Source organism: Pezoporus flaviventris, unplaced genomic scaffold (genome assembly GCF_033815535.1).
Source record: "Pezoporus flaviventris isolate CSIRO_AGI_PZ_B2104156 unplaced genomic scaffold, CSIRO_AGI_Pfla_v1 ptg000047l, whole genome shotgun sequence".
In the NCBI taxonomy this organism is placed as follows: Eukaryota; Metazoa; Chordata; class Aves; order Psittaciformes; family Psittacidae; genus Pezoporus; species Pezoporus flaviventris.
The window spans coordinates 6,610,946-6,715,566 of NW_026892595.1; the positions used below are offsets into that span (position 1 = coordinate 6,610,946).

The following is a 104,621-nucleotide window of genomic DNA, read 5'->3' on the forward strand; positions in this document are numbered from 1 at the left end:
AGAGAATCACCTCCCTATACCTTCTGGTCATGTTCTTTTTCATGGAGCCCAGTATAAGGCTGGCTTTCTGGTCTTCAAGCACACATTGCCAGATGATGTTGAACTTACTGTCAACCAACACCTGCAAGTCCTTCTCAGGACTACCCCCCAATCCCTTTTCTGCCCAGCCTGTATTTGTACTTGGGATTGATTTGGCACAGGTGCAGAACTTTGCACTTGGCCTTGTTGAACTTCATGAGGTTCACATGGCCCACCTCTCAAGATCCCTTTGTATGGCATCCCTACCCTCCAGACTGTCAACCACACCACACAGCTTGGTGCCATCAGCAAGCATGCTGAGGGTACCTCAATCCCGCTGTCCATGTCAACAACAAAGATGTTAAATAGTGCTGGTCCCAACACTGATCCCTGAGGGACACCACTCATCATTGGTCTCCATTTAAACCATTTGATCATAACTTTTTGAGTGTGACCATCCAGACAATTCCTTGTTCACCAAGTGGTCCCTCTGTCCAATTCGTATCTCTCCAATTTAGAGACAAGGATATTGTGTGGGACAGGTCAAATACTTTGCATAAGTCCGGGTAGATGACATCAATTGGTCTTCCCTTACCCACCAACACTGCTTAACACATCACTATTCTAACTGATTTCTGTTACAAATATCATCACCTGATTTTGTCACTTGCATCTCTGCCCTTTGATCCTTTAATTGGCATCTACTATTGAATTCCTGTGGGGCTATACTCTTTCACTACCCACCTCCCCAGTAATTCAGATCACCAAATCCTAAGTCCCCTTACCTGATTATTTCAGGATGTGCTTTCACAAATAGCCTAAGCCACCTGAAAACTACGTGGCCACCAAGAAAGAGTTATCCTGCTGCCCCAGCATCCCTGGGTGCATGTTCCGACCCCATTGACGGCACTGACATTACTACTTTTGCAACCACATGGTCAGCCAGACCACAATTGTTCTTTCAGTTCTTTGTACTTTTATTGGTAGGGTAGATTTTCTTGGAGAGCAGTTAATGCCTGCCCAAGAGAGGCAGCAGGGCTACAAGCAGAGAGAGAAAAGCAGGACTGCCACTTTTGGCTTCAGGGCACACAGATGGATTTACAGCATGCAGGAAACTGCTGGCTGGTAAGTGCAAAAAATGCACAGTGACAGGAAGAAATGTACATTTAGACTCTTCCCAGCTACCACTTTTCTGTTTTAATCACAATCACAGTTTTATACGGGCAGTGCATTACCCTTTTGGGGAGGTGGTTGCTATTTGCCTCGCTGAACTCTTGAACTTCTCTAGGCCTTCAGTTCAGCCAAAAGCAAAACACAGAACAAGAAACAGGTCTGGCAATCTTTAGTTGTCCACTTAAATGAGAGTTTGCCTGGAGGGGAGGAGGGAAAACCACCTGGAGGGGAGGAGGGAAAACCACTAACGAATAGGTCTAAAAATAAATGCAAGGGTTTCCTGACATTGTTTTCTGGTCTTCTGTATTCCCCTTATGAGGAAAAAAGAACAGTGAGATTCAAACTGCATTTTAGTTTGTTGCTAAAATTCAGAACCCAGGAAATCATGTGAGTAATAGCAGGACTTAGAAATGAGAGCGGGTCTTCATCATAGCCATGATGACCTTGACTCCTATTATTCCTGGGGTTTGTGAGAGAGAAAAGAAATCATTTGCCATTACCACTACCCGATGAAATAATTTGTTGAATGTTTTGGTATCGAAAGACTTAAGGCTTAAAGGATTACTTTTCCTCCAGAACATAGATCACTTTTATAAAATAAAAGCATGGTACATTTATAGGTAACATCTTAAGCTCCTGAATGTCAGAGAATATAATGAAAGCTCTAATTGTTTCTTTCCGTATCTTCAGGGAACCTGTCAGAAATTCTCTCATATCTGCAGCAGCCAAATACACAAATTTTCTAGCAAAGTATCTGTCTATGTCATAGGACAGGCTTAAAAAAGAAGCAGCAATATTGATCTTTTAGAAATCTATACAAAAACTATTTAGGGTCATCTATCTTGGATACCATAATTATAAAGCACAACTCTGGCTCTTAGATTCCTTGATACATGCTGAAAGTTAGTGGTCTGAGTATTTATTTTCTCCTTCAAAATATTTCATTGCAAGCTGCCCTAAAGATGTTCAAGGAAATACACAAGTTTTCCTGGTGGTTTACAAAAGTGAAAAGGCCCATTTCTTAGGGACTTTTTTGTTATGCAAGATATATATAACAGCCAACTCCATTGGGATCTGGAGGTATCTGGGGTCTGTTGTACTGTTGTAGCGGTGTAGAAGTGCTCTTGCTTTTGTCCTTCTGATGCTCTCCCCATGCTGCTTCTGGGGAGTGAATGACCGCCTCTTTGGAGCTGAGCTGCCTACCATGCCTACCAGCATTAGCTTGTAACAATCGATTCTACTTGTTTTGCTGTCCTAGTCAGCTTTGACTTCATTTTACAGAGTTTAAGATCCCAAAGGGCTGTTGGTTCACCTCATATGACCTTCTGTACACAGAAAGAAAGTATAATTCACTCACAGCATTAGGTCAAAGACATTTTCTTAACTAAAGGTTTCCAGCATGAGGAACAAGGGCCAGTTTAACTGGTGTGATATGCTATAGGGATGGCTCTTCACCTGGCTTGCTGTTTGCCAGGTGCTCATCTTGGTCCTCTGCCCCTTCAACACCCACAGTTGCTACAGCTGTTCCACAGAGTGCTCCCAGGCACTTTGCTACACCTTACATATCTGCTGGGGTCCTGCATCCTTTTGGTCTGGGTGAGCAGCTATTCATCACCACACTGACTTCTGCTATAGAGACCCAGGACCACTATGCTGCGTTACCTGCTACTCTTCCATTCTTTAGTTCTTACCCATCAAGTCACACTGCTTTTGTTTGTTAGCGGGTAGAGTGCCTTGAACACAAGATGAAGATGCTACCAGCATTATTTATGTGTACATATCCTGTTTTGGTCACTTTTTCTTTAAGTTTCTGCCCTCCTTGTGACTTCTCCATGACCTTACCACTTGCTCTGTGTGAGTGCCTCTGGTTATTGTGCATCCATGCTCAGATGCTTTCCTGTTATTGCTTTACCCCTTGATCTGTTGTTTGTGCTCCCAGCAGACAAAATACAAGTGAGAGAAGGCTGAAGCTGTCTTCAAAAATGCATTAATTTGGAAGTATAATATATCTATCATCTGAGGAACAATGGAATGGAAGATACCTCAAAACCAAAAAAGAGAGTATACGAGAGAATATCCACCAGTTCCCATTTTTACATTTTTAACATTTTCATCTTTCACATTTCTGATGTAGTTTAATGTGACAGTTCAGCTTACAGAGATGATTTGGGTGTTGTCCTTCACTCTGTTCAGTGAGCATTAGCTCAGGAAAGTGACTGAATATTATGTAAACTGTTTTTATTAGACACAACTTGGAAAATATTCATCTACAGACCTAGGGCTGCCTCCATTTGTTTGAATTTTCACTCTACATCTCACTAGCTTAAAGCCTTTGTTTTGCTGCAGGGTAGCGTGTGCCTGACTGGTTGGAGAAGTTAATGCATCCTCGAAGGGAAGCAGAACACAGAGAGGAGCCAGCCAGGCCAGGCTGAAGCTGTCTCATTTACACTGATACAGAGACCAGTCACTAGCTCAGATCCCTTCTCCAGTTCCTGCTCATCTCCTGATAATAGAATTATTTGATCAAGTCCCAACTACATCAAAGACAAACTTGATCTCTGAACCATGACATGCTCTTGGGACAGTGAATTTTTTACAGTCAGGACAAAGCATGCAACAGGAGCTTTTACAGTCAGGACAGAGCTGGGAATAGAACATTCTTGGATGCTGAGCATTGACTACAGATATTTTTCTCCAGGAGAAAAGAGCAGTATGAAGTCTGATTCATTCTATAAAAATAAAAATCATACACGAATGTACAACTGGCGGGTATTTGCTATAAAGCTATGAATAAAGTTTAAAGCTGGAATGGACCGCTGTGATCTCCTACAGGGCATTAACTATTGGAATTCCACGAATTTTTGATTTTATAGGATCATAGTTTGACAAAATTTATGACAAGCCTGTGACTAATTATCCCCCTTACTAATAAATTGTACTTTTATCAGTGAAAATTGAGATCAAATGTTGTAGTTCTGAAGTGAATGTAACACAGTAAAGCACTGGTTCTTTTTCTCCTAAAAGATTGAATTTGCAGGTTAAAATTCAAATCAAATACGCAAATAGAGATTTTCATTGTTGTGACAGCCTTTAAATACAAATAGTGTTGGCATTATTGAAAACCTCTGTAGAAACCTGGTTTGTATCCAAAGCCAGTTAATCTCTTTGCAAAACACATTATAAATAAGAATTGATTTGGTAACATTTTAAAATTGTATTATCATGAAAGTCAGGTCTAAACATACCATTTTAACTTGATTTGCCATTTCTCATTATCATTTTACTATTTATTTTGTCCCATTTTTCAATTGAGTGACTTAAGTATTGCCCTTGAGATGCTCCTATTTATAGCATATCTTTGAATTTATTAGGTTCACAAAAATTCAGTCAATGATGTTGACCTTTACAAAGAAGAATCACTCAGACTCCTTAATTCTATTTCACTGCATTGCAGCGGTAGCTATCTTTCTCCATTTTAGCTGAATTTTACGCATTAATTTCACTATCCTAAGGCTGCCTCAAACCAGAGGACATTTAAAAGCTTATTTTTTTCCTAGATTCTTTATTAAATGAAATTTTTCTCCTTTTGTAGTTTTCCTTTTCATTGAAAAAAAAACCTATCAGAAAATATTGTTAGTTAGTGAGCTTACATTGTAAGATATATTCTGTAAAGACAGAGAAGCTTTACCTTCCACAAAAGCATGGCCAAGTCCAGACCATGGCTAAGAATCAAACTGAAAGAATGACCAACCAGGTCACCTTCAGTAATGTGGGTTTTCTGCTTCAAAATTAATCGAAAGACAAGGAGAACTAGAAATACCAGCATACAAGGAAAAAACACGCAGAACTGAATTAACTTAGTGGATTATGAAGAGGTTAAATAAAATGTCAGCACAGTGAGGAACATACATCACTGAAAAACTTCAGCATACCAAGTAGATTGTGTGACTACAGATTCACAGAAAAGAAGGTGATGGCAGGTTAATTAACCATGTTTCATGTAGCTGTAGAAAGATCACAAAAGGAGCAGAGACTCAGAAATGGTAGTAAAAGCTGTTATATTTTAACTTTCAAAGCCAGAATTGGCATGGATCTTGTTTGTAGTTGCTGTCACTAAGTGCTGACTGTTTCATTCTGGCATTTGGGAGCATGTGCCCAGTGAGCAATGCCTCAACACAGAAGTTCATTTAAAAACTCAAGAGAAGCCAGGACAGCAAGCCTAAACAGAATCACAATATTTACTCAACCAGAGCCAAATTCAAAAGCAAAAGCTCCAATACAATGACATAATACACAGAAAATGTAGGTATTTACCATGGCCATAAGGTGATTTTGCCATATGAAAGGGTCAGGAGAGTTCCAACAACTCATAGTTCTCACTTTCTTCTCACTTTCTTATCATTATGAAAAAAAGCAGCAAAACAGCTTCCTCTTTGCAAGTATAACTTACTATCTCACAGGGCATCTCTGCCACCCAGAGTCACCCCAGAATCTAGGAGACCCACCAGAGCAGGTGAGCATCCCAGCCCCACTGAGGCATCACAATGCAAATGAAGTTATGTCCAGATCCAGATCCTGGAAAACTCCCCTCCTCTCCAGTTCAGGCAGTCAAACCTACCAATTTACAGCATACATTTGCAGACAAATAGATGCTATCTCAAAAACTCTGGAGGAACCTGTAACCATGCCTACAGTGTGTGGTACTCTGGGAGAAATCCAGCAGCTGTAATGATGTCAATTACACTACCCAGTGTCTACCTGGTAGTAGCAAATCAGTTTATTACCATACAAAATATGGATAGAAGATAAGGACCATTTCATTTTGGAACACACAGATTAAAACAGAGGTCTACAATAATAAAATGGCAACAGGAAAATACAAGGCAGGAATATATCCTTCTAGGTTATACTTATCAGTCAAGATTTCCCTAGTTGCTTGTGAGCAAGAATTGCTTGTGAGGCAGAGCTATTCACCTCCTCTCCTTGAGGGCAGGGTTTTTCCATAAAGGACAGCACCTTCTCAGCTGTAGTGGTTAGAGACCCCTGCCTGTCACCTTTGCCATTCTGGAAAAATCGTATTTTCTATCAGGGTTTGAAACTTCCTTTTCTGTGCCAAGTCACATGGCAATGTGAAAAACTAGGTTATTATCCTTTCCATTCTTTCTTGATGTTTCCATGAGTCACATATCCATTGGATCCCTCTGCTATTTTTTCCATAAGGAGTACTTTTGAAGGAGGAGGGGTGAAAAGGATAGGAGGGTGAAATTTTTCATCTCACAGACAAAAGTCTCTGGAGTGTGCTATTTATGGGACCCATCTACCTTCTTACTGACCTTGCCTCCTTTGCACATTTATATATCCATTAGAATTTATTAACTATGAATACATTAGGCTTCAGTTGCTTAGCAAACTGTCTAGAAAACATATTTTAATAACATATCCAAACAGCATGTCCAGATAATGTCTGCAATGTCCCCATATGCCTCACTACACAGATCACACAACTTAGTATGACCTGCTAATATGACCTGAAATAGGTATTAGCTACATTCATTACCATTTAAGATAAGAAAGGACAAAAAGGCAAGCTACTATTAAGTGGTTTCAGTTTTCTAACTGTTATAGTTGATACTTAAGAGCATAATATTTTAATTAAGGGGTTTTTTTCCCATTACAGAAATAATTTTGAAGCAGCTTTCCCCCTTGTTGCTTAAGCAGGTTCATTACAATGCAATGCAATTTACCCAGCTGGACAGGTCTGCAGGTGACCAGAAACCCATTAGAGAGGTATCTACCTACTACAGGGGAAACTAATATTCAGGAGACAGGAAATCTCACAGGGACTTCGATTTTGCCAGGCATTAACACAGTTGACTGGGTAGCAGGTGGCTGGAAGCATAAATTTCCCTGTAACTTATTTATTAGAGCTCTCTTGCCTCCCTTCTTCAAGAATTATAACATGCTCTTGGCATTGATAAACCTCAGCAAGGGCACACTGTAAAGATGAAAGTATTAAAGTCTTGATAAATACTTTTTATCTCTTTGACCTAAATGAGTTGAGCCAAACTGGAATCTTACATGGATTTTTTTTTCTTTTCTGTGGAAAAAATAGAGTATCCCTATGATGTAAACCTCCTCATTTAGAAATAATATATAACTGCATGTCTTTCTGAGCAGAACAAGAGTCAAAGAGGAATTACGTTCTTCTGTCACAGCTCCAAATCTCCTTTCAGCCAGCCCTCTGCTTGGAAATCTCTCCATCAGCTTTTCTTCCTACACCATAATTTATTTTTCCTCTGTGGCTTTTACCCCTCTGCATGTTTCCATGATATTTTCTTCCCCACTAAAGCCCTAGCCCTTATGCTCATTGCTGTGAAAATTATTTGAGCCACCAAGTCCATTTTTCACTCAACATATGCCTGTGTACTGTTTATATGTTTCAGTTATCTAATGCCCCATTTGTAGTCGAGCTCATTTGTAGTTTATGATTTCCCTGGAAGGAAAGCTCATCACCACACTTACCAGCTCTAAAAACGTTTACTTCTGTCTTTAATGAGAGCATAGAAAATAAGAAAATTTTCTGTTCATTCTGGGATGAAAAGCATAGAAAACTCTCTCCCATGAGTGCCTTGGGGCTAGTTATTCAAATTCCCTGAAATATTCTGAAAATGTCAGCATTAATTCACAAGTACCAAGGTCTGTATGATTGCACTGCATCACATACACAGCAGGTTGTGGGCCAGCACTCATGACATCCTCAATTTCACAGCACACTCACTTGTTCTGCCAGAGCAAAGCAGAAACGTTACATTTAGACGTGTTTTTCACAGCTCATTCAGGATAATCTTATATTCCCTTCCTAGCCACATGACCACATGTGCTACATGAGATGGCTATGGATTTGTGTGATCAGGAAGGCCCCACGCAAGGATCCCTGCTGGTGACACAGAGCTGCCTAAGCCCTCTGGCTCCATGTGTCATGAGTGTCCCATGTCACACAATCTGACACACCACTACCTCGGGTACTACAGAAAGAGGTCCTGGAGAGGCTCAGGAGTACATGGAGAGCTGCCGTATCCATCTTTCAAGCCCAGAACTTTTGGACAAAGCATTGCCTTAAGCAAATCAAATAAATACTCGTGCCTGCCCACTGCCTGCTAACACCCACACATCTTTTCCTGGAACTCATGGTCTCTAAGTAAGCAACAGATCCAGCAAGTTGATATAGTTACTGTAAGTGGTTTGAAGAACGGAAGTAGTTCTTATGTATAAGAAACTTCATTAATAAGTAAACATATCCATAAATATTCTGAACAAACCAGCGGCAAGAAAGACAGGCATTTCAGCCACTTAAAAGCAGGAAAAGAAAGAAAAGATTTCTTTTTGCAGGCCTTTCCTGCATGTTATATAGGAGAGCTGCATAAATCTTTGACCTGGTTTAGCCATACACTGTGTCTTCCTGTTAAAATATTCGCATATAATTAATTATCCACAGGCAGACAGACTAGAGCAGAGACCATGGAGCTGTACGAGGAGTCTGCCACAGAAACAGTTGCCTTTTCCTCACAATACCAATTACAAGAATCTCTAAAACAGTCAATGTAAATTTAATCTGTTGAAAACCAGCTTTAACTAATTGTCATTTCCTTTGTCCTCTCTCCCAAATCCTTCCAACTTTTCTCTGTTAAAGTTAGCAGACAGAAAACAAATCATTAGAGTTATTTTTCTCAGCCTTTTCTACCACACAAAGTTACTAGACAAATCCTTCTGGCTTTATTCACGCATCTCATCTTAATGACAGTTTAAGGCCTTTCAAAATGAGCCATTAAGTAATAAACTCAACCACAAATATACAACCATTGCAACAAATTCACATTAGACGTTCAGACACTATAGCAATAAGATCTTAGATGACTAGAAAGAATGTCTTAAAGCCACTTAAAACACAATTACAAAGGAAATGCTATCAGCTGCATTTTCATTTTTTTAAGAATGCACTGTTTCTTCAGCATCTTCAGTTCTTGCTTTCCTTCCACATGGAAGAGAAAAGGGCCATTTTGTAACCCCTTGGCCCCAGACGTCTACATCAAGGTCAGAGACTCTTTGATTTGGTCCCAAAATATTTTTTTCACAGCTGTGTCATGTAAATGAGGCCCACTTCTGCTTTGGAGTACATAGGGCAAACAAGCACCTCCAGCATCTGTGAGAGCTGCCCCAAACCTGCATAACAGGGCTCAGCCGTGAGAAAGGGTCACCACAGCCCTGGTGTTTCATGCTGGAACTGCCTGGCCCAGAAGCTCCTTCCACTCAAAACACACCTGGAGAGCAACATCTTTGGACCACATTATGTTTAGAGCCAGAAACCACTTCTGACTGCTCCCAAGAGTCACTGGGCTCAACACACAGTAAGTGGCCTACCCAAAGTCTTTCTTTTGCTCCTTCCCCACCTTGTGTCTTGTGCTTCGCGTTGTGGCTCTGCATACATAGAAGCAAGGTTGAGCACTGCCTCACTCATGATGTCCTACAGGCCTATTGTAAAAGCACTAGCCTGGGAAGTGGAAGATGTTTCTTAGCAAATGCTCCGCTTCTGAGCAGTGTCCTGAGCAGCTTCAAGGTGAGCAAATGCCATCACATCCTCAGCAGTTAGGCACCTACCCTCACAAAAAAAAACACCCAAAAAACAACACAAACTGAGTTCCGCATCATCAGGACAACCAACTCCAAATGGAGCCAAATGTCAGGCACCTTTTCACCATGGGAAACACCCATAGACATAGTCTTTGATGTTCAGTAGTCTTTGAGCACTTTGTCCCACATGCAGGAGCCTTACATCAACCTACATAAGATACTAAGCTCCCTGTTTAAACAATGGAAAAGGCAATTCATTCACATACCCTACACAGGTCTCTAGGGGTACTCTGTCTCTGCAGTGATTGCAGAAGCCTTTGCACCTAATTTCAGCAGTCTGAATTCCCCCAGCAAAGGCTAAACACTCAAAAGGTTTTTCACTGCCTAAATAATGATAGCAGGTGATCAGAATTTTATGTGGCTTAATACCGCATAAAAGTCCTTGGAGCTGAATTACCCCTAAAAATGTATTCAGCTTAATGATCTGGTGGGAAAAACGACTTCACCCATGATGCTGATCCTTTGTGAAGTGGACGCATTTTACTTGTTTCTTCTCTAATATGTTTTATCTTAAATTTTTAAGTCTTTCTATTGTTTTCCCCCCTTTTCATTTAGTGAAAAGTATTGTTTGCCATCTATCTCATTAAGCTCAACTGAGAACAATCACAGTCTCCATTAGACCACTCTGACAATACGTGGCTTTAATTATTTTTTCATAGAAAACTCTCACACTGCAGCAGAGTAACAGAGTGGTTGTGACATTGCACTACAAATTCCTACGCAGGAGTGTGTGTGGTGGGAATGGGGTCTGGGGAAGGCTGATGGAGAGGCAGAAGAAGGCAGAAGCGTTCTTTGGGGTTTTTTTAAGGAGAAGAATCTTGGTGAAATATTTCTGTACACCACATATGCTAAAAGCGCTTCCATCTTTAACGTCATCTGGTCAGAATTATACATCCAGCACACACTAAAATCTCAGTCGGGTTATTAGTTACTTCTTGAGATTTTAATCATGCTTCTATTAAAACTTTAAAGCAGTTTTGAGCTGATAGATTTCCATAACACTTAATTTGTAAGCCATATTCTGCTATTCTTGTATTTCCTGTTTAGCCTATCTTGTGGCACAGTAAAAAGTCCTGCCATCTGGCAGAACAATTGCAACCTTCCAAATTAGAACACAATTCTATACTTTCTTGGTTTGTTTCCCTGGCAAAGCTTTTGTCCCAAAATATGAATTCTCCTTACAAGCTAGAAAATGTTTCTGAAGATATTTAGAGCCAGAAAAGTTTTGGAACAAAATGTCTCTTTTTACCAACTCATGCTACTTCTAAATTCAGGGGAAAATAAGCCTCAGCATTCTTAGTGCTCTTGGCTTTCACTTCATCAAGGTTTTTCTGTTGAAACATTCAACATTGTTGATATGAGAATTTTTGTGCTGCCAAGACAATTTCCACCTTTCAAGGCATCATAAAATAGTGTTATGCATTGAGAGGATCTTTATTCACATCCCACATTATTCCACTGGCAAGGTTGTTGAGGTCTAAATCTTGGCCTCCCTTTTCCACCCCCAAGATATTTGCCATTACTTCATCTCCAAAGAACTATATATTTTTTTTTCTCCTGTCTTCCCTAAGCATACTTAAAGAAAAGGCTTGAATCCTCCAGGAAGTCATTAAGGGCATATGTGCAACTTGTGTTCCCCCAGAAGCCAGCAGAGTCTGCAGGAAGTCTCTAGGTGGGACCGGGACATCCACACTCAGTTTTCCTACAGGCAAGAGGCTGCTCCCCATGCAGGTGTAGGGCAGCTTTGCTGGGGTCCATGAAAGGCAGGCTGGGTGGAAAGCTCTTTACTTCTTCAGCTTCCTTACAGTTTCCTGATATTTTTCAAACCACCTGGCTTGGTCTTGTGAATTGGCATGAAATCACTAACTTTCTGGCAATTTAGTGAGGACTTCAGACCCATTGTTTCCATTCCAGACCCCACTTCTTTAAAACAAATAGTTGGTATTTAGTGAGTATATAAATATGCACACAGCTCCAGAAATTTCCAGAATTGCAATTCAATTTTCTATCATGATCTCTGGACCCTGATGATAAGAAACAGATAATTTAATTACCTTGAAATCAGCCTCAGTGTTACCTAGCAATATGTGCATCAAAAGCATTGTTTTAAAAGCTATTTGAAAGCATGCAAAGGTTGCTAGCTATTCAAATATTGTCATAGTTCTGAGTTTTCTCCAGCTTCCTCTCAGAAATGAGACTGGCCTTCCAAGGAAGAGAGAACTGGATTCAAGACAGCTCCATTTATATATCCCAAAACGCTTTCAAAGCAAAGAGCTGTACCTGATCTTGGTTTGGGCATGCAGATGCCCTCACTTTGCACTGGGGAGTAAGGGCCTCCTTCCACTCTCCACTACCTGGAGGAGGCAGGTTCCTATTGAATCAGATGGACAGAAGCATTACTGACCCAGCTTTTATAATAAGGAGGTTTGTCAGAACTTTCCTGATATGCCTGCACTGTTGCCATAGCAATTATATTGTGTTTACTGTGGACTTCTGCCTTCTGGTCCTCACTGAGAAGGCTCAATGTAAACGAAGATGGAAGAGCAGGAAGCTATGGGAAATATTTGAACTATTCACCTACAAGCCTGTCATGGCTTAAAACCAGCCAGAGGACTCGTTCCCTCACTTCCCCCCCTTCTTGCCCTCCCCCTACTCCCAGAGGGACAGAGAGGAAAATCAAAAAGAATGCAACTCCCAAGGATTGAGATAAGAACAGTTTAGTAACTAAGGCATAACACAGATCACTACTGCTACCACCAATAATAACAATGATAAAGGAAATAACAAGGGAAAAGAATACATCACCTCACCACCAGCCAACCGATAACTCGCCCCCCCCAGCCCAACCAAGCTCCGACCGATACCTCCTCCAACCCTGCCGTCTCCCAGCCCTTCCGGCTAACTCCCAGTTACATCCTGGGCATGACGTGCTGTGGTATGGAATACCTCTTTGGTCAGTTTTGGTCACGTGTCCTGTCTCTGCTTCCTCCTGGCTTCCCCTCCTCCCTGGCAGAGCATGAGGCTCACAAAGTCCTTGGCCAAACCAAAACATCATTGTTATCAGCTCTGTTCCCGAGCCGAAAGTCAAAACACTGCACTGCACCAGCTACCAAGAAGGAGAAAAATGACTGCTACTGCTGAACCCAGGACAAAGCCCCAGTTCATCTTTGCTGTCACTTCCTAGGTTATCTGTCTACTGCAGGCTTGTTGCATCTCACCAGAATGAATCCTACTTAAATGGGCAAAGGGCACCTGCTCTCATCTCGGCTGATGGGCTCTATTCACTGATCAGTTGTACATCCCTTTGCTGTATCCCACCACTGCTCCTGCAGACTTTGGGGCAGGGCCTGTCATAGCAGCACTGAGGCTGCTGTGATGGGGTCCTGCTCCAAGACAGGGGCAGCTAAGCTTTAACATAATAAAAAGAAATAAATAAGACTCTGGACAGCCTTTGTTCTGCTTAACATTACAGAGTTCAGATGATCTTTATCATTTGGGTTTTTTTACGTATGTTTGTTCAAGACAGAAACTTACTTCTCACACAAATGTGACTGGCCATGATAGCTCATCCTAAGAGGTTTAGTAATGTTTTCTTTGGATATGTTCTTCATTTTAACACCCTACATTCTCTTCTGTGGAAGCATCTTCAGAGCCAAACAGAACAAAATAGAAAACAAAGGGTAGCTGAGACTGAACAATGTGGAAGGTTAGAAGAAAAGGTAAATAATCTCACAGACATTTACCCTTCCTTCCTGTCCCAGGATGAGGCAGCCCCTCTCTTCAAAGTGACAACAAAACTCCTCTACACAACCTTCTCAGCATTCTCTCTTCCACCACTGCTACCAACCCTCTAAATGCTGCTTTAAAGAACGTGCACATTTGAGCTGAACCCCTGTGTTTGTACTGAAACACAAAAGTAGCTCATTAAACTTTTCTTAGGTAAATTGTTTAGACTAAGTAATTCTCTCCTTTCCTCTCCTTGTGTTGCCAGCCTATTGTTTATAGTCAGCATTCCAGGCTGCCTATGATGAAAATGCTGATGTGTTTCCTGAGTTACAGACCCAAGCTTTATCTCATCTTTCATTTAGGAAACCAACTGCTTTATCATTCTATGCTGCTGTGTGCAATGTTTATTTTTTCCCCGTTATTAACATTGTATAGGAGGATGTGCCAAGCCCTATCAGCTGTTAGTTGTATTGTGCATACCGTACACACACATATACACCAAAAAAAAGAAAAAGTAATACATAATGTGATAGTTTGGGCAAATCTACAGACACAGCTCACAAATTCCCTTTGATATTGAAGACAGCCTTTGGGTAACTGTGTCAATTTATAGCTACGTATGTGCTTCACATACTACTTTTAGTACAGATTTTGCTGGTATTCTCTGCTGTCTTTTACTTCCGCTTCTCAATCAAAATCCACAGGATGTGACAAGAAAAACTCCTACCCTTTGCACAGACTTATATGATGATCACCTATTCATCTGGAGTACTCTTAGAAAGAAATAACTCCTCCCCAGGTTTTCCTCCAGGTTTGAATTCCAGGGGAGATATTACTAAGCAGTGACTCACCCAATGGATCATGAAAGCAGCAAAGAGGACCAGGGCTTATATATGAATATTTGGCTAGCTATTCTGGTCAATGACAAACAAATTGGAAAAGTCAGAGACATAGTCCATGATTTAGAGAAGCTATGGTGTTTGAGAGAAGAAGAATCCTGAATTTCCAATGGGATTTTGATTTAAATCCAAAGAATGCACAAATGGTTAGGAAAAGTAGGCAGATACTTATTTTTTGTCTACAAGAGATAACTCTCGGACTAGTCCAAGTGAATTGATTTTTTTTCAATCAATTTTTGCAGAGTCTGTTGAACTTTCTGCTTTAGCTACTGGAAGAAGTACTGGGAGACAAAAGGTACTACAGTACTAGAAACTGGCCCAGCAGAGGTTGTAGAGGCCAAAAGCAACTGAATTAAAAGATGTCATGGTTGTGAAGGCATAAAATTGCCTGATTTTGGCTGTGTGCTGCCCATGATGATAGCTACTAAATCTGAAACATTATCACATGTGGTAGTCACTGCAATTATTTTCAGTAACTGCTGTATCAAGTCTTATGGATTCACAGCATGCATACGGTGGATTGCCCTGGATTTCTGAAGGATCCAAAAAACATGGTTATCATACACTCTTAATGTCAGGCAGTTCAATTAGTTCTTAGTGATTCCACCAATTGCTGTTCTTGAACCACATCTCCTTTAATAACAGTAAGTATTCTACTAATAAGCATTTTCATTCTGAACTTTACCTACAACCACAAAACACCCAAAAAATGAGTTACCAGTTCAGTTTTTCTTTCTACATTGCTTATCTACATTTTCTTATGCTGATCTTCCTTCAGAAAGAATTATCTCTCCAAAATAATTTATATTTACCTAAACTGGAACAAAGGAGCCTGATAAAAATACAGCCTGTCAAAATTCAGCTTGAACTTAGACTTGCTGCTCAGGTCTGCTTCCACACACATGGTGTTTTCTTTCTCTAATTCAAATATTCTCAGTTCCGTTTAATGTTCTCTTTCTCAACACTTCTCTTCCTCATTAATGCACAGAACAACGTATGGTTTCAAATGTTTGCCCTGTGGTCATCCACAAAAGTCACATAAGCAATGCCAGAGCTAAATGTTGATCTCCGAGGCTTAGCTGTCTGAGACTGGATCATGTGGGTTCAATTTTATGAACTTTCAGATACTTCTATTACAACCTCGGCAAAGTTCAAACCTCTTTGGTGTTACTGCAATCCCTGCAAGCTTCACAGCTCTCCAGCCATCTTTACACCGTTTAAAATTAGTCTCTTACAAACTGTGACACCCATCTCAAGGTATTCAGTTTAGTTATTTTTGGATCAGTAAAAACAGACGTACTGGAAGTGAGACATACTAAATCAGAACAGTTTATAAAGACAAAGTATGTAGGCCACTCTCCTCACTGTGAGGATGGTACATCCTGCAGGGTCCATGGACATGAGGCCCATGCAGTACCGAAACAGGATCTAAGCTATACTGAATCTATATTCAGACTTACACTCTAGCCCGCTGCAGCACAGGGATATTCAGTTCGTTTGCTTGAAGCCAAATTTCTGTTCTTCAAGTTCAGATACTGTCACAGCATTGACGTGATCACTGTTATATTCTAGTGCAACCCACAGGTGATACTTAAACCATGCTACCTATCCATAATGTGAAAGAACTACTTTAGTGCTCTCCCTTCCTGCACCTCCATTTCTTCCTGCTCTTTCCCAGACCTGGTGCCAGCAGCAAAGGGAGAATACAGAGGCTTCACAGCTTCACACTTTGCAAGCGTTTTGCATAGGAGGCAAGACCACAATGGTCCTGCAAGTGGAACTTAGGCGATCCTCCTCAGAAAGTCGGCTTCATATGAGAAACACTAGATGGCACACAACAACCGCTGTATTACTTCTTTTTTAGTTCAGAAACCAAAAATCGGTTTCAAAGCAACAGCCTGGAATGTAACTAAAGGACTGAGTGCAAAACACGAGTCTAAGTACGCTATAAAAACCCACTGGGAAGATAACCTTTCCAATAAAACCTCACCCCGCTTCCTCTGACAGAATTATTTTTCTATTTACAACTCTGCCTAACTTGGCAGCTTCAGAAAGTAAACACAGATTTTATTTAGTGGCTTGTTGAGAAGCAAGGGAATACTGCCATTTCGGTACAATATAAAATAACAGAGTGGCACACAAAGTAAAGCCCACTTGGCTCAGTAACCTCTGCAATTCAAAATACAACTGCTGGGACAAGATTCAAGTGATATAATAATCCATCACGTGGATTCTGTTAAAGGATCTGTGCTTCAGTTTATAAGTAAAATCAAGTACTCCCTACTCTTTATATACCCATAACCATTTTTCTCTTGTCCTAAGAGATCTAAAAGCCCAGGGAAACAGGTACATTATCAAAATAGTTGGAATAGCAAATTCCAACTTTTTATGCTTTATTGTATCAATGCTTAATATGGGTCTGTTTTGATTCCATAAAAACACAGCATATCGTAAGAGAAAGCATTCACAGGACTCTTCACACTTCAGCTCCAAAACTTTGAAGTCATCAGTTCCTGGTGCCACTTCACAGATTCATCACATCAGCATGAAGTGGTGTTAACTTCTGCACATGGGTGAGGTTATGATTTAACTTTAAAGATGTGAAATTTCCGATTCCTGAGAACTGCTAGCAATTGGCACGCTTTTTTGCAAAACAAAGCCATGTCCATGAGTACTGATAGAGTACCAATCCTAAACTCACCTAAGCAGGAAGCTGTAAACATGAGTTTACTGGCAGAAGGGTGCAAATTCTTCCTTGCTTGTATTACTAAAAACTAGCTGATGTAGGATCAGGAAGAGAGACTGAGCTCTCAATGATTTCCCTTCTCCTCCTCAGAAGTGGGCTAGAAAGAGGCCTAATGGCCCCTAGGAGGGGTGACTCTTCTGCAAAAGCAACCTCAAGCTGTAGAGGCAAGAACAGTACAAAGCACCTGCCAGGTTGAGAATTTACTCATCCAGGGAGAAAGGACCTTCAGTGCTAACCAGAATCCCTGGCAGAGAGGAGTGCTGGGTTGGGTTTTTTTTGCTTTTTTTTCCCTTTGTGTATTTTTGCATGCTTTGCATTTTATGTTACCTGTTTTCAACTGTGTAAATAAGTAGTTTCATTTGTTTTTAACTTACTCTGGCTTGTGTCAAGAATAACTTCTGAGTAACTGGCTGAACCTTACGGTATTCAAGTCCTCCAGGACAGCAGTCCTAAAAAAACAAGGTCCTGGACATCTATCCTCTGCTTCTCTTTACCTCATATATTAAGGCATGTTTCCACATAGTTGCACTGACCAGTCTGAGATGGAAAAGCAGCTGCCTTGGGAGAAGAATTCATGCCTGCAAGTATCATTAACCTAGAAACCACCAGCGTTAGGTAGAAGAGGGGAGAGAACACAGATAAATTCATGAGATTTTTAAGAGACATGTAATAGCAATTATTAATGTTGTATTTTTCAATTTAAAATTAAACTCATTTCCTCCTAAATGTAGCTGCCAATTTGAGCTAAGTAATTTCTGTTTCAAGGATGCCATGGGAATGAAAAATTTTTAGTGTTATGCAAATCCATACTCTGGCTCACAGGAATTACACTTCCAAAAATACTACAGCAAATTTGTGTGTGTTGACAATTTGCTGTAACAGCTGCATATAACTAAGGGATGCAAAGGATCTAAATATTTCTAAACAGTTCTCCCATCTTTTGTAAAGAATCGTAATTTTTTATGTTACTTGGGACCATGGTTGCTAATTCTATGCTGCTTGAAATGAATGGCATTTTTATTGGGTCTGTTATTATCCAAAAGATTTAGTGCAAGATACTGGCTAGTTAAGACATCTCCAAACCTACTTCTTCTGTATTTATTTCAGCTCCATGCCATGCTACAAATTCATCTCATAAAATCCTCATTTCTTCAGAAACAGATTTTTAATGGCATCACATGAGAACTTAGTATCAGCAAATTAATGAAGAGTGATTGCAGCTTCCTAGCAGTATGGGACCAATTGAACACACCCATCCCAAGCACAAGGATAGACAGTGAGAAGCAACTTCAGGGGCCAGTATCCTATGCTTGGGACCAGTTGAATGACAACCCAGCAATATCACTTTCAGAGCTACACTAGTAACTCCACATGATGTTGACCTGCTCCCATTGTACTGGACTGATGGGAAATAAGTAACTAATAGTCATTCCTTTACAAAGGCAGTGAGGTCTCTGAGTCAGATGCATACTAGCCTGTTAAAAAATACACTTGGGGTCTACCTGCATCTCTAACATATACACAGCTAAATAGCTTTCACTAACATTCCATGGTAATTCTTGAAAATTAGTCTTAGGACTTTAGCAATATACGTTCTAATAAAACCACCCAGACATTAAACACTAATATTTTTACTAACATTTTCTCTAAACGTACCCTGTTATTTTAGTCTGTATTTTGTTCTATCTACTGTACAAGAAAAAGTAAAAAAAGTGACTTGGTCACAGTCCGGAGGAAACAAGAGCAGATTGGAAACAGAAGTGCAGTCTAGGCTGTAAACTAGCAACAGGCTTGAGGCTGGAAATTGCAAACATTAAAAGAACATGCAAACGCTGTGGTGGCTTCCTCATCAGTTGAGGCTTTCAAGCAAAGGGTGAGAAGCTCTCTGAAAGATATGCTTTATTCAAACAGGCATTTATGCAAGGCTTATGTTATGCAGGAGATAAACTAGATGATCTCAAGGATCCCTTATGGCTTTACAGTCTATGAATAAAGAGCCTCTTTCACTGTAACAGACTCAGTATTTCAGCTACTTTGAACTCAACGTGGTGTTAGAGACTGCACAAAGCAGGAATTGTGTCAGACACTTCTAATGCCGTGAAGGCCCCTGCGGAACACAATGGGGGACAAATGTGTGAAAGAAGTTCTTTCAGTGCCCCATCAGGTCAGTTGTTAGAGCACAAAGCAGTGCTGAGTAAAGAATTACAGTATCTTTGTTCTGTTTTCACATTATGAATCCCTTTCATTGACATACGGACCCATTAAATGTGATATTATGGCTGCACAAACATGAACTCTTCAGTGATTAGTGAGAGGTATATAGGTCTTTTGTTTTGCCATTTCATGCAACCATTACTGTTTGAGTGGAAGAAAGGAATTCAGAACAGAGTTGAATTTCCTCTGTTAATACAAGCTGGCAGGTATTAGTGTCTAGACAATAGAAGAGCTGGGTTATAAAAAAATATTGTATCTGACACTTTGTTTCATATTATAAATATGAAAACAGATCACAGAATGGTTTGGGTTGGAAGGGACCTTAAGACCTTTCAGTTCCAACCCCCTGCCACGGGCAGGGACACCTTCCACTACACCAGGTTGCTCAAAGCCCCCCCCCAACCCGGCCTCGAACACTGCCAGGGATGGAGCATCCACAACCTCCCTGGGCAACCCATTCCAGTGTCTCACCACCCTAACAGAGAAGAACTTCCTTATATGTAACCTAAATCTGTCTGTCCTACATAAGCTCTGAACAACTTCATAGATGTGATCTGCAACAACTTGATTTTAGGAAGTACTTTTAACAGTAACCGTGATATTTTAAACTGTGGATATAAGTTGGCATGAAGAAATCCCAAGTATGTCTTGACTGAGCTTCTGCTAATATGCATAAACTAGCTCTCCCCTATCTGCTTCAGATATTACAAAGAGCATAACCATGACACCACAGAACTCAACTTCAGTTAACCACAGAGCCTTCCTAGGCATATACTGCAAATCATTCTATGTTTCTTTTGTCAGTTTCTATAAAGTTATCAGTAACCAAGCTAATTTCATTTGGAAGCCAGCTCAGATAGTTTTTCATTTAACACTAGTTACAGCAGTTACTGAAACACAGGCAGTACTCAGGGTAGCTGGCAATGAAATACGAAACAGCTCTGCACTGGAAGAGAGCTGTATATGTCCAACAGAAAACTGCTATAAATCTTATTTAAAACATTTATTAAAGATTTAGAAGAGGGATAAACAGTACATTTTTAAATGAAAATTATATTAAGTTAGAATGGCTGCATATCTATGGCTCACATAACTCACCAGTTATTTCTGGAATGTAAAAAATATAGCGAGCAAAATTATTTGCTCTCCCAGTCCATTCTCAAAGCCCTAATTCTTGTCTTGTTTACTGGTGTAAACTTCAGTTCAAAGTTTACTTCTTGAAGTCCTTAAAAAATAAGCATATTACATATGTCCTTCTTGGTCTAGGATACCTTTATGTGTGTTTATGTTTTTTCTATTTATTAATATTAGGGATAAAGGCCGAAGTCCTCAGATCAGTGAGGCAAAAACTGGGGAGAAGCAGAAGAGGAATGGTCCCAGTTCACGACAGATTTTAAGCATGCACAAGCTGTCTTCACTGTTGTTTTTCCCCATCTTGCCAACAGTGCCACACCATTTCATGAGTAAGAGCTTCCTCTTTGTTTCTGCACCCTCATTTCCTACTGCTTCCATCCTGTAAACCTCCTTCAGGATTTTCAAAGTATTTTGCTACTCAGGCTGGGAGAATGTATTGAACTGAACAGATGGTGGAGGAGCCTATGTGGAAAAAATAGAAAGGGAAGTAAATGAGAAAGAGATGAGAAGGTATGGAAACAGAAAGGGCAGGTATAAATGAAATTAAGAAAATGGGAAGAAAGGACATGAGTAAATGAAAGAATGAGCAGAGTGATGAACAGCAAAGTAGACGCAAAAAGGAAGCTCTAGTGCTTCCCATCATTCCTGAATAATGATCCATGGAATGGAAAATAAATAAAACAGTCTAAGATCCATTATTAGTAAGAAAATTAAAACAGGTAATTTCTCCAAAATCTAGCCAATCTGGTAGCATCATATGATGCAGACAAATCCTCCAAAACCTGAAGCCACACTGGCAGCTAAAAATAAGAAAATCTGCCCCTCTGCATGCAGATGTTCTAAGGTGGATTTACTGAGTATTGAAGGAGTACAGCTGTGAGCACAGGTCTTAAGAAAGCCTTAGACTACACCACTAAATATCTCAAAAAATAGATAGGCTGCCTCTCCAACACTGTGTGCATTTCTGATCCCCCAGTAAAAAAACTGACTGGTTACCCATACCACAATTCATTTAAGACTGTCTTAGAAAGCACAACTGAGATCGCTACAGATCTCACATCTTCATCTCAACAGCACAGACTTCATATAGCTTTAACTAGGTTACCTGAATAAGTTATGGGGTTGAACTTCAGTCTTTCTGTACGTGAGAAAGTAAATGTCCAAAACTGAAATAATGTGCCCTCAAGCAGTTTTCTGTACAGCTTCTGCACGAAATTCCCATTACAAGGCAGAAAACATAGGTCTGGGGCTTTTTTTGCACTGTCCTGCAATCATTCAGTTTGAGAAAGCTTCTTATTTTCCTAGAAAGGGACTAGAAGGCCAAGACACAAACATTTTCAGGAGTCAACCTCTTTCAGGCAAGTTACTCAGAAAAATAAGGGGAAGGGCAGTTTCTTCTCTATTAACAGATCAGGTTAGTCAGGCAGACAAGTCCATTCTGGTAGCATATAAGGATGTCTGAACACGCACTAGCAACCTGTGTAACAAACCCTGGGCTGGTAAGTATTCTTCAGAACTGTGCCATGACTCTATCTTTTACCATTACTTAAACCTGCAATGTAATATCTCTCCCACTTTTTTAAAACAGGACAAAGGCACTGAAGGGGTCAGTTGAAGCTGACGGGTGTTTTCCATCAGCAGTTAAGTCTCCCAGAGCTCCAGATAAACCATCGGAATACCCAGAGCTGTGCTACTGCCTCCATGCTCACTAATTAGATACAAGCTGAACCTGGCTTTCATCACACACACCTTATTCTGCAGCAGGATATGTAGCTCTGCAGAGCCCCAGGCTCTAGATTTCCATTGGGCTGCGCTTCCAGGGGTCACCTCTACAGAAAAAGCTGCAGGATCAGGGCTTTAGGCTGTAATTCCCTCAGGGCATGGATGACGCCTTCCTTTTAGTCTTATTTTCTGTCTGCAGACTCCTGTCCCATAAATGACCAATAGCAAATTTGCCTTTTCCTAGAGAATTTCAGTCATGACTCTTAGGTCATCTTTTCCATCCATCCTTCTACTGCATGCTTCCACCCAGTGTATTCCAGAGGGCTCCGTAAATGATGAGGCAGAAGGATTGTATTTCTGAAGTCTCTTCTACAAAGCAGTAAACCTGAGAATTTTTTCCTTCTACTTGTCCAAATACACACTTTTGCTCTATTTTAGCTATTCTTGATTCTAGTATAAGCTCTTGGATATTCCTAGAAAATTCCGTTGTCGACACAAGTGCCCTTTGAATACTTGTAGGTATTAATCCTCCTCCCTCCATTTTCCAACCAAATTCTGCATATTTAGATTGTTTCATTTTCTGACATATATTGTAACAAAAACTCAGCAGAGAGAAATCTCTTTAGAAAACTAAGTGCCCACAGATTTTACAAAAATGAGCAGAGGAGAGATATTTGTCTAATCTCCCCACAGAGGCAAAGGCTGCAAAATCAGCTGATGTGCTGGTAGGCAGCAGAAAATGTCTTTGGAAGCAAATCTACAGGAAGAGGGAACATACTATTGCTCTGTAGCAGAAGGGGCCTCAAAAAGGCTTTGGCCTTGTAAAATAAAAAATGTAAGAATGATAACACTCAGCCACTTAATCTATTTCTGTGTCTCCAGCAACGATCAATAGCAAGTGGCAGACACTGCCACTTCCCCAGAAGTCTCTCTTCAGAGCCATGTGTCCAGGGTGAGAGTTCTTCCTCCTACTGATACCAGGGAAACGATTCTGGCAAGCTCCAGTGAGCTGGTACCTGCCTCCCAATTTTTATGAAGGGACAGAAAAGCAAAACTATGCTTACAAGCACTATTAAAATTGTTATTTAAGGTAAAATAAGGTCACATCAAGAGATTTCCTATCTCTGTGTTTGGTGCCATAGAAAAGCAAAGGAATTTAAGCTAAAGCTGATTAGAAAATTACTTCTGCAATCAAGTTTCGTAAAATAAATAAATAAATAAATAAATAAATGAATAAATGAATCTGCATTGTTGTATGTGAAATGGTCTGAAACAGCTTTGGCTTGGCAGGCTTTTGCCAAAGCCAGAGTTTCTGAGGAAGCCTGGCAGATGTGGGCTGGATAAGACCAGAGGCAGCAGAGCCTTACAGCCCTGTGGTCAGGTACAGCTCTGAGCTGAGAAGCAGGCAGCTCCAGCGACGTCTAGCTCACCAAAACTATTTCAGACTAAGCTGGGAACAAAAAATGTGGGGTTGGTTGTTTTTTGGGTTTTCATATATAGATGCTGCAAATGAAAAATACTGCAAATGCAGTAAACTCAGTTGACGCTATCGCAGTACTGATGTACATCTCTCCACTACTAGACTCAATTTAGTGCAGTGATGAAGAAGAATACTAGAGTTTTAGGTCTGTTGGCAGTCTTTCAATTTTTGGAAAACTATGGGAGAAACATTTTTCCTTTCTTCCTGCCCAAGAAAACAAAAGATGGGAGGACAGCCTAGTGCCAGCCATGCCTTTTCCCTACTCTCCAGTAGAGGATTAGTGTCTCCATATACTAAATTCATGTATTTTTAATTATCTTTTAAAAGTTGCTACCTCTTTTTTTTTTTCTAATTATATATCTGTGTGAAGAATTCTGAATTGTTTTAATGAAATCCAAATTTTAAAACTATTTTGGCAACATTCAGTGGAAAAAAAAAAATAGCATAACCACTCACTTAACAGTGTTAAAATGAGACAATCCCACATGAAGCAATGCTGCCCTGCATTGCAGAATTATTACCAGAAGAAAAGCACACCACACCTATTGTACAGTTTCTATCTTTAGAAGTCTCTGCCAGGACCTCTAGGGTGCTGGTTTATTTCTCTGTCTATATGAGTGAGTAACTTAAAAAATAAGGAACTAGTCCTGTATGGTTAAAATAGAAACTTAAAACAAAATAAAGACAAAATATTAGGTATTAGGGAAAAAAAACCCAAACAGTTTTGTCATATGGAGTAAAATTGTTCTATAGACTCTACATTTTCCATTTTTGTTCTTCAAACTGCTATTATATTAAAAATATATTCTGGCTGAGATACTAAACCTCACAGGGAATTCTGTATCTTGGAGCTGAATAAAAAATGAGCCAAACATTTCCAAAAAAAAGCTGCTCAGGATATCTTGCAAACCAAAACCATGCTTTGTTTCAAATAATTTCCCTTTTCACTATCGGAATTTAATTCAGTCTATGAGGCCAAAGAACTCCAGACTAAATGGTTTACCAAACTATTACAACCAAACTGGTAACTTCTGATAGTCAACCCTTCTGGGTAAAGTTTGCGGACTTGTAAAGGACCTAAACAAAATCTTCTGCACAGTAGAAAGAGGAAGGGAAAGACTTGGAAGTCTGTCAGGGAGGAAACTGCTGTATTTCCACTTTAATAGATCCAGTAGTTACAATAGAGATGTGGATGAGAACAACAGCTGGAAACAGAACTGACAGCCCCCAGTTTCCATGGAGTTTCCACCAAGCTCTATTATTTATTCAGAAGCTATTTTCCAGGAAAGAAGCCAGCCAGCCCGCAAAAGTGTTTTCAAGAAAATAACTTTGAAAGGATGGTGAAACAACAGCAGTCCACAGATACCAGGTGGCCAGGTTTTTCTTTCTGGTTACCCAGTTTGCGTGTCTGAATCATAATTTCAAGCTTGTGGCAGTCTGCTAAAAAGTAGTATATATGCAATATTTCTACTTTGTATGGCCAAATTATACTTCTACATCATTGTCTCATTTTTTTCAGCCCAGTTTAATATGGAAACATGAAAGTTTTTTCATCCTGTCACTAGAAACAGGTGCATGTGTGCCCCACATTGTTTGGACCCTTCAGTGGATTTCCAGAAATGCGGAAAGAGATGAGACATGAATAGTTTTGGTTGTCTGAGGAATACATTTTACAGAGGAATTACTAAATAGCTTTTTTTTGGGTTTGCTTTTCAAGGGATGCCTTTCTTCCTTCTCTGCCCTCAGATCTACTCAGATAGCAGCTTTAGTTCCAGATGCTTCTGTCCAGCACTCTGAAAGCCTTGTCCAAAGTCAGAGACTGAACAGGGGACGGGGCAGCATGAAAGGAGACATCAAGGAGACACGAGATATGGTCAGCAGCACCAGTAGCCAAAAAGACCACAGTAGCTGAGCAGCTGGCAAAGTACTTGAGCAGCCTGGGACAAGGGTTTGCGTGGAGGCTGACCTGGGGTGGGGACATAGGGCACTAGGAGTAGAAAAAGGGTTGTGAAAAAAAATGCTTTGGCAATCATCAAGTGACGCTTCCTCACAGAGATAACTCAAACTAGGGGGCTAGCATGAGGAAAATGGCATAAGCACAGGAGTGCCGTGTTATGCCAGCAGTACAGCATCACCCATCATGCTGTCAGAAATAGGATGCATCAACCATAAAAATAGCAGTTTGTGTGCTACTGCCCAAACACCCCATGGAAGAAGAGAAGAACTGTTTAGTTCTGTGACATATGTTGATATCATATTGAAATGTTACTATAGCTCATTTAAAAAGGAAGGAAGCCATAAGGATACAAACACTCAGTAGAACAGTTTCAGTTTCTCATGAACTCACATGCTCACTAAGTTTCATGATTTCTCTAGAAAAATCATGAGTAGTAGTGACATCCAAGGACCATACAGTAGAATCAGTTACAGCAATTATCTATCCAAAATCTAGTATTAAAAATCTTACTTATTTATAGAACACCAGTGGGCTATGAAACACAGGAACTTAAATGCTGATGTAGGACCTGTCACTCTTCTTGGAGAATGTTGCAACAACACTGCTAGAGAACTTAAAAGGACAACAAATTTTGTCCTGACTTTAGCCCATAAGATTAACCTATAAAGTTTTAAGTAATCATTAAACAGCTACTTCATTTAGATGAGCTATTTAAATGTTCTGAATCAATAGTAAAACCAGATAATAAAGACAGTTACTACTCTGATGCAGTTTAAAAAAAAAAAAAAATCTAATGCAGAAGAAAAGCTGGTTGCTTCCTGGAAGAGGATGACAGCAGCAGATCTTTATAAATGATATACATACATATATACATATATATGCTTCTATAAGCATGTATATAGGTCAGGGTTAAGATTTAGGTTCCATTCACATAATAATCAATCCACCTCACTCCAAGAAATGTAAAACCAGAAAATTTTGTCTTTCCAGTACTGGAAAGAAAGGTGCTGACAGTGTGGCATGTCAAATTTAAGGAGTCAGATGCAGGAATTCACATTCCATCCTCAGCAAGGAAAGTGTTCTGTGCCAATGGGGGTACACTCTATCACTGGATATAAGCTTGGAATATTACATTTTAAATACCACATGCTGTGAGAAGCCAGTTGGTAGGCTCCTACATGAAATTAAGTGCATATTGTTGTGTGGTGGATGAGACCTCCTCTGTCACATAGCAGATCACTTAATAGAACCATCCTGAGATTTCCTTTTAGACATAAGTTATGCCTAAATAGCTGCCTAAGAGCTATTTTGCTTCTTTGCACCAGTCTGTCCATCATACTTCCTCCTCTAGAGATTAAAAGACTAAATCAAATTTACGAGTACTGCAGACTCAAACTGTAACAAATAACTATTTTTCAGTGCCAGAAAAAAGGCAATTATCTCATAACTGAGCATTTCTTTTAACAGGCAATTCAGTAATTTCTGCAAAAAGATAAAATACAAAAAAACCTAGTGAAAAAAAAACAAATAAAAGTCTGTTAAATTATCTCATTTTTCTGCATTCCAGGAAAAAAAATATTTCCAGAAACACCACAGTGTTTTTATGGTAGTAAATCCAGTAAGAAAAAGAGAGTAAAGTGGTACAACAAGCTCAGTATATGGATTTATCAGTGCTGTGTTATCTGGTTTTACTGCAACAAGTGAATCAGAGCAAAGGACAAACCTTCTCTTGCAGGTTAAGTGTCACAAGCATGGACCTTTTCCCACAGGTGAATCAAGTTCCTGTTTGCACTTGGAAGTCAAGTCATGGTCCTAAGAGTCTCACTGAAATGAAAATGTCCATATAACAAGCATGACAACTTTGTTTTCACTTCAGTCCTGTCCTTTCCCTACAAAAACTTAAAAATCCCACACGCAAAAAATGCACCATTTGTATTTGGTTTACCTCCACAAGAGGGAACAAATTAAATAGTTACAGAAATTCCCAAGGGCTGCCTGGTATAAAATTAAATATTAAATAAGGGAGAATAAACAAGTCATTTGAAAGCCTTAAATAACCTGTGATGCTATCCAGAATCAGCTGAGCTGTAAGCATCGTCTGCCCCAACCATGAGTCAGCTTCAGCCAGTTCAGTGTACTTTTATGGTGCTATCACAGTCAGAAAATACAACTCTCAGCGGCACAAAAGAGGTCTCTGAAATATGGAACAAGTATTTGGTGGGAAGGCATTCTCTACTATAAACTGGCAATGAAATTAGTGGAATAAATAAAATGCCAGCATACTTAACATTTCTGTCTTTTTATTTTTAGCTCAAACAGGGGACTGAAACCAAGGCATAAAATGAAAGGCAAATCATGTGCTCTTAAGGCCAAACAATTTGAAACTCTGTGAACTGTTCCTTCTGCACAGCAATTTTCCATCTGTGCAAAGAGGCACTACGGCAATATGGATTCAGTAAACAGGGAATGCTTCCAGCTGTGTGTATCCCTCCCCCTCCCAGTATGTATAATATCCTGGCTGGTAGAACTTGTATTTGTGTTTAAACATGATAAGACTGATTTATATTACAGGAATGTTTATGATCAATCATTCGTGCTGAATAGTCAGTGACTAAGTGGAAATGTTTCACAGAAAGCACTGCTGATTAAGAACTGAGTAAGAAGTTTACAAATCTTCAGGACATGGCCAACAGTCTCTAATCTGCTTAGTAGACAGCATGCAACTTCCTGTAATTGCTTATATAGGGCACACACACATCTCTTCTAGCACTCAGGAAAGTCCCACTGTTCGGAATTATGAAACATAAAAGGTAGGGAGGGTTCGTCACACTTAACTTTGACAAGTTAGCTACCAAGTACAAACTGATTATTACAGTCAATGTAGAGACTTTGCAGGCACTTATCTTCAGGCAGCATGAATCACTCAGTCCACGGACTACTGTATCAGCCTGGAAACTAATTAGCTGCCTCTGAGATATATACCCCACTGAAAGTTTGGTGCTGTGTGCTTGTAGGATGCATCATTGGCTGATGTTCTCTGTCAACCTGTCAATAGCTATTGATCCAGTGTAACTATGGAAGCCAGCAGAGATGAAGATCTGCTCCTAGGTCTTTGCCAAGTTTACAGTCCAGTGGCCTGAGTACAAAGGATCTGCTCTTGAGGACTCCTTGCAGAATAGCTTTATAGTGCATGAATAAATATTTATACCAGTAAAACATTTCTCCTTTGATAGCTGCAAAATCATAAAAGAAAGGGATTGAATTTAAAAAAAGTGTTAGTCTTTTACGATGCTTTCAGAAAGAAAAGTTTAAAAGGACGAGTATGGGGAAAAAAGGCTATACTGTATTTTTTAAAAGACCTGTGATGCCAGTAATGTCAGAAGATGTTAAAATTATGAAAATGGGGATGTTTCAAAGTTAGTTTAAAATTTACTATTAATCATGGCTTTTAAACTTTTTGTGTTGTATCTACTTAGACAATGAAATTACACAGTTCACATGTTATCTTAGCGCTATGGCAGCTGAGAGAATTATTTAAATTGCATAGAATCTTCTTCTAGTTTTACAGCTTTTTACAATGTTAGCACTGCAGTATGTTATTTTGAGGCACTAGGAAATTTATTAATGCCACCTCAGCAACGTCCCTGTAAACCTACAAAACCAATGTGTAAGTATTACTGTCTTCAGTCAAGGCCAAATTTATTTTATAATCCCCTTTTATCTATTGTACAGCTTTGCTACATTTACATATCAGGCTGAAGGCATCTAAGAAAATCAGCTTACCAAAGTTATATGTTTTCCTTTGGAGAGCAAAAATGGACCTGCCATTTCCAAAAGTGACTCAAAAAATGAAAGTAAAATAATTCCTGCAACCTCCTATCCTTGGGGAAAAGGCCTTTAAGCTATTAGAGGTATCCTTGGCCAGCTAGTAAATCAGGCTATTTTATGAGACTGGACTACATATATTCACATATATTTGATAGAAACTTATTAGCATTTCACATTTTTGCTATAGACAAAGCTTTGTCTATAGCACGCAAACTCCAATCTGGAAAGGCAGCACCTGGGCAGACCTGCAGGTCCATCTTCAGAGGTCATTTTGTGACTCAGCTGCTCTTGAAATCCATTTTTCCTGAAGGGAAATCAGGTACGCACCAGTGCAGGTAGAATGCATAAGCATAAAGACGTAGGTGCCACTGGTGAAAGGGACAGCTCAGAGTCCCCATCATGGACCAGAACAAGGGGACTATTCAAAGCAGGTGAGGAAATCGTGGGGGGGGGGGTGGAGGGTGCAAGTTAAAATGGGGAAGTGGAAAAGGAAGGACAGGGTAAGATGCAAGATGAATGATAAACAGAACAAGTTTTTCTGTGATGTAAGTACAAGCCAAGCAAAGAGAATTAAGATTCACATTTACCAGTTTGAGGACAATTTAATTTTGGCTAAAACTCAGCTACAGGAGAAAGGTGATGCCACATATTCAAATATGTGGTTACAGAAAATACCACAGATCCTGTGTAAGCTGTGAGACAAAAGGCTGCAAGCCAAATGCCTTTCCACCACTTGAGCAATGGGACATGCAGCATGGCTTACACGTTCATTATCCTCACAGTAACTTTAAAATAGTTTTTTAACACAAACTAGACCAATAAACTTACCTCCTTGCTATGTTCCACCTCGTTCTTTTTGAGCTTTTCTAAAAATTGCTTGTGGATCTTTCCATTATATATTAGGTCACTGTCAACTGTATTTTCATTTTAATTTCTTGCTGGTTCATTACACCTAGATGAAATCAGAATGGAACTTTGTGTTTGTAGCAGTTATAATGTCAGCTGAGGCCAGAATAGCTTACTGCCAAGGATACTAGTGAACTACAATACTTCTTACTGTAGTTTCACACCTAGGATTTAATTAATGCTGTATTTCGTTTAAGAATCTACACCCGCAGACTGAGAAACCAAAATCTTGTCTTGATGTGTTATGTGAGTAATACAGTTTACTGTTGCAAAATACCACAACCACTGGCAGAGTTGTAAAGAAAGAAGATAAAAGGGGTGAACAGCAGAACAGAAAGCTGTAATTGCTTTGTATTAGCCTCTGCTTAGATGACAAAGCATTGGGATAAATCAATACTCAATCAAAACTGCTATTAACATCCAGCTGTAACATCATAAGAATAAGAAAATTTATGATACTTGTGCTAGAAAGTTAACAATATAGGGGGTTCAGTGAGAGTCTGCAAGCAAGAGATCTGGCTGCAAATCACTGGCATCTTTAACCAAACATCACGACTATCAAAAGCATTTTAGATATAAGTCTAGGAAATAAAAATAAAAAAGAGTCAGTAAACCATTTATTTGAACAAACGAAATCATGAGTGCAAGGCCAGGTGTGTAGGAATGGGGAGGATAAATTGAGGAGTTCCGAACAAGCTCAATATAGGACTCTTTTCTACTAGACAGAAATGGTATTATAAAAATATTATTTTCTGCCTTTTTGCCATTGTTTTTTATTAGAACAGCCAATCGCCTTACACAGAAGTGATTCTATTTACACAAATCTCCTTTTCCAGAGGTACTACGTCTATTTATTTCCCTCAGACTTTATTAGTCCCATTTCATGCCTTCTAGTCCTGTGTAAAATATGCTCGTTTCCTCATAGCTCCTCTTTCCCCTATATACCAATGAACATAAAATCTGTCCTTACTCCTGCTCTCATGACACAGACTCTCACTGCTAGGAGGTTGCTCCCCTCTCCTACTTTTTCTGCAGCAGATGACATCAAAATCTGCCTCTCTCATTTTTAGCCCTCCTTTTTCCAAATTTCAATAATTTCATGCACTAATAACTACTGCATTGAGTCTAAAATGTTGCAGCATGCCTCTTATGGCAAAACTAAGGCAGAAGTCTGCAAAGGAAAGCTCTCACAACCCTCTCCCCCAGTTCTTTTGGAGGCTGTGGAATTCATTTTTCCCAAATGAGCATGAGCTGCTAGTCTAAGTAGTGGGAATCCCCTGAGAAGGAGTGAATGGAATATGTAGGCATATGATCTCAGAGCCTCATAGAATAAGGCAGCACATGGTAAGAATTAACTAACTGCTGAATCTCATAAAGTCATTGTACATTCAGAATTATCATCCTTTGGGGGTATTTCTAATCTCCCATAGGCATCTTTTCTTGGGTAATCAAACACTAAAGTAACTTCAAGCCTGAAGTTTTAAAATCAAGGTTTCTAGAAAACGTGCTTTAGTTCAAGCAGCATAAGTAGCTGATGCAGAAGTTCTGTGCCCTGTGTTACTGTGATCATAAGCGTTTCCTGTGAACATAAAGCTCAAAGACATTATTCTCCTCACTTAACTCCTGCTCATTTACTTACTTTGGAACATAGGAGGAACCTGTGCTTCATGCCCAAAGATGAAAAAGGATTCTTGCCTTGCTTACTGAGAGTCAGAATATCTTAAAGTTTCTGTGAAACAAATGATCTTCACAATGACATAGGAGTACCACAAAACAGCTTTGGAAGAAATACAACGAGGTGATAAACAGGAAGGAATGTGTATGCCAACAGCAGCAGGGAAAACATGGGACTGTAACAGCAACAACTTAGCTTATCCAAACAAATGCACAAAAAGAGGAGAGGGCAGAAAAAGAGTCAGAGGAAGACTAAAGGAGCACAGGGCACAGCACAGCTGTAACAAAAGCTGCCTGTTAGTCTGCTACCCTAACAGCCTGCTCTGTTCCTGTGCAATGGATGGCATGGGCCGGTCCCACCAGAAGACCCATGTCCTTCTCCTTGCCTGACAGCAAACGGGGACAAGCTGCTTTTTAGACACCTGTGAGCCGAAGGAAGGGCCTGGTGGACTCTGACCTTTTTAGGCTCATGGTAGATATGGGACTGTTGATTGAACAAAGCAGAGATCTAAGCTTAATGATTGCAGGTTAAGTGCTGAATGTTGCTACTGTGAACAGAAGGCAAGTCCAGCAAGTCATTTGGTGTCTTACAGGTGGACAATCTTGCAGAGCAAACCTTTGCCTGCAGGCTACAATCTACTGCAACGTTCCAGCTGGACATATCTGTGACTCACTCCACTCCAGCCCTCGTGTGGGACATGAGAACCTCACTTCATATAAATGTGGTAAACCTACCACTCCATATAAATGGCACATTGTACATTACTGACAAGCTGCCAGGTTTGCTCACTGCCTGCCTCGAGAAGTGTTCCTCATTGTGAGCAGACAAATAGAGCCTGTTATCAAAAGCAATTATCACAACCGTTTAGCACCATCACTTCCTGTACTGAGTGACCCTATCTTCTAATACTTTCTGTATTAATTTTGTGTCCATGTTTAACATCTCCTTCGTCCTCTATACTGGAAGGCACGGCCAGATGCTGACAAGCTGCCAGCGAGGCCTCAACATTCACTGTGTTCCTCAGTGACTGCACAGCTGGTGCTGGAATAAAAGAGAAGCAGCAGCTGCTGCTGCTCTGCTCTGAGAAGTGGCCAGGAGAACTCTGTGCTCCCAAAGTTGGCACAGCCCAGGAGACTGCAGCCTGGTGTGCTCCCAGGAGACCTGACTTCTGTTTCCAGCTGCATTGCTATCCTTGGGAAAATTACTTTGGCTTTCTGATAAAAAGATAAGGAGACTTTTTATCTGTCTTTTGTATTTAGACTACGGTCTTTCACCTCAGGTTTATGAGGTTTTCTTGGTTTTCTTTAGTTTGGAAAGAAAAAAGAACTCAAGCAGGGTAGGAACATTTTGAAGAGGCAGAGAAAGAAAAGAAGAGGGCAAGAAAGAGAAATAAAGTATTCTGCAATGCTGGACACACCAAAACCTGGTTTGGGATTCCTGGGTGCTTCTGTAAAAGTTATAATAAAACTGACATCCATAAGTCAAGCTGTATTTACAGACTGATTTCTCCACAGCACAGTCTGGTCATGCTAATAATATATATTTATATGTATAAAATGACTCAGTGACAATAAGCCAACGACTCTCAGATTACTACATACCTACACACCACTGGTGCTCCACCAACCACTTTTTTGCTATGATAGTAGGGGCCTCTTTTGCCCATGGCTTAGAGTAAAAGATAACTAGATAGAATGAAAAAATATTCTTCAATGAGCTTTTAAAACAAAACCTTAGTAGGTATAAAATGTAATTCCATGTAATCATCTCAGCTGTACCTACTAAGTAATATAATTTGCAAAATATACTGCAAATACTTTGAAAAGCAATAGCTAAAATATTAAATACTTATTTTTCTGATTACTTGTGTGAATTTTTCAATAATGTGATACACAAATAATCATAAACCAAAGTATTTTACTATTTCTTCTATCTGCAGACATCACTTAGCTGGCTGTCCTGTGACGGTACATTGTACAGCTCAGGATTACACTTTTTACATTGGCCACAGAAAACAAATAAATGTTACACATAAAACAAAAGGCATCACTACCAAATAAGAGTCCTTATTATTTTCTAATTATAACCTGAGGGAAAATGGTGTGCTAATTTAATGTAATTAAGCCAATTAAACAAAACTAAGCTAAACTAACTGAAGTATTACAATTCTGATATTTTCCAAATTTTATAAGGGTTTCACACATGCAAGTATTTAGAGAAGGGAGAGTTGAAAGCTTGTATCAAAACCCGTAACAAAGAACCCCAATCTCTCAAAATCACAGTAAAAAGCAATAATGAACACAGCAGCAAATCCAGCACTATCGAAAAAATCAGTCTATACACCACGTGAATATATACCATGCACACTACTGTCTCCAGCGTCAACATTTTTTCACCTACTTTCTATAAGATGTAAGGATGTGGATTTCTGATGCTCCTTTTTTCCTTTTTTTTTTTACAGTGGGATTGAGCATGCACTCAGCAAGTTTGCCAATGACACCAAGCTGTGTGGTTCAGTTGTTATGCTGGAGGGAAGGAATGCCATCCAGAGGGACCCTGACATGCTTTTGAGGTGGGCTGATGCCAGCCTCATGAAATTTAACCATGCGAAGTGCAAGGTCCTACACCTGGGTCGGAGCAATCCCAGGCACAGCTACAGGTTGGGCAAAGAAGAGATTCAGAGCAGCCCTGCAGAGAAGGACTTGGGGATGTTGATCGATGAGAAAATGAACATGAGCTGGCTTCAGTGTGCGCTCGCTGCCCAGAAAGCCAACCGTATCCTGGGCTGCATCAAAAGGAGCGTGACCAGCAGGTTGAAGGAGGTGATCCTGCCCCTCTGTTCTGCTCTCGTGAGACCTCACTTGGAGTATTGCGTGTAGTTCTGGTGTCCTCAACATAAAAAGGACATGGAACTGTTGGAACAAATCCAGAGAAGGGCCACGAGGATGATCAGGGGACTGGAGCACCTCCCGCATGAAGACAGGCTGAGAAAGCTGGGGCTGTTCAGCCTGGAGAAGAGAAGACTGCGTGGAGATCTCATAGCAGCCTTCCAGTATCCGAAGGCTGGCCTATAGGGATGCTGGGGAGGGACTCTTCATTAGGGACTGTAGTGACAGGACAAGGGGTAACGGGTTAAAACTTAGACAGGGGAAGTTTAGATTGGATACCAGAAGGAAGTTCTTTACTGTAAGGATGGTGAGGCACTGGAATGGGTTGCCCAGGGAAGTTTTGAATGCTCCATCCCAGGCAGTGTTCAAGGCCAGGTTGGGCATAGCCTTGGGTGACATGGTTTAGCGTGAAGTGTCCCTGCCCATGCAGGGGGATTGGAACTAGATGATCTTAAGGTCCTTTCCAACCCTAACTATTCTATGATTCTATGACATCATCTGCAATTGTGTCTGCTGGCTCAGACACCTCCAACACTTTTTTCTGACATTTTTAGTACTACAGAAGTGTTGGAAAATAATAAATGGCATTCATACACACTTGTGCTCTCCAAAGGAGTCCAGAAAGCAGACAAATAATTCAGTGATTTTTTTTTCAGCCTTTTGGGAGACTTTTTCCTGCCGATTTCCTACTGAACACCACAGCCAGCCACTGTCAATCTGACACATGAATGTCTAAGCTGAGCACTGGCAAATGCTTGAAACACCAGTTTGTTAAACACCAGTTTGTTAAGCAGTTTTATTTACTCCTTGTAGCCCCATCAATCTGAGGGACATTTTTGCCACCGCTTGTTTACCATACATTATAGTGGACTTCTGCATGTTTGCATATTCTGACAAAAATGTGGATTTTTTTCCCAGCAACAAGGAAGCAGAGAAGAATACATTGGCTAAAAGTCATTTTTCTCCCCCAGTACTTAAAATTTCTTACTTTTTTTGGCAGATCACTATCCAACCAGCATTTGCTTTTATTTTGTATGGCATGCTTTTTTAGCATTTTAAAACTTTGGGTTTATGGCAGCTTCTTTCTCTGTTCTGGCAGAGTTAAGATCATATACTAATTTACTTGTAGAAACGTGGTCTCTGGATTCCTTATCTCTGATTGTCAACGTTACTTCTCTTCCACTTCATTTAATCAGTGCTTGCTTTTGATGAAGCTGCTTGGAGCAGCAGCCTATCATTTCAATCTCATTTTCCAACACCACTAAAACAGTTTTACAGTGACAGTTGTACCAGCATTAAAAGCTTCTGCTAATGCAGCTATGTTAATAGACTACATCCTGAACAGCTGCACTGCCCAAATGGAACACGGGCTTGAATCACAGGCTCTAGTAAGGCAGAAACAGCATTAATTTCTTAAGTGCAGCTACAAACAAGAATGCAGAAAAGCAGTAAAATGACCAATTTGCAGCACCACTCATTTCATCACAGAACTAGAACTGACACCAGCTTTCAGAAAGGTGACCTGGGAGTCCATAGCTTGTGTTTTCCATCACCTCGTATCTCCAAGAAAGTTGCAAGCCTATTTTATTTTAATTGTATTTTATTTATCAGTAGATCCTCCAAGAACCTACTTTCAGGAGTACTTAAAAACGCTAAAGGCATGTGCCAAACAGCAACAGGCTCTGGCCAAGGGACTTCGGGAGTTCCGTATCTTAGCTTGGACAGTGCCATCTGCGTCACTCCCAGCTCATCCATCGCTTACTGCCTTCACAGCGTTTGGAAGCAGCTGCCAGCAAGAGGCACGAGCAGTCCCCCCTTTCCTAGCCACCCCTCTGCTCCCATGCGCGTCCGCGGGCACCGACAGGGCGAGCCGGGAGAAACGAGGCAGCGGCAGCAGCAGGGGAAGAAATTGCAGCCCTAATAAAGAAGCTCTGGGCTCCAGCAGCCTTAAGACGCCGCAGCGCCGACGGAAGCGCCGCCAGCCGCGAGGCAGCCACATCCTCACGGCCTGTCCCAGGGACTGCGGAGCGGGAGGCGGGCAGACGGGTGCTAATAAACCCCACCAAATAAGGCGCTGGCAGCCGCCACAGAAAGATCTGGGGGACAAGCTGGAAGCGGGATCCGCCTCAGGCCGGGAGACCCCTGCCCGTCCACCCTGCCCCACTGCAGCCACGGCGGAGAGCGCCTCCCCCGACAGGACTTGACGGCAGCGGGGAGGAATGTGTTTCCGGGGCGGGGAAAGCACGGCTGAGCGCGGACCTTCCCCTCCCCCGCTGCGCCGGGCTCCCCCTCAGCAGCGAAGAGAATAGGCGGTGGTGAGCAGCCGGAGGGGGAGAGAGAAGTGAGGCCGGCCTTCCCGCCGTGCCGTGCTGCGCCCAGCCCAGCCCAGCCCAGCCCGCTCCCGGGGCGCCAGTCAACTAGGCGGGCCGGGGCCGGAGCGTCCCCCTGCCAGGAACCGGCCGCGCCGCGGACATGGCCGAGGTAGTGGGAGGACGGGGCGGGGGCTGGAGCTGGTCGGTAGCGGGCTGAGCGCTGCCTTCGCGGCCCGGGACGCTGGTATCTGAGCGGGCTCCGGCGGGTGGTGCGGAGAAGAGGATGGCGAGCGCGGCTTCCTGTCGCCCGCTCTCCCACTCTCCTCGCGCGGGGAGCCGCTGGCAGCACTCGGGAGGAGCCGCCGCCGCCGCGGGGCGCGGGTACCTCGGCGCCCGTCCCGGGAGGATGATGGGGAGTCTCGCCTCCCGCTGTGCCCGCCCCGGCGCCGGGAAGGTGTGCTAGTCCCGGGTCAGCGTTGCGGGCGGGCGGGATGGTGTCGGGCCCAGCCTGCGGCTTCCTGTGGCGGCGGGACGGCGGCATGGGGCCTCCCGTGCTGGTGGGGGTCAGCAAGGCCTTTGTACCCCCGGGGCCCTGTCCTGTCCTGCCCGGGCAGCGTCCGCCGCCGGACCACCCTGACCCTTCCCTGTCTGCGAAGGCGGGAGCTTTGTGCCAGTGCCCCGCTTGGAGCTGCCTTGTGCCGTCCGTGGCTTCCCGCACGGGTGCCCGGGAAGGGGCAGCACTAGGCTCGGAAAAGTTTCGGGCAGCTGCCCCGGGAGGGCGGGCATCCCCTCGGCGCCCGGTCCGGCGGCGGGAGAGGCGAGGAAGAGACTTACCTTCCGCGGGAAGCAGAGGAGTTCCAGGGATGGGATCGTAAGGAGTGAGTCAGTGTCGGAATTTGAGTGTCTAGGGTTTTTGACCTGCACGTGTCTGTTAAAAGTAACTATTAACAGCGGAGTGTGTGCACTCTTCGAAGGATGGCGTGATTGTCAGTGCAGCCTTTTGACTGCTCGATGCGTTCAGTCTATGCAGTTCTTGCTCGAAGCTGCCTTGAGCCTCTGCAGCTCTTTATAAGCTTGTGTTGAGGTGAACGTGGGAATCCGAGGCCTCTGTATGTGGTCTGTTTCACCGAGAGATTTCTGAAATAGCTTGCAGCAATAGGAATACAGTATTACTATCTTCCTATACCGATGGTTGGAAGGAAACATGGAATGATAGGAAATTCTTTCTGACTCACTGTTTAGCCAATGTCAGATGTCTTTATCTTATGGAATAAGTGTCTGACTGCCTGTTAGACTCATTAGGTAGTGACTATTTTTCTGTATGGAAAAAGGTTAAAAAGTGGTTTTGGTTCCTTCTGCATTTGTCCTTGGAATGATAAAATGGTCCATTCGTGCCACCACATGTGCACATACCTGTTGGGTGAAAATGTTGGTTTTTCTTTTGATTTCTGGTAGGTTTGTCACTGGTGCTACAGTCCTGCTCATGCCACACAAACCTTCAGGAGTAGAGATTGTCTCTATGCAGATCATTGGAACTGCACACAGCTAATGCTGTGTGTGTGCTTAAGTGTTGAAATGGAGCAGGACTTTATGTACATGAGAACAGGTTTAGATAATCTGCATTCCTGACACAACTATTCAACAGGGGATGGTGGTTGTGTGAGAAAAAGCAGGTTTTATTATGAAATGAGATTACTTGGTATCAGCATATTTTCTTTTTAGAAGTATTATACTACTAGAAAGATGTGAATGAGGCTAAAATAAGCAAGACTCTAAAAGTAGCGAAGACATTCATTATCCACATACATCCCAGTGATGAAACTAATGATTCATTCTTCTGTCACAAAATATGTTACCTGCCTCTGGCAAATGTTTAAGTAGCATTTTACAGGCCTGCCTAAGGCTATATTTATAAGGGTTGCAAAAACAGTGAGCCATTGGCAATGGGTAGGCAAGACAAGGCAAGTTTAGGATGGGTACACCTTCAACTTTTGTCCTTTTCAAACATGTTTTAGCTAAGAAGTGCAAACCTGACAGGCATGCAGAAATCCTACCTAAGCAAAGTTGGAGCTGGTAAGTGCTGTATCTCTTTGCCAGCCATGTGATAAATGAACCAGACTTATTTCAAAATGAAGTGTCAGCAGTTAAACCTGGTGTTCTTTGTGTGTGAAGCCAGGGAGTTCATTCTGCTCTGTACATTTAGTCATCTAGCCTACATCATATCCCTAGTTATGTCCACCCTTGTGAAGGACTATTTCAGAGGGATGCAAGTTTCTCTAGAATGTGCATGAATTTCTCATGTGAGGGCAGAATGTTAGTGTTTTTTCTTGTATTATAAGTGACTCAAGCGGTTAATTTTCTACCACTTCCTTTGGGAAGTGATTCCCACAGCTGAAAACAAACTGTCCGGAAACTTTTCCTGCTGTTCTTTCTTCCTGTTTCATGATTTCATTCCTCTGCTCTTAACCATTCTCCCTATACCTCTCTTGGGGTAGTTCTGCTATGGTGCATTTTTGAAAAGAGCTTGTTTGCTCTAGCAAACGGCTCAGGAAATAGATAACTTGGGTAGCAGAAAGGCAGGCTTGGGGAGAGTGATGCAAACATGGGGAGGACATGTGTTCTCCCTTGCTCTGAATATAATTCCCTTGCCACCACTGGTATGACTGCTCTACAGTTGTTTGTAAATGGTTGTCATGCCTACTTTTCCACCCAGTCTCGTTTTAGTTGAGTGATGTATGTGCACTTAGCTGGTGGTTCTTCCAGCCCTCTGATCAGCATGCCACAGGCTGTGCATGACTCTTGGTGGTGTGGCCTTCAGAAACAGTTCTGACTGCGATTGTGCAGGGCTACTGTTAAACATGCTGTCAAAGTACCTCCTTTGGTGCGACCTTTTCTGTAAGCCATCATCAAAGGCTGTAGTTCTGTAAGGGACTCCATCCCTGCTCCCTTTCCTTCTTGTGTACAGACACGCAGAGTTCCTGCTGTTTCTCACCTGCCTGTGGCTGGGTCCTTGGGCTTCTTCAGTGCAGAACTGCCTGTGATGTGTGATGCAGCCTTCACTCATGTAACCGTTGCATGTAGGAAGTGAACATGTGAGCTGTGCTGCCTTCTGTTCTCTGCTAGTTGCACCACCGCATGGTGTGTTGAGTGGGTTTTTGAAGGTGGAAGAGTAGAGGCTGGATGGGGCTTTGCTGGCAGTTGGAATACCCAACCTCTTCTTCCTCCCCACTCCTTTGCAAATACATTTTGTACCCCTTCTATTTGAGAGAGGCTATTATAATTGGTGATACATGGCAAAACTAAAGTTAACAGGCAGGCAGGGATTTTCCTAATCCATGTTAACTGTGACAAGCTAGCTAGCTTTAAGATTGCTCATGCCTCCTCACATGGCACTTGAGAGAGACATTAGTTAGATCCAGAAAAGGGGGAATCCAGGCTTGGCAGCCTATTTTGACCTTGTTTGTTTTTCTAGCACTTCAAGTAATTTATTTTATCCTTTTATCCAACTTTTCTTTTTTCTTCTTTATTCTTTTTTTTTTTTTTTTTTTAAGATGGCCAGTCCCCCTGGCATCCTTTTCATTCTTAGGAGCTGCAGTCAGCCTTCTGAGAGGGAATCCTTGTTGGGAGTGCATTTTCTTTTCCTCTTTTAAGCTTCTTGGGGTCTATTGGTGGATCTCATAAGGCAATTATGTAAATAATTCTTAAAAATGTATTAATGTAGTTAGGTTTATTACAAGTGTCATTAAAAAGTACTTGCCACCATGTGTGCTGTTCTCCTATGACCAGTTATTTAAGTCATCGGCTATATTCTATGTTCTGTAGAAAATTTGCTGTCTCTCAGAAGCAGAAAACATGGAACAAAGTCCATGTTTTCCTATCTCTCATCTGCCCCTGTCTTTATACTGCCAATCCTACAAATTGTTCCCACGTGCTCAACTTGCCTTGCTTTGAAGGTGGTAGTGTTCTCATTAGCAGCTCTAACGCTGTTGGTTAGACATCTCGATTTTTCAGGCTTCTGTGTGTGTGTGCACAGGGTCGTTTGGGTTTTTTATACCAACATGTGCATCTTGGAGCTTTACAGGAAAATGAGGTTTTGGTGTAGGGGAGAGTTAGCTGTTGTTTCTGAAGGAGATGTTTGCTTGTTTTTCAAGGGAGTGTCAGGGAGTGTCTGACAGATGAACAAATTCTGTGGCTCCGTCTCCTGGACAGACACTAGCAATATCTCTGTCTGATTTAGGGTTCCTTTTGTCTCAAAAAATTGAAATTTGTTGATTAATTCTAGTACTGAATAGTGTCATTTATGGTGGCTGATACCATCTCCTTTTTGCTGTGTAGTTCATCTTCATTCTGTGCTGCTCTGTTCTGTTGTGTATTCTGTTGCCAGCTTTCTGAAAAGGGTGGTTACTTGCCATGCAGTAACCCAGTGGACCACAACATTGACCAGTATCTTGTCAGTTGTGGTTACAGAGCCTCTCAGGTAGCCTACAAAGTCAGTTTTGTGTTTACCTACAGATGGGAAGACAAATTCTTCTGCAGCGTTCTTTTTTCCCTTCTTTCCCTAATTTGACCTGCATAGGTACAGCCTGCTAACCTTAAATTTATGAGTCCTTTGGCTAAGCTTTCTTTTCTCCCACCATATGGATGAGTAGTTTAAGTACCAGTCATAAGCATATACAATTTCATCGTAAGAAATTGTCGCGTGCTTTAGCTGTGTTCATAACAGGCAGTATCAGTTTCTAGCCCAATTTAAGATGTGTGTAGGCTTGCCAAAGAGCTTCTATTGAGAATGACATGTAGAGAAAATGAAAATTCTGACTTCAGTCAATGCGGAATGTCACACTGAGCACCTTGTTATATATCGCTAACTAGCACAGATTTCTCTTTCTGGTCTACGGGTGCTCTCTTTAGCAGAATGTTGCTGTTAAAAATCCAGCATTTTTGTAATGACTACCTTCTCTTTTCTCTTAGATTCATCAGGGTGGTTAATTGACTTGCTACACTATCGTACTCTCATATTAGCAGGTTGAAGATGTTTACAGAGATGGTAAATTTGCTAATTTAGTCCAAAATTTGCACATAACCAAGCACATTGTAGGGAAAGTAACCTGATGATAGTAGAATTTAATGTTTTCTTTGGGAAAGGTAATAGGATTTGTACCTGACCTGTAATCCTCTTTGGGGTGTCACTGAATAAAGGCTCTATAATATGAGTGATTTTTGTTTATTATCTTTCTCATTTTCTCTTTACAGTCATCTGCAAAAATCGTTATGAAACATGCTTTCTGTCTTAAAAGCACTTTTATGTCCTTTATTTCTTTTCCAGCAGCAGTAAAAATATCGTTAGTATTCTTGTGGTTTTTATTAGAGAGGAAAGCTTTGAGTAACAAAACTGAAGCTGGAATCTTAACTTTGTTACAGCTAGTAAGAGCTGAGAAGATACTGGTGTCTTCTTACCATCCTTTTAATTCTTTTTTCTCCCACAGAAAAACATCTTGTGTAGCTTTAGTAAATTAATGCAGTTCTCATGTTCTGCCAACAAGTCATTAGTTTGCTGTTTATAGTAGTTCTCTAAACTTCTAATTTTTAAAGACCATGTTTAAGTGCAGATTCTTCTTAAAATGCTCATAAACTATAACATACAACATCTAATGCCAGTATTTTATGCATAGACACATACCTCACACCCCACCCCACCCCCCCAAGATCAGCATAATATTTGCTGTTCATTTATTTTGATTTGTGGTTTATACAAGATCACTAATGCTTAACTTAGTCCTAGTTGTGACTTAGCGTAGTTTTAACTTCTGCTCTTGGTACTTTCTAGTGTATAAGCAGGAAGAAGAGCCATTGTTTATATGGATTCTTATTGCATAAAACTATAAATTTCTGTGTAGTATACATTAACTACATGTGAGTACTTAGTGTATATAGTTAATTGTGTGTTATGGCTATTTACAGGTAAATTTTTAACCTCTAGAGCTGTGCAAGTAAATTCACTTTTGATGTGGAAGCCGAGTAGAAAAAGTGAAAGCTTTCCTCTTACCTTGACTTTCATGGTAGAATGAAAAGTAATAATGATATATTGGGCTGAACTGAAACACTGAACTTACCCTCATGCAAAGATGACTGATTTGTGGTTATTTAAAGGAGTAGCAAAATAGATTACTTTAGAAAGAGTCAGTATTTTACTTAGGAAATGGTGATATTGCGAATCAAAAGTAGTATGTTGAATATTAGTGCATACTTTGTCCCTGAGATCAAGGTTTTGAAAAACAAACCTAAGATTGGGATATCTGTTTTGGCATAACCTTGACTTAGAAGTAAATATTGAGCTAAGGATGCAGGGCCGTTCCCTTTTGCAAAGGAAAAAAGTGGGTAAGCTGTCATTCTAGGGTTTGTTAATTTTCTTTGGTGGAATTATAGTTCAGTGTGTCTTAACACAGTGCTAACCTCAAGCAATGGCACCAAGAATCCTGTCTGCCTCTTGCACAGCTAGCTACTCTGTGAAGCTGTTTGATCTGTCCTCATCTGCTCTGCATCTTTGTAGGTTGGCAGGACCCCTGGGGAGTGATCTACCAGTGGCCTTGTGCTGCCATAAAGCAGAGGGTCCCAGGATGCTCTCCCAGTGAGTTGTGGGGTGATGTGACTGTCAGGAGTGTATTAGGGTCTGTAGGAGGTCATTTGAAGGACCTAGTATTCTAGTAGCTTGGGCAGCATCCTCTGCAGGTTCAGTTGCTCAAGTATTAAACTGGGCAACATCCAAGCTCTGCCTGGACCCTCAGTTGTCTGGCTTTCCAGATCTTGCGTAGAAGAGTTTTGTGTGAAGACGAATACAGCTAAAAGGAAAGCCTATTTCTGAAGTGGAGATAAACACAAAAGAATGAAATCTTTTTGATGTTAAACAAAAAGCACTCTCCTGGGGATCAAAAGATGACACGTTTTAGTAGTCGGTTATCATTAAATTTTGCATCGGTATGACTTCTCATATTATTACTGCATCTTTGCTAGTTGAGTGGCTCAGGTCTTGGTGCTTGTCCAGTCAGCAAGAGAAATGCTCCCTGTTCTGATAATGAAAAGGAGAAATGAGGTAATCTGCTATCATCATCCACAAGATTGACTAGGGTAAGCAAGGCTGTGCTGCCAGTATTTTCTGGCTGGGCTTTTTTGTCATTACACTGATGCTTTATTTTCTCGTGTATTAGGAAATTAGTTTTATGGGCAGAGGGTAAAGGCCATAATTACCTTCTCTGAGGTTCGTTTTGTGGTTTTTGTATGGTTGTATTTAGCGTATGTTAATGTGTTCACTACTAAACTAGGCTAACTGAAGATTGTCCTGATGCTGGAAGGCATACTGTAGCCCATCTACATAAAATAAAAGCCTTGACAGTTTCTGAAATGTCAATTACCACTTTTGTGTCAGAGCAGATTAAAAATCCGTCTTTTGGTTTTGCATAAACGTAACCCGAGTGTGTTTTCAAAACATCTCTAAGTGTAACATTTTGGGAGATAACATTTATTCTTTGCTTTTACTATACAGCTAAAAATAGGGAATAATTTTTTATGCTGTTTTTATAAGTTCTATTCAAATACGGATCTGTATGAGAAATTAGGGTACAAGAATTTCAGTGTAATTTTTCCTGGGTGTGGACTTGAGTGTAAAAAAGGAAACAGCAAATTTCCTTTTTTTTTTTTTCAGAAGAGCATGCTATACCTATAGGCTGTTTAAAAGGCTTCATAAAACTGATAAACAGGGTGGGTTTTTTTTCTACATCTGTAGTAGAGGGAAGTAACACATATGTTGTTTACGTAACTTTTCAAAGGCTAGACCAAAATGTTACATAGCCATCTTGTTGATATCACTAGTTTCAGTGAAAAACTCAACTTTAGCTTTAAAGTGTAACTAAACTGTGCAAGATTGTTGCCAGCATTTTTATCATTGCCGGCTGACCAATCTGGAGGGTGTTTAGATAGTCATAAAAGGGCTTGCACAGATATTAGCTCTTTTTGATGCTTAATTCACAATGCAATTTCAATTTCTAAATGAATGATGTCTGTATTTAACATAATTAATATTTGCTTGTAGGTGGAAACAATTTTAATACTATGTGTCTGCAGAATTAAGAAGAAAAAAAGAGCTCACTCACTAGCAATAACTCAAAACTCCACAGTAGACAAGTGGTTTTCAAATCTACCTGAATTTCATACTATGTAAAATGTCCCAGTGGCCCTTGAACCATGAATTCAAATAAAAATGTGTTTTATTTTCATAGGAACATGAATCTGCAGTAATTTATACCAATGTATATATTGATATAGTGTAAGATCTTAACTGTCCTTCCTGCCTGTAGCTGTGCAGTCTGGCTGTTCTCCTTGCATCAGCAGTGGAAGTCATAAGGCTGTACAGTAACTCATTGAAGTAGCTGATATGGTTGAAAAATAGCTTGGCAAAAAAATTAATTTGTACAACTTAGTCAGTTATTTCAACTGGGTGACCACATGTTTTACCAGGGGTATGCTTCAGACCAAGGGGAGAAATAGGAAAACATGCAGCTCTTAGCAAGAGGAGCACAGGACTGTGGCAATCCAGAGATAAGCTGGCATAAACCGCTGTGGGGCCCCACAGCATTTGCTTGTGCATGCTTCAGTGCTCTTCTGACTTGAGTAATCCATTTTAAGATTGCTACATCAGGTGAGAAATAACTCAGCAAGTAGTTATTGCTCAGCTTGTTCCACTGTCTCGGTTAAGAGATGAAAGTATCATTTACAATTGGCACCAGATAGATGAAGGGTGCAAAGCGGGGAATTTTAGGGCCCCGAGAAGTTGAGCTGACTCTGTTTAGTGGTGGCAAACTGGTAGATCTCCTTGGCTACTTTGAGAAACTCTATCTTTTATTATCTTTTGCGATCCTTCTGCAAGTAGTCTGTGGACTCCAGACTTAAAATCCTGCTCTGAAAAGCAGCAGGTGTGTAATAGGCAGGTTGTTGTTCAGGCAAGGACTGCTTTTTCATGTACTTCCATGGGTCTGTTGTTTAAAAAAAAAAATAAATAAAATTAAGGTTGAAGTAACTTTTGCTGAGATTGGTGAACTTTTTTCAAGTGCTTAAACTTCAGGATTAAAACTTCAGGATGAAGTCCACTGTTCACTGTGTGCTTATATCTAGCCATGTATCACAGCCCTTGAATTAATGATCTTTAATATATACACACAATATATATGTTATATATATCATACATGTGTTGAATTAAATATATATTAAAAAATCTCGGAGATAAAGATTTATAAAGCTGTATGTAGTTCTGTGGGATGACCAGTCTTTTGTTATTGCTGGATGTTCATTTTTCTGACCACATAGCTGATGTTGAAAGTGTGGTGAGATGGGAGTTTTTTCAGTACAAGTCTCATACTAAATTATGTTGGAATAATGAATACTTTAAAAGAAACTTACATTAATGCTTACAGACAGTATCCACTATTTAATTGTATGTACTTGCCATTCAAATCCTGAATTAAAATTCCCTTCCTCCCTCTCCCCCCAAAAAGGGGGGAGGGGGGGCACAAATAAAAAGAAACAAATGAAAAACTTTCAGTGTTTTGTGCTTTGCCTGTCTTAATGTTTTTTTACCAACTAATTTATTAGAATAACCTATTAGGAAAAAAAACAAAACAACTCGGGCAAGTTCCCTGGCCTGGCTGGCTCCCTTACAGAGCATTCATAAGCAGTTCAACTGAGGTTAGCAGGGAAGGCAAGAGGCCCGTGACAGCCTGGATTTAGGGTGGTCTAAAGTGCTGAAAGAGCCTGGTGTAATTTCGGAGGTCCGTCAGTCTGAGCGCCACCCACCACTTTGTAGAAGTTGTTTCCTTAGCACTCCTCTGTCCACATGAAGGCTTGGTTCAGTTTGCCGAGGCTTACAGAAAGGGGGTTTTGATGTGGTGGCAAAAGGGATGACTCAAGGTACCACTCTGCCAACCTGGCAGGCAGAGCTGGAGTGGTGTGGTGTGTGTGGAAGGTCCATGAGTTCAAACAGAGGGGGAGAGGCTGCTTTTTTGGAGGTGGGGATGCTGCAGCACTGCCGTTACTTTCAGCAGCAGTTAGCTTTCATCTTGGTTTTGGTTGCTCAAACCATACCCTGAGCCTTAATGATAGCTACTGTGGGTGAACGGTGCCATGTAAAGACAGTTTCCGCTGAGTTTGCCCTTTGTGGTGTGCCAGCTTCTGGCTTCCTGCAGTACCTGCAGCAATAGCCACCAGGACATTTGCAACTGTTTTCTCTTAAAGAAATAGATGAGCAAGACATTGTATTAACTGATTTTTTTTTTTTTTTTCTTTTTACTTACAAATGCACCTGCCTCTCTTCTGCTTTTCCTTTAAAAGGAAAACTTGGGTTGAAGTAAGTTCAGCTGGACTTTGTGACGGATATTACTAAGGCAGTACAGCCTTGGAAGCATCAGTTACTTTCAGCTGTGTAAGAGCTATATTTATAAGTTTAGTTAAACTTTTAGTTTTCCCGTGTTGATGAATGTGAGGTTGTTGCACAAAATTAAATACTCCCTTTATGGGAGTAGTAAGTGGCACAGAGTGTGAGGGTAATGTAATACTACCACAAGGAACAGACGCACATGGTTTCTACTAGAATGGCTTAAATCATTACATGGCATTCCTAAGCGTAATCTGAGATGAAAATGCTAAACTTAGCCAAGCGGTCTTGTAGACTAGCAAGACTCATATAAACAAGCTAAATATTCAATTCACACTCTCCCTAGCCAAAAAAAAAAAAAAGTCTTATTTAAGCCAGAGGAAAAATTAAACTGCTATGGCAGAATTATTGATAGGTCTAAAAACATTTGAAAAGTGATGGAACAACAGAGATGTTTATTTTTTTCCTCTGTTTTAATCACAATTGTAGAAAGAGGTTCTTGTAATAATGACAACCCTGAAATATTTATTATGGAAAAATGCCTTCTGAAAACGGTGAGATTGAGCGCGGTGGGAATTCTTACAAATTTATGGAGACTGTGTTTTGAATCATCAGGGCTGTGATGGATTTGAACTGCTGGGAACTTCTGTTGGCAAGAGTATAGAAAAGCAGGTATTTTTGACATAAACACTTTCACGGAGGGAAAAAATAAGTATTTTGGTTCCTAATACCTGTATGTTCTCATTAGATCTTTATCTAAGAGGAAGCTTTCAAGGTGTCCATGTATAGAAGGTGCTGTAGATACAGAAAATAGCAGTTTCAACTACAGTACACATACCCAAGGGCTTGGTTTGTTAGCCTTAGAGAGGTGCTATCTTTGTGGTGTGCTTTTATGTTAGCGTGAGAGTGGTGCTGTCTTTGTGGTCTCCTTGTCTGTTAGCATAAGCAGCATATTAATAGGCTTTACTATCTTGTCCTTGCTTAAAATTCAAGGAGCATCGTAAAGTCCTTGTAGCAATCCCAGATCTCTGTGGGCAGGATGAGCTGCCATTATATTTCCTAGCAAGAGACAGGAGTGCAGGTGTGTGGTGATGGGGTGTTCTGCTTTCTTATTCCATACTTGAGTAAGCACAATTCTTTGAGAGGTGCAGAGTAGTAACAAGTAGTTACAAACTGCACATTGCTGGTGTTTTAATTAGCTGTAGCTGCAGGCCTCTGCCTGTTTTGCTTGAGAATATGCAGTTTTATTTCTCTCTTAATCCAATGTTGAATATTAAGCACAATACATCTGTTAGTCTAGTTTTCCAAAATACAGTTGACAGTTTACCCTGTAAATTGCAGTCTGTGGATAATTGCCTGGCAAAAAATATCTAAATAAACCTGTGTGGAAAAAATAATATTCTCATGAGAAAGAGCACCTCACTTGGCTTTTAAGCAGTTTCCTGTACGTGGTAATCATACACAGTTTTTTTGTTCACATGAGCTGTGTGTAAGTACTACTTGCCTTTCAAGCATCAAGATGCTTTCCAAAGCAACTCCTAAACTGTGGAATACTGGCTTCAATTGGGATTCAAGACATCAAGAAAGTATTGTACAAATAGTCTCTGTCCACTTTAGGACCAAGCTAGGGACAAAGATGGTTAATACATCGAAGTAGTGTTCTTACTGGTGGTATGGTAGTACTAAGGAGGTCTAGTGATGAACTACAAACCTTCTGTGCATGGCAGTGTGTACATATACTAGTTGAAAAATGGTCCCTCCTTCAAAAGTGGTGCTGACTAACCAGTGTTAGCTCTGCCTGCACCGCAGTGCTCTCTGAAAGGTATTAGAACAAAGAGAAGAGATCACTTGAGTTTTGCTGACTTGACAGGTGAAAGGTCTTTGTCAGTGGCAGCGTCTTCATGTTATCACTGAACATCTTTTCTCATTCTTTTACTTTCTGTCACCATCACCAACATGAAATAGAGACTTGTGTGACTTAAGTAGAAGTATGTTATGAAGAAGCAAATTGAGTAGGCTTTAGCAGCACTGGTATTCTTTGCAATTTACTATGCAACTTGGTTTTGCTGGTGATGAATATTAATTTAGGTTTGTAGCCAGTTGCAGGAATTTGCTTGTCATTATGTGAAATTATCAATTGATTTTTCCTAATGAAAATATGTATAGAAATAAAGTGCCATGAAACAAAACACGGTATGTGCCTATCCTGCCTAAGTAGGTTTGCTGTGTTCCACAGAAGTCTAAATTTAGTAGGTGTCTCCTTACTTACCAGAAGCTCCCTGGCTACCTTTAGTTGCTTTGTGGAAGGTACTCATTAACTAAGTCAGTAGGTAAGTCCGTGTAGTTCAGACTGCTCAGGTCTGCAAATGGAGAGGGATTTCAGCTTAGTGTGCACTAGTCATAGTAATCGTGCATGATACAAAAAGCTTGCAATTGATACAAAAAAGTGGTGCAAATTGATACAAAAAAGATACAAATGATACAAAACTTGATAGAAATGATACTAAAAAGCTGTCTCCCACTGTGTGAACACAAATCTGTTTCCCTTCACTTTCCTACAGGTTAGGGCATTTGATGAGAAAGAACCAAAGCTTGTCCTCTGAATCATGGTCCTAAGACTCTTTGCTTTTATCCACTGACAACATGTTGTAAAATCTCTATATACATTACAGGGAACAAGGATCTAGAACCCCACTTTAAGATCTTTCTTCTACCCCCCTGCCATCTGTGCACCAACTTGTTTTCTGTCTCCATGCTTTTCATTCTTGATTGCATAGCAGTTTTGGTTTAATAAGAGTGGTGGAGAGTGCTGTTACTGGTATATCCTGTAGGATGATAACACGTTACCAGGAAATGTGAATTCAAACCCTTTGGGACTGAGGAGGGGCTGGAGCCCAGTTGTCATACTTCCTGATATGCCTAAATATTGTGAAGTATCTGGGAACTATTGCCACCCTGTATCATGCGAACTGTGGGATCTACCACATTTTATCTTTCTCGAGGTAAAGAGATGTCAAATATCAGAAAGCTTTATCATCTATAGTTGTTCTGAAATTGGTACCTCTTTTCTTGTGATTATAGAGGAAATGTATGTGTTCTATTAAGAAAAATCTTCCCCACCCCCTTCCTGTCAGCCAGACACCTAACTTGGATGGATTAGTTTCCACTCAGTAATTCAAATCAAGACCAAGAAATACTTTTCAGAAAACATACCTAATTGATTTTCATTCCACTGTTCAGAATTGTCAGTAAATTGAGGGCTCCTGTGAAATCCAGGAACAAGCATTAATAAATTCCCTATAAAAGCAATAATATGGTCAAACAATGTGAGAGCTTTGGAAGTTAGCTGTTCGAAGCAGCTGCATCGTGTATAAGGTAACAAAGCCCCATACTCTGGGGACACAGGCTGATACCATGAACAGCCTTCCAGATCTGCTCTCATGGGCTGTGGTCTCAGCCTCCTGGTACTTGTACATGAATGTTTTCATGTATTTAGCTAAAGAGGCAATGTGATGCAGGTGCCCATGCTGGGTTCTCAGTAGCGGTTTCAGACCCACAACTCTATTTTAGAACCTAATGCTTATTGGTTATTTTTTTCCCATTGGATCCAGGCCTTTTTGGTGAACTTTAAGCAACTTGATCTCTTGAGAAATTTTTTAAATGTGTAAGTATGAATAAACTATGGGTAGTAATTCGGTATAACTGAGAGTCTTAGTAAGCCAGTTGTGTTACTGTTTGTGTTTGTCTGCTTCCCTGTGGTTCTGGCATGCAGAAATCAGTTTCCTGTAGATTTTAACTCATTGTAATTATAATTTAAGTCCTAACTGGTTCATTATATATTATTTTAACTTATGATGCCCTACTTAAACAGTGGTTATGGAAGTGCTTATCATGAGTATTTGGTGACTATGTGTGGTTTACTTCCTTAAGTTACAGAAGATAACTGGCAGAGAAATGAAGTCTGATGTGGAACACTGCTGATTCTTTTATCCTGTAGCATCACAGTAGCTGAAGTGGTTATGCTGTATAGCTTTTTCAGGATGCAGTTTGAGTAAGCAGTCTCAATGTGGTGAATTTTTTGTGTAAAGCTGTTTCAGTGCTAAAGAATTTCTTAGTTTGCATGTTAATCTGGGTTAATGTCCCATTCTTTCCATATTACTGCAGGCAGTTCAAAACCTACTCTGTTAACATCTGCAAAGTTGCCAGGGAGTGAAGGAACATCGTGATCTTGATGAGCCGTACTGTTGGTAGGCTGGTAGATAGGCTCTTGAAGACAGGCTTACATCTAGAATTTCCATGTGGATAAGGGTGTTGCAAAGTCCTGCTCCTGAGACTGCTCTTTTGTTGTCCATCTTGACTGGTCCCATCAAGTTCACTCAAGTTCACTTCCCCTACATAGGGATACTCCACTAGCTATTTGCGGTTGGTGCATGGTCTAGAGCGGGGCCCCTCTGTGAAAGGCAACCATCACAGGGCTGGTCCACATCTAGAGTACAAACAGTTTTGTGCAGGTTGAGTTAGGGTTTTGGTTCTTTGTTTAAAATGTCTTGCTATTCAACCGTCAGTGTTTGCCCCAAATCTCCACTTCCATGAAGAAGAATGCATCATGTAGCTTTTTGACCTGGTGGTCCTGAAACTTACTGTGCAAGCAGTACATTCCAGCTATTATTAAGTATTGCGGTGACATTTACATTGATTAAGTAAATAAGATAGCTGTTAAAGTCACAAAGAATTGCCTAGTTAAGATTTGCTGGAAAATCTGCACCACAAACTCAGAAGTTTTAATCAAAAGTAACTCCTTCATGTGAAACACTGATATCTGTACCTGTGCCTTTCTGAGAAAAATATTTCTGTCAAGGCAGAGCAGCAAGGTACTATTTTGCCACTTTCCTTTGTAGTGAATTCCTGCTTTGCAGTGAATTATTGTAGAAGCAGGCGTGCTTAAGGCTGTTGCATGTCCAGGCAAATTTAGATTTGTAATTAATGACACTTGTTGTGGGAGTTCTGGCTGTCGGAAGTGGTTGCAGAGGTGTGGGTCCTTGCTAGAGGTCTGTAGTGCCTGTGTAATTGCTGTACCATGTCACTGGGGTTGTTTGGTCCCTTCCAGTTAAGCAAATGGCTGTGTTCTTTTTTTCCTTTTCTCCAGAAACGTGAATGCAGTCCTCTTGTCAGCCCATAAAATTCATGCTGAAAAGTGTGGCCCTCAGCTAAAGCTAGAAAACCTTCTGGAGTGAGGGAAGAAGGAACTTTTTAAGCAGGGTAGCCATCAAGTCCTGAAACGGGCGTCTCCAGAGACTATTTAATTCTGCTTATTTTAGAAACATGTCTCTTCCTGTTCTTTTTATAAGCAGTCTTGATGACTGAGGGTGCGGGTTCACTCTGTGACCAGTGCAGTCCAGCATACAGCCATGAGCAGTGGCTGAACAGCAGTGTCCTTTGCCTTTTATCCCCTCAGTTCTCTTCTCCATCCCCATTTCACCACTTTCACCAGTTTCTTTGTTGGATTAGTGTTTCAGCCAGATCTTTTCCTTGCTCCAGTGCTTCTCGGTGGCTGCACCAATGGTAGCACTGGTCAAAAAGGAAAGCAGTAAGAAGAATCAATCAGGAGGTTGATTAAAGAGGGTGAATAATCAACAAGGAGGATGAGGCAGTTCTCTTTGGTGACATTCCATCCTTAAGATGGATGAAAGGGGTTGTAAATGTAATCTCAGTTCTAGGAGGGATCAATTCCATACAGCTTTAAACGTGTGAAGACACAGCTGATGCAAAGAGGTGTCAGTCTGCAGGAAACACAAGCACTAATCCAAAAGCGTGAGTTGCCTGTTCATTTCTGGGTGTATAAGTGGAGTACCATGTGGGGTAATGAAGTAAGTAGGCTGTCCGGTTATTGCCTCAAAAAGGTAAAGGTGGCTTCTGCACAACTCCTCAACTCTCTCCTGTATATTTAAGCGTTTCCCCCATGGCCTGAAGCATGGTTGTGTATTTCAATGGAAAGCTTTGCAGCAAGACACACTTCAATAGGCAGCAAGGGCAGATACCTTGTGGTGCTTTCGTTTGGTATTGGTTAGGTGAATGCTGGAGTACTGGGTCACATGAGTTGCTGCTTGGCTGAGTGGAATAATACAGCAATGGCCTAGTTGCTTGTTTTTAGTGTTGCCTTAGTACAGGTGTAAACTATGAATTGCATCAGATACGGTGAAAGGCTGAACTGAAGAGTGGTGAGAGGAGCAGGATAGCCAGTGATACTTCATTTCAAAGGAGTCGATGTTTTTGTAACTCTCACCCTTTTTTCTTGATTCCATTTGCCCACTTAATTTTCTGAGAGATCCTATTGGTGTTCTAATAAATAAGTTTTAAAAGCTGCAAATGCTTCAGTGCTGTGGAGTAGTAAACATTATTTGTAAATATGGCGACGATCAGCAGAATACAAAGGTGCTAAGTATTTAATTTTCAAATCCAAAGTTAATCTCGCTATGAAGAAATAATCATTCCTTTATCCTGTTGTCACTTAATGAGGCTTTAATTTCAAATTAGAAGTTCCAGAGATTTCCATCAAAGCTGGTTTTATAAAGAAAAATTTCTCTTCAAGCATTACTCTTTGTAGAGACCGCAAAAAAAAACAAAACACCTTGGAAAGCAACAAGTCCTAACATTCGAGGTTATGTCCATGTTTGTCTTCCTGAAATACTTAACAAAAATAGAGCACAGCTCACAAATGTGCAGAAATAATTTTAAAATCAGTTTTCCAACAGCACGCCATTTGCAGCCTTTGAAAAAGGATCCAACTGGTGATATTGTTAAGGACATTTCAGTTCTTGGCAAGCTTGCCTTTTGTAAGCTTTCAGCTGCCTCTTTGTGACAGAAATCATTTTTTCAAGGACTCAGGGATATTTTTCAAGGATTTAATTAAAAGGGGGAGAACAAGTATAACAGAAAATAAGTAAACATTGCACAAAAAAATACTTTATTTCTTGTAACAACGGATTCTTTTCTGTTCCAGTCATCTGTGGTTGCATACTGCTCAGTTCCAGCTCCATCAATGGTTTCCAAAGGCTTCCTTTAGCTGTCTAGTGTAGTTATTTGTCATTTGTTTTGATTTATTCCCTTGACAGAAGAATCTGCAGAGGGCAATCCACAGTCCTAACCAGTGACTTGCAGGAGAATGTGTCTGACACTGTTGGCACCAGGCTGCTGCAGCGGCCACAGGCTGAGGCCGCGCATTGATTTGCTTGCACTAACCGTCAGAGTTGAGCCCAAATTAGCAAATCTGTACCCGGGTTTTTCCAATGCTCAGCAGATGGAAAAGCCATTAGGCAGTGGAGGTAAAGGAAGTGCTCGCATGTGTTGGGGGGCTGGCCCTGTGCTGGGAGAGGTTCTGGCTCAGCCTTATATGGAAGAGGACATTTTCCTTGTTAACTTTATGGGGAATCTGTGCCCAGAGCTGCGTTCATCATGTGGATGCATTTCCACAGGAACATTTCTCTTCCAAATGGTCTTAATCATAGTTTTAGCACTGTGTCACATCTTTGCTGACTTATATAAATAAGTCTGCATGGGCTTGCTGCGCATCTGCTGCTGGTCTGCCCTAAAAAGGTGAACTGTTTATAATTTTCTCGTTTGGCTAACAGAAAAGATGGTTCTAAACTGATGCCAGCAGCTTAGTTCTGGGCTGAACTTTAAAGCAAAACTGCTTCTCAAGTCACAAAATATCCTTTCATTAGAGGGAAGTAAGGCTTGCTATACACAGAGCATACCTACTTTGAAAACAAAAAAGAAGGAACCTAAAGTTGAGCAGCCTGGTAAGGCTTTCTCTTCCCGATTCCTACTCTGACAGATGTGCTCCTACACCATGTAAACGCTGTCTTTCTCTAACCTTGATTCAGTCTCTTCATCTGTCTGCCACCTACTTGTGTTTGTTGGGTCTTGGAATGCCCTCTGATCCAGGTTCATGGTTACACAAGTTTGATCTAAGTGATTGCTTCAGAGGAGAATTAATGAAACGGTGTTCATGAAAGAGTTTTTGTGAATGAAGGCCTGATCACCTCTGCAGCGATGGGTAGAGGGAAAACTCAAAGTTACATGTGATAAGTAATGCTCAAAAGTTAAGTGAGGTATAATTCACATTTCTTTTTTAATCAGTAATTTCTTGTGTGCGTATGTATGACATCTAGCAAAGTCATTCCACAGCAAATCTCTTAATTTTCCTGTGTCTAAACTCCCCACTTCCCCCTGACTACAGCATCCACTGAGGAGTAGGCCAGTATGATTTGTCGGAAATATATGAACCATCTAATACTGTTGTTGGACACAGTTTGTTAGCAGAGGGTTGGCCTGTGTTTGAAACCTTCTCCACCAGATTTTAGAGCAGCTGTCCCTTCTCTGTTAGGTCTAGCTGGATGTGCAAAGTAATAATTATCAATGACATTAAATCGGTGTAGGAAAACCAAAGCTCAACTGCTTTGCTACTTAAAGTATTGCTCACTTTGCTGATGATTTATATGCATAATAGTACATCTTCTAGAGAATGTCAGGTTCATTTTAAAAGACTTTGCCAAATTTGCTTTTCCTTGCAGTATATTTTGTAGAACCAAAAGGTAAAAGGAATATTGATGTTTCCAGGATGACTGGTAAAGCTTTAATTAGCAATAGCACTTTAGGATGACCAGGAAAAGTGGCAGCCACAGTCCAAGTTCTCAGAATTCTTATACTGAATAAAAGAGAAATGGAATTTAAAATAGTACTATAAATTCAAAGACATGACAGCTCACCCTGGCTGACTACTTGCTGTAAGAGTAGGATAACATTTAGGAAAAAACGGTCTATTTGAAACCAATTTTTAGAATGTACAAGCTAGTCCAGAGGAGGTCCATGAAGATGATCAGAGGGCTGGAGCTCCTCTCCTACGAAGACAGGCTGACAGAGTTGGGGTTATTCAGCCTGGAGAAGACTCTGGGGAGACCTTGGAACAGCTTCAGTACCTAAAAGGGGCTCTACAAGAAACCTGTAGAGAAGCTATTTATAAGGACAAGGGGGGGTGGCTTTAAACTGAAAGAGGGTAGATTTAGATTACATGTAAGGAAGAAATTCTCACTATGAGGGTGGTGAGGCACTGGCACAGGTTGCTCAGAGAAGCTATGGATGCCCCATCCCTGGAAGTGTTCAAGGCCGGGCTGGATGGGATTTTGAGTAGCCTGGTCTAGTGGGATGTTTCCCTGCCCATGACAGAGGGGTTGGAACTAGATGAGCTTTGAGGTCCCTTCCAACCCAAACCATTCTGTGATTCTATGAGTGTTCAGAGAAGTAATCCTAGCTTTGGAGTAATTAGGGAAAATTACAGTAACCCTAAATCGTAGTTTATAAGCATTTAAATTTTGTCTTGTAAAACATAAAAATAATACAGTTTTTTTGTATTTATTTTTTTCTGCCAGGCTTTCATAAAGATTTATAGCTCTGAACAAAGGGTAGGGTGTTGTTTTTTTTCTTTAATAAGGATGGTAACCATTAATTCTCTGTTGTCCACAGAATTAGAAAAGGGGCTGAGTTTGTATCAAGGATGCTTTATGTTGCATAATGTGAGAAGAAAGTTCTAGTTTAGAATTGTCCTGGTTTCAGCTTTAACAGTTATTTTTTATTTTTCCTAGTAGCTGAGTTGCTGTCTGGGTTTAAACCATGAGAGGAGTACAAGAGGTGTGAAGTTAGGTTGTAAAATGCCCTTCGAAGATTCCAAGGAAAATATTTTGGAAAGGACCTTGACGTTTGTCCGGAAACAGAGACTTGAATGGAGAAGCTCCATTTCCTTTTTGTAGTTCCGTGGTATCTTTTAGAAGTGTCTCTCTGATAACATTCAGAGCATTAATATTTTTTTTATAAGATGTTAACAGGTTGGTTTGGATTCTTTCCTTTCCCATCCCCCAACTGAATAATGTTTTCAGACTTCTCGTAGCTTGCTGGTGTATACAGCATTAAGAGTGTTTCAAAATATTTTTTGAACCTACCCTCTTTGATGTCTTTTAAATCCAGTTTAGCCCACAAATGTGATTGTATTGGAGCAAAACTGTCCAGCAGATACAGCTAAGTTCATTTGATTTGCATCTGCTCCATGTTCCTGTCTCCTCTGAAACACGGTGGTCTTCTTTTGTATTTCAGACTAGTCTAAAATTGCTCACATGGGCTGGTGTCCTCTGCTGCTTGATATGGAATGGATTTGCTCAGCAAGGTAAGTCACTTGATTTCATTGCAGTGGTTTCATGTTGCTTTAAACTATAAAAACTATATTTATTTAGCACTTACTTATGTAGCTAACTATAACATTATTAGGTGAGTGCTAATGGCAGTATGTCAGTCATAACTCATGTTAGTAACCTGTTTGTAGATAGAACTTAGTTTTAAAAAAAACAGAATGGAATAAACTAAAATTCTGTTGTTGATGCACACCTTTTTATAAATGAAGTGACTGATTTGTGTTCTTTGCTAGGTGGGAGTGACTGCATAAAAGCTAATGCAAAATCGTGTGGTGAATGTATACAAGCAGGACCAAATTGTGGTTGGTGTAAAAAAAATGTAAGTGTTGCAAAATACCTTGTATGGTTTGTTTTTTTGAGATTTTAGTAAATTCTTTAAATGTATAGAAATGTTTATTTTCCCTAGTAGTAGTTTCCTGTAAGTCTTCAATTTGCTACTTAAAAGTTCAGATACTATGATTTCCCTGATGTTCTGATTCGAGTATAATTGGTTTTCACAATGTGTTTACTTCTCCTTTTGTAAACCTTAAGCATATACAGACCCTACAGGCTGTCTCACAGTTATTTAAAAACATTCCAGCATGGAATCTGTCTGGGTATGCATAATTATGTTCTTCCACTGACATTAGAGTAAGAGGTAATTTTAGGCACATATAGGTGGAGTAGGGGAAGAGACTGGAGGTTTTCTTTTATAAAAGAAAGATGTTAAAATTTTATTTTTCTGTTGTTGGTAGACTTGGGGTGTTGGAGGTTGGTTTGAGTTTGCTTCAATCTGAAATAAAAAAGTGTTTTCTTATGTAATTAAAAATCAAATTCAGGAAATAGAGAATGTAAAATAATCTCAAATTGTGTGAATTGTGTATATGCTGAAGTGTCTTCTTCAGGTTAGAAACAGAAGAAAATGGCTCCTACTGATTGTCTTTAGTTTGTTACTGAAAACTGGGAAATTTTCCTGTTTCTTGCTAGAAGATGATAATATATATTTAGCTCCATATAGTACCTACTTACTGTTCCCCAAAACAGCTTATTAACTTCAGACATTAAATTAAGCTGACTAACTTTAGAATTTGGCCTTGAGCTATCAGGTCCTAGTCATCAAGAACTGACAAGCTTTAAGATATATTTATGTATATACTTTTTTTTTGGGGGGGGGGGGGATGAATCAGAATTGCCAAGTTTCTCAGTTAGAAACCTTCTTTATTTTTATTTGAGTTTAGAGGGGTTTATTTTATACTTGAGGTAATGGTAGTTGGTTGTTCAGTACAAACTTACATATTGGTTTTGCTCACGTATCTTTACTTTTGGATTCGGTTTCCCCCAGGTAAGAGTTGTCTGTCTTTCCCCTGCTCTGTCAGCATATTGCCATTATTTTGTTATGGAGTACCAAGGTACACTTACATAATCTTTAATAAAGCCATTAAAAAAAAAAAAAAAAAAAAAAGAAAGTTAAAAGGAAGGATAGTTGCCAAGGGGACTGTACAAATAGGTTAACTCTATAGATTGCTAATGCACATGAAAGCTTTTTCCAACTGCTGTCACTTTTAGAGTAGCTGATTTAAAAGGATGTTCAGGTTCTGTCAGAGGTGACATTGGGCATTTTGTTTCTTTCATCTTGCTTACCCAATTAGATCTAAATAGATGAATACTCCTGGACTAAGTAGTAGTGGCTGGTGTGTTTAGTATACTTTGAATATATTTCAGGACTGGGTGTTTTATTAATGAACTTAAAGAAGAAATAGAGTCATTGTAAAAAGTGTTACTGTGAGTAGAATATAACAAATAGCAGATAGCTTTAAATTTGATCCTTTTTGCCTGTGCTTTTTAGGACTTTTTGCAAGAAGGAGAACCAACATCTGCCCGATGTGATGACTTAGCAGCACTAAGGAGTAAAGGCTGTCCCATGGAAGATATAGAAAATCCCAGAGGTAGCAAACAGGTGCTTGAAGATAGGGAAGTAACAAATCGTAAGATAGGTGCTGCAGAGAAGCTGAAACCAGAAGCCATTACACAGATCCAGCCACAAAAATTAGTGCTGAAACTAAGAGTCGGTAAGGACAATTTCATTCTAGTGATTGGATGATTTTTCTGTCACCACTACATCTGTGATTTTTGTTTTGAATGTGTAACCTTTTTGTTACAGAAACTACTATTGTTCAGATAACCTGAATGATAGCAGAGCCATTCAGGTCAGCCCCAGGTGTTCAAATACTCCAAATACTGTTTGATTTTTATGAATGTTAGATAATATCACTTTTTCCCAATAGAACTTAGGAGAAAATAGATACAGCATGAATTGAATATATTTCAGAAAGGCAAAAATGGTTTGTTTTCCATATTTTGTAGTTTTATTTTTTACAGTGTGGCCTCTCAGAATGAAAGTAGAAGAGCATGCAAAAACTTTAGAGCATTTCATTTTCACTGAAGTACTGCTGTTGCCTAAAGCATGTGTGCCAGAACTGAACTGTTTTGTAGTTATGCAAGATTTCTGGATTGCTATTTAAAATACTTTCCAGAGGCTAAAGATGTGGACACAGGACTACAGAAAAGAGAACAAAGTAGCTGTGTACCATTTCCAGCCCCTAAAGAGAACTTTCATTCAAAGGGGGAGAAGGGCGGAACAGGGCTAGTAGCTCATGCAGTACTTGAGCATAACGGAGATTGTCCTTAAGGAGAGTTCCTAGGTACTGCAGACATATTGAACAGCTACCTTGTTTTTACCTGGAATAAGAGCCTGTACTCAGGGTTAGCTGCTTGGAGGTGATTGCCTTAATAAATGCAAAATCATCTGAAGAAGTTTAGCGAAATGAGGAGAAGAAAGGGAAAGAAAGGAAAGTTACTTGGCAATTTTGGTATTACTCCTATTTATTTCTAGTGTGACCTTTTCAGCTTCAAACCAAATTACTGTTCCTCTGTTGATACAGAAGTCTCTTCATCAGAACATATGAGGGACCTGGGCAACCACAACCTAATTACTCAAAAGATTATTACTGTGTTTATAAGCACTTCTCTTGGTTTTAAGTTCCTTGGTGAAGGACTGTGTGCTTGAAGAGGGGGATGTTTGCTTTCTGTTCAGGCTCTTTTAAACAGTGGCTAAGGAAAATCTAAAGCTTTAAGGTTTTGGTTGTTGGGGTGGTTTTTTTTTTGCCTTTTTGCATGTGTAGTGTGTGTGTGTGTGTGTGTGTGTGTGTGTGTGAAAACAGTGTTGCGTAGCTGCACGATCCATATGCTATTCACTTTGCCTGTCTAATGGTTTCCCCAGTTTGATAATTTTGGTCATACTAAGCAAATGCTTGATAATTATTAAGCAGACTTCAGCAGCAGTAACATCACCATTTAACATCAGTGACTGATGAGGGTGGAAGATAAAATTTCTAATTCTATTCCTTATTTCATATATAATTAGGAAAAAAGAATACTTTTCCATTGGGGGTGGAGTGTAATTTTCTGCACTGTCTTTCAACATCAGAGTGAAACTACGTATTTCTGTTGGCAAAATTCAGGGTCTAGGCTTACAAGTGCAATAAATAGTAACTTGCCATTATCTCACTGCTGTTTCTGTGCTTTCAGCCTTTGTTTGATGCCAAGTAACTGGAAATACTCTGATTTTTCTTTAATAAGCCTATTTAGACAATGCAGTGTGGGGATTGTTTGCTGGGTTGGTTGGGGTTTGCTTTGTTTTTAAAATAAACTTTTGGAGTCATCTTGGATTCAAATAGATATTGAAAATTTATGCTATTAGATCCTATTGGAATGTTAAAATTATTGCAAGCGTGAAGATTTGAAATTGCAGTAACTTAAGAGAGGCTTGATTTTTTTTTTTTTTTTTTTTTTTTTTTTGGCAGGTTAATGTTGTCTGTGGGGAGATAAAATACCTTAGAAATGTGAAGTTGGACATTTAAAATAAATAGTTCTTGAATACTTGTTGAACTATGCACATGTGGAATTTTTAGTGATTTGTATTTTTGTTTAAAACAGGGGAACCCCAAACAGTATCATTGAAATTTAAGAGAGCTGAAGACTACCCCATTGACCTTTATTATCTTATGGACCTCTCCTATTCTATGAAAGATGATTTAGAGAATGTAAAAAGTCTTGGAACGGCTCTGATGTTAGAAATGGAAAAAATAACCTCAGACTTCCGAATTGGTAAGAAAGATTTGTCTGTCCTAATAAAAAAGAAAATATTTCCTTCCTGATGTTTTTCACATGATTACATATAAAGAGTAATTTATTTTTTTAAAGTTACCAGTATTATGACAGATATTTCTAATAGATAGAACTTGTTGAGGAACGTAGGAGTACTTGGTGTGAATGCCAGCAATGGAACGTAAACAATTACGAGAACTTTTTCTGATGTCAATTCAACTATAATGCATTCGCATTCTGTTGTGTCATAATATAAGAGACTTCCATTCTTCAGCTTACAGGGTTCTTGTTGTTCTGTCTTAGGCTTTGGCTCTTTTGTGGAGAAAACTGTGATGCCATATATAAGTACAACACCAGCCAAACTAAGAAATCCTTGCACAGGCGACCAGAACTGTACAAGTCCATTTAGCTATAAAAATGTACTCAGCCTTACCAGTGAAGGAAATAAATTCAATGAACTTGTAGGTAAACAGCACATTTCTGGGAATTTAGATTCTCCCGAAGGTGGATTCGATGCAATAATGCAGGTTGCAGTTTGTGGGGTAAGTGTGTATTGGTTTTCTTTACTGCTTTATTAGATCAAATTGTTTGAATATAGCCATAGCATTTTATACTGGCTGACACTTAAACATGTACTCTCATGCCAGCAAGACAAGAGAGATTAGGCAGACTGCATGGATATGTGCATTTGTCTTCTGTGGAGACCTCTAGTGAGTGAATGAAACTGGGAAGTGCTGATTAGAGGTCATGTTCATAGCAGATAGATGCATTCCAAAGTACAAAGTTTTTAAAGTTAGATGCAGAAGAGGAGTCAAATTCTGTGCAAAAGCATATGAAATCCTGAGTAAGCAACTGTTCTCCAATTATTTCAAAGCTTTATCTGCTGCTTGTAGCTGTTGTTTCAGTATAGTTCGGTGGAAGCTGGAGAGGGACTTTAACAAGGGCATGTAGTGATAGGAGAAGGGGTTATGGCTTTAAATTGAAAAAGGGTAGATTTAGATTACATATTAGGAAGAAATTCTTCACTGTGAGAAGGGTGAGGAATTGGAACAGGCTGCCCCATCCCTGGCAGTGTTCAAGGTCAGGCTGGGTGAGGCTTTGAGCAACCTGGTCTAGTGGAAGGTGTCCCTGCCCATGGCAGAGGGATTGGAACAAAAGGACCATTCTATGATTCTGTGAGTGTCTGTCCTCTCTCTGCTTGGGCTGTGTAGTAATGATATAGAAAGGGACTTTACATGCTGGACTGATGTGCCCGATTTCTACAACCCTGTTGCCCTTTAGATACTCTAGTGAAAACTGAACACCAAAGTACATCTCAGAATATTTCTTGCCTGTGGTGAAAAACTTGCAACAGATGTTTTGGACCAGACAATTAAATGCAATTGTTTTTAAGGTTTGAGTGGATTATATGATTTCCATGGTGACTCTTGCAGTGTGGCTTCCCCTGAGCCTGTCTCCATTTGCGTGCATTTATTTCTGAAGTGTTGGTCTCCAGTGCTCTAAAGTAAATTGTTGCAGAATACCAAAAATCTGTTTGTTTGTTTCCCAAGGAACAAATTGGCTGGAGAAATGTTACACGACTACTAGTGTTTTCCACAGATGCTGGATTTCACTTTGCAGGAGACGGTAAACTTGGTGGAATTGTTTTACCGAATGATGGGAAATGTCATCTGGAAAATAATATGTACACAATGAGCCACTATTATGTAAGTCCTCACATCATCTTCTAGGGAAACTAATACTTTGTGATGCTTAAGCTCAAAAAAACATCATTAGGTCATCTCGTATAGTTTCAGACTGCTACATCTTGTGAACTTTACCCATTTACCTCTGTATTATATCAAGGGACCTTAGTTAACTAAAGCAAATGTACAATAATTAATCAAGTCTTAATTGGAAACTTTCAAGAAATGGCAACTTTCATGCTGTGATTTGTGTTGGTTTTTAACCTTTTTAATAATAATTCTACATGTCCACTTGCAAACTTCAGTGGCTCTGTCCCATTATTTTACCATTTCCAAGTCTTTGTGTTCAGAACTAGTGTACTACTGTAAAATAGAGAGCTCCTTGGCCAGCCTGTTTTAAGATTGCTTGAAATCTTACGATGCAGAGTTTATGGTTAAAGTATGCTTAACAACATTGCCTTAATGGGTCATTGATAGGTAGATCAGACAAAAGGTGAAAAGAAAAATACTTGCTGGATGGAGTAAACACAGTAAGCTTTACAAAGTTTGCGTGTTCATAAATTCCTAAAGTTAAGTGAGTATTGGTCAATATAAACCTCAAATTAGTTCAGTTTTATTTCATCTAATTAAGAAAGTGCAAAAGGTTGTAGTTTTCATAAGTCATATGGAAATCTACAAAAGAGAGTTTTCTGAGAACACTGAGATTAAGGATATAAGATGAAGACTTTACGTGGCAGGGAATATGATAAAATTACTGTGAAAAGGTGTGATAAAACCTGTGAAGATGAGTGTGAAAAAACACTTATCTACACAGGGCATATATGGAATCTTTTCAGTGCATGTTTGTTTGCAGAGGTTGTTTTGGTTTTGAACTGTGACATAAGCTGGCTAGTTACAACTCTTATGTATGTTCCTAAAGGTATTTATGATGTCAAAGTCTTTCTGATTGTTTTCTAGCAATGTGTCCCAAATTTGAATTGCATTTTATGCTTGATTTTTATAGGATTACCCCTCTATTGCTCATCTGGTACAAAAGCTTAGTGAGAACAATATTCAGACAATCTTTGCAGTTACTGAAGAGTTTCAGGCAGTTTATAAGGTAAAGATAAATAACACAGAATTCTGGTCTCTACTTTTTTCCATCGAATGCTAAGACTGACTCAGATTTGCTCTGAAATCATTAAAATTATTTAATTTGAAATAAAAGTTATTATGAAAGTTAGTGATTGTGGAAGTAGTATCTTGCTATTTCTGGTGTTATTATTAAGCCTTTTTTACTTGTTCAAAACAATACTGAGTTCGTGTGTAATTTCCATGGAGAAAGTGCCCCTCCTCCTTGCCCCTCTTTATCCTTCATAGGTAGGAGGGAGTGGAGACAGTGCTAATTTTTGTGAACATTTTTACAGCAAAATAGCTGAGAGGAGTGTGGACACTGAATTAAGAGACGTACTCATGAAAGAACGTATTTTGTCCTTTGTGGTCTATTTATATTCCTGATGTTTAGAATTAACTAAACTGCTGGATGTGATTGTGAAATAGGAAATGACTGGGTGAAGAAGATGCATATTTTTCCTTGTTTTGACTGAAGAAGGTGGTTTGGGTTTTTTTGTTTGTTTTTCTTCTGCTTTTTTAAACTTTATTCACATTGTAAGTTTCTCTTTTTCATTAGAAATCATCTTTTATCTGCTTGTCTTTTATGCACTAGAAGTGTGGTGCTTCTCTAAGATCATGAAGTTGACCACATACAATATAAGAGAAGGTCTTAGTATTCTGTTACTAAATTTGACATGAAAATGCAAAGGAAAAGACTGGATGTTTGTTTATAGTAGTGTTGTGTATAACCTCAAAAATCATAATAATCACTGGCAACACCATGGGCTTGTCTTTTTGAAGTACTTGGTCTTGACTAGTTAACCAACAGAAGCATTATAGCACTTTACAGATATTTATAGCGCAAATTTTACTTTGTTCCTTATTAAAACTGTAATTGTCCTTCTGCTTTTGTAAATATTGAAAGGAATTGAAAAATCTGATACCAAAATCAGCGGTGGGAACGTTGTCTTCAAACTCCAGCAATGTGATTCAGCTGATCATTGATGCATACAATGTAAGTTCTGATTTTTATTTTGGTTGTATTAATCTTCTTCTAAGTTGTTACAAGTTTTTAATAGCAGGGGGTACTCTAGAGTGGATTTTTATTTTTATTTTCTACAAAATAGTATACTAAACTATTAATATACCACCACTGCAGTAAACCCATGCTAGATATTCAGACACTATGGCAATAAGAGGTTAGGTGTCTAGAAAGACCCTCTTAAAGCCACTTAAAACAATGTTACAGATTTAAAGTCATCATCCATGTTTTCCCTTTTAAAAAAACACACAAAACCCCACACTGTTTCTTCAGCACCTTCAGTTCTTGCCTTCTTTTCACATGGAGGAGAAAAGGGCCATTTTGCAACCCCTTGACCCCAAAATACCTACGTCAACCTCAGGGACTCCTGGGTTTAGCCCCACAATATTTTCTTCATAGCTGCATTGTTTGCCCCTTGTACTCCAAAGGAAAAATGGGGCTTATTTACACAAGTGCCTCCAGCATCTGTACCTGCCCCGACCTTGCGTAACAAGACTCAGCCATGAGAGGGGGTCAACGCAGCGTGACTATGGGCAGTCCGGGGCTGGTGTTTCTTGGCACACTGGAATGTGCATAATTCCAGTGTGCCTGTGGGATTTGCACTTAGGCTGTGCATAGTTGTATGATGTCTTTTCTTCAGGGGAATGCTTATGTGAGTCAGGTCAAACTTAGCTAACAATTGTTGTTCTAGTCCCTTTCTTCAGAGGTTATCCTTGAAAACACCAAGCTACCAAAAGGAGTGACAATCAGTTATAAGTCTTTCTGCAAGAATGGAGTGAATGACACACAAGAAGATGGAAGGAAATGTTCTAACATTTCAATTGGAGATGAGGTAACTTAAATTATATCTGCTGCTACTCAAATATATAAAATTCATTTAAAGTGTCCAGTGCTCAGTTGGGGTTTTTTTAATGATACAGGCAAAAGTCCTTTTATTAACATGGCACTCCATTTATTTTTCTTTGCAGGTTAAATTTGAGATTAATGTAACAGCTAATGAATGTCCAAAGAAAGGACAAAATGAAACCATTAAAATTAAACCACTGGGATTCACTGAAGAAGTGGAAATTAATCTCCAGTTCATCTGTGAATGTCAGTGTCAAAGTGAAGGAGAACCTAATAGTCCAGCCTGCCACGAAGGAAATGGAACATTTGAATGTGGTGCCTGCAGGTAAATAGACATTTTTGTTGCTTTTTGCAGAAGAAAAATGTGAGGAAGACCTTTGTGCCTTTAATTGGAGGTTACTTGGTTTTACTAATTTTTTTTTGTGAAAGGACAAAAATTAGTTCTAGACACCTATTTTTCTAAGATATTTTTACATACTGCCTTATGTCTGCAAATAATCCCTATGCTGGAATTCATAGGAATTTGATCATTAAATTGGCAGTATCGTGCAACTCAGAATTCCAATTTGGCCTTGAGTCAGTACTTCAAAGGATATAGGTCTTACTGCTTTTTCTGTTTCTACATTTAATTTTGAGTTCCATGTAATATGGCAAAATTACAGATTTATGGGATAACATGAATGCGGACACTTTGTGATATTTTTGCAAGTATTCATACTGATCTAATTATATCCTTCTAATGTGAGGTCTGTTGATACTGAGAAATCCAAAGGCTTCATAGTTTTTTCGGTAGGAGTTCCTAACCACATTGGCACCAATTGTTTCATAGCAGGAAAGACTAAAAAGTCATAAAAGAACCACTTTTTGTCTTGGATGACATCCTAGTCTCTTCTCTCTCTTTATTTTTATGGTTTTATTTCTAACCTTTTAAGGTCCTGTTACAAAATTTCTTCTAATTGCATATACCTATAAATCTTTTACTATATATATAGTTTTTATTAATCCATTATCTATTAGTATATTTTTATTAATTTCTTTTATACTAAGTATAACCATCACAAGGTTTAGATTACACATGTATTCCTTATTACACAATATTGAGTAAAATTATCTCTGTAATTACACACAATGAAAGCAGAGCAAAATCTTAAGAGTTTCAGTGAAGACTGGTTGAAGATCAACCTAGTAAATCAAGGTTTAAGTCTCCCCACCCCTTCCCCAAGAAACATACAACAGAAATGAACTGTTTTCTCTTGGAAGCCCTTGAGACAAGAATGATAAGAGCAGAGTGGAATTAAGATCTCTAGGAAAACAAGATCCAGGACTTTACAGTATTGGCTCCTGCTCAGTGAACTGAAACCAAAATAAAGCGTAGCATTCTCATTTCTCATGGATTAATGACTTACTAGAAATAAAGCAAAAGATACTGACCTCAGTCTTCGGGGACTTTTGGTGTAGGATGGACTATCTGCCTGGTGAAGGTTAATGTGGTGTTTGAAAGACTGAGTTATGGCCCAGTAACTGCTTAGTATTCTGTAAGTTGGGAAATAAGCTACTTTGTATCCAGTATTTATGGGCCATTGCTCCATTTTTGCAGTCAGATTTTTATGTTTCCCTGAAAAAGAAGAGATTTTCCTCTTTGTGTAGAAAGACTCTTAAACTTGGTATTGCTGTCACTGGTGTCCCCGTGGTTTCACGCTGGGGAGAACAAACATGTGGGCAAGAAGAACCTTTTGCTTTTGCAACAGTAGCAGTTTCCTGACAACCATTGTCTCTGATACCCCAGAACAGTTTGTCTGTCATTGCTGGGAACAAGAGCAACCTCCATTTGTTCATCAATACTGTAACCTTGATAATGAAAAGTGCTGATGCCTGAAGATCTCAGCTCAGCAGCTCTGCACATCATCTACTGGCCTGCCTAATTGCTGTTTATGGGAAATCTTTTCATTGAAAGATGACAGCAGCTACAGTAAACTATCACTGTCACTTTAAAATAATTCGTGTTCTGTCACAGGGTTAATAGTGGTTATATGGCAATTTAGATAGAGGTGGTGATACATAGTTTCTTATCTGGAAGGAGTAATCGGTATCGGAGCAACTTAGTCCAGTTTGCTCCAGCAGCTTCAAGAGTGGCTATGTAGCTGTCAGCTGGAAATCTTATTTGAAGTTTAACTTGGAACATCACTTGAGAGAATAGTCACTTCTATTCCTGTTGGTGCTATTTTTGCAGTATTTTTATTGTATTACTTTACATTTTCAGTTGTGTTTTTACCTTGCAGATGTAATGAAGGACGTATTGGAAGACTATGTGAATGTAGTACAGATGAAGTAAATAGTGAGGACATGGATGCTTACTGCAGGAGAGAGAACAGTACAGAAATATGCAGTAACAATGGAGAATGCATTTGTGGACAATGTGTATGCAAGAAAAGAGAAAACACCAATGAAGTGTATTCTGGAAAATACTGTGAATGTGATAACTTCAACTGTGATCGATCAAATGGTTTGATTTGTGGAGGTGAGAAACTGCTTCAGTTTTCTGCAGGCAAAACTGGCCAGCAGTTGACAAGTCCATCAACAATACTCTGTAGAGTGGTTATACTTAGCTTAAAGATCATAGATACCTCATAATAGAGATGAGACTATTCACAGGTTGAGTAATTGAAAACACTTATCTATTAATAAAACAGCTCTCTCTGATCATGAACATATGGTGCGTTTATACACATTTCACCTTCTTTGAATCACAGCTCCAAGAAGGATGTAAAGTGAACTTGACTTCTGCTGTTTATTACAGAATTACCTTCAGGTATTAGAGTAAAGAATGCTGAGGCAGCTGTCCTGAGATTATAATGCTATGTTGTTTCAGTGTAGCTGCTGTGTCAATAAAAATAGGTAATGACCTCAGCTTACTTGTAACAGAGAATGCTTGACTCAGTGCTTGACAGGATACCAGTGAGATGTTGTCTTGAGACTGTTCTGGAAAGTAGGTGAAGATTAGAAGTGCAAGATCCAGAAAAAAAAAACCACACCTTAAACTGCTTAGAACAAGACTGATGGCAGTTAATTCTCAAAATCAAAACCAGTTTAGAAAGCCATTCAGCAGCCAGTGTCTTAAATTATTTTACTGCATGTATTTTTGTCCTAAAACTTTCCTAGGCACATGGAAGTACCTGCTAGGAGTGTAACTACTACTTCAATTTTTATTGTGATACAAAAATACAACCGAGAAGTCACTAAGCTTTAGCTGAATTATGAGAATATCTCAACTGTCTAATTTGCTCAGAATACAGTATTAGTCACCTGCTCTACGAAGGGTAGGAGCGATGGTGGTGGTGTTCCAAAATATATGGTAACAAGTAAGTATTGACTTAAACACTTTATTCTCAGTGGAGAAGGAGAGATGTAGCCAAAGATCTTTCCATTTTATCTGAAAAATCCTTCTGGAGATTCAAGTACCTTGATTTCTGTGTAGGGAGGGTAAGGAGCATAAAGTTTGGTAGGGTGAGGTCAGAAGTACAGCAGCTGAGTGGTGGTGTTCTAGGGAGCCAGAGGTGTTTTCTGTGTTGTGAAGTGTAAGCGCATTGCTCATCTTTCTAGGTTTTGCTTTAAAAATCTGCATGGTGATAGATATGAAGAGAGGGGTGATCAGTTTGTCTGTATACATATCGAACTATGAACTGAAGCAGTGTTGTAATGCTCTCCACCCAGGAGATCTGGCCGTCACATTTTACTGGTCTTGATCAGCTTTTCCTAGTCTTGTTACTGCATTTACGGAAGGAAATAGTAAGTGTAGGGCAATGCGAAAAGGGGAGAAATGCCTGTAAGTAGTTTTTTAAGGAGCTAAAATTTCTTATGCAGCTCTTCATTCATTAGTGCCTTTATTATCTCTCCATAAGGGATTTCTTTTCTCTATATCTGTCCCAAGATGGTAAACACTTATTTCTTACAGTCACAAATGTTATGTATTACATTAGGCTTCGTTTCACTGAGTATCTTTTCAATTTACAGGAAACGGTATCTGTAAATGCAGAGTGTGTGAGTGTTTCCCCAACTTCACTGGCAGCGCATGCGATTGTTCTTTGGACACTGCACCGTGTATGGCATCAAATGGGCAGATTTGCAATGGAAGAGGAACCTGTGAATGTGGCACCTGTAATTGTACAGATCCCAAGTTCCAGGGCCCCACATGTGAAATGTGTCAGACTTGCCTTGGAGTCTGTGCCGAGCATAAGTAAGTACCAAGAAAACCAAGTCACAGCCTCTGTGCTTTTGAGTTAGTGATGTTTACATGTGCAGAATTTTCAAAATGAGGGGTTTGGTACCATCCTTTATTCCACCATGAAGTGCAGGGACACTGTATCATATGGTCTCTTCAGGCAGTAAAAGTTTTTGGGTGAGAATCAATAATTACAAACACAATATTAATACAGTATTTTGTTTGCTTCCAGATAGACTAATTATTTCTTACATTCTTTCCCTGCCGTATTTTGTTAGGCATAGAAATGTGTACATTATCTTAAATCAGTTTTAACCATTCAGATTGACATGAGCAGGTAACAGCTTTTCCCTATTTCATTTCTGATTATCAACAACTCACCTTCTGCAGAGCTGGAAGGAACATAGGTCTGTAATGTGACTAACTGTAAAGTCCCATCATCCTTTGACCTTTTGAAATTAATGTAACAAAAGTATACATATACAGTGCAATTTCCAGAACAGTTAAAACTTCATCTAAGATTTTAGCTTAAAGTTTTCATTCAGAAATACTACTGAAAAGTCATCGAGTGTGCTGACAAAAATCTAGATCTAGATTTGTATGGGCCAGTGACATTTGCACCATGCCTTTGGAAATCCAGATTTTTAGAAATGAAGCATTTTCTGCGCAGAAACTTTGGAATAAGTTTATGTTTAGTGGCTGGGCTGATTCCTGGCTTTGTGCAGCTGACTTTAAGGTTTCTCTTTGCAAAGTCTTTTTCAGTATAAAAATCTTGCTTAGTCTACTCTTTTCAATGAGTTATTCAGAGTGATATCCTACTGTAAAGCTTGTCACTCGTGTTCTTTTTAACCAGTCTGTATCTCAGATACTGTTTCACTATAAATATTCTGTTCCTACACTGCTTTCTCTGAAAGTACTCATTTTCAAGGTGGAGGTGTTTGGAAAAGTTTTAGCCTTACTTACTTTTAGAGATATAAGTATCTTTTTTCCTGTCCTAGAAGCTTGTGGATCATCCAGAGAAAGAGGTGTTTATTAAAGGGGGCTTTTGTTAATTACAAGGTACATAAATGTTATGGCTAGTAAAGAGCCATGTCTTGCCTTATTTTTTTCCTGACCTTTATGGCACAAGTGTTGGATTTATTTTTTTCCACATTTTCTCCTTTATGTTTCTTCAGAATAAATGCTAGAAATATTTCATGATCATATTAAAAAGCATTGCTTCTGATTCGTACTTTCTACAGGGACTGCGTTCAATGCAGAGCTTTTGATAAGGGAGAAAAGAAGGAAACATGTTCTCAGGAATGTATGCATTTCAACATGACACGGGTAGAGAGTCGAGACAAGTTGCCACAGCCCGGACAGCCTGATCCATTGTCTCATTGCAAGGAGAAGGATGTTGATGACTGCTGGTTCTACTTCACATACTCTGTCAACTCAAATGGTGAAGCCAACGTCCACGTGGTAGAGACCCCAGGTATGAACATGATGTTGCCTGCTCTCCCCTTGCCTTTGTTGTTAATTCATGCAGTTGTGTACTACAAAGCAGCTCTGGTTGATTTGCATGAGTTAGGTGCATTCAGAAATAGGTAACTGTTCCCTGAGTGACAGCTGTGGATGTCTGGAACTTGAGCGTCTTTAGAAGAACACAGGTCCCTCCAGATCTAGATTGGTCAAACCTTTAAGCTGATAGAAACGGGCTTTCGGGCTTTGTTTTCTAAAAACAAAAAGTCAATCAGATACGTATATTTGTTAAATCATTTCATGTTTCCACTTGACATACTTTGCAAGCTTATTTTATCCATCTTGTGGCAAGGCCTGGATGTCTGAATTGTGATTTAATTTTTTTTTTTTTTTGACCAGGCTTGTACTACGGGTTAGAAGCAGTGGTGTCTGTGGGCTTTGTTGCTTTTTTCTTTTCCTTTTCTTAATTATATGGGACCAGTCTTACACACAAAAAAAACACCCAACCCTACAAACTGCTTAAATTATTCATGCTGAAAGCCTTTGCTTTTCCTTAACTGAGGTACCTTCAAGAATAGATCTGGAAAGCCTTTTGCATGGTTAATCCTTAATAGTCAACCGTTCTTGATTTTGTTCAAGCTTCTGGTACAAAACAGAGACCAAACCTATAGCTCAGTCAGTAATTTACCAAGAGCGGTATTGGTATGAATTACTGGATGTTACATCTAACAGTGCAAAAATTCTGGTTTTGTACATTAACATTGTGTGATCCCAATTTTTATAAGCCTGATAAAAATACAAATCTTACTTGGTGTGCTGAAAGATTTAGTGCTGCGCTCTACTCAAGGAATTTTCAGAGTTGATCATTTGGGTGTTCGTCACTTAACAAGGATCCGTGGCTCTTGGAAAATAAATACCACTTCAATTCAGAATGTTTTAAATTCTCTAAAAATGTAGTCCAAAGTATGAAGGAGGATCTTGAGCCTTGTCTTCTTTTAAGACAAGTCAACATATGCGCTACACTTTTTGAAGTCTGACTTTTCTGTCATGGATAAACTTGTGTTGCCTTGATTAAGAGCTGAATCAAGCCTTCATGCACCAGGAGGGACCTGAATTTTGTGCCAGATGAGTGCTGCAGGACCAAGCTCTGTTTGGTGGAGCTGTGTTCAGTGCAGTAGACATTTATTCCTTAGTGGTTCCCAAAAAATTCCTGTTGTGTCCCTTCCCACTTCACTCACTACTGCAGAGGCAACTACCAAAATTAGGAGTTGCAGTTTGGGAGCGAGCAGTGTTCCTTTTGACAGCACAGGAGCTGCATTTATTTGCTTCTGTCTCCTTCAGTCTGTGTATTGAGCTCTGCAAAAGCCATTGTTCAGTTTGTGGCTATTAAGAATATTATATTAATTAGAAGGATCAGGTTTTATTTTGGAGGATTATTATTCCCATGTCAGTTACCTTAAATCATTTTGCATCTATATTACTGTTTTTCAAACACAATTCGCTTATTTTGAAAGTACATTATATTTTATCCAAAGAATCTGTGACCTTTTTTTAATTTTAGTTTGAGATAATTCCTGAGATGAGGAAATATCCTTTAAAAAAAAATCTCCCAGAAACAAAGTTATTACCTATCTCTAGATAGTGCCTACTGACAATAGCAGCCGTCTGAGGTAAAATAAGGAACACCTTTTCCTGCTATGCTGTTGATAAAACATGTGGGGACTGTTTTGCTAATCTGCATTTGTACTCCAGGTGGTTTATCCCTCCAGCACCACCTCCCACTTGGAGCACTTGCATGTTTAAAATACAATTGCTAGTTATTTTACTCTAATACTGTAGGTGAATAGCTCAAGTCACAATGTGTGGACTTCATCATTACAACATGAATTGTTCTATTGTTACGATTAAATACAAATTGGAAGGATAGAAATAAACTGGAATGTTACAGGATGTACACATGCCAAAACTTCCATTATTTGAAAGGAAAATAGCATTGGCGTATCTCCAATATCCAAAATACTGGCTTCAATACAAAAAGAAAACTTTAAACCCATCTGTATTTGCATTACTTTTATCATCTTGTAAAATCATGCTTCCCTGACTTTGTTCCCTAGAATGCCCCAGCGGGCCGGACATCATTCCCATAGTAGCTGGTGTGGTTGCTGGAATTGTTCTTATTGGACTTGCATTATTATTGATTTGGAAACTACTAATGATCATTCATGACAGAAGAGAATTTGCTAAATTTGAAAAGGAAAAGATGAATGCCAAGTGGGATACGGTAAGTCAGGAAGCTTTCATCAGTATAAAAGCTGCAGTAGTTGAGGAAAAATAGATGGTGTTTGTCACATGCCTTAAGTGTTTCAGATTGTATTTCTGCTTTTTTGGCCTGTGGAGAAACAGAACTATCCTTGTCTTAAGCTGTCTTTAAAACATGTTGTGTCTTACCACTGGGGGTGAGAGGAAACAACCCTCTTTTGAGAAGTACCTCTTGGGTTAGAAAAGTGAGTAGTAACTTCAGTTAAAATAAAATTTCAGAGAGAAAATGTGTTGATGACAGAATAGTTGAGCTTTGCAGTTCTACCACACTTAACAACATATTATTAAAATGTTTAATAGAAGTTGAGTCACTTCTGTAGTAAGTGAAGATTTTGCACTTACGAAGATACTTCTACAGGTTCAGTTGAGAGAAGTCAGTAACTAGTCACAAAATTGTGGCTGGAATAGTTTGTTGAAATCTTCCAAGCCCCATATCAACAGAAAATTATGCAAGAGAACCAGCCCTATGGGCTATAGGCTTCCATAGGCTGTGGGGTCACTGCCTCTGGGAAATCTTAGGAATCTGCTAATGGAAAACCCTTTGCTATGCCTGTGTAGACGTCAACACCTACATGTGCTTGGTGAGAGAATAATTTAAAAAAATAAATCTCCTAGGAAGCCTTTCATTTTTATTAAAGAAAATTAAGTCATTCTGTGCTGGAAAAAAAAAAAAGTACTAACTTTATGTGTAGCATGATTTTTTCACTGATGGTTGAAACTGTTACTTTTTCCTTTTTTTCCTGTTTAATTATTCGACATTGACCATTTCTTTTACTTCAGCAAGAAAATCCAATATACAAGAGCCCTATTAACAATTTCAAGAATCCAAACTATGGACGTAAAGCTGGTCTCTAAGTCTCAGTTTGTATCTTCTTTCATTTTCTTCCTTTTTTTCCCTTTGCATGTCGCTTCAAATTCGCTGTGTGTCACAGTCAGATAATCAGTTTGAGTCTTGCTCTCAGTTCATCTACTGCTGCTTTGAGTCTGGGGTTCTAAAGAATGCAGCTTGAGAATTTTTAACTTTTTTGGACAGCAAGATTGCTTGCTTACTAATACCACCACTGCTGGCTTGAATTATTCTACAAGTGATGATCTTTTTTGGCGGCTAAAAGTGTGGATATATATAAAAGAACAGCTGTTAGGTTTGGAGAAGCTCTTTAGATTGTTGAGGGACACAGCATTCAGTGCGAGGTGTTGTCTTCTATTTCTTCAAATCAGCAGTCAATTTGCTTAAAGTTGATGTATTTGCAAAGCTAGTTTGGATACTTCTAAGACATTCCAGCCTATAAATATCATTGGTTTTATTAGAATAACTCTGGGAACATTCAAAGTAGCCTTACAGATTTTTCATTTTAACTGCTTTGGGTTATTAACCTAGTGTAGAACTACCTGTATTTAAAGTGTAAAATGCATATACCCTTCTGTTTCTAAATTTTTTACTGATTTCATTTTTAAATATGCATCTTATTTTTTCCCCACATTTTTTTCTATTGAAATGGGCATTATCACTGTCCTTGTAGCCCAGCCAGCTTGGGAATCTCCATAGCAAAAAACACTGAGAGAAGGAAATATTCTTGTCCCCTCTAGATACACTTTCCCCCAGTTTCCTAGCCCCTCCTAAACTGTGCCTGAAGACCTCATTTCTGTTTGGAAATGCTGACTTCAGTTCTCTTCACACCCAACCTGCAAGGAGGAAAAGAAGTATCCAGAAGAGCAAGTCAGTAAACCAGGAGGGATGGATGGATGCCTTCTCTAGGCTTTGAGTTGCACTTTCTGGAAGGCTTTTGGTGCTCTCCTTCCCTGGAATCTCCTGGGGAAGGAATAAGAAAGGGAGGATGAGATGGGGAGTGGGTGTCAGACAAGTGCTGAGAGATAAGAAGTACAAAGAACAGAGTAGAAGGAGGGGAATGAAGAAGTTGGGAAGGCAACACATCCCTTTAAATAAGCAAGGGATTTTTTCAGGAGCCAGTGGAAAGGAAGAATCTGTATCTCTAATTTTATTCTGTTTGCTGCTTCCCTTTTTCAAAATAAAAATATATTGTAAAGGAGGAATGGGGGGGGAAGCAGGAATTACGGGTATTTAAGCTCTTATGTGTCCTCACTGTGACAACAATTCCAAATACTTTATCCAGCATTCTGAGCCCTTCCGTGATGGAATAAACTTTTCTTTTCTCTTTGCAATCATTTCACTTTCCAGTGTGTGTCCAGAATTGATTGTAAAATGTTCATTTTGTTTGCCACACCGACCACATTCACCTAATTTCCATTTATCTTCTCAGAGTTGATTATTCTGGGGAGGAAATGGAGTTCATGTTTCTTTCTAACATTTCACATAATCCATCTGGTTAAGACTCTTGTTACCTTCTCTTCTGCTATTCACTTAGCTGTGTACTTCTTGTTGCATGCGGGACAAGCATCTAACAAACCATACAGTGTGTAACTCCCATTCTGTGCTCTCGTTCTCTGCCTCATGACTTTAAGGATCTATTGTCCATAGTGCTGCTGTTTTCTCCTCAAATTGTACTTGCAGAAAGCTTTCCTCTTGTCTGACTGGAGAGACTGACTTTGCATTTTTGTTTCACTGAGAAGATGAAAAGTAGGAAAGTGTGGTGTTTTTTAAACATGACTTTATCATTTTTGGTATTCAGAGAAATACCAGAACTTTGAGGAGAGAGGGAGATGGGTTTAGCTTTATTGGCCACTGAACAGGAGATGAGTATTTACTTCCTGACCCACAGGAAGTAAAAGAAAATCCTCCTTTCCCCTATAACTAAGATTTTCTGGGGTCTTTAGATTGTTGAAGTATCTTTTCATTTAGGTGAAGAACAAGTTGTCTTGTATTGCCAAGGCAAGAAAGTCACCTGAAATCCCATTACAAGACAATGACACTGCAGTAGGTTCCCTCCAGGTGTATCCGTATACACAATGAACCGTGTGCAGTTTATATGACTCTTCCCCCTCTTCCACAGGGGTCAAATGTACATGTGGGATTCGTTACTGCAGCGAGTCAACTGCAGCACCAGGAAGCTTCCCAGGGACCAGGTGCCCAAATACCTCACCAGTGCAGAGTTTTTAGCAGGGCCTGTTGCAACAGGATGAGGGGTAATGGTTTTAAACTAAGAGGGGAGGTTCAGGCTGGAGATGAAGAAACAATTTTTTACAATGAGGGTGGTGAAGCACTGGCACAGGTTGCCCAGAGAGAAGGTGAATGCACCATTCCTGGAGACATTCAAGGCCAGGCTGGATGTGGTTCTGGGCAACCAGATCTAGTTGAAGATGTACCTGCTTATTGCAGGGGGGTTGGACTAGATGAACTTTGAAGGTCCCTTCCAGCCCAAACTATTCTTTGAGCCTGTTCTATGGTGGTGTGAGTGACTTGTTGCCACAGTAGCCTTGCAGTTGCTGCTCATACCAGTTAGGCTGAATCAAGTTCCATTTGTCCTTGGCCTGCAGTGTAGCTACTTTGTTAGTGTCCTTTCACTGCTGTCGGGCCTTGCTGTCTTCACTGCCCGTCTGGTTTAGATTTGTGCCGTTAAAAGAACGTGTACTGAACAGCAGGCTGGCTCCTTCCCTCTGCTCTCGCAGTCATGGTAGATGATGCCCTCTGTTGTCTGTATTGCCCTTAACCTTGGCTTTGCTTTGTCCCCTGATGCAACTGCAGTATTTATGGGTTAACAGATGGCTCGTTTTATATTACTGTAAAATAATGATTGATATTAATGAGAGCTGAAAATAGCAAGAACCAGCTCTTGAACAATGTCCATCATATTTGAAAAATCATGGCAGTCAGGTGAAGCTCCCGATGACTGGAAAAAGGGAAATATAACCCCCATTTTCAAGAAGGGGAAAATGGATGACCCGGGTAATTACAGAGCAGTCAGTCTCACCTCTGTGCCTGGCAAAACCTTGGAGCAGATTCTCCTGGAAGGCATGCTAAGGCACATGAAAATCAACAAGGTGCTTGGTAACAGCTAGCATGGCTTCACTAAGGGGAAATCCTGCCTGACCAATTTGCTGGCCTTCTATGATGGGGCTAAGGAACTGATGGACAGGGGTAGAGCAGTTGATGTCATCTACCTCGACTTGTGCAGAGTTCGACACTGTCCCACATGACATCCTTGTCTCTAAATTGGAGAGACATCAATTTGATAGGTGGACTGCTTGGTGGATAAAGAACTGGCTGGATGGCTGCACACAAAGAGTTGTGGTCAGTGGCTCAGTGTCCAGCTGGAGACCAGTAACGAGTGGTGTCCCTCAGGGATCAGTGTTGGGACCGATCTTGTTCAACATCTTTGTCGCTGACATGGACAGTGGGATTGAGTGCACCCTAAGCAAGTTTGCCAATGACACCAAGCTGTGTGGTTCAGTTGATACCCTGGAGGGAAGGAATGCCATCCAGAGGGACCTTGACACGCTTGTGAGGTGGGCTGATGCCAACCTCATGAAGTTTAACCATGCCAAGTGCAAGGTCCTACACCTGGGTCGGAGCAAACCCAAGCACAGCTACAGGTTGGGCAGAGAAGAGATTCAGAGCAGCCCTGCAGAGAAGGACTTGGGGGTATTGGTTGATGAGAAACTGAACATGAGCTGGCTTCAGTGTGCACTCACAGCCCAGAAAGCCAACCGTATCCTGGGCTGCATCAAAAGGAGCGTGACCAGCAGGTTGAAGGAGGTGATCCTGCCCCTCTACCCTGCTCTTGTGAGACCTCACCTGGAGTATTGTGTGCAGTTCTGGTGTCCTCAGCATAAAAAGGACATGGAACTGTTGGAACAAATCCAGAGAAGGGCCACGAGGATGATCAGGGGACTGGAGCACCTCCCGTATGAAGACAGGCTGAGAAAGTTGGGGCTGTTCAGCCTGGAAAAGAGAAGGCTCTGTGGAGACCTCATAGCAGCCTTCCAGTGTCTGAAGGGGGCTATAGGGATGCTGGGGAGGGACTCTTCATTAGGGACTGTAGTGATAGGACAAGGGGTAACGGGTTAAAACTTAAACAGGGGAAGTTTAGATTGGATATAAGGAGGAAATTCTTTACTATTAGGGTGGTGAGGCACTGGAATAGGTTGCCCAAGGAAGTTGTGAATGCACCATCCCTGGCAGTGTTCAAGGCCAGGTTGGACAGAGCCTTGGGTGACATGGTTAAGTGTGAGGTGTCCCTGCCCATGCAGGGGGTTGGAACTAGATGATCTTAAGGTCCTTTCCAACCCTAACTATTCTATGATTCTAATGTATGTGATGAGTTTAAATACTCTATAGTTTCTTACAGTGGCTTAGGACTTAAACCCATGATAAAGATATCATAAGTGACTGTTGAAACAGTAAGTCCATGGAGGAAAAAGGAATGAGAAGGTTAATCAGACATCCTAAATAATAGGTTCATCTTTATGCAGTACTAGACTGAACTGTTACCTTCTGAACGTCCCAGTCTATTTGAAAATTAATACTATTGCAACAACATAGCTCTTTATTTCCTGCTGAAGGTACTTTATAAAAATGCCTCCATCTTTATTTTAATATATCTCACTTGATCTTTTCTATAGTTACTGTCTGGAGATTTTTATTTTGGTTTAAGTGTGCATGGTGTTTTCGTTGATGGGGCATGTGGCAAACGTTTTCCTTAACTTTGCATGCTTAAACCAATGTATCCTCTGCAGTGGAATAAAGAAAATAGGTTTGTTTAAAAACAGCAGTATTTGTTGAAGATCTGAAGTCTGAATACCACGTTTTAGTGGCCACTTAAAAATCTGTAATGCTGCTAATCTCAAGGTTTATACCATGTGCCAGCTGTGAGGGCCCTAGGTGAGGCGAGACTCATGTTGGACTAGTGGACATTTATTTACTACTCCCCTGTTAGTATTAACGATAAGCTATCTACATAAGACTTCTCGAGGCCAGCGCTGAGGCCCATTGATGGTCTGTGGCTGGGCAAGCTAGTGCCATCGTTGTCTGTGCAGCAGAATATCGCAGGGAAGGAATTGCAAGTCCCTTGGGCACCTGTGCTGCAGTTACAGGCAGTAGAGCCTCAAGAGCCATTCAGCTGATCACACGTAAGGTTGGGTGAACCTGAACAGTTCTCTGTGTGGTGACTAAATCTCCATTATTTGTAGTGGAACTGAGACACTCAACTGCCGTGGGGAAATGCCTTATTCAGTGACCTAAATCCTACTGTGTGCTTCTGAGTTCTTGAGAACCTGAAGTGTGAGTACAGGGGAGGACAGTACAGGGCTAAATAAAAAGCATGTCAGTTTTGAATTCTGATTTCTTTAAAAAAAAGCATCATAATAAAACCTGCAATCTTACCATGTAATTTGCATTTTAAACCTGATTACAAGCACAAGTTAATTGCATGAGCAGCATCCTGCAAATTTCCAAGTTTTAGCCCTAACCTTTTGAGGAATTCCTGTACTATCTGATAAACATTATCTCCCCTTTACAACCTGGAAAATGTAAACATACACCTCCCTGTATGTACATGCTGAGGGTAGCCTGTTTTGTGACATGTTCAAGGTTAAAAGCGCAGTGTGACAAGAATTACGTAATGCGTTGCCCTAGACATGCTGTGCAATACCACTGGTCTGCAGATGAGACACCTTACTGAGCTTCCGGGCTTGCTCTGCATCACAGATTTTAATGATTTATATTTTTAAGAATTCTTCATTAAAACTTATGAGGAAACAAGCAATGTACATTGCCAAGAACTTAGAGGTGTAATGAGATGCTTCGGTTACTTCAGATTAAATCCCTCATTCCTGGATGTTTTTCTAGTTTCATTTACATCTTACTATTGCAAAGCTATTTGTTAAAAACACTGGGGGGAATAATTTTGCATTGATGACTTTGGCAGAGGAGTAGCCACAGCACTGTGTTCCATTTACTTAAAAAATAAATCTTGATTCCCCATCCCTTTCTGAACCAGTAGTTGATATAATTTTGGTCAATCTCCAGTTTGCCTGGGAACTGTAGGAAGGGTCTGTTGCTGTTAACTGTGTATTTGTGAAGTGCAGCCAGCACTGGACACTCAGTTCTTCCTTCACCTCAAGCCAGTAGACATCATTGACTTTGCTTTTGAGAAGAGTGAACAGAGAACCCTGACTTCCATTGTCCAGTGGTCCAGGTTCTGGCTGAGCTCTGTTGTTCTGGGTAGGATTGGGTGTGCCTTATTGCTCTCTGCATGCAGAGAAGCTGGTTTTAAGGAGAAACGCCCTTTGTCTGTGAAAAGAACCCTGGCATAAAGGCAGTTCACCACCTAAATGGTCTTCCTTAGCAGCAGCTACAAGAGTTTGTTGGGGTAGACCAGTTACTTGCCACGTACCAGGTCTTGCTAACAGTAGGCAACAAACTTCCCAGGAGTTGTGATATGAACATTTCACACCTAGCTGGTTTCTTGCTTGCCTTGTCCCCTCTAGGCACATTCTGTGGTATTCCCAGTTGATTTTCCAAGTTTATGACCCTGAGAAAACAGACACACGTGGTGTTTGTGTGTCTAGCAGGAGGATTTCCTTTGACTCCAGGAAAAAATGGTTTAACCTGAAATATTTTAAATGCCGTGTGATTTAATAGAGTAAAATTTAATTCATATAGTCACATAGGCCGTCTCAGATTGAGGGGAACTTCAGAAGAGAGGTTCACTTACTGCTGCTGAAGGCCACATTCATTCAGTTATGGCCAGAACTGCACTCAGTACTGCATTCCTGCAGGTATTACTTCTATATAGCTTTGTTCTGGTAAATAACATTTGTTCAGGTTGATGTTCAGGTGGTGGTAAAAACAGAGTACTGCAGGTCCCAGCTGTGTGGGTGCAGTACTGGCAGTAGCCGTTTCTCCTGCTGAGATTTGTCTATTAATTTTGAGTCCAGGCTGTTTATCTTCAGTGTGAAAGGATGCCATAAACGGAGCAAGATTTACTGAGGTAAAAGGAAACCTGGGAAGAAAGGAAGCTTAAAATGAGGTTTGTTTAGAGGTTTTCAAATCTCAGCAAGAGAGGCAGAAGCAGTTGTTGTGTAGGCATTTCTCATATCAGTAGGAGTAGTGGTTTTATTTACAGCATTTGCATCGGTACAGAAGTTTTTGTTCTCTCTGTGAATTTTGTACATACAGGGGCTGGGGGATCTGAAGTAATAAAAGGAGAATGATGAGTACTGAATGTTCAATGTAAATATTGAATGTGTATTATAAAAATACTACAAGCCCTTCCACTTTCTTTCTAGAATTATGTTACAAGATAAGCTGTTTAAACGTTTACTGTAGCAGAATGTGGTCTGTGGTCGGCCGTGGTTTCAAACAATGCTGTTTACAGTTCTGTTCTTCTTCAAAAATATCATGGTGGGTCGCAGGCCCCTGCGGTGACCACAGGAGGTTGCGAAGGAAATCTGTGGTATGGACTGAATGGGATCGTGCCCTAACCCTTTGCCTTGTTAGCTGAGCATGCCTTTATTCGAGTTGCTAGAGGGAAAACTAGTTTGACTTAAGCTGTTTGTGTGTACAAACAAAATATTAATGGGTAATTTCTTACGCTAATTTTAGGCTAATTTTTACACTTCTTGGTCTTTTTTTTTTTTTCCTCTTTAAATGTTAATATAAATATTTCTCTCTTTCTAGGGTGAAAATCCTATTTACAAGAGTGCAGTGACGACTGTGGTCAATCCTAAATACGAGGGAAAATGAACACTGCTTGTATAACTTCACAACACTGTATGCAGCATAGCAATTTTTGTAGTCACAGTAAGATAGATTTAGGGCAAACTGCAGTGATTTTACTAATTCGTTACATATAGGTTTGTTTTCCTGTGTGAAAATGTACCATATGTAATTTTTTTTTTATTTTTTGGTTGTTTTTTTTTTTTGCAAATGAGAGTAATCAGTGCCGGAGGTCTGACTCACAAGAAGAAACTTGAGACTGTGTAGCCTGGTCAGCTGAGGTCACGTGGTGCCTTTTTCAGCCTTTCCCACTCCCGTGCTGCAAATCCAGGTCTTCTGCAGGGTGCGATCCTGCTGTGGCATGCCTGGGAGGGAAATGGTGCAAGCAGTCGGCGTGAGGGCTCTGCCTAGCCATCTAGTATTAAACTTTTTAGCTTTACAGGGAAATCAGGGCTTGAGTTTGCAGATACAATTAAACTTATGTAGCATGGAGCTGGTGGTGAATTGGTCTTCTACTTGCTAGACATATGATTAAGTATACGGTAAGTTGAGTAAGGTGGAAGTGAGCAGTGTAAATGACTGAAAAGTGTGTGCATATCTATTTTTAATGTGTAAGTTCCTTTTTGCCAGGTTAGGTTTAAAATGAAAGGGTTGAGAAGAATGTTCAGATGGAAAAAATAGCTTTAAAACGTGCCATTACTGAAAAAGTTGCTGACTGGTAACTTGCTTGTTTTTTCTTTGTAAATTCAAGCCCTGGGTGGCAGTATCATGAAGTACCATACCAAGACATCCTCAAAACACCTAAGGGCCTTACTTGATACTGTGTCTTTATTCTGTCATATTTCCTTGGTTTAAAGCCTGGTGCTTTGTCACCCTTCTAATCTTTTTAACGTATTTTGTTGCAGTTCTTTTTGTAATATTTTTGTATCACACCAGCTTTTATTTTTCCCTTTTTTGTGAGCAGTCTTAGCTGTAAATTTGCCTTTACCCTGTAGCTAAGATTGCGTAGTTTGTCATGTGACAAGTCACACAGCATCCTTGACATGTGCCATGTATATTTGCCTCTGACCATTCAAACTGCATCATAGTCATATCCTTGTTTTAAGTGCCTTTTTATTTTAACAGATGTTCACTTTTTACAGTGCTATTACTGAAGTTATTTATTAAATAAAAGTACCTTAAAATACTTGTAAACCTTGTCTCTTTATCTTGCGAAAGTTTATACTGTTCGAAAAACCAAGGTCTGAGTCTGTTTGGGTAAGAGGTGATAAACATTGTAATAATAACAAATAGAACCTTTAGGTGAAGTCTGAGGAGAGTGAAGCAGAAGGGATCTTGGGTAACAAATGTTAGCTGCTGTATGAAGCGTACAAAGGCCAGGATGTAGCCAGTGTAGTGTGTTACCTGTAGTGACTATTGATGTAAAGCCTCAAACTTCTGCTTGCATATGTGCTGGGGAAGTTTGGTAGTTTGGTAACTGTTCCAATAAATGTGTATTTGTTACTACTGTTTCACAACACACAACAGAGAAAGAGTACTGCATTTTGTAGGAAAAGAAAGTCTGCCAAATTTTTTTGAAGGGTATAATGTACTAGATAGGTTATCAAAACCACTTTGTAATTAAATATATTCCTAAAGTATATTCATGGAATCTGTATGATTCTTTTCCAAACTGTTGGTACTTCAGGTTATCCTGAGAAGCTGAGGGAATCTGTTCAAAAAGTCCTTTTTATCCTCCATCTGAGGGCAGCAGGAGCCTGGTCTCCATAAAATAGAAGAGGTTGGAGATTGTGGGGCGGGGGGGTCTGTCTCCATCTCTCTGGTGGGGGGGCAGCTGGAGACAAGAGGATCCAAGAAGCAGTTACAAAACCGTCTTGGTTGTCTGAGGCCAGTTACTGAAGGGATCCAGGGTGAGGTTGGGTATATGTTGGTGTGTTCAAGGCAGGGTGGTGGCACTGGGGAGAGTGGGGATCCAGGGGCAGCTGTGGGACAGGCTGTCAGCCTGGCACCGGCATGATGGGCACTGCAGACATGTCTGTTATTTCCCACTAACAAACAAGCCTTCATTCTGACCAGCTGGAAAGACTAAGAGGAGGAAACCATTCGTCCTGTTCAGATTTCCATGAGTGCTGGCTTTTCTCTGTAGTGCTGTGTGTGTGTGCTGTATACATGTTTTGTGTGTGTCTGCACGTGCTTACCGGGAGCACATGTTTAGGCTCACTACAGTGTGGACCTGGGGACATGGAGCTGCTGCAGCCTCACTTCTCTTGGGCTGCCAGATTTAGCAACAGGTACATTTTCTGATGGTCAATGCAAATGAGAAAACTCAGAGATGGGAAGAAGCTGTGTAGTAATTTAGCCTGCTGTCTTTCCTAACAAAGACCACAGTACTGCTCTGAATTAGTTCCTACATCATGAATGCTCACTCATGTATTGCTTTTCCAAGCAGGTGAAACTAAACAAGCCTGAGAATTACATGTAACCTGACCACAAAGTAAGACCCTGGGGGCTGCACCTGTGTGTACAACGTGTGTTTTCTTTTCCTCTTGATGCTGACTTTACAGAATTGTGACTTGACCGTGGCCAGGATGACATGACATTTTCATTGGGGCATTTGAATATTTTACCACCTTTCCTACCACTTTGGTCGCTTCCCCAACAACATTCAGGATTTTCAATTGTTAAGGAAAGATGCAGAAACTTCTTCTAACCATGTTCTGTATTGGCTATGAAAACCCTTCTTTGGAGACAAGGCAGCTTAATCAGAAGGGGTAATTTCTGACCTTTATGGCTCTTGGGATTCAGTATTCTAGAAAGATAAATCCCACATCCGTGTCTCAGAATGTATCAAAATCCCTTTCAGATCTGTTTTGGTTTTTTTTACTTCTTAGTCTTCCCCAGGTTTCACAAAACACTGTGATCCTGAACTAACCAGAATTCATGTCACACAGGTAGCAGGATGCTGACCTTTGGGAACCCTGATCCTTATACAGCATTACCAGTTCTGCCTAAATTAAGCAAATTTTTAACTCTGTGTGTATTAACCTTGTTCCATCCACTCATTTATATGTTACATGTTCTGCAGTTTCCTTAATGAGTCTGGTTTCAAAATACTTTTGTGGATTGGTGGATGACTTTTACACAGAGATGCTCCTGAAGGCTTTGGATTCAAGTAGCCTGTTGAAGAGAGCTTTTTTTAAACCCTTGTTTAAACTGGGTTTCCAGTAGCCACTTAACAGCCAGATGGAAGCTGCTTAATATCTCCAAGTGAGCAGTTGCTTAAATGAGAGAGAACAGCTGCCATCCTACAGTATCAGGTCCAAGATACTATAAGTGTCACAGAACGTACGATTTGCTCTAAAGCAGGATTGGATGCTCTACCTAAGAGAGATGGGGTAGCTCAAATATGATTAAGTGCTGGAAAATAGAAGTAGTTGTGAATCCTCCTTGCCTTATAAATAATGACCTCAGCTACTTCCCCTGGATTCTGCAAGTTGGTGAAGCAATGAACTAATACTAAAATACCAACAACAAATGCATAGACACAAAAGACTGGGATCTGACTCAAGCCAGGTAAAAGATCCCAGTAGTATATCTCTTTTAAAAGAGTTGCAGTTAATGTAACTGTAGTCTAGCTATCCCTAATCCGTCAATTTCTCTGATTCCTATCCAGCAACTGAAGAGCTAAGCTAGAATTGCTTTATGGTGGCTGTTAATAAAACAAAGGTTCTTATCCTGGATTGAAACAGAAACAGCAAAAATCCAAGTCACCTAAAGAAAATATCTCTCTCTAATCACATGCTTTATCAAGTAACATGCATCAAGTAACAACCTTTGCCACAGCACGTTAAGCCTTTTGCCTTAACCTGCCTCTGGGCTGCTGGAACACTACAGCTAGTCTAGTTGAGACCTGTCAGACAAACTGAAATGGTCTCTTAGCACAGTCTTGAGCACCAGTGTGTGAGGAAATCTACACTGATAAATATATGCTTCCCCTGGGATTCTGATGTTTTTCTTTCCTTTTCTGCACAGTTGCACTACTCTACAATATGACCATTTTTTCTTTTCCATCATAAATATAAATTCATTCTCAGAGCACAAAATGTGAACAGGGAGGTGGGGTAAAACTCTTATTTACTAAAGCTTTGGTACTGATCAAATAGAAGTGGTGAAAGAGTATGCTCTCTAGCCACAGAGTTGTACTATTAAGAGGGAAGAGGGTATTTTCCAAGCACTTCTGTTTTTCTTTCTGAAGAATTAGAGGTGCTGCCAAAGCAGTTACCTAGAAGAAGGAAAATATTTATAAGCAACTGTGAATACAAGTACCAGAACACAGAATGTTCATTAAGGACAATACATGCATTAACCTGCATCTTATTAAAATATATAAAGAGCAGCTAGGAAAAAACACTGTAGGGTATAATTTGAAATAACTTGAGAATATTTCAGTTAAACATTAATTTTAAATGTTGAAGGCAGGTGTTTTTTTTTTTTAAGTAACAGTAACCTGTTAGAAATGGCTTCTTAAATACAGAGAAAGAAAAAAGAAGTCTTGAATACTGCCAATGGAAAATGATCAGGAATGTATTTGTTTATTCTTCACAGGACAGCTGTATGAACTGTCCCACCTTGTTTTAACACTGCATTACACAAAACTCAAACAAGTATTTTTTATCCACAATAGATTTTAAAATACTATATATGTCGATTCTCTGCTACATGAAATTTCAAGCTCTTGATTCCATTCCTGATTTTACATACACCATTAAGATTGCCAAAGCAGATTTTGATACACGCTTTAAATTTGATTTGACTCTCAAGTGATGTGAAGAGTAAGACTTCCATTAGCAATGTTTTGCATTGCAAACTGTTGAATGTTATTTACATATATGGGTTTTGGTGTTGTTTTGTTTTGGGGTTTTGGGGTTTTTTTTTGCTATTTGAAAGTTCCAAGCTGCATCTTCTTACCAAGATACTGATTACCAATTAAGGATGCCTCACTGTGAAGAATGAGCCAACGCTGCAGATGAAAGCATGGATTATTCTTCATATGAACTAGATACTTCTGCTTAGCCACTAACCCATCTACAGACCACAGCCTGCTTTTTCCTTTGCTCTCTGCTTCCTGAGGACATGGTGTACCAAAGGAGAGGATGAGCTAGTGCAGGCACAGCTGGCAGTGAGGTGTGTTAGCCAGTGTTTCTTTGTAATGGAGTGAATGTCAGGAAGCAAAGTTCCAGAGCGAGGAACGAAAGTGAATGATGAGGAGAATGCCTGAAGTATGGAAGCAGTGCACAGCGGAAGGGTAGGCAGGGGAAGGAAGAGCCAGGGCATGTGTGAAAGAGAGGGAAGTCCGCCTGTCTTCCGTAAGTCACTCACACTCCTCCAGCTACATGTTTGCTTTCATATCCTTTTACGAAGTTATCTACTTCACAGTTACGGATGAATCTGTGATTAAATGGCATCTTGTCGCATTCTCAACTTTTTGCAAGCTCTTCAGATTTTCTTCCATTTCAGCAATCAAAATTTCTCCTTCCCTCATGTGTTCATGATGAGTTCTCCTATAGAAAGTGAATGATTTTGGTGTATATCTCAGAAAAAACTTACAGAACAGCTCTTTAAAATGAAAACCAAGATACAGAACATGGAAAAGAATTGTTTGTATTTCCTCAATAACAATATCATGGCAATACAGAACAGTCAATATAGATTAATCAAGCCATTGTAGTTCATTAGATAAAGTAATTATGTGCTGTAAAAAAAAAACTGGAAATGAAAAAACTACTTCTTTTTATCTATTATAGTATTTATATTTTATGTTAGCACAGGGTCCAGACATGTAAAAAAAAGAAAAAATAAGTCTGTGTCAGAAGCATCATAGATTTTGTTCTAGGAATATTTCCTATCCAAAGCACAGCCCTAAGAATAATCAATCACATGGTCATGGGTTTTCTTCTGAATAAGGATTATAGACTCAGGATCAAGGCCTACTTCAGAGTCCTGTATAAAAAAAAAGGGCATCAAAATCCAGTAATTCAGATCAAATGCATTTATTCTTCTGCACAAGTAATAATCTAAGAAATAAGAAGGGGTAAGGAGTAGAGTGCCTGGTTTTTTTTAATAAGGTTGCTGACATAGCATAATAGGTGCATCAGAAACTCTGAAAGGATGATAATTGATAGGATATTATAATTGCAAGACTGATAAAAGTCAAGCCATCTACTATAGTAATGCTTAATTTCAAGAAGGGAAATATAAAAAATAAACTCAAAGGAGCAGCGGCGTTTGGAGGGAGGGACGAAATTATTCTTGGGCACCACAGAGCCTGTTCAAGAAAGACTTAGATCAGACAGGAGAAGGACTGAATAAACAGTGAAAGAAGCTGATCAAAGTAAGAAGGTGTCCTTGAAAAAGATAAATTGCATTTAAATGAAGAAAATAAAAAAGAACAGAAAGTTAAACATTAAAAGTAGGCTAAAGAGGATTTAGCGCTTCATGGAAGGCATAAAAACTAATAAATACACTGGAACAAGAAGCCTGAAACTGAGATATAAGGACAGCTGGAACAGAGAAACAGGATATGTAAATTCAGTCTTTGCATCTATGTTTACTGGAAAGGAGTTTCATGAGCTAGCCACATTCAAATCCCCATCTGGGGCAAATACCAGAGAAACCATTCAAACTAAAGTGTCAAAATATTCTAGAGATAAATCAACAAAAGCAATTGCAGCAAACTGCCAAGAGCCAGTGTTAATCATTTAAGAAGGCTAAAGGAATTGAAGGATGAGTGCCAGATCTCATTGCTATATGAATGGAAAAAGGCTAACATACATAGTCTCAATTTTTAAGAGGCTTTCTGGAAGTTAAAAAAAAAATAAAATACAGAAGAGTTATACAGATGTTGTGGACAGGGTAAGTAGATCACATCATGGAAGAATCAACATGGGCTGAAGGAAGTCACATCTCACAAATCTAAACTTCTTTGAGGGAGTCAGTAACATACACAGAGATAATATCATATAACTGGAGTTACAAAGCTTTTCAACAATGCTTTTCATCAGACCCTTAAAGAAACTTCCAGAGAATGTGAGAAAAGTCTTCAAAATAATGGATAACTATTAAAGCAGAAGATAGAAAATATAGCATAGGATTTAATTACCAGTTTTCTAATCTGAGAGTTGTTATTGATGGAGTCTTCAACCTGCTAGCAGTGCTCCTCATAACACAGCCCAGAACCAACAAGGTCCTCCTCTACAGAGCTGCTTTCCCGATGGTTGGACCCCAGTATGTGCTGGTGCATGGGGTTATTCCTCCCCAGGTGCAAGTCTTGGCACTTCTCTTCACTGAATGTCATGAGGGTCCTCTCTGCCCAATTCCCAGTCTGGCCACGTCCCTCTGTATTTCAGCACAACCACACTGTACCAGCCCCTCCTCACAATTTTGTATCAACTGCAAACTTGCTGAGGGTGCACTCTTACCCTTCATCCAGGTCATTATAGAAGATGTTAAACCGTAAAGGGCCCGATATCAAACCCTGGGATACACCGCTGTTGACTGGCCTCCAACTAGACTTTGTACCACTGATCGCAACCACCTCAGCCCAGCTGTTCAGTCAGCTTTCAATCCACTTCACTGTTCACTTGTCTACATATAGTTCACCACCCTGTCTACAATGATGATATGAGAAACAGTCTCAGAAGCCATACTAAAGTCAAGATAACATCCACTGCTGTCCCCTCGGAAAATCATTCATACATTTAAATGAAAGAAAATGGTAAAAATCAATTGTATCTGTATTTACTGACAATAGCTGAACTACCTGTAGTCTACTCAGGAAATAAGGTACAGAGCATCAGCATAATGTTCAGCAGCAGTCAATAAAACATCTAGAATAATCAGGGATTACTAGAAAAAGAGTAAAAAGCAAACCAGAAAAACTTGACAAAATCTAAAAAAGAAAAGGAGTGATGTGACTAAATCGTGAATATTGCTTCAGTCTCAGCCTTCTCAGCAAAGATACAATAAAACTGGAAAAAATACTGAGGAGGATGCCAAATTTAAAAGTTGTATTCCAGTCTATACAGGGAATGACTAAATACAAAAGGATTTTCAGCCTGGAAAAGACAACTAAATGAGGATATCATAGTGACCTCTCATGAGAGGCAATGGAGAAGGTGAACAGGGGAAGACCAAAGAGTTATCAGACAAAGATAATTTCAAGCTCAGAATAAACATAAAGTACTTCTTCTCATAACCATAATTAAGCTGTAGAATACTTTGACATACTGTGGATGCTATGGATTTAAAATGAATAAATAAATTCATCAAAAGAGAATTCATCAAGAGAGATTAGCTACAGAGCATAGCAAATATGGATTAATTTGAAATTGGAGAATATTCTAGGAAGAATTATACACTGCTCTCTACACATCTGCTTTTAAACACAGATGGAGAGAGAGCACTGGATTATACGAACTTTCAATCTGATCCAGGAAGGTTAGAAACCTTTATATTCTTTAGTATCCATCATTCATGCCACAAATTGGCTAGCTGCAAGGGCCTGTTGCAGACTTTTCCAGTTTGATTCCAAGCTAGTAAACAAAAGCTTTTTTCTTTTCCCTCCTGCATTTTCTTTTCTATCACAAGAAAAAAAGGTTGTAGCAATAATTAGCAGTAAATCACATTTACTGTTTTAAAATCTGATTCAAAAGAAATAATAGATTCATTTCAGTAAGGTTGTCTGGCCTGCTACATTGTGTCACAGCAATGGCTACATCAAAACTTCATTCTGCTGAGAACAGGAAGCAACAAATTTATTTCAAGACTCTCCGCTGATGTAAAATTAGACCACTTTTTCCATAAATCTCTCAAAAAAGCAGCAGGAAAATCAGTGTATCTCAAGAGATCTGGGAGCCGATGCAGAAGAGATGCCTGGCAGAAAGGGACACCTCACTTCAGTCCAATACATGAGAAAAAAATATGCACTTAGCATTATATGCCTAGGAAGACACCACCAGTCTGCTCCTTCGCATTATGTTCTTTTACACGGTGTGTGAATTTTATTACCACAACAGAAAATCTAGGCATTTGGATGTAGTTTATAGAGTCTGGAATTTTCAAAACCACCTATAACTTGGAAACAACCAAATGCATAAAGTTTTCTATAAGAACTGGTGTTTTAGTCCAAACCAGTTTACTCTCCAAACCATTCTGTGCTCCTGTTTGAAGCAGTACTTACCATCGACAAGTAAAAAATATTAGCAATAAAATTTTTTGTCAACTATTGACTTTCATTGGCACTTCAATGGCATCTTCACCTACACAGGTTCCAGAGCACTAAGCCCTCCCTGGGTGTGGGCAAGTATAATACAGTTCGGTGGTTCAAGAACACCAGTGAATAACAGAGCTTTATCAGATTCCGTTCCTAGTTGAAACTGGGTCACTGTGCAGTCAGAAAGCTAGAAATCTTTTGGACAGCTGAAAATGGGGAAGGCATGATACTCTGCAACAAGGTCATTTAACGCAGCTCCTGCCCTACTGCTCTTGTTGACTTGGGCACCTCAGTTCTTCATGAAACATCCTGTCTTAAGTGCCACAGCAGGTAAGGTCTGACCTTTGCACTAAATTCAATCTCCTGTATAACACTGGTCATCACGTTTTGTTCAATTGATTCCTTTGGGATAGAAAATTAAAATGAAAATAACAACCTGCTTTCATTTTACATTAGTGAGGAACACATCACAAAGCTGACAAGCATTCAGCTGGAATACATTTGACAGGACACTTAATTCCATATTTATCTAATTTTGTAATGAAAATCTCCTTCTGAAAAACTCTGGTGACTTGTAGGTCTCAGCTATTCTAGCTGCTATTAATAAATAAGGTAGCCTCAACACTGCTCAAAAAATTTGGTTTGAAACTTCTCTGCCATAAAATGAGTCACATCAGTTACGTTTCCTTCCCTTAGTTTTCTGTTAATATTGCCCTGCTAAATGCCTCTATCCAATATTATCCCATATATCCTTTGAAAACACTAGCATAGCAGTAACTCCACTACAGCTTTCTGGAAATTTTCCACTGTTTCAAGAATGACTATAAACTAATATTAACTGTCCAAACAGCTCCTGATCAGCTCATTTATTCAGTACCTTTGAGACAGTCTTCAGCTTGCAAATATGTGATGCAGACTGGAACACTACCTATACCCTTGTAGTACAAAAATTTCCATCTAAAAAGCTTAATGATTTATTCCCATTTTCTGAAATATCCCATCAGTTCCCTTAGTGTTTAATAAAACCTGAAAATCTGACAGAAATTAGTACAAAAAAAAACCTTTCTGAACAAGTTTTTCCTGCTTTTAGAAAGTTTTTTCAAAGTTTAAATAATTTCCAGATATATTCTCAGAATTTATAGTCTATCAACAATTTTATACCAAAACAATTTCTTATTAATATCTTTTATCATTAAATTTTCATATTAAGTGTATGTATTAAAATTTCACTAGCCACATAACAATGGCAGACAGCTATCAAGAGTTGTACTTAGATATAAAACATATTCTAGCTGACACTTCAAACTATAACACTGTTTTTCAGAGGCTTGTAAAACCAAGAGAGCTGCAGCTGAATTGACTAGATGAATACACCGTATAAGAAGTATTCTGCAGCTTCAGTAGAGCCACAAGGGTATAACAGAACAATGGCTACAGCAAAAAGAACACAAGTCTACATAAATTAGCTCTGCCTTTTGTGCTTTAGAGCATAGGTCTTCAAGGAACTTGGCTGCAAAATCACGAAATCATATTTTAAAACTTACTGAAAACTTTCAGGTAAACTAAAGTGTTAAAATTACTTAAATATATATTTAGATCATAAACTATATTTTTCAGGTCATTTAATTAAGTACTGAATTTGGCAGAAGCAGACTGAGATATCTGTCAAAAAAGAATATACAATCTCCTGATTTGTTTGCCTATTTTGATAGGGCAGAATACTCATAAGGCTAATTGTCTTTCACAGAGTATACATCAGTTCAGAACATTTGTTCACTTTTCTCTATGACTAAGAAATAGCATCATCTAACATATTCCAAATCAGACACAAATAACAATACATATTTTCAGTTTAGCATATATATATATATTTAAGTGTTCATTATAGGACTGACTATCAAAGACAGAATTTTTACTGTCTGTACATACAGATGAATGTACACATAGGGACTCACCCTCCGAACCACGTATGCTTAACTGATCTGCTACGTAAGTCTCCTTTTGCTGCAGGTCTTTCACTTCACCTTCCAGACTTGCAGCTAAAATCCTTTTTAGCTCATATCCTTTCCTGTCTATAGAAAATGACATATATGCTAGTCAATTTGAAGTTTTACAACAGTTTTTGATTCAAGCTACAGTATTTATTATTGAGAAGTTGCCTTTGCATTCTCATAGTAAATAAAATATGCTAAATATTAAGCACAGCAATTACTCAAGTTGTTTTAAAAATGTTTAAATTGAAGAATTAAAACATTCTATACACTGTTATGTACTGTCACATAAGATATAATGCAAATATGTAACAGACTCTTTCTGCACAGCTTAAAGAATAAAACCAAGTAATTCCTGCCTGCTGGAACTTACAGCTTTCTATTAATATATTCCAATTCTAGTGACAACCTAGTATTGCAGACATAGATCAGAAGTATATCTTTATGCAGATCCAACTATTACACTCTTGAGTTATGAGTCATTTAAAATGTATTTGATTTAAAAGTACCTAAGTAGCACTCAGTCAACTTTAAATACCACTCCCCAGTGTCAGAACTTCAGTCAGTGACCATTATCACCTATGTTAAAATAGATAGTACCTTCAACTTCTTATTTTTACATAAGTCTCAGGCAAAAGAATTCTAAACATGAAAATTTGCTAAAATTATTTCCACGTTTACAAAAAGCCAGCCCTGTACTCTTACTCCTGGAAGATACGAATGTCTCTGTGATTCAACTCTATGGATACACAAAACTGCTGGTGAATAAATAACATGGTATCAGACTTCAGCTGTGTATTTATCATTTGTGCTGCCTGTTTGGCTTGCTGCCAAAGCCAGTGTTTCCTGCTAGTCTTCCAGGTTTGATTCCACAATTGCAAGAAGCCTTCTCTGGTTCGGTAACTCATTTAGTTTGTTATCTGCAATAGGTGCAAAATATCAGCCATTAGCTGGAAACCTATATATTTTTAAAAAAAACTAAATCCTATCAGATGGATCTTGAGCTAAAAAGTTACTTCATGTTGGAAATTATATCCATGATAAAATAAATTACTAGCCTATACCGTAATGTTTAAAATAAATTTCTAAACCTTGAAAGGAAACCATTGTCATTTGCCCACATATAAATAATACCAAAATTCAAAAGTGCATAGGGAATGAAAAACAATGACATTTTTAATATCTTGTTAACCCTGACCTCCTGAAAGTATTATATTTTAGATTTAAGTCCTTCAAAACAAAGATCATCTTGTTCGTACCACAATGTAACTGTGATTCTCATTCCAGTCTCTGGATCATAGTATCTTATTTTCCTATTCTACACTTTACAATAGGAAGAACAAGTTATGGTCAGACACAGGACTTTCCTGACCTTAATTAAACCAACCAGAAAATTCTCATTAACTGCAGTGGAGTCAACCAGAAGTCATTAAATATAGTGAATCACCTGAGGCAACCCTCCTAGGGGCTCAGCCACCTGTGGTCAAGGACAACTCTGGCATGATGCAGCTTGGCAACCCAGGGAGAAGACTGCTGTGCAAAGAGCTATGTGAGAGTAAGCTGTGAGAAGAGCGTCTCTTCTCTCTACCTGGGGAGCTGTGCGAACTTTCAGGCCCTTGACTGAGCTATGCTGTAAGCATGCCCTTTCCTGGCCATGTCCTCACTGATCTGAACCTGCTGACTTGGATTTCCTATCTTGACTTTTGACTTGCCTTGTCATTACAGATTTGCCTTACAATCACTGAAAGGCTGGCTGAACCTGCTTGCTGTCACCAGCCCTGATTCTGACCCTAACATGCTGACCTGACTTCAGATTATCTCTCATTATTTTGTACTTACCTTGTGATCTGGACTGTTAGGTGATCCTAGCTACCATAACCAGACCAACTCTGCTTGCCTTGCCCAACTGCTGCACGATTGTGCCCTTGAAAGGGAAGATACTGCCCTGACTATCTCGCTGTCATCATCATCTCTCAGATGGTCTTCCCTTGTGGAGCAGCCTACTCTTGCTGTTCCCTGTCATACATAATCTCACTGTCCTTCATCTCCCATCTCTCTTTTCTTTCTCTTCTGCCTTCTTCTTATTTTTGATGCCATCGATCATTTATGCCTTCTTGGCATTTTACACCCACTAGGCTTGAAGATAATTTTTTCTTCTCCAATTCTTTTCAAGAATGTTCTTCCAGTTCATCTTTTCATGAGCTTTTTTATGAGCCTTTTTACTCTTTTCCCACTCTCTCATTATTCCCCAGGGCAGTGCCTATAGCCTTTTGCTCATCTTACATTATGTTCTCTCTCCAAGCAATTTCATCAGCTGACACATCTTCAGTTATCATCTCCATGCTGATGACTAACAAATCAAGATCAGCATCATTAATTGTTCTTCTAGTAATATTTTCCATCTGGCCTCTCAAATTACGTCATTTCAAGTTTTTATCAGTTTTAACTAAACTTGTGAAAAATAGCTACTATCTTTCTGTTCAAAAACTTGCCATATCTTTACTTTCCAAAACTTTCTGGATCATCAGGTGTGTAATCTCAGGATACTTTCAAAGTTTATCCTCCCCCTCATCTTAATAAAAAAAAAAGCCCACATGCCATTTTGGGATCCTGCTCTATTCAATACCTTCTTTCTCCATTTTTCCAAACAGAAGTGGCCTGCTTTTATTCCTTATAAAATGTTATAAAAACCCTTATAAAAAAATCTCAATTTGTTCATATAACACCCTCACCTCAACACTGTCACATCTGAATTCTTCCACCATCTCCCTTGTTCTCTTTGACATCAAATTACCATTTTTCAGTATTGCTTTTAAATGTCCATGTCACGTATAAATCTACATCTTAATTGTTTAATTAATTCCTGTCTTAGGTATACCCTACCTAATTAACAAGTTGAAATATCTGAGCTAGTTTTAAATCATCTGGGTATTGATAGAAGTCAGTTAGCACTAGTGAAATACCAGCAACAGTGGTACTGAATCTCTTGGCAGGATATATTAGCTCATGCATAACTTTATCCATTTGTGGATAAATATTCTTCCTGTTCTTCTGTATAGCTCTGAGGTTCCCTCATAACATTTTATTAAGCTTTATGCTTATTTATACTTTTTACATTCTGCCAGTATTCCCAGTCTTGTTTAGTATGTTTGACAGTCTGTCATCTATATATCAAATAATGTAAAGTCTTTTAGCCTATCTGCATTTAAATTCCTCTTAAAATAATTCTACTTTCCATGATGTCTCCAGTACCTTTCACTAATGTCTGTTTCCTTATCTTGAGAATGGAAGTTGCTACAGCAGTAGCACTTATTTAGTAAGTGCATATGAGGTGTTAAGAGTAAATTAAACAGGGACCTCATTAATAGAATACAGATCTCTATCTACATTTAGTCTGCATTTACCAGTACTTCTATTTTACTAGTTTCAAAAGCTTTATCTTTCACATCTCCTGTATCTGATGACAGCTTAGCACGCATACTGTGCAAAAGCTCAACTGTTTTCTTCATAAAGATAAAAGCTACTCAGAAAGATGTTCAATAGAGAAAACATCTAAACAGTGTCTAATTTTTTTCCTCCAGAAACTGGCACACAGTGTTTTCTAATGAGAGTGAAGTAAACTTTTTGTAACTCTTAAGAATTAGTCTTTATTGCATTTTTGGCTGCAGGCATGGGCATTCCATGCAGTTTCATTCAATGAAGATGACAAGGTACATACCAGTCCAGACACAAGCATTTTGGTCTACTTTGGAAAGCACATACATAGCACAGATGTAGGTCGCTTCGTCCCCACATGAAGATTTTAGGTTTTGCTGCAAAATATCTTTACCCCGTCCTTTAGTATATCATCTTTATTAGCCATTTTATAGAGATAGATGAGGAACTGGCACAAACTTAAAATTTTCTGGAGTTGCTTAACTTTTGGAGGCAGTTGGGAAAAAAAAAACCAACAAACAAGATAGACAAAAGAGGAAAAAAAGCACTTCACTGAGGGCAAACAGTCAACTTTTTTGGAAATGTTTAATGTTCTCTTACCAGCTCCCTACACAATTAGATACCCACTTACCAGTTTTCAGACCAGCTTCTGCTGCTGAAGGTCTTGATATTTGTTGCATTTTACTCACTTGACTTACTAATGAAAGTTTTTTGCCATTTAATAGAAGTTTTATCTCATTGGGAATATGACAAAAGCAAAACATTAATTTAGGAAAATACATAGGCCTTAATCTAGGATGCTGAAACAAAGTAACATATTTTACTTTATAACTATGGTCTATTCTGTTCTATATTTAACACTATGATCTTTTTGGACTATAATATCTTATATATAAGTAGATAATACATTACAGCCTTGTATCATTTATATTAAAGCCACTGCATACTCTCGTGTTAATGTAATGAAGCTGTAAAATAGCTCGCATAAAACACATTCAGCTTTTTGTTTATCATTAATCTAAAGATCAAAAAAGGATTAATACTTATCATATGTCTTTTGTTATGCATTTATCTAAACCCAAGCCTTTAAGTTTTATTACTTAGTAGCAAATTTACTTGCAAGATGAGAATATATATCCAACCACACAAAGGTGTCATGAAGACATGAGAATTGTTATCATCTCTTTCTACAGAAGCAAAACCAGAAGGCTCAGGGGACAGGGATGACAAAGTTTACAAAAGCTTAAGAAGTAAACTAATTACCAATATGGAAATACCATCTGAACAAGGTTCTTTTCTGTATAAAAGACTGTAAACACCCATGGACAAGCTCCAGTTCTCCTGGCTAAACATCAAAGAAGATGATTTCATTGATTTGTTGAGTTCAAAAATACGCTTATGTTGACATACTTTGGAGCATGTAAGCAACAAGCATGTAAGACTGACAGTTGTTTCAGGAATTGTATTAGAAACCTTAGCAGGGCCAGGTCTTACTTCTCATGACAGTCCAGCAAATTCCAGTATTTATCAATTAAAGAGACATGAACTAGTCATTCAAGAAAGACTGACACAGAAAATGTGGTTCTGGCAGCTGACAGTTTAAAAAAAAAAAATTATTCTTCAATATTTGTAAAACTACAAGATGATACATATTATCTTTGTGGGGGGTCTTAGAAGGCATGTATTTTGAATTGCTGAACTATGGGAAGAGTGCTGGACAAAGAAGAAATCTCTCACACAATAGTGCTAGTGCTGGAAAGACTGCATCATATTCCAATGTACAAAGAAAACCAGATGCTACAGGTTTGCTGCATATTGCTGGTGCTGCCATAAAACCATTTAGAATCATTCACCATTTCTACATGGCTAGCAACAATTTAAGTATTTTATTTCAAAATATGTTATTGGCTATATTTTAACACTTTTATGGTATATTTTATATATTCCAATTTCTGTGTTACGTTTTTACCTCCTTACCTCATTAAATTGTTGTAGATTGTTCTCAAATAAAATACTGTAATGTAAACATAACACTCAAAAATATATTCCACTACAATCTGTGCTACTGTCATGTAGAAGAAATGATGAAGTCCAAGATAGAAAATCTTTCTACACAAAAGTCCCCAAAAGTCAAACATGCTGTGTCCACCTGCTATACATTAATTTATGAAAGGCTTATCTGCTTTGCTACAGTTTAAGGAAGAAAAACTCATTAATATATTCAAACACGGGAACTATGAGTAGCCAAGAGCCAGCAGATTACTTTGGCAATAGAGGAAGCACTCTGTTTCACCTTTTTATCTTGGCTCAGTTCCTTTATGTTTGTATTTTCATCCTCAAAACAATGAGAAATATTAAAGTGAAATACTTCACAATGCTGGTGATCTCACAAAACTGAAAAAAGAATAGGGCAGGTAAGAAAACTAAAGAATCCCTTCTTCTGCAATCAACTTCTCCAGGTTTAAACAGCTGCAGTTCAGGTTACCATACAGTTTTCTCACTGAATGAAGTCATGTTGTCAATTGCTAACAGATACAGAACACTGACAAAGCAATACTGTAGTAATAAATAATTATTAAATTCACCTACCCAGTGTATAAGAAAATTGAATAACTCTGTCCCTCATTTGCATCTGTTTCTTCTGAAATATTTTACTGCTATATTAGGTTCACAAAAGATTGGAATGGACAAAATGAGATATAAATTTGCAGTTACTATGGTGATCAACAAATAAGTACTTCAAAAATTAAACTTATTTCTTCTAAACATCATCTATTTTTATTTGGACTGCGGTTCACTGGTGTATTTTATTGGGTATCAAAATTTATTTTAAAAGTTTCTAGCATACCACATTCCTGGGCAGTATTCCCTCCAGCAAACCACAGTCCACTGCCCTCTCAGTTGCACTACTGCAACAATTTATGTGGCTGCAGTCTGAAATTACCTATATTTTTTTTAAAAGTCTGCTGGTTCTTCTTTTTAGTACTGCACTGAACTCTGACTAGTCTCCAAGGCATGCTGAAAACCCTAGCTTCTAGCGCCTTCAGATTAAAAAACAACAGCAATATACATCTATCTTGAAGTAGCTGGACTCAACTAAGTAATTTGATCAGGTTTTTCTCTATTGAGTTTCTATTTGCTGAAAGCCAAAGACACATATTATGGCTGACTCTTAGAGTCTTAGAAATGCATGACTTTTCTTTGGAAAATGACAAGCACAAGTATCCCATCCCATTCCATCCCATCCTCCTTCAAAAGCACTTTTTCAAGAATAGATGGAAACCTGTTTGAAGGCTGGACAGATTTAGAGTCTACATGACTGAAATACAAGGCTTTCTATTCAGACAGAGAAGATAGAAATAAAACACTGAATGCTGACATACCTCAGAACAATCATTAGAGGTGCTGTAAATTATACTGACATAATGTACTTTTGTAGCAGAACTTAAAGTACCACCTATGAGTTCCTGGCAAAGTCACTACCTCTTTGTAATCACAGATTCCATCTGCAGCAAGTGGATTATAATGTTATCCCTCTTTATAATTAATTTTGATAACTTGATATTCAAATTATTGTATGAATCAGTCCTGTGAAAGCCAAAGAACTGGAGCACAGATGCAGCAATTTTCTCTTGTTTTTCTGAATTCAGTTGGGATGAATCTTTTTGTGTATTTAACAACTTGGGTAATAATTGTTCTTGATGTTTTAAGGAGAAATGTGATAAACAATCAGATCTACTCTCAGTACAATTTTTTCTAGCATTATGGAACAGTTTGGAAAGAAATAGTATTTTTAAACTATTGTCCAAAATGAAGCTATGCTGCTAATTAAAAAGCCAATAAGATCATGGCCATAGTAATTTATAGTATCTTGGTACTTACATTATCATTCACATCAAGGAACAAACTGTGGTCCCTGATCCAACTGAGACAAATCCACTTAAGCCTAGAATCCTTCAGAGCACACTGGCTGCCTTCATACTTCCTAGGAAAGGTCCTCACACACATAAATATGCACCACATTCACTGCTCATTTGCCTCATGTGCAATACATAAATGTGCCAGTAGCCTTAATGCAAACAGTTTGCACTTGACTGTTGCTCGCTTTTGAGTATGTCCTAGTTCATCACTAGATTAGTGGGCCAGATAAGTCCTCCAGAAAGGCCCATCTAAGCTGTTACTACATGGACAGTTAAAGACACCCTAAAAGAAGGGCATCCCTGGAAAACCTAGTACTACTAAACCTGCAGGAATTGGAAGAGATACTTATTTGTCAGCGGCATGTTCCAGCACTTTGTGTTTCTGGCATCAGGCTGACCCATGAATGCTATGGTAAGCTTCCTTCTGCTCAGAAAAGGTTTTGAGTCTCCAAAGAATAGTACCTCCTTGCCAGCATTATAGTATGCTATATCTAAAATGACTCAGCAGCAAGTGTAATCTGGATAGAGAGAATACTTGCACACAGAGACAGAAAACCCCATGGAGCTTTCACAGTCCTTAACTGACATCAGCAGGCAGCTTTCTGGGGCTAGCCGATGATTCTCAAACCAGCACAAGGTCTAAATCTGTATTCACCAGCAACACCAGTTAGGTTGCATGGGCCACTTCTCAGTGTGTCAAATGCAGAGAGACAGATTCAGACCTCCCTAGTCTGATTCACGCTTCCCACTGAGAAGCATGCTCACAGTTCATTTGGACCCTGAATTTCCTCAGGGTCAGGATTAAACTGGAATTTAATTAACTGACAGGCAAGTAGAAAGATCGTCAAGGATAAACAGGTAAACAGGATGCAAGTGCAGAACACTTCAGTCTGCCTCACCTCATACAGGAGAACAGGAGCTAACTTTCAGAGTTGGTCTCCTGTGCTCCTCCTCCAGTTCAGGATTAGTTCTGCCCAACAAACAACAGACAGGTCTCCAAGGATAATGAATATGCTTAAAACTGATACTGCAATTTTTAATTATCATTCTTAAAAAATAAATCTTAACTGTAAATGGAATTGGATTTTCCATCAATTTATCCTGCTTTAATAAACAAACCAACCAACAAACAAACAAAAAGACAAACAAAAACCCACAAACATACATGCAAACAAAAAGGAACACGCAAAACCTCCAGTCTTCTGTTTGCTCTCGCTGTTGTTGGCCTTTGCTGGGTTTTACCAGATAACAATGATGTTGACTCCTCATCAATATGTGTAGAAGAATACTGCTTGTTTGCATGCTCAGGATAAATTTCAAGTTTTGGAGTCTTTTCAATGATAAGAACCACTTCCTTAGGTTTATCCAACATTCCTAACTCCTGAATGTGATCTTTCTCTTTTAACTTCCTAGCTGAAGCCCCATGATTGTTGTACTTCCTTCTCTTTGTAATCCTTTTTTTTCATTGCTTAGCATCCTTTTTTTGAGATGCTGCTCAACTTCTTCCATTTCTTCCATTTCTGCAGGACTTTTCCTTTTGTTTATTGCTTGTGTCCCTTGATTCACTACTGTCAATTTCTGTATTCAGTAATGGACCTGGACTGTACAGTCTTCTTGGACTGTACAGTCTTCTCTGGTGCCTTCACTTTGAGGTTATTTTTTGGCTTTTCTTAGCTATCTAATCTTCAGCAGTGTCAGACACACCAGTATGACCCTCTCCTGCATTTTTGTAACTAATGTGTGTATTCTGAACAACTTGTTTCTTGAATATGAATAGATTTTGCAAGTTTGTAAGTTGCTTGTTAACATTTGCAGCTTCTTATTACAACATCTATTGTTAACACATCTGCATTAAAATGATGTTGCTATTTGTGCTCACTTAAATGCATTTAAATACTTCCTTAAGCCATCTTCAACTGAAGGATGTTCTCAAATAATCTGAATTTTAAAACCCCTTTAAGTTTCAAGTCAAATATACATTTAAATATCTGTAGCACAGATATTTAGCAAAGCACGTTATTTAAAGATTTTCAAATATGAACTGAAGATAGAAGAGTTGAATTAAGCTTTCATAAGAAATTACTGGGAAATTTCCCCAAGAGTTTAAAGTTCTCCATATTTTAAGTTAAAACTTGCTTAATACACTGAAATGTAACACTTTCCCTAAAAGAATTACACAGGTTACAAAATGGGAGTTTAAAAGCAAAGCAAGGAAATATAATATTCCAGTAGATACAGAATTTTGCCATTGTTTTTAAATGTGTATATTGTTACATTTACAGCACTTGGTACGGAGGACACAACCTGGTCAAACTTTCATTTCCTGATTTCTTTTAAGCTGCTATATTTTAGCATACCATCAATATTTTCAAGATATAGAACGTATGTTTCAATGTTCTAGTCAGCCTCCACTAGAAAACATGCCTATATTCACGAATATGAGTTAACTTTCAACTTCCTATAAAATCAATGGAAAGATATGTCTGATACATATCCTTACAGTTAGCTGGCACATTTTTAGTCCAAATTTTAAGG

At 39.4% G+C, this 104,621-nt stretch overlaps 1 protein-coding gene and 1 long non-coding RNA gene across 3 annotated transcripts; one reads left to right on the forward strand and one right to left on the reverse strand.

Annotated features, from left to right (window-relative positions):
- Positions 1–37,269: 37,269 nt before the first annotated feature.
- On the forward strand, positions 37,270–84,663 carry ITGB1 (integrin subunit beta 1). Of its 2 annotated transcripts, XM_061468088.1 has the most exons (17): positions 37,270–37,535; positions 57,930–57,999; positions 58,258–58,343; positions 59,850–60,072; positions 62,000–62,170; positions 62,474–62,712; positions 63,721–63,876; positions 64,859–64,954; positions 65,873–65,962; positions 66,681–66,821; positions 66,958–67,160; positions 69,115–69,353; positions 70,847–71,069; positions 72,296–72,528; positions 74,630–74,796; positions 75,615–75,695; positions 83,431–84,663. In XM_061468088.1, the coding sequence occupies exons 1-16, from the start codon at positions 37,527–37,529 to the stop codon at positions 75,687–75,689; spliced, it is 2,421 nt and encodes an 806-aa protein (XP_061324072.1). In that variant the 5' UTR covers positions 37,270–37,526; the 3' UTR covers positions 75,690–75,695; positions 83,431–84,663. The 2 variants fall into 2 exon arrangements, with proteins under 2 accessions (XP_061324072.1, XP_061324073.1); XM_061468089.1 differs by lacking the exon at positions 75,615–75,695 and having other exon boundaries at positions 37,271–37,535.
- Positions 84,664–94,235: 9,572 nt separating this feature from the next.
- On the reverse strand, positions 94,236–103,224 carry LOC133276877 (uncharacterized). The gene is made up of 3 exons (XR_009746044.1): positions 102,049–103,224; positions 96,567–97,081; positions 94,236–94,808 (listed from the first exon to the last, which is right to left on the reverse strand). It is a non-coding gene; the product is annotated as an uncharacterized LOC133276877 (long non-coding RNA).
- Positions 103,225–104,621: the final 1,397 nt, after the last annotated feature.

Coding starts and splice junctions, on each gene's coding strand:
- ITGB1 (XM_061468088.1), top strand. Junction 69,354..70,846: donor AAATGGTTTGATTTGTGGAG/GTGAGAAACTGC, acceptor TTCAATTTACAG/GAAACGGTATCTGTAAATGC. Junction 72,529..74,629: donor CCACGTGGTAGAGACCCCAG/GTATGAACATGA, acceptor TTTGTTCCCTAG/AATGCCCCAGCGGGCCGGAC.